General features: G+C 37.9%; 1 protein-coding gene across 6 annotated transcripts; it reads left to right on the top strand.

The window, feature by feature from the left end:
- The first annotated feature begins 36,308 nt into the window (after positions 1-36,308).
- Positions 36,309-122,923, top strand: PCDH17 (protocadherin 17). Of its 6 annotated transcripts, none has more exons than XM_049815704.1 (5): positions 36,309-39,195; positions 63,893-63,951; positions 64,107-64,276; positions 113,902-113,976; positions 121,666-122,923. In XM_049815704.1, the coding sequence occupies exons 1-5, from the start codon at positions 36,568-36,570 to the stop codon at positions 122,346-122,348; spliced, it is 3,615 nt and encodes a 1,204-aa protein (XP_049671661.1). In that variant the 5' UTR covers positions 36,309-36,567; the 3' UTR covers positions 122,349-122,923. The 6 variants fall into 6 exon arrangements, with proteins under 6 accessions (XP_049671661.1, XP_049671660.1, XP_049671663.1 ...); XM_049815703.1 differs by having other exon boundaries at positions 64,104-64,276; XM_049815706.1 differs by having other exon boundaries at positions 64,104-64,276; positions 113,885-113,976; positions 121,666-121,963.
- Positions 122,924-144,179: the final 21,256 nt, after the last annotated feature.

Raw genomic sequence — 144,179 nt, 5'->3', positions numbered from 1 at the left:
GCAATCACGAGCAATTTCAGCCCTAACCTCAGTGTCAATCTGTTCAGTGCTGGACAGCCAGAGTATACACATCTCCAGCTACTCAAAGAACCTGAGAAGCAGCTTTGAGGGGATTTAAAGATTTGTGAATACAGAATAAGGCACCTCCATATCACTGAATACATTTAAATCCCCTTCCCCTTTTCACTATCTAGCTTCTTCCAGCTCTCCCCAAGCAGACCATTGTTTCTGACTGGTAATCTGTGAAAGAAAAGATCTGGGCCAGAACTCAAGGAGGAAGACTAATAGAAAAATGCACAGCAAAATCAACAGACCGTCAGCCTGCTTTAATTAGTTATCTTCTTATTGTAATTTAGTCTGATGTGCAAAAAGTAACTGTAAAAGCATTACTTCTTTATATATCTAAACACTAACATAAAAAAAATCATTAAAAAATCTTTTAGTGACTTTCTATTATGTCTCATAATTGAAGTAATCGTTACTCTACAATGCATCTACTGTGCTAGTACACATTAAGCAAACATTAGCAAAACCAGAGAAAATTCAACGGAATGGAAGTGTTACACACTGATTTATTATTTTTTTTTTCAGTGTGTCTTTCAGCCCAGTAACAGCATTGAATATATCTCAAATTCTCACTGGCCCTGAAAGATGCCAGAAGAATTTTCCAGCCTGGTGAAAATATCACACCACTTTATCCCCCAGCACCATACCTCAGCAGCCTTACCCTCAAATTTGGTGAGCCATTGCTGCACGAAAAAAACCTCCAAACACCTTTTCATAAAAATCTCACTACTGACCTTAATTACATCTCTTCAGTACACCAGTTTCTGCTCGTGCATTTCACCTACCACAGGCAACTTTTCTCTGATGGAGCTTCTTTCCAGGCATACAATCTTCTCCAATTTACTCTCAGAGGATCTTCTCTCGGTACTGTAATCTCCCCATAGACTGGGAATACATCAGTGTTGCCAAAATGTTTTGGATGTACTGGATGCTTCCGTGTGTGGCATTAGCTCCATCTCACCCCTGCTGGTATTCCTTCTGTCTTCTGTGTAGGTTACCCTGTAATGATCACTTGTTCCCTTCCTCCTTCCCATTCTTCTTCCACCTGATAACAACAGGTGTCCATTAGGGGTGCTGGAATTACCTTTAGATAAAGAAGAGGTGTCTTTTTTATTAAATAAGCTTCAGCTGGAGCATAGACTTAAGCATGTGTCTAGCTTCAGCCACTGAAACGGACTCAATAACTTCATGGGATTATTTACATGTGCAAATTATATTCATTACTACTTAAGAATGGTTGGTCAGGTTTACCCATAAAGCATCAGCCATACCAATGTGAACTGTGCTAGTAGAATAACGTATCAAGTTTTGGGAGGTTATTGAAGTCTCTCCCTTCCACATTCCCTTTCCAGTTAACAAATACTGCTGTAGTACTCTTAGATGTTTTGCTTACAGAAATATTTCAGGAACTTAGCATTAGCAGCTTCTTATTCTTTACTGCTCTCATTTCCCTTGAGAAAAAGTGTGCAGAGAAGAGCATTTGGTAGTTTCCAGTATCTTTGCAGTGTGTTTTACACTACAGAGAGTCAGGCTGGTGAAATAATAGCTGCTCTTTTATCTCTGAAGACAGAGAGCAAAGGGAAAAGATTTTTAAAAAAATTTCAGCCTTTGAAATGGTGTATAGAAAGACCACTGAAAATAGCAGATTGGAGATACGATTCTCTGCCCTCTAACTTGAAGGAGTCAATGGAGGTCTGAAACCAGAGTTAAGCCCCTCAAGTGCAGGCACATGGGTAATTGCATAACAAGCTGTTTAGAGAACACTGTAGAAAAGACATTCAGGGGGAAAAAGGGGCTGATTTAGCTTTTACCTCCTATGACAACGTTTAAAGAAACCGTTTTCTTTAAGTAAAGAACAAAACTCGGATTTGATTAGCGCTCATGAAAACTTCTGCAGAAAATTTCATGGTACAAATCCCCAAATATTTTTTTAGACAAAAATGTTAAGCTTCATTGTGGTGGGTTGATTTTGGCTGCCTACCAGGTGCCCACCCAGACACTCTCCCATTTCCTCTCCTCAGCAGGACAGGGGAGAAAATAAGATGAAAAAGCTCATATGTTGAGATGAAGACAAGGAGATCACTCACCAGTTACCATCACAGACAAAAAAGATTTTACTTGGGGAAGCTTAGTTTAATTTCTTGCCAATTATTTAAAAATAAGAGTAGGATAATCAGAAACAAAACCAAAACTAAAACCCCTTCCCTCCACTTTTTTCCCAGGCTCAACTTCACTGCGTTGTCCCTGGCTCCTCTACCCCCTCCCCAAGCTGAGCAGGGCAGGAGGGTGGGGAATGGGGGCTTAGGGTCAGTCCATAACAGCTCCCTCCTGCTGCTCCTTCCTCCTCATGCTTTTCCCTTGCTCCAGCACAGGCTTCCCAGGGGGTCCTAGCCTCCTCCGGGCATCCCCCTGCTCCGGCGTGGGCTCATCTCTCCCCGGGCTGCAGGTGGAGATCTGCTCCCCCGCGGACCTCCCTGGGCTGCAGGGACACAGCCTGCCTCACCGTGGTCTTCATCACCACGGGCTGAGGGGAATCTCTGCTGCTCCGGCGCCTGGAGCACCTCCTGCCCTCCTGCTGCACCCACCTGGGGGGCTGCGGGGCTGGGGCTCTCACGTTTTTCCTCACTCCTCACTGCCAGGCAGCACTTTTTACCCTTTCCTGAGCATGTTTTCCCCAAGGAGCCAGCACCTTGTCTGTGGGGCTGAGCGGTGCCTTGGGATGGGCGGGTTGGAGCTGGCTGGAACCGGCTGGAACCGGCTGTGTCTGGCACAGGGCAGCCCTGGCCGCTTCTCACAGGGGCCGTGGCTGCAGCCCCCCCCAAATGCCAGCACTTTGCCACCAACACACAATACATTGATTCATATAGAAAACAATTTTGGTTTAATTTGGTTTAGTTATAAAGCAAAGCAAATAAATCTTGAGACTAGCTTTCTCCTGCTGTATGCTGTGGTCATGAAATCTAATCAATTTAATTAAAATAGACATTTTCTCACAAATTCTATTGATTTGGATGAACTCCCATTTCTCCATGAAATACTTTTCTTATTAAAAAATATCAACCAGCCAATTATTAATAACGTTTTAAGCCAACCTCAGCAGGCTAAGTAAGCTTCTTTAATAACGGAAAAGGGTTAGAAAACAACCTGCCACCAAAATTTTAAAATTCAAATCAACCCCCAAAATTTCATGTGAATTTTAATATTTAAATGCAATTGAGAAAGACACTTAGCAACTTTAGTCTCTCTCATAGCATATTCAGTGATTATATCCTACCTAACACATGAAATTACACATGAAAGGTTTTCTTTTCCACTGTTCAATGAAAGCTGAGTGCTAGGATGTCCCTTTTGATGATAGTGCTAGAGGAAGGCAAAAATGAGAAATGCCCTGGATTGGGGGTTCCGAAGGTAACAATAACTGGACTTTTTGTGCAACAGTACTCCCCACCATGTCCCCTGTTTCAGTAAATGACTTTCTTATGCGCACACCTTGAAGAGGCAGATGGAGAACTGAGTCCTGTGCTTCTGTGTAAGTGGACTCCTTTAAGGAAGAAGATAAGTGGTTCTTTGCCATTTAACAAATAAAGATGAAATAAAAATAGTACATATTATAATTAATAATTATCACTTTCAGAATACCATACAGTTTCAAAGCACTATGAAACCATCAAGTAATTAATGTTTACTTAGTGAAATTAACATAATTCAATATACAAAGACACTGAAACAACAGAAGAGTTTTAAAACACACAAGCCAAATCCTGGAGCCCACCTGAGAAGTCGTGCAACTTTGTAGTCAGGTTCTACACAATCCTTCATGTGCCATGTATGCACAGTGTCCAACAGCAGCAGAATAGATCAGCAGAATAAACCATTTGGAAAATAATAAAGTCTCAAAGGAGATCCCAGCTTTTAGATGGCTCTCTAGAGGCTCAAAATCACATACCTTGATGTTCAAGTTACTCATACTACTAACAGACAGGAAAGAATTGACCAGATAAAGGTGTGTTATTTTTTTTTTTTCTTGTGAACAGTGTAAGATTTTATTGCTAATTGATTCTTACAGCTTATTCACAGTATGATTCTGCATTTTTATATACTTAGAAGTTCCATTGACTTAAACAGGAGTAGTGAGTGCACAAGGAATGGAGAATAAGGCCTTTGAAGTTCAGTATCGTTATTTAGATTTCAGGCATGCCTGGAGACAGCACTCTAGATTAATAAAATGCTTTGCTTCAATTAGCTCTGTGTCTCCTGCATCCCTCCCCAATTCCCTCTGCCCTTGTTTAACATACTCCCTTATCCCTTCGCATTATCCAGACAGGTGCTCTCTGCTACCACAGACTGCTGGAAGTTTCAGGGAGGAGATTTGGTGTGGGGAGGAGGGGGATGTATATTGGTTTCTTGGCTCTGATGCAGGAAAGGAGAATGTGTGAGTCTGAATACAAGGCTGATTTGTCCTCCCTGAGTATTGTTTCAGAGATTCTTTAAAAAGATCGCTGAAAAAAAAAAGATCTTAAAAGATCTCTTACACAGATATGCTTGCTTCTATGTATGGCAAGCACATTTCCACAATCTAGCACAGAAGATGTAAAACAAAGGAGTATTACTTCTAGCTGATTAATTCTGGTGGAGAGAGAAGCCAATATAAAGGAAAAAAAATCTATTCTTTTGTATATAGGAAAGGAATTTTTATTGTGGAACTGAGATTTCTGCTGTGATTTTCTCAGGTTTTCTGCTGTAATAAGTCCCCTCATTTCAAATTTCCTTGAAAGACGCTTAGGAGTATAATGTAACAGCCACTGAAAACTGACGTATCCTGCAAAGTGGGAGCAGGAAATTATAAGTTTCACATTGAGTTCAATGGGAAAGTCATAAGGCCCTGCTCCTTCTCCCTTGGGGTATTTTCCTATTTTATTGTCAGTACTATAATGGGCAATCAGTTCCTGAAATGGTGCCCTGCTGTCTAGATGAAGCATTTATAGGTTTTTTAAGCAGTCCATTTGAACACTGCAGAATAAAAAAGTCAGCCCTTGTAAGTTCAGATTTTAGGGCCCTGATCCTGCACTGAACTATGTGTCGGCAAACCTCCTGCCCACTTGGAATTCAGTGCAGGATCAGGGTCTCAATTTCTACATTTTCCACTGCAATTCAGACCTTTATTTATCACAGCTGGAAACAACATTACAAATAAAAATGCTTCTAAATACCAAAGTGTCTGTCCCTTTTAAAAGTTAACTTTCCTAGATTTATGCACATATATTTACATAGTAATCCTCTGAATGGAGATACTGCTTCTAATGAACTAGGGTATTACTACAAAAATATATAAATCATCACAGATGTTTTCCAGGCAGAAACACTTTCTTTGAAAAAAAAAAAAAAAAATCTTTTCAAAACTCAAAGGAAAAAAGTCTTTTTGAGGGCCCAATATCACAAACCAGATCCAAGAAAGACCTTATGGGACAGATCCAGTGTAAGATTTAGGCCTAAAATGAAACAAAGAGAATTTAGGGATCACTTAAGGTCGGCTAAACTGGGATTTAGAAGACCAAACTTGACTACAGCCCAGACCATTATATAGGTCATCTCTTTTCAGCACTGACTAATCCTTACAATACCTAAATCTACAAAATGCCTTCCTGTGTGGCTTAAAGTTTGCTACTGCTGAAAGCGGCCATACTTGTTCAGACTCGGCTACTGAAGGTATATATATGCCCATTGCCCAGATAAATTCCAGTTTTAATCAGAGGACAGTATGTCAGTGAGCTATCTACTTCTCCAGAAAAGTCTGAAAGTATTGCTATGTCTTTTTGCACATCTGCTTCATGCTCAGAACTCTTCTTCACAGAAGCTGGAAGCCCGTTACCAGCCATTGGCCATAACCTTAATGGCAACCCCAGGAAAAGGCCTGTTCCACCTGCCTGCTGAGGTGGGAGCTCTATGAAGCAGGAGTCACAGTATCAGAAGAGGTAGTAAGTTTATGAGTGACTCTCTCCTAGTTGTTATGGCATTTAGTAGGAAAGAGGTAAATCTGATACTTTTTTTTCAGGTCTTTACTCCCAAGACTGTTGTCCTTGTAACCAAGAGGCATAGGAAGTACATATCTATTCTGAGATAGAGCAAGAATATAATTTTTGTCCCACTCAAAGGACAGTTGGAGAACCCTTTCTATGGTCACTTGACTTTTTTGGATACAATGGCTTAATTGCAAGAGCAAAGGCAAACATTTATCAGCAGATCTCCTCACCAACTTGCTGCTTATGTCTCAGGAGGTCACAGAGATTGGTGACCAAGGCCCTGCTGTAGGGGGGAACAGGAGGCATCAATTGCTTCAAGATTTGAAAATCTGCTTACTGGACAAATGGTATAACTGCCAGCCTACAATTCAAAAGACAGGGAGTACAATTTATCACCACTTTTCAAACTCATTCCCTTTGGTGCCTATTCCCCCAAGGTGTGTAGGCTTTCAAAATCAGCATCTCACTCCTTTAATCTGAATTCTTTCACATCAGAGCAAGAATTTATTCATGGGAACTAGCTACTTACTCTCAGCTGGGTGACATATATTTGAGTTCACCATACCATTTTCATTCTTGGGCTCAATTAACCTTGTCTCATGTAAAATGAAAAAGAAGGATGATAGCATGAGCAGGACTGAATTTTCCATGAAGACTTTTTTTTTTTTTTTTTTTTTTTGATACATTGAAAGACTGAGGACATGGCTTCATCTCCATAGACAGATGTAAAGATTCATATGGCAACCTATCTCAGATAAGCTGACTCCTGTTCCAAGGCTGGGTGCTAGTGTTAACACGGGACTAAGCCCAAGTTAACCAAGCATCAGAAGACTCCTGAGAAAATGAGAGCATTGGCAGCTTTGCAGTTTTGAAAGGCTTGAGACTGTGTTGTAGTCACTCCCTCAGCCTCAATGAATAGTTCTATTCAGTAGCAGGTGATTATCCTTAAGAGCAAGACCTATATGCACTCTGATAGAGAGCTAGTAGAGACACCCTACTGTGAGTGGTTTTTTGGCAAGCCTCACCAGAGGCTTTGGCAGCTTCTCTTCCTCTAAAGTGCTACTGTGCTTTTGCATGGTTGCATTCTTCATGCAAACAAATATCAATGCCAACCCTAAGAACATGAAGAACTGATAATAATTATTGTTTTCACTGCTGGATAGCAGAGAACAACTGCAATGTCGAGAAATATCATGCTTTCTGAGCATTTTTTTAGAAAATGTATCTATTTCCTTTAGCTTAAGTAATAAAATCCAGATATCTGACAACATATTTGAATTGTGTTTTCATTATACACATGTACATTTTGCAATGGATTACAGTTTTTAATTAAGGCCCCATGTGGTTATCAGAATAGAGTAATTAGTAACTTCCAATAACAATTTTATGTTAATGTTTATGAAATAATGTATTAGAGAATTGTAGAACAAAATAAAATAAATTAAAATGTGGAATGTCTTAAAGATCACAGTTTGAGCCCCCCAAAATGTTTCTTTTATTCAATTTTTTCACTCTGTTCCATGTTTTACAATGTATTCTTAATAGATATATGTTCATAACATTTCAAAGCTGGAAAATGTTTACTTTCTTGGACTGAAAATATCTCTCTATAGTATTTCTAATGCTCACATAACCTGGTCTCCTCTGGACTACTTTGTGAAATTTTATTTCTGGGAAGAAGGGCAAAACAAGGTCCACAAAAATTGTGATAAAGAAAAGAGATGAAAGGGAAAGAAATGCAACTGGAAAGAGAAATAAAAGGGCAAATGTTTTTAGAAATTGAATAGGAGCAATATATCATCTATTTACAATGTTAGCAGTGAAAATTATTTCCAAATTTTGTTGCAATAATCTATCGTTTTCATGAAACATAATGCTCAGTCTAAAAAATCACTTAGGGCAGGTGTCTGCCTAACTTCTACTAGTGTTAACAGCTGTTGGGGTGGGAATAAAGCAGTTTTATTGCTTGTCCACTTGCCTACAGGCTGCAGCTCTTTGCAACACGTTCCCTTCATGAACCTTGTTGGCCAAAATCAGGGAACAATAAGACCTGTTCACAAGAGGGAAAGTCCCCTATCTCTAAAAAAGATAAAATGTTCTTGGCAAGATGACTCCAAAGGTTTCTCTGAGACACTGAAAATTTGTGCTGGCCTGAAGGCTTTGCGCTGCTGAGCAAGCACAATTCATTCTGTCTTGTAAGGAATGCCACAGTGAGTATGCAGGGAGAAGTAAAGTTTCTGCTAGGCAAGGTGAGAGTTCCCATCTCCTAGAGTTGTGGGTTGTGATACAGGAACAGTTTAGACTGCCAGCAATATGTGTGTTAATAACTAGTCTTACTTCCAAGATCTCAGCGGCAAATGACTCATCTCATGCATCACAGTACCTCCTAACCTCTTGACACTGGCTAGATGCTAGATGAACGAGAGACCTATTGGAGAAAATGTTATTACAGAGCTCTGAACTATGCCATACTCTAAATGCACCAAGTCTGACAAGGCTGTGTAGGTAGAAGATGTCACTTCTACTATATGCACCTTCATTACTGAAATTCCCACACGAGCTCTTTTTGACTCCAAGTCTTTTGTTTACAAATGACAAATGAGATCTCTGATTTGATAATTAATTCTCATCATAGGTATTTTTGACTCTGTCTTTTGTTTACTCGTACGTGGCATACAGGTTTTCTGGTCTAAGGCCCAAGAGACAAGAGATAAGTAAACAATGGCATAAGACCTAACCACTATTTATGCTCATTTTTGGTGGCTGTCTCCTACATGTAACAAGCATATGTATGTTTATCTTTGGGCCAGCAGCTGGAAAGCAAAGGAGGATACTGATAATTTCTATCAGTGGTTCGCTTGTCATCCCTTTGACTCCAGCACAAGGTCTGTGTTTTTTATTTCTCTTCAACAATCTGCTGAGCAAATATTTATCCTCCTAGTACTCTTACCCGATGGAGGAATTCCATTGGTATTTGCAAGGGAAATTCTACTTCTTTGAACGGAATAGAAGACAAACATTTTCACTATCCCAACGATAGGATGTATGATCTTAAAACTTGCCATTTGTTAACACATTCTCCCCCACAATCTCTCCAAATCCTTTTCTCTCAGATGGTGTAAATTAATGTCACCAAATTAAACTCAGTGCTGTTGTCTTCAAACTAATTTAAATTTGAATGTTGATATTTCTATTTCAAAACTGTAGAAGGTTTACATGTGTGCCTTTAAGTTTACTGGTTATGAGTTAATTTATTGTAAGGCATCACCTCCTTCACATCTAGTCTCACTTACTCAGGAAGAATTCCTGTCTTTTTTGTATAAGCAGGATCTTTGGAGGAGACACTACCTAATACTGGCAAAACACTTAGAAGTAAAGGGATAGAAATGAACCAGACCCAAAAAGGTCTGTCTGACAAGTCTCCCAAGACTCCATGTCATCTCCTTCTCAAAAGAAGAAATCCTACAAAATGTGCATGTCTTAGAATAGAGAAATATTTTCAGGAGATTGGAAGATTTCAATACAAACTAAAATTTCAAACTTAAAGTTTCTTGTATGGAGACATTATTATTTCTCTGTTTCTACTGTTTCTGCTGAAGTACTTTTAGCTGATACATACTAGGATTGTAATTGCCTTTTGAGGGAGCTGCTTCGTGAGGGAGTGTTGTTCCCTGATGGACTATTACAGCTAGTTTTTACTTCTTTTTTTCACTCCCATCTGATTTAGCTCCCAGTTTATTGCTCTCTAAGCTAATGATACTGCACTCAACACAAGTATGTTTCATTCTCCTTCTACACTGCAGTCATCCATGTCATCCATTTTTTTCTCATATCATGATCTTCCATTGAACTGGTGATCCCTCTCAATGCTCTGTATTTCATGACATTTATGCCAAGCTCATCAATGGAATATCAATTAATTCCCATCAATGATGTTCCTGGATCTTAATATTTTTCCTTCTAACAAAAATCTTTTCTCTAAGGAATGAACCCTTGTTTTTATTCACAGAAGTATTTTCAGATGTTATCAGACAATGATCTAAATTGCAATAGTGATTGTCTTGAGGAAAAAAACCTTCTTCAGACATGCAAACAGGTGGCAGCTCTGATATGCCACTGCCTGAATGTCACTGAGATATCCTGTTTATTCAGTTGTACCTGACACCAATTAAGAAAGAAGCATAAAAAAGGAAGAAAATGTAACCTTTTTTCTTTTTTCTTTTTTTTTTGTTCTTTTTAAGAAAAGTTCCAAACCCAGTAGCAGCCCATGAACAATACTTGAAAATCTAATGACTTTAGAATAGTTTGATGGAAGACTTAGGGATTAGAAGGTATGTCTACATTAGGAAGCAGTATAGTGCAATAGCGGTGAATCTGTGGAGCGAAACCATTAATTCAGCAATATCCTCTGCAGAATAAGCATTTTAGATGGGGTAGTTTAGAAAAGCTGCAGTCTTGCCTTATGCTGAAGAGCAAGGGGTATAGTACAATTCTTCACCTATCTTCCATGTAGACTATAGAAGGCATTAAACAGTATTCTCCAGCCAACCCTTCAATAATTACAAAGACTGGCAAAAATATAGGGTGAAAAATCTCCCTGGAGATAAAGTGACTTACTGTGTACTGACTTTGACATGTAATGAGAGACATCAAAGTAAATCTACATCTAAGAACGCTCCATTTTTACCAAAGATATACCAGTTACACCCACAACTCTTACGACATCCTGAAAAAGAATTGTCTTTGGATTTTGTTAGCTACTTATATAAGTTAGGAGAACTAACATATCTCTTTCTTTTCACAGAGTCTTATATAAATTTGAATTTTGAATGTTTTTTATTTGACATCTTTCATATAATTACTATCTTGTTTAAATATCGCTGTGCTATTGCCTGAGGTAAATGCAGTAGAAAATCACTATGTTCAATGTTACTGTCTTATAGTTTCATCCCCTCTGTCAAACTGAGAACTTTTTTTAATTCTGCAGGGGAATTTTTATTTCATTTGCTTGTTCATTCCTAATGTGAATGAATAAGTTGCTGGCTATCTACTTACAGATACAGAATATTTCCTGTGTCAGTTAGCCAAGCTTAAAATAGATCTGTACACTTTTGTCATTGTCACAGATAGTTTTTTTTTCCCACTGCACAATAATGAAATGCAGAAAAAATACACATTAACTTTTTTAAAAAAAAATTATTTAAATTATTGATAGTCAAATCAACTGCTGTTAGTTCTAAGTCAGATTCTCAAACTTATTACAGACTAACTTTAGGAAAGAACTGAGCACATACTTAAATCAAACTTTTGCTTCAGAGGAGCTTGGAGCAAATCCAAAAGGTGGCTACTGAGCAGGAATTCTACATTCACATACAACAGCTGTGGACCAATATAGCACAGTGCTTGAAGTACTCAAAGGCAGGGAGAACTGGGCACTCACTTCCCTACCCAGTTTACATTAAACTGCCATTAGTTAAAAAACTTATGGTGACAGCAAGAATATGGTTCAGAATGCAAATCTGGCTCTTCTCTACTCAGTGCAGTACTTTTTGAAATAGGAGAAATAAGTTTTACTCCAAATCTCCAGCTTGTGTGGCAACTGCTCTAACCACCAAGCTAGTGTGTGAGAGGCAGACTCCTACATGAGGTCCAGCCTCATAGAGGCAGCTAATTGCGTCTCAGAGTTAGGTTCTCAAATTGGAAGGGAAAGGGTATTTAGACACCTATTTTTATCATTTCTAGTTGACTGATCTTGAAATCTCCCCACTCAGTACTCCAGAATTTGTATATTCTGTTCTCAGGTGCCTAATTCAGCAAAATTCAGTTCCTGGGATACAGCAAATAACCTGCACTAGCACACAAGCTTTCCTTTGGAGCTCGTCCTTAGGCTACAACTACCACTTTAGGTATATACATGTGAAGGTTTTGTACCAGTGACATTTGCAAATCTCTGATATCACTGAGGAGGTGACTAACATTTCCACTGGTAATATCCCCACTATAACTAAGCTATTGCCAGAAGCCATGCATATTAACGCCGAACTTCTGACAGCATTAAATTGGTAGGTGTCTAGATCATTAGATTCAAAATTCATAAAATAGACATTACTCGGCGCACTCCATAGCAAAGCCTGAAACACATACTGAGTATTTCAGCTATACTGGCTGTTCTGGTTTAAGCCCAGCCGGTAACAAAGCACCACAAGGCCACTGGCTCACTCCTCCCTCCCCCCGCCCTGGTGCAATGAGGAGGAGAAAATAAAGAAACACTCGTGGGTCGAGACAAGGACAGGGAGGGATCACTCACGGATTATTGTCACACGCAAAAACCAGACTCACCTTGGGGAAGAAACAAAATCAATTTAATTTACCACCAATCAAACCAAAACAAACATACTGGGAAGTAAACCCAGACCCGAGTACACCTTCCCCCATCCTGGTTCTCTCCACCTCCCGCCTCCGAGCGAGCGGCGCAGGGGGACGGGGAGTGGGGGTTGGGGTCATACCTTGTCTCTGCCGCTCCTTCCTCCTCAGTCCTCCACGAACTGCTCCATCGTGAGTCCTTCCCGCGGGCTGCGGTTCCTCACAAACTGCCCTGGCGCGGGTCCTTTCCGCGGGCCGATCTTCAGTCACAAACTGCCCCAGCGCGGGCTTCCCCACAGAGCGGCGGCCATCTTGGGGGGCATCCACCCCCCACTCCCCTCCGCGGGCTGGGGACACGCAGCCTGCTCCTGGTCTCCCCATGGGCTGCAGGGGCATCCCCTCCTTCCTCCCTGCCCTTGGGATCTGCACAGGGGTTCCTCTCCCATCCCGATCCCCCAACTCCCGGCAGGTTTCCCCTCTGGAATCTGTTCTCCCAGAGGCTGGTCCGGGTCCCAGCCGGGGAAGCTTCCAGCAGCTTCCAGCAGGAGCCGGCTCTGCCAACCCTACCCCGCTACCAAAACCTCCACCATGTAAACCCAAAACACTGCAGTATCTACAAGAGCTTTAGCATGACACCAAATCAGCCCAATCTTGAGGTGGACCAGTCTAGATCTTTTCCCTAGAATGACCTGTCTAAAGGAGACTGAAAACAGAAAAACCAGGCTTTAACAGTCTTTAAACTGGGATAGCTAATTTTTTTTCTTTTTAGACAGAAAACCTCAGGGTGACTAGGACAGATGAATAAATAAACCATTATCTAATTAATTTATAAGCCATTTACCCCCACCCCAGTTCCTCCATGATCTTAAAGGTAGATCCTGGCTTCTACACTTTATTTCAGTCAACCTGGCAGCTCCCAGCTAGAGCAAATAGCACAGTGCTCTGTAGTTAGTACGGACCTTGCTTCCGTCATCCCTGAAGCCTCCTTCAAGGTTTTCAGTTTGGCCAAGACCTGCAAGATCCCAGTTCACTGCTGCACCTCTCGCTGCCTCCTACTCCTCTCACCCTCGGCAATCCCCAGAACTTCCTATGTCTGTGCTTGCTCAGACGCTCTCCAGAAAACATCCAAACTCGCCTACAGACAGAATCCACATGGCCCACTTATTTTGAAGGAACAGAAACATAATTTTGAACAATGAATTAAAAGAAATTAAAAAAAAAAAAAGAAAAAAGAAAAAAGTAAAAGAAAATTCTCTGAAGTATTTACAGCTGTGAATCTTACCCTAAGAAAGTGATCTTTACAGCAGGCGAGTAAACATCTAAGTCATCCCATTTCTTCATGGCACCCTTATTCACCACCTCCTTGCTCAGCATGCTGGCAGTTTTGTATCCCAGGCCTATCAGCCCAACACGCCCTTCCGCTGCAGATGAAGGACAGCATCTAACTCTGCAACACTGCAGCAGTAGGGAAGGGCTGCAATATTCATTTGTAACACTGCTGCTTTCCTAAGGATGATGCCCAGAAGCCTAAAATACTTAAAGAAAAATGGATATCATAGCTACAGAAATTGTTTGAGACACAAATTAAGAAAAGCTAAAATTTGAACCTATATTCAAACTGGTTTGGTATTTTTGTTTGTTTGTTTGTTTCAAATTTAGTAATGCCAACATTTGCAGGATTGGTTTCATGAAGGGAGTTTGGCCGTTGATTTCATATGGGCATTATAGGATCTCATAGGAGCAATGAAAAAAAGGAAAAGATTCTATGCAGAAATGTTTATCCATTGGTATTCATCTCTTAAAGCTTTCTGTACTCTGTGATAACGTGACCTTTGTATTTTCTATTGACCACCAAACTTGTATTCAATATAATACTGTATTTAAATATTAATGTATTAAAGCATATAACTGTACCATATGTTACTTTTTTGTTCCATTTCTATCTTAACTTATACTAGAGGGTTTAGATTTGAAAAAAGTGTGAACTATGTCCTTGAAAACTTATAACTAGATCTTTATAAATATTACAAAAACAATAATTTTGCATCAGTATGGTGAACAAGTAGCAAAGTGCCTGAAGAATATAAATTGAATGTTCTCTAGAAGAATCGGTAAAGGTTAAAATTCATCATTTTAACTGATAGGCTTTCTTTGGGAAATAACGGATGCAGTGAATACAAAATGCTATGATAATTTTGTGTTGCTCCTCAGTGCTGGTTTTTTTTTTCCTTGAAAAACCATATCTCTTCAATAATAAAGCATACCTTTTTCCATTCATTCTAGAACTAAAGTTTCCTACAATGCTTGTCTTCATACACAATTGATAGGTTTTTCACTTTAAATGGAAACTTTTTATCTGAATGGAGTGAACACTTCTGTCCATTTTAGGAGAGGCTGCAATTCTATAGGAAATACACTGTGACTTAGATCTTTTTAGGAAAAGATTTAACCTAGACATGGTATGAAGACTGGTTGCTAAATACCACATTTACTACCACAGTTTCCATAGTGATTTTCAGACTGTAGCAGGCTGGAGGTTAAACTAGAAAAATAGGCATAAATGCAATTTATGCTAGAAATAACAGCAGTATTTAGGAGCACCTGTTTGTCCTAGGCACTGCACCAATGCCAGTAACAGATACCTTTTATTTTCAAAGTCTTACTGTCTACTAAGTGAAGTAGAAAGGTACTGCCATCTTTCTATAGTTAGGAAATTGAGTTACAGAGAAATTGAATGACATTTTTTTCACAGTCACATGGGAAGACTGTCACAGAAATGAACGCAGGTCTATTGAGTTTCAGTCCAGGTTATAAATCAGACTCCAGTTTTCCATCAAGTAACTTTACTCCATTTAACTATTACTTAAACTGCAGATTAACCTCCTGTGCTGATGGCCTGAAGCAGCTGACTTGCATGTAAATCAGGTATCAATTTGTGGAGATTAGCTAATTCCATGTAATATTATTTCTTTCTACCATGTCAATATTTCTGCCCACAAAAGATTCTCAGTACAAAGCACTTTGTTAATTTGGGGTACGAAACAGGTTTTTAATCGCTTTGCCGATTTAAAACTTACTAGTATGATTAGACTGTGGTAAAACAAGGGCAAACAGGGTCCAGATTTGTACTTGGCATTGTTGGCAATCTGACTATCACAAGTTCAAACATTTCCAAAGTTTCTCCATGAGATATTCATTACCCTTCCTGAGTGTCAGGCATCCCGGGACCCCCGGGAACAAGCTCTGTGGCTCACAGACCCAGTAGCTTGGCACAGAACACCATTTTGGTAGGCTAAGAAAGGAGCTGCAGGTACATGTACCTAAGCCCCATGTGCAGAAACTGCATTGTAGTGCTGCAGGTTAGGGATGGATTTTGCTTTCTTAATTCACCTTCAGACAGACGTATCCCCCCTGCTCAAATCTCTCTAAAAGTTCCCCACAAAAGGCACAATGACTCCGAGTGTGTGTTTGTGTGAAGTTCACCCCTAATCTTTACATGAGCTAAGAATTATTCCTACTGCCTTTATATCTTTCTCTTTTTTTTTCCTTTTCTTTCTGCAGGCTATTCAGATAAGGATTTTCATTGTCACCGTTCCCACTTTACTCTGAATAAGTGGAGTGTATGAAAAAGCAAAACTCACAAAAGAATGACTCGCAAACACTGATGCCACCATTGGACTTGAATTTAAAGCTATCACACAAGGACACTGTTAACATTTATCCTCCTCTCTGTAGGCCGACAAATTAAAATATTACTTGAAGTCTCGGATCAGTTTCTGCTACAGCGTTTCATTTTGATTGATGTCCTCTATTAATATCAGTGATGCTAGTTAGCTTTAAGACACCCCAAAGGGTAGTCAACTAGTTAAAACTCCAAATGAACCTCATGCCAGCTGTTTAGCCCCTTGAAAGTTTTGCTGAGCATTGACAGAAGACCTTATCAATCATTGCAATTAAGTGCTTTCAGACTGTCCCTTCTAAGGGGAGTCAGTTGAAGTACCATCTGCTATTTTGCTTTTAAAAATCACTGGTCTCCTCTAAGGCAGCCGTTTCACTTTTGAAATCATGTTTCTTTTGCAGGAGAGTGATGGGCTGAAGAAGAAAACTTTTTGTTTTAATAATCAGCAGTTTCTGTGATGTGACATAATTTTTGCAGTGCTCAGGGCCTTTTACAAATCAAACGGAATCCAACTAAAACAGTAATTAATGTCAAATGACTAGTCACATACGGCCCTATTTAATTAAAAAGTTCTAATCTTTGATTAAACCTCCTCACACGTTCTTGTGACTGCAAACTGTTGTCTGAAAAGAGAAAGTAATTGGGTACATAATCTATTGTGTCTTCTAACTGACACCTGCTAATTGTCTCAGCAGCAAATGGCAATGATTTAATTTAGAAAGTTAAAAAGTGTATCTTAAATATTCAACAGAGTTTGTTCTGTATTATGTATTGCTTTACTGCACGAGGAAGATCTTTTCCTGAATTTATCTCTCTAAGAATTTTCTGCTCTCTAAGAAAATTATTCCATTGTTTTTCAACAACATGCTTTCCTAGAGTAAACACAAAACATATGATTTACTGGTCCATTCTTTTGATGTGCAGTTAACGTTTTAAATGCTATTAATCTGGATTTTTTTTTTCTAAATATTGACTAATCTGCACAGCAGCCATGGCAAACAGGTTTCTATACCCATAGCTTAGAGGAGGAAAACCAGGAGGAATAAGCCACAGAAATTACCTCCTCAGGAATTCTGACTAATTCAGAATTTCAGCCGGGGAAAAACTGGCAGCTATAATCACCTTCAGCACTACAGTGAAGGACCTCCCACTCTTCCTCATCCTCTTGGGATCTCAGCTTTAGCAGTAGCAGTACAAAGATGACTGTTAAGACAAGAGTGCCTCAGAGGAAAGAATATCCTTTCCCAGCTTCCACCTTTTTTTTTTTTTTTTTTTTTTTTTTTTTTTTTTTTACTCATCAGTGCAGAGCCTAATTCTCTGATTTAGCAAAAAGTATAGTCACTATTATGTCTGCATTTACTTGCTTCCTAGGCTTATGGCTAATCTACCTGCTAGATGTATTTTTTTTTTTTCTGTCTTCTATGGCATGATTATTTGTTGTTTACAGTTTCTCTGAACTAGAATTGTGACACTCCAAATATATTGGTACTCCCAGCTGAAATTCCCAACAAGTATTTTGTCTGCTTTATGTCTTATTTTACAAATATTTTAAAAAGTCCTTTGGCATGTTGAATGAAGCATTCTCAGGGAAGAATACCATCACTGTCTTTTGACAGCACGTGTTTCAAAGCCACGCATAATCCCCCAAGTGAAGTGGTAGGTTAAGTGTGTCTGCAAATATTTTTGGTTATGATGGCTTCAGACACAGCTAAGCTCTCACGCCTCCAGTCAAAACTACCTACTTGGTCACAGTCATTTTCAACTTTATTGCAATCCCAAATACACCTGGACCCACCCCAGTACCTGGAACTGGAATGCTGCCACCATAAAGGGACCATCGCATCCCAGTGGTGGTTGTGAAGGTGTCCACGTGGGATGGCCTGATGGCCTGGGGGCATCTTCTAACTGAGCTCTACAGAGAATTCTAACTCCACTGAAGAGTATCTGTCCTTTTTCATCTATAAATGTACAAAGAAAGGAAAGAATGGCTTTCACTGTTTTACAGACAGAGAAATTGTAGCACAGCAAACAGAAATAACCTGTCCAAGATCACAGGGCCAATCAGTGGTAGAGTCAGCAAAATAAACCTGTGTCACCTGATTTCCATATTGCTGCTCTACGGTCAAAATATAAAAATAGCTATCTATCAATACATGTGGATGTGTAGAGACAGATAAAGATATAGATGATCTAGATAGCTTTGTGACTTTTATTACAGCAAGTTGGCTGCTGCATGCCAGTAGAATAGTAAATAAACACAGCAGAAGGCTTGAATACATTTTTTTTACATAATCATTGACTTTCAATGTCCAAATTTGGGGTCCTTGGCCAAATCATATCTTTTCTCCATCTACAGTATCTTCAGTTATTCATCTTTTTCCGTCCCTGCTTCATGCCTTCATTATCGCTCACCTGCTATGACCTCTTAGCCACTGTAAACTTCTTCCCTCTAATCTCCTTACTCCAGTTCACTTCAAATACTGCCGCCAAGGTTATCTTTCTTGTTCACCACTCTGACCATGTCAAGTTATGTGTCAGTCCCTCAGTTGGTTTTCTGTCTCGTTACACTACAAGGTCAAATTTCTCCTCTGCAATTTCAAGGCTTTGCAAGAGCCTGCCTTAGCCTACCACTGGACTGAGTCCTTACTCTTTCCTGGCTCAGATTCAGTCCTGCCTACTGTATGTATCCATATCTCATGCATGACTTGTTATTTCTATTCCCAAAACTGTTTCCAGTACCTAAAATATCCTTTCTGTTCTACCTTGCCAACCAGACTCACCTTCTTTCGGGTCTCTACATTTTCTGTGTAAATTTGGTTATGAGTGATTTGGGGCAAGAGGCTTGTTTTTGAAAATATGAGGCATTTGTGAAGTTGCAGGTATAGTGATGACATTGAAGAAATAATCATTATGAAATTGACTTTGTTATCTTGCACCACATTGCAAATAAACATATTAAGTAGCATTTAAATATATGTGGACTAACTAAACAACAGACATGTCTCCAGATTTATACTCAAACAAAGGAAAAGGAATAGTGGTTACTATGTGTGAGTCAGATATACTTGACAAATTTTATTCCCTCACCAGATTGCCTTTCCTTTGAAGGCTGACCACAACCAGATGATACATATTTAAACCGCAGCTTAGACTTTATCATGGACTAAAGCATACTTTTGATTCTCATTAAGACAAGACTCCTAACAGTGTGCTATGAGCTCTGTGACTATCTCAAAAGAGGCTTGAGCAACAGTTAATTCTGAAATAAATATGCTGCCTTTCAACTAAACAGCTCTTACTGCAAAAAGGCAGATACACCTAAATCTGTAAAACAAAAAAGAGGAAAGTGGATCATGGAAATAAAAGGCTTATATCAATTAAAAATGTTAGGAAAAAGTTTATGGCAGCAGTTTGATCTCTTCTCTCAAAAAAAAAAAAAAAAAAAAGTTTGGGAAATAAAAAAAAACGCAGACACAAAAGAACCTTTTATTCCCAGGAGTTCCCTCAGGCAAGGGGCGTTTCAGCTTGTTTAACATACAAATCTTTCCCATAGTTCAGGTATTAGGCAACAAGATTCTATAATCTATTGTCAGTTAAATTAATGTCTGTAAATCTTTACCGCTGATGATATTATAACATCAGAAGCATCTAAGGGCAACTGCTTTCAGTTTTGACAGAAGTAGTGGGAAATGGAAGCAAAAACTTGCAGCAGCAAATCAGTAACTCTTTCTAAAGCAAATGTGATGTATGTGATCCATTTCTTTTAGCTTAGCTATGAAAAGAACTAACAGAAGAAATAAAATTAAAAAAAAAAAAAAAAAAAAAAAAAGCCTGGCCACACAAGGTTTGCATCTTGATATGTAATTAACTTGATTAATTAGCAGTATGCTTCTTAAACTGTAACAAGTAGATAAGTGAGAAAAAAAATCCACTAAAAATTTCTGTATCTGATGCTAGTGTGGGAAAACAGCCCCCCTCCCCAATTTATCAAAGTAATTGAAACAGCAAAAGAGATAAAAATGTGTCATCATAAAGTGATATAGAAATTAATCTGCTTGAGAGCTCAACATGTTACACTGATCACTCGCTGCCTAAATTCAAACATGCTTTCACATTTGTGACATATACTCCACACATCTGGAAACATAGACTATAATGTATGCCAACTCTTCATCGATCTGCTCTAACAATGTTGATAGAAGTTTGCTTATTATTCGTTCTTTGAAATACAGCATCAGTGCTAGCAATGTTGACATCTACAATTAAAACACGTCTTGGTAAATTCCATCACACCTGTTAATATCAGGTGTGATTGCACTGGTCTTAGTAAAAAAGTACAAGAGACTCTACTCTCCACTTTGTGGTGCTAGTGAGTCAGTGTTGATAATGAGTAAGTCTAAATATTTTGATTGAAAGTATCTTATTTGAAGAAAAAAAAATCAAAATCCACTGGAACAGACTACTTTTTCAGCATATCTTTGAACCAAATTAGAGCAATATTTCAGTGTGGCAGCCAAGAATATTTACATACTTAATTTTAAATAATTTATATTACCTTTTACTGGGATGGTTTTACTCTGGCTGGTATGGTAGAAATCTTATAAATTATTGACTGCAAACTAAATCATTGTTGTGCTCACCTATATTAAGATAAAACCTCCTATTTTCAGTATCAGAGTGTGTACTTTTGCTGCCATGGTAATCAATGGCAAAATTCTATCTGATTTCAGAAGGATGAAGATAATTCCCCATGTTTAAATCTGGCTATCTGTCTCCTAGACTTTCTTTTCTAATGAATTGAACACATTTATTCAATGCAAATTACTCAAATTTGTTTATCTGACTGCAAATAAACAACATATAATTCAAAGTGATTTCTCATTTATGCTTTTGCAAAATGTGTTGTATGGACAGAAGCAATGACGTAAAGAGATTCTGATATTTTTACTTGAAAAGAGAAAAGAAAGAAAGGAAGAAAGAAAAGAAAAAAGGTATATGCCTTTCTTCAGGATCTGCCAGTAGTCATCACTGGTTTTTAGCTCATGGGTTTCAGTTTCCTTGTGGAACACAGCACTTTTCCATTTAACATTCCAATTTTGTCCCTGTGTGATTTTCAGTGCTGTGGCATTTAGAAAGGATGACAAAACCTCAATACTTGTTTATTCTGCGGGTCAGTATTCCAAATAATTGTCCTGATACATTAGAAATGTTAGCTGCATTACTGTTAGTCTTGTCACCTGCTATTTACCCCACAGAATGGAAAAAGCACATTTTTTAATTATCTGTTTCTTCCTAATTAATTGCATAAATATGCTTAATATCAGAAAAGGCCTGTTAAACCCAATGAGAATTTGTTCTTCTATTCACTAGGGTAAGAGTTAGGCTTTGGTTATCCTACAGCTGACTATGAATTGATTATATCAATTTTATCATTTTAAATTCATGCCAGTCATACACAACAGAAAGTCCCCCAAAGTATTAGCATTTGCCTAACTCTGTTTATTAACCATCTTTGTTCCCCTTATGTGATCAGGTGTGAACACTGACTGTTCTTGTTTTTCTTTTTCGTCCACTGACTGGAAGGAGAACATGTGTATTACAATCTGCCAGAGAGCATCCACAGCTTCAACTCTAAATGAGCATACTGAAAAAGAATACTTTCACCAAACAGAATAAAGAGATTAAATATTAATCTGCCAGTGAACTTTAGTTTCTTAGTACAGGCTATACAGTTTGTGTATGTGGACATTTAGTGATGTATTGCTTAGGTCTGCCAGCTGTAACTTTGTATTATTTCTTATTTTAAACTCTTGAGCTAGACAGCATAGACAACAATTTGGTCTCTTTGAGGTCTTTCAAAATCCTCCTGTGAATCTACTCTGTATTTTTTACAATTTTTCTTTTATGCACTTACTGTATGATAAGTGGCTTTTCAGAGGTTTGGGCCCAATTCCCAGGGTACTGTAGCCAGTTGTTTGAGACGGTTGCTGTTTACTACAAGACAATAAACAATGGCCCCTGTTTGTGAACTCTTTCCCATAAAGTCTGTAAACGGAAGAGCTTGCTATATGAAATGCTTAAGAATAGTCACAAGCTAAAATTTAGAATTCTCCTCACTCACTGGTTAAAAAACCCAAACATACAAAAAAAGCTGCAAGAAGTTGTGCTTCAAAGTTCATTGATAAATTAAATGTGCTTCTCTGTAACTTCAGTTGCTTGAGGACTTCTCTGATTTTTTGCATCACATGGGCCAAATGATAGCAAGATTATCATGTAGGTGAAGGCTTAAAGCTGGCTGTGCTTTGATGAGCGTTCAGTAGGAAAACTCAACAGGTAGTTACCTGGTAAAGTTCTGCAAGAGAGCAGGATCAGGATTACAGCCATAATACCGTAGAGACAATTTACGCCTGCTGAAGAAGTGAATGCTGTACTAACATGACTACAGCTTTAAAGATCACAGACAATGATCAGGAACATCGCTTTCTCTTAGAGAAGAAAATAGCAAAGCAATTTAAAATGCACTTCTTCAGCAGTTTTCTATATGATTATGTCTTGTAATAAGAGCTCAATAATGTCTGAATTCAGACATTTTGTTGACCTAATATGTTTCATACAGCTTAGGTCCCTGACACCACATATTAGCGGCGATTTTATCTTTCTTTTGGTCGTATGCGGTCTTCTCCGATATACAGGTTTTTGATAGACATTCATCACTGTAGCATAAGAACATCTAATATTAGTGTACCAAGCAGTACAAATTAATCTATTTTAATTTTGTTCTGCCATCCGTGCTTCAAAGCGAAAAGTGTGAGCTGTTTCATCTTAATAAATTAAAGTTACCTACATATAAATTTTGCTATATATTCCCATTAAAGCAAGCTAAGTAAAGAGAAAAGCCTTGTACCTAAAGCAGAAACTTGCTGAGGTGTAAAATGGTCATTGCTTCTCACGGGATTTCATTCCACTGTACCGCGTCTGTCCACTGAAGGTGTCAGGTCCTTCTCCAGATTGACTATATTTAGGGCAGACTGCTTTGCTGGGACAAAAAAGCAAAATTGCCAACCACAGTCTTCTCGAAGGACTTGGTCTTTTCGATACCCTGAATCATTAAGCACCTTCAGATAAGGGTGAGATACCGAACTTGACTGATACACCCCGAGACAGGACTCGTGCTCTCGCACGTCAGGTGGCAGCCGGCGTTACAGAGGAGTTTCACTGCAGCACCCCGTCAGCCGGAGTTTCCCATGCAATGAGGGTCCATGGCTTCACCATTACCGAAATCAGGATCTAACTGATGCCCGGTCATCATTCACCATAACAAAATGGCATATTCTTGTACACCAGAGATGTTTACATACCCTTAATTTGGCATGTAAATTAAGTAGTTAATTAAAAAGTAAATTTTACTTCTTTAGTAAAACTTTAAATAGCAATCCTCCAAAAAGCATTTAATTTAGGTTTAATAGGAGTTAGTATATGTTAAACTGGAACTAGTTATTAATTGATACAGAAGTAAAAAAAGGATAAAAATCAATTATATATTCCCTACATCTGAATAAATATATTTAAAATAACTATCCTATTTCAGTAATATAACTGACTCATTAGATTCAAATTGAACACCTGTAGTGTAAACCAAGCCTTAATTTAAAATAATACCCATCTTAATATAGTACACTCCCCTTTACACGCTACAGTGGACACATGCAGTGGAACAGGCAAATGGCAGAAGTTTGCCATCTAAATACTTAATGACTGTGCACATTAAATAAAAACTGTCTGGAACATATATTTTGCAGTGATTTATCTGTAATTCAGGTGTTATCTCTAGATGTATGTAAAGCCGTTAAGTCTACTAACAATTTAAGATATTATAATAAAACAGAAAACTGTAGCAATTCATTGATTTTAATTTATCTACACTGTAAATTCGTCAGGGCAGCAACCGTGAATACGTTTTCCTGTATAAAACTAAAAACTATTTCGGTATCTAACAGAAGAAACTTAACAATAGAAACACTAACTAGGATTTATATTTGCATGGATTTTTTTTTCCTGTTTCTCTTTCTTCCTCTAGTTTTTACATAGGTCATCCAAAACTATGTGGGTTTGGGGGTTTTTTTTAAGATTTTCAGAGTAACGATTGATTTTATGTACTTATCAATAAGATGCCTTAAAGGACCTAATTTCCAGGACGTGGACACGTTGCAATTTTAAAAAATCAAGCCTCTTTAAAATGTCAATAAAGACAGATAAATTCACTAAGCATTTTTAGTGGTCTCAAGGATACAGTATTTCATATTTTAATTTTGGGATCTGTTTTTGGTTTTGCAGCAGGTTATAGGAATTTGTAAGCGTTAGGTTTGCACCTTGGTTATTACATTTGGTTCTGGTTTTTTTATAGCACCGGATTCTGACTAATCACTTATGACAAGACTGTAAGACAACAGTTTGCCTGCAGAAAGGGGGATGCATAGCAGCACCATCCCAGGAGCAAACGGAGAAGGGAATTATGTCTTTTAGAAACACAATTTCCTCTCTTGCTTGCCCCTGGCCCTAAGGGGAGCACAAACTCCTACTGCTCTGCGCTGGCAGCCAACTGTCAGGTCAGCTTATCGCAGACGGGCGATGTGTGGAGGGGATGAATCCAAAGCCCTGCGTGGCCCTGAGCGCCGGCTCAGGACGGGGACCGGTGGCCCCGCACAGGCTGCTGTCATCCATCACTCCCCAGCCTTTGCCGTGACCTGCAGTCCCACCGGCCCGTGCCAGGCACCAAGCCCTCGAGTCTCCCTTCTCTTCCCGCGCACTGGGGATAAGAGCGTTCGACAACCCTGTTTGGCGATTACGCCACCGAAAGCGGTGCTGAGGCCTCGATTTGGTAGGCAAGCAAGGCGAAGCAATCGTCTGCCACCCCGTTAGCCGGCTGTAGCTGCGCGGGACACATCGGGCAAAGACCCTCATCTTGTAATCCCCATGAGCGCTCGCGAATTCGTCAGAGGTGAACGTGGATCCTCGCTCGCCATCGGAAAACGAAAGGACGCTTCATACAAATAAATGGGTTGTGTTGCATCCACAGATGTGTCAAACTTTGAAAACCTCGTGCTCTAGACAGCTTTGCCTTGCTGCTAATTGGTATGTTTTTCTTTAAAAAGTGAAGATTCTAACCTTTTACTTGACAGATATGTGGGTAAAATGCCACATAACATTTTGAAAGCTTATCTATAGTCTGCTGTTTACGAGTCTTGTTTATGTTGGAGCTCACAGAGGAGTATATAAATGAAGAGGGTTAGCAGGAACAAAACTGAATGGTTGGTTGCAAACAGATGTGTAAACTAGCGAAGAAAGGTTTTCACCCTCAGAAAGTCTAAAGATGTTGCTCCCTTTTAAAAGGCAACCATACAAATGTGACACTTGACTCAACAGATTTTCTTATTATCATTATTTATTCCTAGTTGTGTCCCTGGATTTTGGGGGTGGAGAGTAGAGACAGTTTCATTAGCTGTTTGGTTATGGTTGGGGTTTTTTTATTATTATTTTTTTTTTCTTTCTAATCTTACAAAATTGCAGCTAGGAGAGAGTAAATGGGATTCCATTTCGCTGCGAGATTTAGCAACAGAATTGTTTACAGTGTTGCAATCAGTCATGTTTAAAGTAGAGCTACTAACTGCATAACTGTAAGGGAATACTTTGGAAACAAAAGGGTTGCATAACAGGCAAATTTAGCTGGTAGAAACTTTAGTATGCAATGTATAAGAAATTTCATAAACCCTAGGGAGAGTTTGCAATTTTGTCAGTGGGTGCAAAATGCTAACTTAGAAAAAATAAAATGACAAAAATATGGAAATAACTGACAATCAGAAAGCCGGCTTAATTCCTTTCTTTTTTGTTATTTTTGATTTTGTTTCCAGTAGGAACTTATCTCCTGCAGATTTATACACACAGATTACTTTGCATTTATACTTCAGGCTTATTCTCTTCAGGAAACTAAGCGCTGCACTTGGACACCGAAAGCGTCAAAGACCAGGATATCTTCATCCCACCTGAGGAGTAACAGTAAGAATATTGGCAGAGGTGTGGCTCAGGAATATGCAGTATTTTACATCTAAATTATTTTGGAGTCTTCCTCAAACCTCTGCTTCCTGCCACTACTTGGAGGTGGCAGCACCAGCTCTGAATTTCCACAAAGACATTGGCTTTGCCTTCGCAACCCAATTGCTGACCTGTCTGACTGATGTTACAGCTTTCAACCTCTAAGTAGCACTTTGAGAGGAAAAAGTGATGCACTGAACTCTACCACAATTCCTTGGCTGCTGCCAGTAAACATTAGCTCTGAAACAATTGTAAGACTGAAATACTAGAAGAGAGTGAACAACAAAAACCTGCCATTCCATAAAAAGCAATACCCTGATGCTTAAAATTTGAGAAAATGTTTTGAATAAGTGACTCAAACCTCCTGCAGCTTGAAGGTGTGAAATGTGGGAAGCTTGTGATATTCCAGTTAAAAAACTTACTGGCTCTACAGTGTTAGCCAGAGATTCAGCTTGACTCAACAATAATATCAGCCTGACCTCAATAATATTGTAACTTAGAAGGTGCAGCTATTTTCTTCTTAAAGGAGGTCCAGTGACACCCTACATTGAGACTTCGGTGAATTCCTAAATATTAATTAATGTTACTACTAATAATGTCAATATAATAATATTATTAGGGACATTCCTGCATAAGAAACATGAGATATATCCAGCAGCTTCCTCAGACTCTGTTGGGTCAGTAATCTTGTTTGTTTAGGTTTTTTGTTTCATTGGGGTTTTTTTAATGAAGAGAAGGAAAAAAGATTTGTTCTCTACTTAACCTCAGTGAGCACAACCTTAAAGTCTACTTGATACAGCATCTTTCTTACAGTTCCATGCAGCACATGCTCTTGCCTTAGACAGCAGTCATGAAACACATTTGTCAAGACTTTTGTCAGGGCCCCCATTTTCTTTGACTTTCCTGACCTTTCATATCATCAGATATGCTCTTCTTGAAATGTTACTTTAATTTTGGCTTCTCCAGCTTTGTCCTCTATCAGTACTCTACCAATACTTCTATATCTGCCCACTGTATGTCACTTAGGAGGATCGTTGAGCTCGATCTCCTTCTACCTTTTCCTTAAAGCAAGCACTCCCAGCGAAGTTTTAAACCCCAAAGATCAGATTTTACTCCAAAACAAAGCTCTGTAAAACATCCAAAGTGAGACAGGATAGAAAAGGTGGAGCCCCCCCCCCCCGCCCCCGGCTCACGCTGCTGTGGGAGGGCACGTCTGCTTGTCCGTGCACCATCTCAGTCCAGCAGCTCCGCAGGTTTGCAGAGGATTACGCGCAGTTCCCTCCCCAATCCCAAGAGAACATTTTCTTTCCTTCCCTCTGAGACTGGAATAGCAGTTCTGTTCCCTGCTTTTCTCAGCCCTTTCTGGAGTTTCTGCTCACTCCTGTCTCTTTCCCCCCCCCCCCCCCTTCCTCCTTCTCCTTTTTTATCCTGTGGTTCCGTAAGTGTCTTCACTTGTGCATTCTCAGGGACGGCACAATCTCCCCCCCTTTTCCAGAGTGGAGCCTAACCCACAGGGGAACAAGAAGACAAACATCTGTCCTGTCCTGCCACATAATCTTTAAAGGACATAGGAGACATTAACCTACAATATCTGCAGACAAACTAAACACCATCTACTAAACCAAGTATTTAATAAATTTTAATGACATTTATAAATTTCTAAACAAATATTTAAATCATTATAACAAGAAAGGGTGTATGTGCTCTAATCGCTAACAAACTTGTCACAAATAATTCACAAAACAGATTTTCATCGGTACGGTACTTCATTATTCAGTAAAACAAAACATATTGCTGATCTCTATAGGGTTTAATGCAGTTTACCATGAAAAAAAAAATATTTGCTTCAGAAGAGTTTCTAAATGCTTCAGAGAATATCTGTTATTTGAAAATGCAAATATCTTCTATTCTATGTTACAAAATCTAATGTCTATATTTACACAGTATGTTCCTATCTCACTGGTAATATCAGTGCATGCACCATGACAACATGCCAAGTCATGTCATATGATCATATTACCGTGCCGTATCATACCGCCAGGATTAGCGCCATGTTATAATTAAATGGCTAAAATGTTTTAATTTTCCATGTTGTAGGTTTGTTTAAAGGAGGCTACGTAAGTAAACAAACAGCCCACTTGACCATTACCTGAGTCTGTCTCTGCCTCGCCGTCATTCTGCCCAGTAACTTTGTGACCTACTGGACAATTTCAGTTAAATTTGGGAGTGGGATAGACATTTCAAAGGTGATCGTAGTTTAAATTTCATTCCAGTTGGTGGGTATGTATGGGAGATAAATTGATACCCTAACCGAGAGAAGAAAAAGTAGCCGTTGTACCTTTCCAGGCAGTGCTGCCTGGCCCAGCAGCACGTCCCTCTCAGCCAGCCACTCACATCTGCAGGGTAACCATCACCGAAGACGCAGGAGGAAGCTGGTAGTAGTGGCAGTGGGAAAATTAAAAGACACACCTGTAGGAAACCGGTTTTAATTAGTTCGATTGCTCTTAAATAAATTGCTTTATTTTTTGAATTCATTAAGAAAACTTCTACTTAGTCTGTTTGAAATGCTAGGTTGGATCTCAGTGTGTCCTGTTTCCACTGTAATAATAATAAAAAAAAATGTTTCTGTATTCTGTGCTGAACAATGATTAGATACCATGCCTGAAAAGAGGCATGAGAATCTGAGTCCTAAGCCACTTATCTGTGGCCTAACAAGTCACCCTTTCTGTAAGCCTAATGAATCTTTGTGTGTCTGTTTGTATGTTTGTTTGTTTGTCTGTTTCCAAAATGACCCAGGTACATCTGTGTATGTAATACTGCCCAGCTAGAAAGAAGAAGTAGGTCTCAACTGTTTCAGTGACAATCTCAGGCTTACCTCCTACTTGCTAATTCCCTTTGCCTGAAGTTTTTTTAAATAGCCTTATGCCCCACTTCAGCACCCGTCTCCTATTTCTTCTTGGCTCCTGCCCCTCCGTTAGTCCACTGACATAATTTGTGGACATTTACCTTCTCTTGCCTTTACCTACTGCACTGTTATTTCTTCTTCCCTTTCTCAGCAACTATCATCTCTTCTACGTGTGTTGCTGGTGTGGACTCACATTTAAATTGACATGGAACTGCTTACATACGGAGTCACAAAAGTAATTTTACCTGTTGTTCTGTCACTGCTTCAAAACAACACTAATGAATGGAAGAAATGTCCTTTTAATCTGTGTAACTTGTGCTTCTTTGCTATTATGGGATGAATCAAATCAGTGGAAAGGTTTCTATTGATTTCATTGAGTTTCTGGACAGTACTTCTCTTACATTTCCCTAGATGCCATATAATTTCTATTTTTAATTGTCTTTTTAACTCATTTTTTTCCTAGTACTGAAAGTAAAGCCTGCCACACCGTAATTCCTTGATCACCCTTTTAGTCCTTTTAAAAGACAAACAGATTTTGTACCTTTTAATCCTCACACATAGTTACTGATCTTAATGACTGCATATTTTTAACAGTTCATTTACTTCATTTTCAGATTCTGTAAGAACAGCTGATGACTACCATTTAGTTAGATGCTTTAAGAATCTCTCTGTTGACACCTCAGTACACACCCGTATCTCATCTTTGTTACTAAAAAAAAGTTGACCTGAGGAAATGTTTTCATTTGCTATGAGTACCAGAGCACAGAAATTTAATTTCTCTGCAATACTTTTTCTTTTACAGCTGGCCCACTAATAGGCCCGCCAGTTCTGTCGTGGCTTCCTCATATTGGTAAAGCATATGTTTGTTTCTTAACAGGTAATTCATTCTCTTATATATGGATTCTTTGTTCCTCAAATTCCCTCCTTGGCCTTTCTGATTTTACTCCTTTCTATTGTTTTCAAGATGATTGGATTTGGGCTTTCCCAATGATACATTTTAGGCTCAAATAACTTAAATATTGAACCTTGACATTTAACTATATTGATCTTTTCCTTGCCTTCCTATTTCTTTTATTTGTTTAGGGATATTTGTTCTGAGACTTTTGTGCTATGCTTAAGTACCCTCCATGCTGAGACTAAAGATTTTCATTTCAACACTTCTGATTGAGGATATTTCTTATTTATTCCCCTTTTTTTTGAAAGTAGAAATGTTTACCTGTCTCTGTTGAGGATAGAATGATAAACTAGTAAATTTCATCACGAACATTTCCTCCCAAAAGTCTGAATACTGATGTATTATGTTCATGATTAATCAGCATTTTTTAAAAAGTTGGGTTTGAGATGTGTCCTGTTACTATCTGTTCTTTTGGTTGATGTCAAACTACAGCTTCCACTAAACAAACATATTAGGTATCGAAAAGTAGTTTTCCAAAGCATAATTTAACCCCTCCGTATGTAGGTTATTGTTAAGACTGTTATACTGGACTTTGCTCCTTTGTTGAGCTTCTCCTACACAGTGTATTTTATGTGGGTATTTTTGATCTGTCAGATAGTGTAAGCCTTCTATATGTGTACTGCTGTTATTAAGGATTTTCATTTTGTCTATGTATTAGCCTTTCCACAGTACAGCTTTGTCACCAAGCTGTTAATCAGCATTTTTTCCTTTTGTTTTAGTTTTGTTTCCTTTTTTTTCCCCAGTAAATATACACTATATATTCAATATACAGTGACGTGGCACAGCATATAGGTATCATTGGCACTCACTGGCAGTACCTTCATGCATTTTCTTTCTGACTTTTCTATGTGAGAAATACAGCAACTTCCTGATGAATGTATAGAAAATTATGATGCCGGTCTAAGCTATCAAATATGTAGTGTGTGCTACAAATTTGACAGAAAAAGTATTTTAGATATACTATAAAATCATCGAAGAAATAAAATATTCATTACTTGCACAGGTGGATTAAAATCAATAAATGCCATTTTGTTGTTATAAACTGTCTGATGTAACAAACATCAGCCTGGCAGAGGCATATATTCATATGCAGGCATAAATTTTTATCTGGCTTTTTCCAGTTAGGCATCTAAGTCTCTATTGGGTTTAAGAGACACAATTTTTAAAGATGTCAAGATGATATGATTTCCAATAAATCATTAGAAATTGCTAATAATCAGCCATACCTGAAAATGAGCATTAAAAAGTAGCTCTGCTGAAGTTAACACTAAAAACTGCCGTGACTTGTAGGGCAAAGGGTAAGCGTTTCATTTATGATCATCACCTGGTAGTCAGTCATAGGTTTGAGGATGTAGCGCTAGCAATTCAGATTTTATTTTTCCTCTAAGTATTCCATGCATGTCATTGGTATCAATGGCATGTTGTAAGCTGCGAGGTGTTTGATAAAAAAAAGGCAGATTTTACAAGCAAAGACTCCAGTTACTTGGATAAAGGGTTATACAGTTTTCCCCTTAATTCAGAGTCCCGAGTACTTGTTTTACAAACTGCAGAGTGCCCTCAAATGTTTTGACTTCATTGTGGAGTCAGAGTACTTATTGTGTAATGCTGAGTCATATAAAAAAACAGAAAGGCATTCACTAGGGTGGAGGAAAAAAATGATGGAGATGCTAGCCTCCTCCTCAAAAAAAAAAGTCAAATTCATCTTGGGTTTTGTGACTTTTTTCTTTTTTTTTTAAACAGAAGTAAACCATGAGAAACATTGCCAGAAATGTATTACATAGTATTATGCCACTGTAATAGCGAAATTACTGGTTTATCCCGCTGGTGCTCTCCTGCTCCCTCAGAAAGGAAACTCGAGTTCCCGCCGGTGTACACGCTTGGGCACCCGGACACGGACACGGACACAGGGACACGCACCCGGACACGGACACGCAGGATGTACCCCAGCTGCAGCAGTAGCTGTAGCACACTAGAGGGAGCCGTTAGATAATGGCAATGACCCTTCCCCCCCCCCCCCCCAATTAGCAGAAATTGCAGAGAAAAATCTCTGGACATCCTGAGACAGACATCCTGAAGGTTTGGCATAGGCTACGGGGTAAGGAGAGGAAAGCGGAGGACTGAAGTGACAGTGAAACGAGGTCTCCCGATAGCTCAGGAGCTTTACTCTGGTGTTTGTTCCATTTTTAAAATTGTGCTGCTCCTATAGGGGATGTCTCCAAATAAGTGACTTAGCCGAATACGCCGATTTTCGTCAGCCAATCTGAAGCCCTCATTCAGAAAGCAAAGCCCATTTTGTAAACATATCCTTTATTTCGTCTGTCTGTCGCTCTTACACAGAAAGTTGGCACGTCTGAGAGTAGTGATTTTACGCTGCCACTAACGTATGTACAGTTTATTTATACACTGCATTTTAACACAGCATTAGTTTGATAACGGTTACTAGCAGACTCGTTCTGCATGGCAGACTATCCGTTTCAAAGCTACAAGGAAGTCTTCAGGACGGGAAGATGGGTCTAGAAAGACCCCTTACCTGAATTTATAAATCTGTACCACTTTCTGCAAGTCAAATGATATTTATGGACGCAGTAACTCAGAAAGGGCTGAAGGTTATCCTACTGAGCAAGGCGAAAGAGCAGCTTCCTTAACTGTGCCTTTTAAGAGCCGCTCTTAAATAATTGTCAGGAGCGTCTTATAATCGCTCCACAGTTGATTTTTTTTTTTTTTTTTCCCTTTCCTCCTTCTTTTCCCCCTAAATGATTCATGCTACTTACACGCTCGTCACTCACAGCTCACAAATGGCAGCTTCATTTCGGTACGCGCGGGTCGACACCGGCGCTCCGGTAATCCCAGCACTCACCTTTCCAGCCTCGGTCCTTCCTCCCCTCCCGCCGCCCCCCCCCCCCCCCCCAAACCAACCCGCGACCACCGCCGCCCCCGGTCCCCGCGGCGAGGGCGGGGAGGGGATGCCACGGGAGGGGAAGGGAAGGCAGGGCTCTGCTTGCCGCGGCCCCCAGCCCCCCCCCCCCCCCCTCCCCGCTCCCCCAGGCTCCCACGCTCGGGACCTGCCCCTCGGGGAGGGCGAGTCCCGCTCGGGGCGGCTCCCGTAGGGGCGGGGAAGGGGTGTGCGGGGCCGGGGAGGGGGGGGGGGAAGGTGGGGGGAGACGGACATCCACACGCCCCCCCCCCCCCTCTCCCCGGGGGACTCGGGGACGGTGCTGCGGAGTCAAGTCGTCGCCCTCGCAGTGCTTTGGAGGAGCGCGGGGGGTGTCGCGTCCCGCCTCCTTTCCCACCCGTCATCACGGAAGACTTGTTAATACGCCTTAAAAAAATAAATAAATACGGGGCAGGAGCGGGGGGGGGGGGGGGGGGGGGCTGCGTATAAATCACTAAATAAGGCCAAGCCGGCAGCAGCCGGGGGCGCGGCGCTGCGGTGCGCGGCGCCGCCACACCGCAGCCCGGCCGCCCGCCCGGCCGCCCGAGCCCTTCGCACGTTGCGCGTCTCCCACCGAACCTCTCTAATCAATGACACCCCCCAGCGCCCGCCGCCCGCCCTCCGCCCCGCCCCTTTCGCCCGCCCAGCTTCCTCCCATTGGTAGATGGGCGTCGGGGCCGGTCGGCGCCGCCGTCGCCGATTGGCTGGCGGGGAATCCGTATCAATGTTTAAGCCGCGGCGTGAGGTGAATAGAGGCAGTCGGCGAGCGGCGCTGGGCGAGCGCGGCGCGGCGCGGCGGCCCCGCGAGTGCTGCAGTGAGGGAGGCGAGGAGGAGGAGGAGGCGAGGGGGGAGTGGGGGGGGAGAGGAGAAGAGAGAGGAGAGGCAGGCAGGCAGAGAGCGGCTCCAACTGTTGAATTTTCGCTGAATTCTCTCCACTTACCTGCGGGCGGCTGGTGAAATGGATCTGGTTTATCGGGGATCGGCGTTCCTCGCGCGTGCTGTCTGGCTAAGACTGGCGACCGTCTGTTTGAAAGGGGCCACCCATCAATGAGGCAGAGAAGAATATTTGTTTTTTTTCTTCTTTTTCTTTTGAAAGCCTCTCTACCACAGGTTGCAGAATTAACTGTGTACTTTGGGTCCGGACTCAAATAAAGGAGAAAAAAAAAAAAAACCATTGCAGAACTGAGACTCGGAACTAGATCTGTGAGCTATGTATTGGGAACCTATGTTTTTGTTGGTGGTTTTTCTTTTTTAATATGAAAGATCTCTGATTTATTTCACACATAACACTGAGGAAAGGTGGTTAAAAACACTCAGCAAAGCAGGAGACAGACGCGCCTCTGTGCCAGTGAGTGGATAACAGCCTTGTTTTCCTGATCCTCAGTCTCCCGGAGAAAGAGGTATAGTAAAAGTGTAGCTGGATCCGACACCCCCCCCCCTTCTCTTATTTTTTTTTTTTTTTTCCTTCCCCCCCACCCCACCCCTACAAATCTGATTAATTTTTTTTCCTGTCTATAGAGTGAGTCAGAGAAGCGTTAGGAAGAAGCTGCAACTAATGTCTGTGAAGGGAGGAACATGAGGCGATAGTGAATGTGATTTGTTCTGCTGGATCTGACTCAGCCAGCAGATTGAAACACCTGCATTTCTGGATGTGCCTTTCCTTTATTTCTGGTTGTTAAAAGAACCTGAAATAAAATCTAGTTACCCTTCCCCGATATTTACCTAGACACCGTATCGCTGGGAAAGGTATATCGGAGAGGGGGGACGCATCTGGCGTTGCCGCCGCTCTTCTCCCCTCTACCAAGATGCCCAGAGAGACTGTTAAAGCTTGAAAGGACTGCAAAAAATGCAGCACACCAGTGGCGGAACTGCATAGGTTTTAATATAAGCGAATTGGTCGATTAAAAGATCTCCCACTTTATTCATCGCCAGAATTGTTTTTCCTCTTCTTCTCCCCTCCCCTAAATGAAGAGGACTAGGCGGCAGTGTCATTGGAAGGAGATGCTGAATAGAAAGAAAAGAGAGGCACTTGATAGCGCAGCCCTGTGAATACACAGACTGTTTGTTTCCCTTTTAGCGAGAGACTAAGAGAGAGAAGAGTGTGTGTGTGTGTGTGTTGGCTTTTCTTTCTTTCTTTCTTCCCCCCCTTCTCTCTCTCTTTCCCTTTTCTTTCTTTTTTTTTCTTTTTTTTTTTTTTTTTTTAAATCTATGCGTCCAGCCATGGGTTGCCTGTTGATTTCCTCTCGGCTGGCGAGAAAAGCAAACTGGAATTAAACTGCATCGAGAAAAGTGCAGTTCCTCAGACACGCATACGCACACAGGCATAGATAGACTGAGAGAAAGGATGTGGTGGTGGCGGCGGCTACTGGCCTGTCTTAAAGAAACCCAAGTGTGCATCTGATTGAGCACAGCCTGTGATTTCTCTCAAAATATATATCTATTGCTAATGGTGACGGTCGGCTGGTGGGTTTCTTAATTCTCCCCCCCCCCCCCCCCAAAAAAAAAAAAAAAAAGGACGAGTGTGAGGCTGGTAGTAGAGGGAGAGAAAGGAAACTACAAATCCGGACACGAGTTTTTGCTGGGGGGGGGGGGGGGGAGGTTTTTTTCCCCTCTTGCCCTGCAGTCCTCATTTCCCTCGCCTTCTGATTCGGGAAGGAAACAGTGAGGGTGTATGAGACAGAGAGGGGGGAAATACTGATGGCAGCGAGATGCAGCTCTCCGCCGCAAGCAATGCAAGATTAGATCTCTAAATGCAGCAAAACACTCCCTGAAAACCAACAACCCCGCGGTGCAATCAGACATTTCACTGCCTCTCACTGCACACGAAGAGGGCTTCAACAACAAGCCGAGACTTTTTTTTCCCCTTCTGTCTCTCCCACCCCTCCGCTCCATCCATCGCATCGCAAGCGATGAGTAGCAAATAAGCTTTTCTACCCCTGCTTACAGACCTGTGGCCACCCCCCTTTCCTATGTCTATAGAAATACACGTATTTAAAAAAAAATCTTTTTGATCGTTTTTAGAAAAAAAACAACCGCTGCCGCCGATTTTTTATTATTGTTGTTATTTTTATTATCCTTTGTACATCTGCGGGGATTCGAGGATCGGCAACGCTTCGCCTGCCCGGAGGAGAAGATCTTTTGCAAATTTTCTGATTTTTCAAACCCTCCCACTGCCGAACTTGGACAGCCGAAGTAACTGCGAGGGGACTGCAAGCCCGGCAAGCGCTTGCTGAAACGCTGCCGAAGCTGCTCCCCCCCCTCCGGCCCCCCCCTGCTTGCTCCCTCCCTCTGAGCTCCATGGTCTATTTGCTGCCTCTCATCCTGTGTCTCTGCAGATGTTTTAGAGCAACAGGTTCAGGAACTTAAAATACGGGGGTGGGGAGAGAGGAGGACCAAAAAAAAAAAAAAAAAAAACCCAGAGAGAGAGAAAGAAAAAAGAGAGAGCCGACGGAGGAGGAGGAAGACCAAACCCAGCGCAGGAGAAGACGGGGACAACCCTGGTCGCTGCTGCAGCTGCTGCCCCCCCACCACCCCCCCCTCCCCAGCCCTGCTCGGGGATGTACCTTTCCATTTGTTGCTTCTTCCTCTGCTGGGCTCCCGCCCTGTCTCTGAAGAACCTGAATTACTCTGTGCCGGAGGAGCAGGGAGCGGGCACGGTCATCGGGAACATCGGCCGCGATGCGCGGCTGGCGGCGGGAGCGGCGGGAGGAGGGATGCTGCCTGCAGAGCGAGGTGGCCCCGGCGGCGGCCCCGGAGGTGGCCGCGGTCCCAAGTCCACCTTTCGGGTGCTGGAGAACTCGGCCCCGCACCTCCTGGACGTGGACGGGGAGAGCGGGCTGCTCTACACCAAGCAACGCATCGACCGCGAGGCGCTGTGCCGGCGCAGCGCCAAGTGCCAGCTGTCCCTCGAGGTGTTCGCCAACGACCAGGAGATCTGCATGATCAAGGTGGAGATCCAGGACCTGAACGACAACGCGCCAGCGTTCCCCTCTGACCAGGTGGACATGGACATCTCGGAAAACGCCGCGCCCGGCACCCGCTTCCCCCTCACCAGCGCCCACGACCCAGACGCTGGGGACAACGGGCTGCGCACCTACCTGCTCACCCGTGACGACTACGGCCTCTTCTCCCTCGATGTGAAGTCCCGCGGCGACGGCACAAAGTTTCCAGAACTGGTCATCCAGAAGCCATTAGACCGTGAGGAGCAGAGTCACCACACCCTGGTACTGACAGCACTGGACGGCGGCGACCCACCGCGCTCGGGCACGGTGCAGATCAACGTGCGCCTCATTGACTCCAATGACAATAGCCCCATCTTCGAGGCGGCCTCCTACGTGGTGGAGCTGCCGGAGAACGCGCCGCTAGGCACCCCTGTCATCGACCTTAACGCCACCGATGCCGACGAGGGTACCAACGGAGAGGTGCTCTACTCCTTCAGTGGCTACGCCCCCGAGCGCGTCCGCGACCTGTTTAGCATCGACCCGCAGAGCGGCCTCATCCGCGTCAAGGGCAACCTGGACTATGAGGAGAGCGGCCTCATCGAAATCGACGTCCAGGCTCGGGACCTGGGGCCCAATCCCATCCCCGCTCACTGCAAGGTCACCGTCCGCCTCATCGACCGCAACGACAACGCCCCCACCATCGGCTTCGTCTCCGTTCGCCAGGGAGCACTGAGCGAGGCTGCCCCGCCGGGCACCGTCATTGCCCTGGTGCGGGTCACCGATCGGGACTCGGGCAAGAACGGGCAGCTCCAGTGCCGGGTGCTGGGTGGTGGCAGCGGGCCCGGAGCCGTCCCTTTCACCCTGGAGGAGAACTATGACAACTTCTACACTGTGGTCACCGACCGGCCCCTGGACCGCGAGACACAGGACGAGTACAACGTGACCATCGTGGCACGTGATGGGGGCAACCCCCCGCTCAACTCCACCAAGTCATTTTCCGTCCGGATCCTCGACGAGAATGACAACCCGCCCCGCTTCAGCAAGAACCTCTACGTCTTACAGGTGCCTGAGAACAACATCCCCGGAGAGTACCTGGGCTCCGTCTTGGCCCAGGACCCTGATCTGGGCCAAAACGGGACAGTCTCCTACTCCATCCTGCCCGGGCACGTAGGCGATGTCTCCATCTACACCTATGTCTCCGTCAACCCCACCAATGGTGCTATCTATGCCCTGAGGAGCTTCAACTACGAGCAGACGAAGCACTTTGAGTTTCGCGTGCTGGCCAAAGACTCGGGCTCACCCCACCGCGAAAGCAACGCCACGGTGCGCGTCACCGTGCTCGATGTCAACGACAACGCGCCCCTCATCGTCCTGCCCGCCCTCATCAACGACACCGCCGAGCTGCAGGTGCCGCGCAACGCTGGGGTGGGCTACCCCGTGGGCACCGTCCGCGCCCTGGACAGTGACTTTGGGGAGAGCGGGCGCCTCACGTACGAGATTGTGGAAGGCAACGAGGAGCACCTCTTTGAGATGGACCCCACCAGCGGTGAGATACGCACCTTGCACCCCTACTGGGAGGAGCTCAGCCCTGTGGCTGAACTGGTGGTAAAAGTCAGTGACCACGGCAAGCCCAGCCTCTCCGCAGTGGCCAAGCTCATCGTCAGGGCCTTGGCGGGGCCCCTGCCCGAGGCTGGCGAGCCGCAGGTGAACGGCGAGCAGCATCGGCGACCGCACTGGGACTTGTCGCTGCCCCTGATCGTGACGCTGAGCACCGTCTCCATCATCTTGCTGGCCGCCATGATCACTATCGCCGTGAAGTGCAAGCGAGAGAACAAGGAGATCCGCACCTATAACTGTCGCATTGCCGAGTATAGCCACCCTCAGCTGGGAGGAGGGGGAGGCAGTGGCGGGGGAGGAGGAGGCAGTGGCAGTGGAGGGGGCAAGGGCAAGAAGAAGAAGATCAGCAAGAATGACATTATGCTGGTGCCCAGCGAGGGCGAGGACAGCCGGGGCCCCCTCAATGTCATGAACGTGGTGAGCAGCCCATCCCTGGCCACCTCACCCATGTACTTTGACTACCAGACCCGCCTGCCCCTCAGCTCTCCCAGGTCGGAGGTGATGTACCTGAAGCCCGCCTCCAACAACCTGACCGTACCCCAGGGACATGTGGGCTGCCACACCAGCTTCACAGGGCAAGGGACTAACGCCAGCGAGGCTCCCCCGAGCCGGATGTCCATAATTCAGGTAGGAGACTTTTAGAATACCCCGGACCTCACTTTAGACGCTGGGTTAACTTTACCTTTTGCCTGCAGCGAAATCCGCTGTCAGGCACCACTGAAGGGACCAACACAAGTCACTAAAGAGAGGTGGACTTAAGGAAAGTGGAACCAGACCGCAGCTGGTGGGGTCTGGTTCTGCTGTCACACCGGTGTTTCCCCGGGTGATTCCAAAGTAAACGCCCGCCGAAACAAGCGGAGGTACGGCGGTGCAAACGAGGGGCGCGTGGAAGGGCAGGCAGGCGTTTAGTACGTTTGGGGCACGCTGGGGGATCTTCCCAGAAGATCGTCAGACAGAGGTGGGCGCTTCCGCAGGTTTCGCTTCGCTTTGGTTTGGGGTGGAGAAGGGGGGAGGGGGTCTCTGAAGCAGTCGTGTCATCTGCAGTAACTAACAGGACATGGGAGAAACTCTACACACTGAGGACATCTATTGCAACAGTGTATTATAGCCCTCCAATCCTGTATGTAAATATGAGCTACCTTTCCAAGATGTATGTTTTTAATTTTTTTAGTTTCCTTCTTTAGAATATATACACATAAATATTTATTTTTTTGACGCAGAACAGTATCATTGGGGCCCCATTGCCTCCTCCTCTCCCCACAAACAGCCAAACGTTCAGCGCTGAAAATTCTGCTTAGTCAAATAGAAAGAAAATGTACGTGGTGATTCCCTCCTACCCCCAAATGTTAACAGAACTCGCCTCCTGTCATAAACCAGCAAAACAACTAGTCAGTTTTCCAGTAGCCTGAGTCAATATTGTTGATTGCTTTATAGCGAAAGACTTACATGCTCTGTCTTCTACCAAAGCTCATTTAGAAATTACAGCTGGGCTGCATTCTGCTGCCGGTTATATCCACACTGTCCTCTCCCGACTTTTGTGAATGTGAGAAATGGCAGAATTTGGACCATTGGATATAGGGTGCTGAGCAAAGAACGACTTAATTTTTAGCAGGTAGTTTAAAGTCCAAACTCAGAAGATGTATTCCAGAGCAGCGAACTCGCAGAGTGAAGGTGAGGGCAGAATTTGGCTCCAGTTGATTTAATTTAAAGTCATACTTCATGATTAATGCAGCTTAATGTTCAAATACTACAGGTATTTGATTTTTAACGTTTGGATTGAAAGCAGGCTCTGGATAATGACTATTAAATATATTTGAAATGTCATATCTGTTTTATCCTGTGGTTCTAATATGCTGTTCTGAGTCATAGGGGAATGAGCTGAGTGTATCAGAAGTGACACAGACTCATTTTGTGTATGCAGCAAGTGGGAAAGAAGTTGCACTGTAGACACTTGATGTACCAAAAGAAAATTGATAATACCTTGGAGTTATCATACCCTGTGGTCTGTGAACACCGAATGTTCTAGCTGCCAGCTGCATCGAATGTTTTAAACTAAGTAGAAGTGGCCATCGGTAATTGGCTGGTTAAGTAACCAAAATTCTAGTGACTGGTGGCCTGTAAACTGAATATTTATAACTGGGAGAAAAAGAAGAAAAAAAAAAAAAGAATAAAAGGCTGTCTGTACAAGGTCACTGTGAACTAATCCTCAACCCACTAGTGAGTTGTGTCACAGAAACAATTTCGGTTTATGCCTATCGTGAATTTGTGTTGCTATCAATTAGGTGAGTAGAGCAATACTTAAAATCTGAAATTGATTTTAACAAAAAGTGACACTTCAGGAAAGAGTTTAGGTTAGGGCATAACCGGAGATAATTTGATTTATAATTCATGCTTTAAGAAATAACTTTCAATGACACTTGTTTAAGTAATGTCAACTTTTTTACTGTAAAATGGAGTTGTCAGAATGCTAAAAAAAAGAAAACACATTTTTTCCTACTGACAAGTGTAATAGTTACTAAAAGACAGAACATTATACTTTTCTATAACCATGTAATGTCTATATAAAGCAATTAATTCATGTATTGATGCTACTGAGTAGTAAAGATTCAATTGTAGTGTAAAATCCCTATGATTCCTTTTTTTACAGTGTTCACTGTATAATATCAATCATGATTTTTTTTTTTTCTGAGATCTATATAAAGCTAAAAGAGGAATTTCCTCCCTTAAAAAGGTGTGTTGTGGTTTCTATAAGAGTTTTCGTTATGACAACTGTGGGAAATGTTAACCGTAACTCCTCATAGCACATACTGGTATCTCTAATATTGTTTTTACTTTCCCTGAATATCTACACAGAGTGTTTTGGATGTTTAGATGGTCCAGCCAGTAGATTAGTAAACATTCATTTTTCCCTAGTGAATAATCTGTTCAAACATACTTATGGATAACTATATTATGTATTTGCATTGACAAAACAAATACACAGTATGAAGCAGAGTAGTTGGTTTCTATTTAGGAAAGGCCCAGACTTAAAGTAGCTAGATGGGAAAATCTGACCCTCTTCACTATGATTTTGCATTGCTAAAATACATTTTGTATTCTCTATCTCCACATCCCTGGAGTAAATTTTATTAAAAAATTGCATTTAGAATGTAGATACTACTTTGTGTCTGGTCCTGTACTTCTGCTTCATGTAAAATTCAGACTGCAGACTTAGAGAGAAATAGTAAAGGATCAGCCCTCTCTCTGGATCTACTCTACCCTTAATCACTCCAGGAAACCTGTGTCTGGAAAAGTAAATCGCACAGTTAGGAATCAAAGGTATAGCCAGTGGAAAAAAGATACAGAATCCAAACAGATGCTTTATCATCTCCTTTCATTAGTCAATTCAGAAAAGCAGTTTTCTTCGTTACCTCAGTAAGGGAAAGGTAAATGATTGTGTAAATGTTCTCTAGCAAATATTCACTTCAGTTTTTCCAGACATGTTACCGAACCACGATAATCTCACACTATATAATTCATACAACAATGGAACTGCTTTTCTTCACTCTCATTTTCTCGGCAAGTGTTTAATGGCAGAATTCTCTAGTGGGAGCCTGTTATTAAAACTTTATGTTTATATATATATATATATGTACATACTTATATATCTATGGATATATATACATGCTAAATATTATATTATTACTTAGTACATCCAATTCAGTCTATAAATATTTTAAATCAAATAAATAATTTCTTTCCCAGTAAGATCCAAATTTTCTCACTCTTATGAGGAGTGCATAACAAATTTTTTGCTTTGCTTACTAGTAAGAGCTAGTAAAGTCAATAGGCTTTATGATTCCCTTATTTCTCATGAATAGTATTTTATTCTACGCATAGCCCAATTTATATCAATGAATACCTGTGGAGTAAAGTGTTACTTAGTGACTACGGGTTTCCGACTGACCCGAAATTGCGAGTGGTTGAATAAAATACTGCCTCATATGTGTAAGAGCGGTGTAAACTTGCCTCTCTCTAAGTGACTTCTGTTACACATTAGTCACACGGTTCAACAACTTGTGTGTTTACTCACTACTTTGCAGCATCCAGAAATGTGCCATGGTTGCATGTGTCACTTATATGAATCAATGAACTTCTTCAGTACTGTAAAAATGAAATAATTTAAACATGCATACATACATGTATGTATAAAATTTTTGATGGACAGCCAAGGATGCTGTGTACCTTCAGCTTTTATTGGTGCAAGACACTTGCAAGTGCTTAGGGCCTCTGAAAATAGACCATTTGTGATTTGATGCGCACGTGAGGTTGATGTGTAGGAAGAATAGTGTTTAGTAACATACCGGGAGGTTAGAACAGCTACGCTTTAGCATGTTTCATTGCTTTTGCCTTCAGCGCTCATGTTCTAAACAAACTTTAGAAACAGTGCTTTCAAATGCAAGTCTGTTAAAAATATTTTAATATAGGCCAGTGCTATACAAGTCTCATTGCCAGATTCAAAATTCGATGTGACCTTTGAATCACTTAAGGTCCAAACTATTTGTTTTTATTTCGGAGTAAAAAAAGAGGAAAGCAGGAGAAAATGGAAACTCTACATGACTGAAAGAAGATTTCTGGTCACTCTAGACCTTAAAGACTACTGTGCAAATTCTGTTCATCTCATTCTGGTGAGTAAATCAAGCTGACCTACTCACCTGACTAAGAGAAACAGGATTTTGCTTTATTTTGAAGGCCAGACATTAGAAAAAGAAATCTCATGTACAAACATATACATATATGGTCATATCTGTCCTATCAAAAAGTTCTGAGTTAATCAGTTTGCCTTCCCCTGGGTGAACAAATCTCAATTTCTTCTTGCAGGTTTCCAATAGATAAAAGAGTGGATGGATAAAGGGGAACAAATAGTTTCTTTAAACAAATAGGTTCTGGCAATAGATTCCTCGAAGTGACATAACATTAGCGTACAAAACTATCTACATATGCAAGTAGTGTTGATCATCCTAGAGATTATTTATTATTACACTTGTGGTGCAACTTGGTGAGGTTTGTAAATATATCAGGAATGAGACGGGCGTGAATAAAGAAAACAGTGGTCACAGCTTTTGCTAAACAACAGCTAAAAAAGAATGACTGTGTTGCAAGAAGCTCTCAAGCTGGGAATCGCTGTAGCTGCTGTACTCGGCAGTCCTGTAGCGTTTTAAGATAAAGTACAGATCATTCGTAATACTTCAGGCACCTGATGTTTATGATGTGTCAACAGATTACTGTCAAGTCCCATTGCAGCTTCATCGCCAGGTGTCTAGTAGAACGTAAGAAGATATAGTCTTCAGGGGAAATAAAAAAAACATAAGCTATATTAGTGCTGCTCTGTCTTTAGATATACTACTATTCCATGCTTTACTTTGAGAAACTTCAGCTCAGAAATTTCAAGATTGGAGAAAGAAGTCTGCAGCTGCTACAGTAGAAGGAGAAGCAGCTTTGCTCACAGAAGTTGCATTCATTCTCAGTGACTTAAATTCCTATTTGAATACAGAGGTATTCATTTTTTATTTTTGTATCTTCTGCTGCAAATGAGCAATATTATTCTATCTCACTAGACCTAGTAGAAGTTAACATTTTGCATCAAGAGAATACTGGGGCAGTTCTACACATTTGGAAGTTTGTGGGTTCGTACTTTATAATTCCCCAAATTCCACAGCTGCATATTCTAAACTGTCATCAGATGAAACTTCAGAACTACCTGACTAAGATGCATTATGGTAGTTTTTACAGTGTTTTACAAGGTTAGATGTCTTGCAAAAGAACTCCTGTGAATGTTTGCATTTTGTAAATACAGTCTGCAATTAGTATGATTTTTGTGTTATATCATTCTGTAGCTTTAGTTTTACCTACTCAGTGAAGTCAATACCAGCATCAGCTGTGTAAGAATTTTAGGACAGGATCTTTTCTACGTTTTCATGAAGCATTATTTCATTTTTCCTCAAGATACACTGCATAGTACTGTGACATGAAGTAAATATATTTTAGGACAAGATCTGGCAAAATACTGCTCACTGGCATCTGCCCTGGCTGGTGAAACAGGCAGAGGAAGCAGAATTGGGCTCCTGTTTTGTGCTACACCTCCTCTGGTCTTGATCTTGAGCTCCTTGCCAGTATTGTTTATAGCAATACTATTTCAAAAAGATCATTCCTGATATATAGGTCCATATGAGATCTGAAGAACTTTCCAAGACGAAATGCTGTAATATAGAACAATAAACATAACAGAGAAAAAAGATAATTTAAGAGTCTGAAGTAGAATATGGATATTATGAGAAAGCAAATGATATTGCCAGAACAGAAATTCTCGTTAACCAAGAAATTAACAATAATAATGTCTCCGTAGAACTTGCTGTTTTACAAAGTATAAGAGTTGAAGAAAGTTAGTGCAGTTAAAGTAAAGGACATGAAGCAAGTGATGCAGGATTTACTGGATCACAGCTCTCAATGGCTCTAAAAGTTGTCTGAGCTTGCCTCATCTTGGTGCTCACTGTCACTACCTAATCTTACATGGGAAAATCCACACAAATTTGTGATTACCGGCATAATTTCGATGACTGATCCTTTGAAGAGTTATTTTTTAACAATAGGTTGGTCAGGTTTCTGCTATCCTTACCCATGTTTATGAAAAAGCCTGTTCTTACTCATATTTCAGTCAACAGCGTAATTTTGACTTCATCAATGATTTCAGTGGTTCAAGAGTAAAATTGTGACTGAGACCCTTCCAGAGTCCAGCTAAGAATAGTGTGATTGGGCCCTTTATGTTTAGATTTCAGCTTTTTGTGATGTTTTCTTACAGCTTCTTTACAAACAATTAAGGAGACTGGAATTTAGAAGATTTTGTAACTCTGATGTGAACTGTAATATAGAATCATAGAATCATAAAATCATTTAGGTTGGAAAAGACCTTTAAGATCATCAACTCCAAACATTAACGTAGCAGAATCAGGTGTGCAGCTGAAAGAAGAAATCACGGACTCCACTGAACATATTGTGAAACATATATTTTCGCATGTTTTCATATCTTTTTGAAAGTGTGCATAACATAGCACTGTTCTTAAAATTCAGCAAATATTGTTACATGGAAAATTAGCATTAGATATGTGTAAAATATTCAGAAATATCACTTGGTATTAAGGAAGCATAGATACAACCTGGCTTCTCTAATGAGGCAAAAATGTCATTAACGAAAAAATTTCTTCCCAAGTCACAACATTTGGCTGTGAACCAGTTGAGATTTTGTTTTCAATTTTTTTCCCCAGCATTTTTAATTCCTTTTCACTACCTTCCTCCCTAGGAATCATTAACATACTGGGTAATATTTATGCATATGTTTTTAAAGATCCTGCTTGATTTCTCCTTCTTTCGTTGTTTCTACAAAATTTAAAATGCCTTGTCAAATTAATTTTAGGTTTCGCTTTGCAAGACACTCACTCTACATACAAAAAGTGTATGTATATGGGTTGTTTTCTTTCTGAAGAAAACATACAGGACGGATGGCAGAGGTCTTGAGATACCTTTTCAAGACTGAGGAGTGCCTGCATGTATAAAGAAAAGACATTTTGTCACTAGTACTAGTATTTTCCAACAGGTAAGAATTTTCTGTGAAAAGAACTTAAACAATGATTTGTTGACCGGAGCAGAAACACAGCTCTGTTTTTATCTTTAAAAGAATAGAAGCAATCCTTTGATGTCAAAAGGTCAGAGTAGAGCAGTTGGGACAAATTTTTGCAGCAGATAGATAGCCTGAGAGCTTTTTTCTTTCAATTGTCTCTCTACTTCAGCTGTAAGAAGCAAAGTGGTGAAATTAATGCTAAAGGGTTCAAAAATACAGGAAACAAGTGAAACTCTCAGGGGACTGCAGGCTCTTACCTAAACAGAAAAGAAAAGAAAAAAGGAAAAAAAAAAAAAAGAAAAAGGTACTAGGAAGAGAGTGGCAGGATGATTTTGGGGAAAAGTTCCTGGAGTTTAAGTGTTTAATTGGTTATGTTTTTAAAGAGGCAACAAGGAGATTAACTAGTTGCTGCTTTTGCTGGTGTGAAGAGATGAAACGGAGTAGTGTACAGCCTGCCATAAAACTTGCCAGGGTGCATTCTAAGCCCTAGTAATATATTCGTCATGGACTTTTTAGTACAACCTTTGTTTTTTAGTCTGCTGTAGAAAAAGATTCTGGATTAATTACTGTAAATCCTATGAGAAAGAAAAAATAGATAAATTATTAAGTATTTTAGATAAAATACTCAGTATTAAGTACTATGTTCAAGAACAAGCAAATTCATATGAATGTCCCTGTTAATTAGGATATTAGGCAGTGCTTTAAATAACCTCTTTGAGCTGTCATATATTTTCTAGCTAAATCCCAAAGGCTGCTGATACAATTCCTGCTTATTAAGGTCACCCGAGAACCATCTCTTTCTTCTACTGAATTGCTTCCGCTAGTTAGTGGTGTTACCTGTACAGAAAGGGTAGCAGAAGATCAATTCATCTCACTGGCTTGAGAAGAGAAGACAGCTCCTTATTTTTGCTTGGTGATGTGCCCTCAAAATTGAGGAGTCCCTCTACCTATGAAGACATAACTGCATGGTTTCAGCCAATGATTAGTGTTACGTGTACAGAGGGACAGCATAAAGATCAATTTGCATCTCACTTTTGTGCAGAGAGGGGATATCTCCTCTTTCAGCCCTCAAGACAATCAGTCCCACGCTGATCTGTTTGCAATTTGGTACGCTACAAGCGATCTAGGCAAGTAACATCCTCCAAATGCACAGTATTTTATTTTAGCCATGGACCTTTCTACTGGCTTCGTGATGTATGTATCAGATGAGAGTCCTTCTGGTTCACAAAATACTTTTACCGCGCATAGAAAAGTTTCTAATCGCATCCCGTTCCCTGCTGGGTGGTTGCGTGCCGCAGCCTCCGTGGCACGCCAAAGGCCGACTCTAAAGGCGAAAGGACAAGTCTTGTTACGAGATGCAAAAGCATAATTTCAGCTGTGTGGGTGGGACCTCTGATCGATGCATTGTAAGTTCTTACAGTGATAGACATGCGAAATTAGTTTCAGGCAGTGTTTCAGACCATCTATTGATATATGTGTGACACGCCTGTATTTGCCTGTACTAGTTCTAGTGACACTATGATTACTGGTATTTGCAGTCCTTGCCCTGGAACACTTCCAGGCAGTTTTATTGTATTGAAATGGCTCTTACAGTTCATTGAGCATCCAGCATAACACTGCTGAATATGATTGGCGCGTTTGCATATATTTATTCAAAAAAAATCAGGCAGTTAAACTGCATAATTATGGGAAAACGAATCATAACAATAAAAGACCATTTAAGTTAACAAGCTTTGTGATCAAAGGATAAATACAGGTTGGATAAATGAGACTCTAGATGTAACTAATCTACATAAATAGGCTTTGGTCTGATTAGAGGAAAGGAATATATTAAAATAATCTAAAGGTATTAAAAAAGCGTTTTACTTCAGTACTTTTATAATGTCTAGTTTTATTTCATCGCATTTCTAACATTTCTACTCACTAAAAATATCTGTGTTCAATGATAAACTACTTTTATGTGGTTTTATTTCTTGATTAACAGTGTTTACAGTGCAAAGAAAGTCTAAACTAGCACAAGTAAACAAAAGTAACGTCGTAAGTTTTCATTCTAGTTTGAATGCGTTGTGTGTCAAAAACCTGAAACATTTTTTAATGTCTTAATTTTAAAATTTTTAATGTTGCAATGTTTTTTGATTGATTTTTAATTAAAGAAAAACATTAAAGGGAACATTTAAAGGACAATTTCTTGTTTACTGTCTTTATCAGCAGAGAGCAGCCTTTGTAGTGTTTGAAAGCTGGTGCATTAAAAATCAATTTCAAGTCTTCAAAGCTATAAACTCTTGCTTGCTTTGTAGATATATACTGTTTTTAAATCATGGGAAGCACACTTGACAATTGAATTAAAAACAAAAGGTAAATAATGGTTTCATCAAAATTTGAAGGATTTTAATATATTTTTAATAATAACTAAAGGATTTTTTATAGTGAGTAGACATGTGAATCACAATTTGCAGCTTTTAAATGCATAATTTGTTCCTGAAGACAGTTATATGTATTCTTTTATTAATAGAATTTTGTTTTAAACTTCTGTTGGTGTTTTTCTCTTGTTTTTAATCAATGCCATGATTCAAACACAGAACATGTCAATCAGTTTCTTTACTTACTATATCTCTGTCTTGTTCTTTGCTGATTGCTAAGCAACCACTTATGGTTAAGATTGTTTAGCTACAACTCAGTTTAAAAAAAAAAAAAAAAAAAAAAGGTGAGCTGAAGTGGGCTAAACAAATTTTCATTAATTCTTAATGAAAATATTTAAAATCTATAAAATTTTAAAGATGACAAAGAAAAGGACATTGTTTTAATAACACACCTCAGATTCAGTACTTGGGCTTTGTTCCCACTGGTATTGAGGAAAGGACTGGTTTTCCACAAATCTAGAAAGAGCAGGATCATGTCCCTAATCAGTGCATAAGTCATTTTGAGGCCTATGGAAACTAACTTATATATGTAAAATTATAGTAGTGTTATGTCTTTCAAGGCATCATCCTTAAAACACTTATTCAGTGACTATTTTAATTTAGGTCAATAGAAGCATTGAATTAAATAGATCACTTACAGGAGTGGAGGTGCTGATGTGCGTAAACATGTGCAGAATTCAGCCCAGAATCTGTGAGTCTGTGTTAGCTGAACTGCTCCCTGTTGCTTTTCCCTTTTGCTTCAAAAACCCTGCAAAGCTGCAAAAGCTGTTCATTTCACTTAGCCTCCAACTGCATTCTCTAGTACTCTATTGAAATAGTCCTGATGTCTGAATATTTGATATTTTAGCTTTTTCGCATAGACTTGCGTAATTTGATATGCAGATTTGAAGATCATAAAAACAATCCTGCTTTGATGATCATGAGCAAGATTATCCAGCCACAGCTGTAAAATACCAAGTGTGTTCTTTTCTGATCTCTTCATCATTTCAGTGGATCAAATGACAACAAGAATATAGTGGAATTTAGAGTCCTTAGGAAACAATGAAATTAAAAGCCTTTTAAAAATGGCAGCCGCAAAACCTTAGAAACTATTTAAATTTCTAGACTGTACGTCAGATAATATAACTGCGTGTATGAATGTATATGTGGAGATATATAGATATGAGAGCAGCATGGATTCAAAAGAACTATCTAGCTTGATAAAAGACACCATTAATGACCAAAGTGCATCAATTTTATTCTTTTTTTTATATTGTGTGTGATCCGTACATAGCTGTGTAACAGCGTTTTGGAAGATGCTGTCAATGTGCACCTTTTGCTGCAACTTAGAAAGCATCAAGTTTAGAGACAAATGCTGTTGTCATTTTTTTCCCAAGGCAAGAGTATAGGTAAGGAAGGACCTCATTTTCCACTTCATGGTAGAAGTTATACATCTCGCTTAAAACTGTGTATCCCTCTATCAGACTTTGGGATTGAGAGTAATGATGAAAAGGAGGTATAAGTCATGCGACACGTCAGAACGATCAGCACTCAATTGCTTCCATCAAGGGTGTTAGGTATTAAAAAGCACATGATAATTTGCATCTCGTAGCTCCGAGGCAAAGAACGTATCAGTCAGCTTTGTAGCCATTGGGTGAAAAAAGAGGGGAAAACAAAACATTTTATGTTATTTCTTTCAATGCATAGTCTTCGTTTTGTCTAAATCTGTCAAAGTATTTTTGTCTGTTTAAACCACCTGTAGCTTCTTTCCAGGCCTAACAGGATGTAGTATTGCAAGGGGCAGAAGTACCTGAATGAATTTTTTTTTATTATTTATTCATTTGCCACCATATATGTGATCTTTCCCAACAGCATATGTCTCATTATTGCAATAATGTGACGGCAATGAAATAATAACTCCTTCAAGCGTGAAATAACTCGTTTTAAGTACTTTCCTGTGCTCATTTGTTTTAAACAGGCTTCCAGAATTTTGAACAAAACTTTAATTTCAGTTCATTTAAAATATATGTAGACCACACACACTCTTTTCTTCATCCCTGATACTGGCAAAGGAGCCTTAGGAACCAGTAGCTAGTTTTCCAGATTTTTACTTACTTGTTAGTCTACTTTACTTGCATGAAAGTAAAGCAAGAGAAAGCTGTTTCTATTAAGCAAATGTGAGCTTCAGGATTTTTGGTTAGTATTGGCAAAGATCTTTAGATAAAGATAAATTGCTTGCAGTCATACTGGTCTTGCTGATACCAGTAAATGAAGAAATAGGCATACGTGTTGAATAGCCGTGGGAGGAGAAGAGTTTATTTAAAGAAACGGTTTTGTTCTGATTTAAATTTTGAGCCATAGGTTTTCTATAGTATTTTATAATAAAGACAATTACATAGTAATTTGGGTTAGAATGCATGCCCAGTTCCCCATCTCAAAACCCAATTTGTTACTACCTGTGGCTATTTCTATTAAAAAAAGAAACATAATTACTATGAGTCTCAGCAGTCTAAGAGTAAATTTTTGCAATTACAATACCTCCCTTGGGCAGATGTGTGAAAATGGCAGATTAATTCCTGCCAGTATCTGTCTATTCCTTGCACATTCTAAGGTTGCTGGTAGCTTGGATTATCATTATATTGGTGCTGTTTGTTATGCTGGGGTTAAGGTTAAAGCAGCAATCCTATTATAAACCTTTAGGAATAGGGCTTTGTACCATTTCAGTGGAAAGTCTCTACACTGAAGTTTGATACACAAAGTCCTAGGAGTAAGATCCTAATTCTATTTTCATTGAAAGCGAATGAGTTTGCTCTTGATCTTAGCATAATTTAGAAGGGTGTTTTGTATTTTATTGCTTTATGCCTGAGAAGATTTAAACAAAATCAACAAGTAAACCCAAGTTTACTCATTCTTAGGAATTTACGGTGACATTAATAGAGTTGCATGTGACCTGAAGACCATATAGTAGTCCTTTAGTATTGTATGGCTTTTGTTTTATTCCCAATGGCACAATGGCATGTTTATTTAGAAAGAAGCTTCAGTAAGTTGAGATGGCCCTGAAGTTATGTAAATGAATAACTTTCCACGGAAATAATCTAATTCATCTCCTAATGAGTTTTTCTACCTGAAAACAAGTATTGAGGGCATACGTGTAGAAGAATTGCATGCAAAGGCTCCACTCTCTGAAGCTAAGCACCTAACTCCATGTTGAATTCCAGTGAGGTTGGAAGTTGGTGTGGCTTCATGTGGGCTCATGATCCACCTGCAGGGAGCAGCATTAGCCTGTGTTACACTTTATCCACTTTGAATATTCAGGAAGAGCTGTGTGAACAGCCTTAACAAGTTATTTTTTTCCCCTTTGTATGACTTTTTACTTGGAATTTCTTGCGCTGTACCTGTCATATTTTCATTTCTTTTCCCATTTTGAAAGAGGCTTCTCCACACACACTTCTTCTGAAAGTTGGCTTGGGGACTTCTCTGATGTGGACGTTACTTAGAGAAGTTTGCATTAACTATTTTCTTTGAAAGATCATGACTAAAAAAAAAATAATAAATAATTAAAATATATACGCATCCTTCAGTTGTTGTTGCATGCATTCTACTTTGAAAAAAGTGCTCACGTGCTGGGTAAGCATCCTACTAATTAGATACAGAGGCAAATCCATAATTTAATCCCTGTTTTCTAACTAACCCCTCAGTCAAATATTAGCATTCGTGTTCAGTCTCTCTATCCCTGGTGAAACTTGCAGCAGTGTCCTCGATGTTGACAAACCAACACTGGTTTGGAAAAGAAAGAAGACTTTTCCTAATCCTGGAATCTTTGCAGAGAACATTTCTTATGTGGATCTTTTTTATTTTAACAGCAAAATCTGATTTCAGAGTTTCTATATGGCAAGCTGTAATGAGAGGGGTAATCTAGAACATTTTTTTCACAGGCTTTTAGGAATTTACAGGTCAAAGTCAGCCTTTAAATACCCGTGAGTTTACAGATGACCTGTGGCAATCTCTAGATAAGTGAGTGTTGTGTTCTAGATGAGGTGATCCTATCGAGAAAGATAACTATTTTCTTTGCTCGTTCTGAATCAACTTAATATAGAGTCCTGTATGAAGACACTGCAGTAGGTTAATGTTGAAGTGATGAAGTTGTGGGTGGATACGCAAAGCGCTATAGCAGAAAGGCCTGATTTTTTTCTATCCAAGCCTACTTGACCACTGCTACTATATTCATGGTGTATTTGATCAAACTTTCTGTTTTATGAGGCTTCTCATCATAGACACATGACTGTTATGGCTTTAAAATATATTTAGGGACAGAACCTCTTGCTAAATTTGTGCAAGCCTAAATTATTTATTTTATGTCACAAATAATAAATCAACTCATCACCATTTTACAGTTGAAAATCTCCTTACACAGGCATGTGAGGCTGTAAAGTTTGATGATCTACTATTCTGTCATAAATTCGGCCGTTATTTTGGCAGCATATTTAGTGGTGTGTCTTTTTCTAGTGCTAAGAGGAAATAATTGCGCCAAGGTATTTGTGTGAATGTAAGGCTTTGTATCCTGTCACAAAATGTTCATAGAATAACTTGTTGGGGATTTTTAACAAAATGTTGAAAGAAAGAGTTGCATGACCTAAATAAGAAATTAGATGGAAAGTAATAATGTAAGTCTTAACATCTGTGATTTTCTTCCTAATTCCTAAGGAATTTAAGGGAATCATTGCTTTTCTGGGGAAGGATTTTAGGAAAAGAAAGGGTATAAGGTTGCAGGTTTAAAGGAAAGAAGGCGATCTAGATTTACCTCTGTTCTTCCGACCATCACCTAGGAAGAAAGCTTCGGTGTTCCTCTTCATGCATGTCTTCTGTGCAGGCACTATGGCTTCAGAACCAAGTCCTGCTTCATCTTTGTTGCGAATTTGTTTCACTCTGTAGGGAAGAAACATAGAACTGGAGTCTTGTGCCACATACGGTGTTTGCTGCCTAGCTAATCACCTTTCCCTGTCACTGCCATTACAAATCTGTTTAAATGCCATCCATAGAGAAGACCATATGCTGGGATAAAGGAATATTACATTTAAGAGTTTCTTCCCATTTTCTATCACTATTGTAATCTTCTTCCTGCTCCTTTGCAGCTTTCTTCAGCGTACAACATATGTATCTGTGGGAATGTAGCGCACTATGTAAAGACTCGCTTATCCCATAATTGAAGTAAGCAGACTGATCCAAGGGCTATTGAAACCAATCTGAAAACATCCATTGATTTCAGTGGACCTCAGGTCATGGCTTGTGGGAGTTTTATTGTTGCCTTTAGTGAGAGTATGGGTTGGACAGAAGAAGGTAAACACAGTGGATAGATGTTAACACAAACTTAACAGATTTAAAATATCCAGTGTCTCTGTTTCCCTTTACTAAATATTATGAGGACAAAACAGTTTGTCAGTGTTAAAAGGCCATAATTTGATCTCCTTCTCCACCATATAGTACTGCAGTGTTTACAAGCTTTTATCTGTTCAGAAAACATTTGTGATATGTTGCTCTTAGAAACAGGAAAACAGCAGTGGTAAGAATAGGACAAATTCTACAACGCTTACTGGCTTCACTGGGAATTCCTGCTGAGTAAGAGCTTTCAGATACAACTCAAAATTAAAAATAAAATGCCAGGAGCTCACAATTGCACTGTAGAATCTATGTGCATGAAAGAAAGAAAGAAAAGATAAAGTTTTCTTACAGAAAAAAGGGTTCTAAGCACAAGGAGAGAAAAACATTTTTTAAATCATAACAAATACCTTGATCATCTCCTTATATTTCAAGGCATCATTTTTTTAAGTTTCCCTCTAATTTTAATATCTTAATTTCCAGACTTCATATTTAACATGCAGATTGGAATGAAAAATAAAAAAAAAAAAACCACAAATGCTAGCAAAGATACACTCCCAAATGTATTGTTGAGTTCATGGTATGATATTCTTAGAGTAAGCTGGATATCGTGCTAAGTACAGATTTTGTTCTAGTTACCTAATTGTAGTTGAGTCTGTTGTGCAGTAAACATAATATCTGTTAGGAATACTAAGGTAGACTCAACATGGTGGGAGCCATAGATAAAAGGTGCATTAAAGCGTTTCAAATTCAATCATCAGGTTTCATTGCACCCATCTGCTACCAGAAAATATAATTGGCAACTTGATTCATTGACCTTTAACTGTCATTTTGGACCATGTTTTTTAAAATCCATATTTTCAAGTTAGACCTAGAGACTTAATTTGACAAGAGAATGCCCAGTACGTTTTAATGCAATTACTTTTTTCTTTTTTCTTTTTTTTTAAGCAAAAGATTTTTTTAATATAATCAGGTTTAATGGTCTGTTGTATATTCTGCTAATCCAGTCAAAGTAGTTATTTAATATTGAATGTGGTTAAAAGCAACTAATGTTCAACTTCATTAAGGCTTCTATTAAATAGAAGGCTTGCTGAACTTCTACTGTTTTTTTATGCACGAACTACTACCTCTTATTAATTATTTCCAGGGGTTTCTGTTACACTAGAATTATACTTACAAGCTTCAGTTCCACCAAGATTATACAGCACAGTACAAGGGCTAAATAAGCATTGAAATTGTGGAGTGCTTCATATTTTGTTCCTAAAGTGTGTTTTATCTCTTTTATTTTCTGGAGCAGATATTGTCTCGTGCAGGGGGGGTGGAGTGCATACATCTCTTAGCAGTTCTATATGTGTGGCACACAAGCAGACTTTTATAAAATAACAGCGTTACTTAGAGCAAGCAGGAAACATAATGTGATAAATGAGGATGATTTAATGTTTTCTTAACAATGGTAAACAATTATACTGTTCTGTCATCTGAAGTTTATGTAATGGAAAAAAGTGATTACACGTGTTTCTTTACAAAACAGGATACAATTCCTGAAATATTTATGTAATATCGAGACAGATGTATGTAACCTAACCTTATAATCCCATTTCACAGCTTTCCCAAATACTGGGGAGCTCGATAAATAGGAAGCCGATTATATTGGCAGTATAACTCCATTAATAGGATTCGGATTTGCCTTATTGACAAGCCAGTACTGTTAATATGATCCAGTATATTAAATTGACAGGAAAACTGGAGCAATAGAATGTATCTGCAGCCTAATTGACAGGGAAGCTCTTTCAAAAGGTTCTTAATGTGGTTTTTATTGACAGAGTAGCTTCAGTAAGTACATATCATTGGTGAACAGTGTAAATATATTGGATGCAACTGTACTAGCAGATTCAGGTGAAGTAGTTATTGTTCTGTTTTCCCATACTTCCATCTTTACTTTGATAGAAGCCGTATCAAGCTCTCTCATAAGATCTTCACAAATGCCTCTTAAAGCACCAGACTAACTGCACTGCTCACAGGCGTTTGACAAGTTGTGAATTATTTTAAATGTGTTCATCATCTTTAAATGAATAGAGGCAATACAGAGCAATGCAATAATGTGTCATGAATTTCATTATGTTTATTTATTGACGCTGTGATAGTAGAAGCAGAGCTATTGTACTTTCAGCTCGAGCTCTTTATGTGGTGTGATGTTTGGCACCTCTTCCTACATTCTGATCTTGCAACTCCTCCAAAAAGTAGTGCATCTTAAGAGATCATATTACAGTTATTTTTTCCTAGTCCCATTTGACAACTTTCCACATGGTCTTCCCAGACGATGCTAACTTCATTAGATGCTTACATTTCACATTTCTCCAGCGCAGAATAAAATGAGGCTCAGAAACCTGAAACCATTCTGAAACAAACAGCAATTTGAGTTTCATCCAGAAAGAACTTCTTGATTCCCTTTCCGTAGAAGGAAGTTTTCAGTTCAGCTTCCACACTTTTTCCTAGTCCCATCTTTCTTAGAGAGAGAAGGCTGCCTTTAAACACATATCCTGCATCTGCTCTGGCAGAGGAGCTGAAGGCTTTTCCCAAGCTGACTTCCCCACCAATGAAGAGGAAACTTGCTCCTGAAAGGCTTGAATCTTTTACTTTATATCAAAAAAACCTGATCAGGGTTTGCTCTCACCCCATCTTTTGAGTGTCTTTCGGGTCTACTTTTTTAGCAGGGTCACTTAAAAATATGTCTCTATAGTGACCTTTTTAGCTTCTTCAGTCTTCAGGCTTGGTGCAACCATCAATGAGGTGAGAGGAAGCTTGACGGGGCTTTGCGACTTCTAATCCTTGCACTGTGATAAATCCCTACAGCCTAGGCTTCTGTCTTCTTTTGTGTCCTGTGCATTGCAGAGTAAACTCTTGTAAAAATTTAAGAAATAATTTTTTTCATTAAGCCGGTGGTACAAACACAACTGGAGTGTCTGCAATACCTTAATATGAAAGCTTAAGCCATGAATCAACAATAATTATTTTTTTTGTTGACAGATACGGTACTTGCTAAGAGAAAATAGTACATGGACTAGGCCTTTATATGGGGAGAATCTGCATTCTTTCACTTACAGGAAAGGATGGTAGTCTCTGTCCCCAGAGTTGCACTTTTCAGAAGTCACTCTGTGCACTTGACTGAATGGCTCAGGTCCTCTTTCCTGCACAGTTTTGCTTTTCTCATTGAACAGAAAGAGAAAACACAAGCCTCCAACACTCTTCAATACAGAGTACAGCAGCCTGGAGAATGACATTGCCATGTACATCTGACTGGTTTTGCTGCCCTGTGTTTTTAATGTGCTTTTGAATAATGTTGCTTATGTCAGAAATTCACATAAACACATTGTAGGTCTTTTAACACCAAAACACACATTTTGCAGCAAGTGTGAATCTTCCCAAATATGTACGTGTCATATAAATTATGTCTCAAAAACATTTTCAAAAGAATGAGAGTGGAGAGCACATATTAGGACAAGATTTGTTAAAAAACTTATTTAATTTTATCTTTCAATAGGTAGAATAACTTATTAGAAGTTTATGCCCAGCTTTTTTCTTTTTTTTTTTTTTTTTTTTTTTTTTTTTTTTCCTCTGGGGCTAATACATTTTCTTAATGAAGAAAGTCTTGTAAAATCAAAACCTACTACTTCAAGCTAAGTATATACACTCATTGGCTGAGAAGTCTTTGTGAAAAATTGTACTATGTCGAACCCAAACTTTTCCTAACAAAATGAAGACAATTGTCTGCTCTTTCAAAACTAGATTTGGCAGAATACAAGTCTTTTGTCTTCAAAAGTGATTGCCATTATATAAGATCTTTGTTTCATGGCTGTGAAACAAGGGTGAATACTTGGAATTAAACTTTTTAAGAAAAGTCACAGAAGATGCTTGAGTTAGATATTAAGTGGCAGTCTGATAAAGGGGAGATATGTTTCATTTCATTTTTGCATTTAATGTTTAATTAAGAAGAAGTTAGAGTCAGCAAAGACATTTGGCTTTATTATAGTTCCAGGTATGAACACCTACATAAAATGGAGTTGCATTGAATCATTTCTGAAAATGTGATACTTGTTCTTGTAATTCTGAGAAAAAATCATGAATATTCTAGTAGTCTAATATTCATAAATCTGACTAACGTCTAAGTCCTTTTTTTTTTATATTTTAGAATACATCTTTCCCTAATATGACAATTATTTCTGGACATAATTTGTCAAGAATACTTAAATATTGCATTTCTTTCTCCCCCCCCCCCCCCTTCTTTCTCTCATTTTCTTCATCTTTCTCTTTGTAGTCATGTTGATTTTAGGATTTCTGGTTTTTTTAGGAGAGATACCTGTTGAATTGAAAACTTTGTCTTTTGTTTTTCTCTGATTTTATTCAAACAGTATGGAATACACCAAAGATTGCTAGAAACCTTCAGAATTGTGGTGTAACGACTATTTTGATTAAAAAGAAAAGAAAAAAAAAGGAAAATAGCTAGGAACCTCTAATTTTTAATAAACAGCCTACTTTTTATAGGAATTCTTGAAAGTAGAAGCCTTGTGAAGTCCTCTACTGTTGTCTTACTGAGCAGTAGTAGAATCCCTGAAATCTGATTAATTAATATGGGGCTGTAATTTTCATCCTGACTGTTTTTGAAAAAATGTGTATGTGTGCAGAGCCACAGTGGAATTCCTTTTTATTTATAAAAATATCAAAACATTTCAACAGAAGTAAATGCATATACCTTGTGAACATGAACTTATGGGGGAAAAAAAAAAAAAAGGAAGAAAGATTAATGTAGCCCATCGCTAAAAATATTCCCCATAATTCACTGTGTAATTCTTTGCCCAGGCTGGTTGAAAGTGTTTCCAGTGATGAAGGTTTCACTTTTTTTTTTTTTTTTTTTTCTTCTATGAGATTATTTAAGGTTAATAGATCCTATGAGGAATTTGTTTCTGATACTCTGTTCTTGGCCATAATTTTAAATTTTCCTTTCTCTAAATGAATCTTTTGGAAATCATAGCCATTCTAGAATTAATTAGTAGAACCTTAACAGTTGACTTTCAAACCTCTGAATGGTTTTATTTTGAATTTATAAAATTCAGTATTCCAAATTCATATGGTGTAGTTTATCTAGACCCCTGCGTGGTCTTAATATGCAAGCCCTAGCACGTGTGATAGAATGAGTGGTTTTATAGACAGTTGACGATAGCACTTGAAAGATGTTCTACATGTTGTTCATGCAAACACTGGCCAGTAAATGATTCTTCAAGTCACATTACTAGGCTGTAGCAATTATATTGCCACATCTGAAACTCCATACCAGGAAAAGTATATTTTGCACAAGTTTAATTTGCTTTTTCTTTTACTTTCCTCCTCTTCAACTCCCCGATGAAAAAGGTAACATAATCAAACTGTAAGATATTTTCTGAAAGGTAGTAACCCTCTTTTTTTAAATTTTGGTAGCTTTTGAAAGGTTTATATGTGTTTTGATCTCTTTCAAAATGTAATTTTTTTTATGAGCTTCATCCTTCTGAGAAAGCTGTATTAAACGTCTGTACAGAAATCCTCAGGAATTTTTCTGCAACATCGCAGTAATGGCAGTGTTCCTGAAATTTCAAATTTACTCTAGGGTCACATATTAGGACAGGTAGATGGAAAAAATATTTTTAAAGGGCCATTGTAGCAACTGTGAAAAAGCATATCGGTTGAACAGTTTAACAGTATACTCTCACTGGAAATGAACTGGTTCCACTAATCTGTGAAAATGAGCCATAAAACCAGGACCTCTTCTCCAGGGGAGCTATGGACGGTTAGGTTGACATCACAGACTTTAATTCTCTGGTATCTAACCAGGGCAGTGGACGGTTCTGCTTTTTGCTTTAGTTTTAGAGATCATTTGTCCCAGTATGTTTTCTTCCTACTGAAGAACTTGCGTATTAGTAGTTGGTAACCTAGGTGATACTCCAGCCCTCAGCCTTGAATCACAGAGACAGAAAACGTGTCTTTACTCTTTAACTCTGGTGACTTATAGAGATGGATTGTTTCTGGGAGTTTTCTTAGGGAGGGACTAAGGGTGGAGCTCATTTTATTTGGTTCTTCAGGAGGCTAACGGTGCTGGCATTTGAGTAATTTTTGGTTATTTATCAGGAGATTGTAATTCCATGTAATTCACTTCCGATGTGATGCATCTTACTTAGCTTTAGCTGTTACACTGGACATCTTGCTCGTCATTTAGATTCCCCTATGGTTATTAGTGAAAGTAATTTCCAGTAGCAGTACGTACGCAAAGCTAGGTGCCCCAAATAGGATGAAGTATCTTGTATGTCTCTAATGCTTATAGAGGGAGCTTAGCTGATTAGCTTAGAGGAGATGACTAGCTTTTAGATGGTTATCTGCGGGTGAACTGAAACCTACCTTAAAACTGGAGGCAAACAGAGAGGCATGTCGGTTCAGGTTTCCTAGAAAGGGCTGCATACCTGGAGAAGAACAAAGAGTTAATTTGCTGTTGATAGATTTTAAAGTAGCACTCATTTCTTAGAGTTACAGCTATGCAGTGCAAAGAGGTATGATTAATGCATGAGCTGAAATGTGTAATATGACTTCCATAGATGTTAAAGTGTAAAAATTTTAAGTATATGACCTCTCATTTCAACTGGGATTTAAAAAAAAAAGTGGTTAAGGGAGTTAGACATTCATACCTCTCTCTGTAATCCATTGTGAAGTGGATGCTTACCTTTCTAAGATTCCTCTAAACTGCCTAGCCTTAAAATTAAATGTTTATTATCCCAATTTTTGTGTAGATATTATCATACATGAAGGAATTCTCTCTTTGCTGCCTGTATCTCGGAGTTCCCTGTTACAGCTCAACATGAGCTTCATACTTTCATAGTTCATAGGAAAAGGTCTAATGCTTTTAGAGCAGAAGGAAAAGAATTCAACTCCAAGCTCTGTGGCTGTATATGGTTATCAAGTATTATTTACATTTGTTCTTTTGCAGCAATGAACTCACTGTAACATGGCACCCAACTGTTTGTATTGCTGAAAAATACAACGTGAAGAAAATTGGTCAAATTATTATTGAGTTAGAGGTCATTAATGATTACCATAAATACAGAATTTCTCAGAAGCAGCTCCCATTTTTAGGATGGCAGCTAAGATGTAGTCATAACGTCTATTTTAAAATTTATATCTTGTCTAGTCCAGGGTGTGTGAAATGCTTTTTTTGCTATGAAAAAGCAGAAACAAAAAGTATGACAAGTTCTTACTGTGATCCAGCTTATAGATAAGGTCTTAGCACCATCTTTAAGGAGGTGCTATAATTAATTCCAGGGCAAAAGTCCGACTTTTCTAATGGCAGAGAATTGATGAAAAGGCATTTCATAGCAGGCATTTTGCCTGACAATGACATGAAAAATGGAAATGTTGATTCTAGTAGCAGCTGTGTTTAGGAGGAGGCAGATGTCTTACATAAGTAAAAGCATAAGGTCAGTTTTCCTGGGCATCTATAGTTGAGATATTAGACCTAGAAAATAGACGAGTTCTGCAATTGTAGTAGTTTATTTGGATTGAGAAGTCTTGGGCTCTGTGAGTGTCATAATGATTATATGAGTATATATATGAGGTAGATTTGCTGCACACAGAATTGATACTAGTTTACAATTTGCAACAAGAAAAGAATAAATGGAAGAATTAAGGCTGCTTCCAAAATATGATGTGCTATATTTAAGAGATTACATACAAGAATGCTGAAGTATTTATCTTTATGCCTCCATTTCGTCCTTTTATTTTGTTTTCAATATTTGTTTCCATAACTTGGAACACGTTAAAAGTTAAGACAAGCTTTTATTCTAATTGCATGTATGAAAACCAGGATCTTGTCTGGTTTTCTAATTGCATGTATGAAACCCAGGATCTTGTCTGGTTTTAAGTGCAAAGCACTAAACCGCCCCCTAATTGAAGTGGCCAGATTTTAAAAGGTTTGGATACCTGTAGCTGAAATCAGCTTCTGAAGCACTGACTTGGAAAAGCAGTGATACAAGACTGAGGTTGATGTCCCAGACCTTCACAATTCTCCTTCTGTAATATAGCATATTGTTTGCATTTCTTAGGCCATATTTAAGAACTTTCATAAGCCCATCTTTTAATAATACTGCTGAAGAGCAAGTCTCTAGTTGGACATAAACATCCAGATTTCAAAATTATGTGCAATTTTTATATGATTAAAAATCATTCTGAATTGTAAGTATAGGTGCTTTATGCTATATTTTGAAAACAGACGAGTAAAAACTCATTCTATCGTACAGTTTATCATCAAAGAAAATTCACTGACAAAACATAAGATTATTTTTGTCATGACACATACAATGCTACGTATGCTACGGCTTAAATTAGAAACAGCTTCAAAATGTGAACACAATGTGTGCTATGATCCTAATTTTTGAACCAAAAGATTTAACTAGAAACAAAAAGAAAGTACAGCGTAAATTGACTTCATACATGCCGAACAGAAGATAACTCTTTATGTTCCGTCCCTTCCGTAAATGACACAAGATATCCATGGTATATAAGCACATCTATTTCACATGCACCTTGAGGGTGGCATGGTGGCTACCTATTTCCTGTTGCAAACAGCCGTGACTGTTAAATTTCAGGTGTAACTTCATGCATCTTTTCCAAGCTCCAGTATTCCAACCATAGAAGAAGCAGCAGCAAATATTTCTAATTACCCCTACGTATAAACCCAAAACAAAGCTAAAAATAGAGACCGGGGAGCAGCAGGCAAAACCAAATATCTAAGAGACCAGTCACTTGCGTAAACACTTGTTGTGCGACATTAAACGTTACCTTGGGCCTTCTGCTCCATTAATTGAGCGCTGCCTGTGTTACCGATACTGATACGCTAGACGCCGTTGCAAAACTCATAGCTGCTGCGAAGCGTAGTGGTGTGATATGAAGTGATGCAGAAAACAGTAGAAGCTCTGTCGCTAGGTCAGCTGCAAGAAGAAGTGACGTGTGTGAATGTACAGTATATGGAGTTTTGTGAAAGATGCAGTCTCTCTTTCTCCCAAAGAACTTCAGCTGATGATACAAGGGGAATTCAGTTCCCTTTGGCAGGACTCCATGTTGGTCTGGATGCTGTAAATACTTCTGCTTCTACAGTTACTTAGCTCATGCTGCTAAAAATATACTCATGACAGACTTAATGAAAGTATCTTCTTTCAAAAACTACTTGTCTACAACAGTCATTTAATGTTCCTGTTTGCATGTGCGGTTCTCATTATTCTGACATAGCTATTAATACTGATGAAAATTAAAGAGAGAAAATCCAAATATTTTCATACTTGCACCTTTCCAGTAGCATTTAAAAACGCCAGAGCTAATCAGCCATAAATTTTCTTGATTTTTTTCTTTTTTCTTTTTTTTTTCAATTCAAGAGTTATATAGCAATATATGAAATTGTATTACAGAAGTAAGGGCTTCAGAATCCCAGTAGATGATGTAATTATGATTAAAAATTAGTATTATTGAATAATTCACTTTTGTAATATGCAAAAGTAATTTTTTCTCTCGTTTTCAATAACCATCAGTCTTAATATCTAACTAATGAAAAAACATAAACAGTGTCATCTGTCAGGTTACTAACAGAGAATGCCACTTATTGGAGCCTCATTGTTTACTTTAGCAGGTAATTTGTGGACCGGAATCATTTAATTGTTCTGAGCACATAATTACATGCCAGCATTTTCCAATTTAATTAAAATGTACAAATCTGAAGATTAAGGGAATTTTTGAATTATTAATCATTTCTCCTCTAGGAAATCTTGTTGCTCTGCAGGAGATTTGTCCAGTGTACAACTATACGTATTTTTTTCCTTCTCTTTCACAGACAGACAATTTTCCCGCAGAGCCCAATTACATGGGCAGCAGGCAGCAGTTTGTTCAAAGGTAAGGCCTATTAAATAACTTTCTCGGCTTCCCCATTTGCATTCTTGTCAAAATTGCTTTGCCAGAGAGTACAATTCAACTTAGAACAAGTAAATACAACTCTCTCTCTTTTTCTTTTTTTTTTTCCTTTTTTATTTTAATATGTATTTCAGTAGCTCCACGTTCAAGGATCCAGAAAGAGCCAGCTTGAGGGACAGCGGGCATGGGGACAGTGATCAGGCTGACAGTGACCAAGACACTAACAAAGGCTCCTGCTGTGACATGTCTGTTAGGGAGGCACTCAAGATGAAAACTACTTCAACTAAAAGCCAGCCACTTGAACAAGGTGAGTGAAGCCTCCAATGCTTACAAAAGTTTAAGCCGTCATTATAAACCTATTAGTATTGCAGTTGCGATTTATCAGGGTGGAATAGCCCGCTGATAATACTATCAGAGAAAACAGTAAATCTCGTAGCTAGCCCAGAGCAAAGAATGCTCAGTGTCTTTCAGAACGAACATGAAATGAAACCGCAAGTATCCAAAGTAGATTTAAAAAAAAAAAAAAAAAAAAGAAAAAAATTAGTACTTATCTAAAATGATTAGAATATACTTTATCACCACTGGCATTGCCTGTGATATATTACATACAGTCCTTCTGCCAAAGCGTGATTTGGAAATTCGAACTAGACGCGACTACAACAGATAAAAGAACACCAGTCATTTACATTCCTCATGTAGTTTGGAGAAGAGGGAAAGAAAAGAGGCTTGGGATAACAGACAAGAGTAAAAATGGATCAGAAGATGTTTTCATTTCATGGATGTATTTTCCTATTTGTAATGTTGATTTCACAATTAATAGTAGCGTGAGAAGTGTCAAATAATAACATAATCTGATTTTCAGTATAATTTCATTCACATCCTGTGGAGGTACCAAAGATGAGTGTCTGTGAAACAGCTAAAATGACTTCTATCGGGACAATGACAGTGCTCTCTGCAAGCATTCATTCTGACAAACAAGCATGTTTATTTCCTCATACATACTCTGCATCTAATTCATTTTTTTTCCAGATGACTTTTATCTAATTACGAGGTCTTTTATTTCAGACACTCTTTTAAAAGCATCAGAGGGACTGAGTACTCCAGCATTGCGTGTGTTTGTGTTTTGCTTCTAGGCTGTAAGCAATAAGGAAGTGCGCCACTGAATTATTTTAAAGTGTGTTGTATGTTTGCTATTATTTCAGTTTGTTGTGGGGAAGACGATTCAGTGTTAAAGGCATTTAAAACATTACTAAATAAGCCAGCCTAAATGAGAAGCTATATTTATAATTAAGCAGAAATACATTAAAAGATTTTTATTAATTGTTGATTAATTGGACCTAGGGTTTTTGCCTCTTAGCCTAGTGTGATCTGTAGTACTGTCATCAGAAAATACATGTTCAACTTCATTTTTCTGATTATGTTGAGACTGCAATATAATTTTTGCTGTGTAGAATATTTAGAATGCTGCAGTATAATTTATTCTGTATATATTTGAAGGTTGACCTCATATATGACCTTATTTTCCAAGTAATAAATGCCAGAAAGATTATTTTTTCCTGACCTTTTGCCACAGCAACTCTCTGCTTATAATTGGACATTGATCTGTATAAAGATGCAGTACTGGACTTTTTTTTTTTTTTTTTAAGAAGCTGTTTGAGTGTATGTTTAATTTTTTCAGTTTTGTGTAAGAAAAAGACAATATCTCTGGATTTCTATCTATCAAGTACAGCCATCAAAGACTTCTAAAATTTTAAAAGTTTCATTAGGAAAATTATTTACTACTCAAATTTAAAATGTGTGTTTTTTTAGAAAAGGACTGTATGGCCAGAGATCATAATATTGCAGTTTGTCCAGCAACATCAAGCTCCATACTGGTCAAAATATAAAAATTCTAGTAAGCAGATTAAGCCAACCATTCCTGTTGCTTATTTTCGTCGTAATGCAAAGAATTATATGGAGGTTTGCACTTGTCATTATATCTAGATGAGGGACCCTATTCATCAAGAAACATCTTCTTCCAGTGGCTCATATGAATTCCTCACATTCTTATTAAACATATATTGAACTGTGAATGCTAAGTACTGTCAGCCACTGAGCTGCAGCAGTGGGTACTTATGTGAATTTTCTTACTGAGAGAAAAAAAAAAAAAAAAGAATGAGGATAGAGAGAGAGATAAAGTACTTTTTTTTTCTTTTTCTTTTCTTTTTTCCCCCCAAATATAATTACAGATGGTAATGATAGCCATTTGTTTGCTTGTATGAACTCTTCCCTCTCAAGTGTGCCGTAATAAAATCATTGGCATATTATGAAAACTGAACCTGCGGCGAGCACCTTATGGGGTTACAGATCATCGCAGTAACAAATGTGGTGCAATGTGGTGTTCCCAATGAAATCAATGGTCGCTTGTCATTGAGCTTCCTACGATTAGGGCTCTTAGTCCAAAGTAACTTTTCTGTTGGAGAGAAGATAAACAAAATTGCTTTCTCTACTCATAAGCCAAGTTGAAGGAGGGTGAGAAATACGATATATGTGATTAGGATAGAAAAAGGATTGCATTTTCTTTAGAGAAAAATTGTTTTCTGGGAAAAGGAGATGGGCAGCTTGCTAGAAACAATTGTCTACGGCAGAGCCTGAAGCAGTATCAGAAGTTGTGGTTCTGTCATCATTCTGGGTTGTGCGCAGGGATGGGAATTCACTATTTTGTAGCAAAGTTTTAGGCTTGACTATTGTTGTTTAAAGATATTTAAAATAGTTTAACTTCTGCTTTTAGAACAGTGCTAATTATTAGATTTTCTGGCATTTTTTTAAAAAATGAGCAGGATTAACTGTGAATTCAGGATCTTGACTTGAGACTCCTAATTTTAAAAAGAGTTAAGTTTGAGTTTGACATCCTCTGTATGTAATTCCAAACACTATTGTCACGGGTCCAGTTCTACCCGTGGCAGTAATAAGAATGCTAGTGGTACCAGTAGTTTAACTACAGTTTTGAGCAGCTCTAGCCTACACAGCTTGAAAATGAAATGGTCATATTGAGACAAAAATTGTGTCAGTATCACTACAGCAATTGTGCTTCTATCAGTAACAGAGAAGTAAGAAATTTTATGAAAAAAATAATTTTTGTAGACAAAACATCTGGTTTCAGCATGGGATGGGAGGCAATCAAGCTTATTTTATGATTTGCATTAAAATAGTAAAAACAGTGGATGGTAAACCTCAGTAAGTTTACTATTAAAATACTTGATTTCAAGGAAAATATCTCCAGATAGCAAGTTTTGTCTGGTGGTGATTTTAAGCATTCACACAAGTGGGAAAGATAATGCAAATTAGATATAATTATGAAATGCTTATGAAAGCTCTACACTTGGCCTTAATAGAAAGAAAGGGGAAAAAAAGCCCAACCCTATAAAAGTTATCGGGACAGTAAGTCTTGTGTTAAAATAAGCATGTCCCGTTTTAGTTATCTCAACCATATATTCTCTTGCTGTGAATTCCCAGCCACTTTCTGCATAAAAATATCTAGCTGTCTCTTAAGCTTACTTATGCTATCTGAATCAGCTGTCTTACTAAGCAGCTTGTTCCATATGCCTGCTACTCTTTCGACAGAATGGTTTTAGATAGATTTGTTTTGTTTACCTCTCTTTTTTCACTTCTGCTGCTGAGACTTTAAACCCTGTCACTAGTTTGGACAGTTTGAGATCACCCTACTTAGAAGACTTACAAGAATTAATAATTTTGAATACAGCTGTCAAGTTACCTGTTTATTTCATCTGAAGTAGCATATATTATTCACATTTGATATATAAATAACAGAATAATCATTTTGTTTGGTATGGTTTAAGCATAACAGCAATAATCTGTATTTCCTGAAGAGATACCCAAAACTGAAAATTATATCGTAAACCATAAATGATACCTGCAAGGAAGCAGTACAACAACAATATGTACATTTTATACTTTTCTTAGTGAATCCTGGATATGTTTACTTTATAATCAGTAAAACAATAGAGTTATGGACGTTTCTGTAGTTACTCATAAATCATTGACGTTGTTAGATTTTCCCAGGAATTTTTCCTTCCTTTTTTCATTTGTTTTTTTTTTTGCTGTCTGTGTTTTCTTGCTTTAACATAAATCTACATTTTCATGTCATTGTCAAAAATATCCAAGGGATTAAGTATCTCCAAATTCGGTAGCTTTGTGTTGAGGTTTGCTTTATCACTGTGCATTGCATCTTTCTTTCGACACGTGCCCTTCCCGTTCACACCTGCATCCCACAGAGGGGGCATTTCTGCATGTGCTCTTGCCTCCTGAACAGTAGCACGGATCCTGAGAATAAACAAAAAGTGGAGGCACCTCCTTGGAGGAAGGGTAAAAGAAAACTCTTCTTTAGCGTTGGTGTCAGAGACTCCTCTAGGACCTGTATTGCTCACCAGGCTTCTCTGTAAAACAGCACCTTTTTAATCTGGGATATAGATGGCTAGAATAAAAGGACTGTAATGTATCCTCGGGGGGGGAAGAGATATGAGATATAACTTAGAAATATAATACTTCCTTCTTCATTGTCACAACAAAACTACATTTGCATCACAGCTGATGCAGTCCTGCATGCAACAGTTTTAGGAATAAAAACTGTATTGGTGTTACAGAGCCTCTATGAATACTGTTAACTCTTGAGTTTGTCCACCTAACACATTCACAGAACGAGTCTGTAGTAACTTCTACATTTACATTCTCAATTTCTAAACAAGAATGATCCCCGAAATCGAGTGTCCTGCATTATCCATCTCCAGCAGAGCAGAAACTATCAGAATTTTTTACGAAGATTTTTTCTGAACTATCTATTGATTTTCTTGCCATAATCTTGCCTGAGCCTGTAGGATAATTAAAATCCGTTCTGTTTAACTGACTGAGAATCAGTCTAGACTGATAAGTGCAGAAAGTTCATCAAGCAAATTTCTGCTGTCTGACATCATCACCAACGCTTTCCATGCCATTGGGGATGATGTGTTCTTTTATGAGTACATCAGCTTAATGAGATAATGGAAAAAGAATATTGGGAAGAAATATTTCTTTTCAAAGTTCTCAGAGCTGGTGATGACCTCCACTGAGAAAGTGGTGGAGGCTGGGAGTCCCCCCCAGAGCTGACACAACCTGTGAAATATTTTGTTCAACATTGCTTCCTCCCGTAGGTTTTTTCCCCTGGACAGAACATCTCCTAGCACATTCTCTCTGTGCCCAGAATGTGACTAGCTGTCAGACGGCACTACTTGTTCTGACGCCACCTAAGAGTCTTTCTGTCCAGGACTATCGTCCCTTCCAACTCGCTTACCCCTAACACGGTCAGGTAAGATGCTAACTTGCTGTTGTATGTCAGGACTTGCACGCAATAATCATTCTTCACTTTCACCTGATTAATTGATACCCAGGCAAGCTACAAGAGTAACTTAATTGTATTGGGACTCTATTTCCTTTTCTTAGTATGACTTAGTAGTAACTGTTTCTAGAACTGTAAATTCTGGAAATGGTTAGGCGAATCCCACACAAAATGAGATTTATTTTTTCCCCTTTCATTTGTGCTTTTCCGTGTATTTTTCTCTCTCCTTCTTTTTGGTTCCTGTGCTTTTTATGCAAGCACATGTGTGATCCTAGATGAAGACTAACATAGGTCAAAGACTAACTTATCTATTCTGTAACTGCTTCTGATTGACCAAATTTGTTATCAACGCCCTGGAGATATTTGATTTTGGCCTCATTCTAATAGTGGGATTTTTAATTTAAGACTAAAAATGTGTGTGGAACTGCAGGCTTTTAAGAAGAATAAGGCCATATTTAGACTTGCTCAATGTCCACTCCAGTGTGTCTAACAAGTTCATTATGACATTTAAGCCACTGCCAGTACTTCCTTGCTACTTTTCTGCTGTGAGCACCTTGTTCAGCGAAACAGTACTTCTAAATTTAAGAAAATTAGCAGCATTATTATTGCTATCATCCTTCTTATGAAGTCCTTGTTGAATGGTAATATTGAAACTTCTATTGATATTAAACTTTTAAATTAATATATTTCATTTTTAGTCAGAGGAGTTCTCATAAAAGTTTTAAATGTTCTAAGTGCCTTGATCTCAAACACTCATTTAAAGATGATCTAGGTAACACTTTTGCAAGACTTCCTCCTTACCTAGGCTGAGCAAGGCTATGCAAATGTTCTGTAATGCCCCTTTGTGAGAGATCAGAATAATATTCTCACTGTGAACCTAAGCTAATGAACTAGAGAGAGGAATACAGGTCAATTGTCTTTGCCGTACAGATGATTGTCATAACCTTTCTCATGTTAATACCCAGTAATCCATGACATATCTGTTGCTGTATTAAGTCTTGAGCAAATTATATGATGGATTTGGGCAAAATAAAGACAAAACTCCAACTTCTATTTACTCAGAGCATTAAAGATTTCTTTTTTCCCTCTGTGGCAGTTACGTTGAACATTTTTCTGGTTTTAAGTTTTATTTTTAGACCATCTACTAGTCTACGAGTCACTTTAGGTTACTTTTTTACATTTCAGCTATTTCAATACCGAATCGAGATTTGTGAGTGACACTGGGTGACGTCAGGTTGAATGATAATCAGGTGTGCTTCAAAGCAGAGTCCAGTTTGCTTCGTGCTTCGTCGTTAGAGAGGAGAGCGTTCCCAGGCATAGCTTCCCTCTGCAGTGGGCTCTTCTCCTAAGTATATGGGCAGCTTTGCATTTCAGGGAAGGCTATCCAGGTGAGGAAGGAGAAGTTTGAGGAAGCAGGTGTTTGTCCTAAAAGAAGTCAGGAAAGGAAGTGAAGTGAGATCCTAACAAAAAAGGGATGGATCAGCTTCATACCTCGCCTACTTACTTATCTGCCTTCATTGATACAAAATAGAAAAGCAGTGCAAACATTCTGGCAACTGAAGTGACAGTGAATATGCTTTGCATCAGAGTATTTTAGCCTATTATTGCTGCCTGTTATTGCCTAGTATCCTGCTTTTCAACTGGAGTTGAGCTCTGCCAAACCAGGTTTTTAACCAGGTGCACGTTTCAGCATCTGGCAGATTATTATCATCATGTGTCTAGTAGCAGTGAAGTTTTGTGAATAGCATATCCCACATTTAATTAATGTATTTAGCTACAAATTAGGGGGGAAATTTCTATAACTGACTTTCAAAGCATGCAGAAAGAACTTTCTGCATCTGTACACACGCAAAGCATGTCACTGTGGGGGACTGTAGCCATTCAGCACAGCTTCATCTATGGACCATTTGGTGCATTATGCTACATTTTTCAGGTAATTTCATTTCTCACCCCCATTATTTCTACTTATTTTATAATTACAAATTAATTCAGCGGTTGGAAAATGTCTATATTTTTGCCCTATATTTTGTTTTCATTGGAAGCTTCACCATCAAATCGATTAAGATATATCATTGCTAACACCTTAAAAGACTGAGGCTGCACCAATAAAAGCATTAATAAATTTTAGAGTTTTCTTTGATAAGCTTATTTGCAAATTAATGCATAACATGCGCTTTAAGATCTGTTATGTCTGTTACCATAAGTCTCATGTCTGAGACGTGAGTGCAAATTCCGACATTTGGGTGCTGTGGGTGTTGGTGCTTATTTCTTCATGCTTTGCTTTAGAGGCAGCAAAGCAGAATATCCCTCCCCTGTCACTAGTGGAAATCTCATTACTTCCTTTCTGTACTCTCTGTTTTGACACCGCCTTTCCCGGGGCTGAGCACAGTCATTGTACTGCAGTTTGTTCTTGGAAGGCTTAGAATCCATAAGTTATCTTTTTGCTTTATTCCCACTAGAAGAGCAAGAGAAGGATTTGCAGTTCTCAGTAAGATGAGGCCCTTCTATGTCAAAATCATTATCTTCCGCTAACATTTATTCTTTTCAGATTCTTTCTATAAATTGAAAGAAAAGTGGGGGCATAGAAAGATCAACAACTTTTGAAACAAGGAAATCAGAAAATAGATAGTTTTCATTGTTTCAGGCTTTATGCATTTCCCTGGGTGGTAAATGGATGTTCTCTGCCTGTGCTTACTTTTGTTAATGAAAATTTTAGGGCATATATTCATATATTGGATGGAAACTTAATATCATGGAAACGATTTTAATGGGACTAGAGAGTTTACTCCTGCCTCTTAGTCTGTGTCTGAAAACATCCTTGGATGGTGTATTTACAATTTTCTTTTAATTAAGCTTACATAGAATTCTAGTTTAAAAAACATACACATACGAAAGCCTGTGTGTTTATTCAGTTATATAAAGGAGACAAAATAAATACAACATCTCTCTTTCTCATTTTAATTCAACATTGTATGATTGTATCTCCTCTTAGTGAGTCAGCAGAAATACAGATATGACAAACAAGGGTATTAGTCAAGTTTTGATACAATCCCATTGTAGCCAATTCTTGTTACCAAAAGGAAGGAATATGCTGCAGATGGAGTTACTGTAAAGCTAATGTGTATTAGCTGGAAACATGAACTTGGGCTGTAGTTATCAATAGTTTTATGTTCAGCTGGGGAAGACATAACAGAAGTGTCTTAAATAAGAGACAGGAGTTAATTATTCCATTCAGCAGTGCTTCAGTTGGAGTAATACCAATTGTATTTTGTTCTTCTGGAACAAAGAGTATCTCCTATTTTCTGTACACAGAAATCCAGTCTGTCCTTTTCCTGGCCCTTTTTCTGTGTACATACTACTTTCCTCCTATGCCCTGGTTTCCAGAGGGAGAAAAGTGGCATAATTTAATTTGGGCCAGAGTTGCAGCACACTCTAATTAGTGACACAGCCGCTGTACTCAGTTTGTAGGGATATTTTTAAGGAAGATCTGGACAAATTCAAAATCAACAAAGAGATAGAATAACAGCAGAAAATAGAGGCTTACAAAACATGGCCTGTGGGTGAAGTTTAAAAGAAATGTTTGTTTAGAATCTGTGTTTGTTTAAATGAACAAAGTCTGGGGGGAAACAATAGAAGTCTTTGTGTATATAAAAAGCAGTTATAAATAGGATGGCGATTGCTTTTTCTTTCCTTTTCTTTTTGTTTAATTTGCTGGGCTGGCTATTTAGGTTACCTGTGAGGGAGAACTTTCTTGTAAAGATAGCTAGGCACTGAAGCAGGCTACCCACGTAAGTTAAAGAATCCCCCTTCCTGGCAGTTTTTAAAACAGGTTAAATGCGTATTTGTCAGCAGCAACCTAGATTTATTTTAACCTACCCGGGGCCAGAGGATCCACTCTAGCCCTGCTTTTTATGATGCCGTAACTAAATGTGAGCATGCGATATACTGCCTAGTCCCGAGTAAAGCATACAAAAAGGGAACTTTTGCACCGAGCCGTTCGGCAGCCTTTTTTTCTGCCAACATCTTCTTTCGCGGGAAGAACTCACCATGCTAGAGGATCGCAGGGAACGTGGATTATGTAGTGCTTCACAACAAGAATCCCTGACATAATATGATAGTCTTTAGCATTTAACATGGACTTTGCTCAGAGGCAGAGCTGCAGCATGATTAACTAATTACTGCTCAGTGAAACTTTGCTCTCTGTGCCTCAGTGCTAATACGCATGCCGTGTGTCAGCCTCTACGCACCTACTGCCCATCCTGATTTCCAGAATGGCAGAACAGCTGGTTTCCATTCCCTGCTGCTGCTTTCTCCTATTCCAGCTGCCGCACTCAAATAACCTCCCTTCCCCAAGTGGGCTTCATATGGTTTGAAAGGGACTTAATGTACCTCAGTGCATAGGGAACTTTTGATGCATATTTCATCATGTTTCAGTTCTTTCTACAGGGAACACTGCATGTATAACAGATGTTCCCTGACTACTACCCTTTCCTGAAGGTGACATGCCCTTTTTTTGTGTTTCATCTCTAATGTATATGGAGCTGGTAGTGCCTGCGTGGTACTAAAAAATACTGCTCCATGGCTGCCCCTGTGCTGCATGCCAAGCTATATTTAATTCCATCTGCTCCCCTCTGCAGCATGAAATGGAGAGGAGCATATGCCCAGTATAACCAAGTCATACTGTGGCACAGAAAAAAAACCTTTATTTAAGATCAGTGAATGTATTTTTAAAATTTATGACCATGTTCTTCCAGCTTTTTATACATAAACAGTCTCATATAAATCAGTGGGGATGTTCATATGACTACACATCAAAAATCCTTCATATTTTATTATTTCTTTTAATATTATCAAGACTGTATACGTATTTGTAGCGCGTGTGTGTTTATAAATGTACATATGCATATGCATAAGTACAGAAACCAGACATCATTAACTGATGTCCCTGAAAATTTGATTGTAATCTATATAAATCTGTATCTTAACTGTATAGAAAATGTAAAGCTTTAAAACATTTTATGTTTTGGTTTTTTTAAACTGCAAGTATGAGAACAATTCACAAAATTGTTTACATAAAACATCATAAAGCTTGTTTTGGGAAAGTATAATAATACTGAGGCAAAAGCTGTCAATCTAAAATATAAAGTTGAAAAACAGTATTTAAAAAATGAAGCTCTTTAGATATAGTTAATGCATTGTACTGTACATCTAATGTACATATATATGTACATATATATATCTCATTATATATATAACAATATAATTGCAGTGTCTGATAAATATTATAGGGATGTGCACCTTGGATTTTTAGAGAGTAGTCTATCAGCTCGACTGTTTCTCAGAGTTTTGAATTACATTCTTCATAGAGAATTTTATTATGATGTGACCCATTTTTTCCTTGAGCAGATGAATGTAGTTCTTACATTAAAAAAGGCCATATAGGTTGCATGTTGGACATGATCTCTAGGCAGTTACACAGTCCAAACAAACTTCCAGGCTCTGAGTCAAACATACAGACTAAGAACAACAGAAACACAAGTGGAATTGTGTCTGCTCTGATACTGTGATGAGACTTCTACCGCACATCTGTAATCTGCGTGGCCTAGGGAAGCGTATATTGGATTTGTGTGCACTGCTTAATATGAATACTCCTACACTTCATGTATGTGATTAGTTTTAGCATGTGGTATTTCTTTTCTACTTTACCAGTTTGATTCAAAGTGAGGATCCTGTCCCTTACCCCTATGGTATTTTGGTGTTGTAAGCAAAGTTCACATAACGACAATGTAGGTCTATATGTTTACCCCAAGTTACTTCTAATTTAAAGAAGAAATAACTTCTTTTTTCTTTTTTTTTTTTTTTTCCCCTGGACGCATATAAGGTTCATACTGCACCTTTATAATAATTTCAGAAAGCACCAGCTTCACATCTCTTTCATAGGAATATTTTACTTACAGTAGAAATTTTGCACATCTAATGTGGGAAATCATATTATGTGGCCCTTGCATGGCTACTCCTAAAAAAGACCAATATTTTTCTCTATGAAAAAGCTGCAAAATAGTCTATGAAATCAATTTCTGTCAAATTCTCAGCCTGATTTCTTTTATAGACTTAGTATTTGCCCACAGGCAAATAATTTCAAAAAAAGGCAAATTAAAACAGTTTGACTAAAATATTTATAAGATTTGTGTCTGCTATAAAACACAGAAAGTTGAATGTGACCCTTGAGTTATGTCAGGTACTACTTTCTTTTCCCTCTTTCCTCAATGCAAAGTTTTATGACCCCAAAATACCTGGCTGGTACCCAGGTAGGAATACCTGGGTGCATAGGAAAAGCAGGTGGTTTTGAGGGAAAGTGCATTGAGTAGAGAGGAATGGAGAAAGAAAACTACATTGAACACTACAGCCACTGCTGCGAGGGAAGCTTTAAACCCAGCTTAACTTGCCAATGTGCTGTGGCTGCTTTTTGCTTCTCAAGAATACCATAGAGTAGCCAGAGCACACTACTGAATTGGGCCATAAAAATTAAAATAAAATCATGCAAAGTTGGTACTGCATATCCTTAAATCACTGGAAGTACCATATAATAGCATAAATAATTTTTCTTTGGCATTCAGGCTTATAATAAACAAATAAGGACATTCTCAAAACATATATTTAGAGGGAATTACACTGGAAAGTTCACATAGTAATATATGATAAAATATATTACAGCTTGCAACTGTCCCCAAAGCAAGCACTATGATATTAAGTCAGAACACTTGTATTTAACATTTATTACAATTTTCAAACAATAACAAACAAATAATAAAAATGTAAATTTTTAACAGAAGTATCAAAAACTTTGAAGCATGTAGTAAAAACTATCTATCTTGGTTATCATTGTATGGTTATTTCAAAATAAGAACAGAATTTAAATAGTTTGGACTTCCGAAATCAATCTTATCTCAACATTTTCTGGCTTCATGATATTTACTATGCAAATAAAATCCTACAAGATGTTTAAGCCTAGTTATTGATATATAGTTTAAAAAGTTGTGAATTTTGCCTATGGATACCTCTTCTTTATTTGGAACTATTGATAATATCCATATTTGTTACATTCAGAGTCTGATTATTCATTCTTTATTATTAATGTTTAATTTTATTCCTTTATATTTAATGTTATGTGTTTCATTTTGTGTACATTCACATTTGTTCTTAGTATATGGAGAATAGCAGAAATATATATGTTGCTAGAATTTTGACACAAGAAAAGTCTCTCTAAGACAGGTTAGGCATTCAGTGAGAATTGGGAACCCACCTTCCTCTTGTTTTTAAGAAATCTTACCCTATCGCTAATTCACTATTATTTTACAGTGATCTCAGGAGATTTGTAACCTCCTTAAGTAAGATAAAATAAGCTACTATTTAAAGCCTAAAAATTTCATTGCTATTTAAAATCTAAAGATTTCTTTAAATTCTTCAAACACATAGCTTTGGATGTCAGTAGGATTATAGATCATTATATATTTATTACATTTCTGCAGCTTTTCACAGGTATACATGACAACAGTAGCTGGCTCTTCATTTATTCAAAAGATTCTTATATTTAAACTTTTTACAAGCACATTTGAAAGATAAGTACCATACAGCAGCTTTCCTCATTGTAAACTTGATTCTTTTTCTGATATGCAGAAATATGGAAAGACAGAGAGAGAAAGAGTTACAGGAAGAAGAAAGAGGAAAATAAATGAGTAGTTTAAGGTGTGGGAAGATAATATGTAACACAGAGGAGAAAGAAAGCAACTAATGAAAACCCACTCAGATTTCTTAAGAAACAAGAAACTGCCCTACTGTTAGAGGTAGTGTGCTTCTGTTGAATTTAATTTTCTGCCAAAAGTGATCAAAATTTGTATTTTCCCTGGACACTAGCTGCAATTAAATAATCCTAAACTGGAACACATTCCATATGAGACAGGTGCTTGCGGTTTTGCAGTAGAGTTTCATCAGTCAGCTGAGTTGTACCACCTTGCCCATTTTGAATCAACACGGTATGATATTTATTTGTTGTTATAAATCAATAAAACTTAACTTTTTATTTTTAATCCAGTGTCAGGTAACATCATTCTTTTGCATAAGCTTTTGTAGCTGAACAAAAATAAAGTACTTCCTCAAAATATAGATATTTTTACTTAGGGTTTTAGTGCCTTTGTCCAGTTTACTGGCAAGATTTGAGAACAGAGTACTCCGGAAAATACAACAAAAGTAAAAAACTTGCTAAGTTAAAGACAGCTAAAAATACTTTTCACAATCTTAATGAAAACCAGGAAATACAAGTTTATGGTATCTTCATTGAGAGTTAATTTTACCTTTCCAAAATAGATTCAAAACCAAGGCTCAGAATTTCTTCTGTATATTTAGTCCTTTATACGTGCAAGGAAACTGGAAAACCTAGACCTCAAGGTTTTGTTAAAGAAAAGAAAAAAGCTTAACATCCCAAACCTCTACATTTTCAATCCTGTAGAAGAAAAGAACAGTCCACAAGTTCCCAGGAACGTTGTCCCTACCATTTCACCTCCCATCTTCCCTAGCTCTGAGCTAGTTACCCTGATTCTTTATAGTTACTTAGTTAATGAGCACTTTAGAATTAATAAGGAGAGCAATAGGTACTTCTGGAACATGATTCATTTGACCTGGTTCAGGTGAATCACACCCTCAAATGCTCATTTCTCTCTACTGTCAGTAAAAGATGACTAACTCAAATGCAGGTCAATAATTGTAGATATCTGAAGTTATGAAAGATGAATTCCAGTTCAGCGTTTTTGCAGGAACCAGCTCTTTGCGCACTGGCCATTGTTTATCCAGCTTCTTGGCTTCTGTGTCTCTTGTTCATGTTATAGGCGCTAATGGTTCAGGCCCAAGCTTATTCTGGAGTCACGGCCGTTAATTTATTCAGCAAATCTTTCCCATTTTATCAGAGTCATGGTGTGGAGGTGGTGAATCTCTCTTCCATGCAAGAAATATGATTTCTCTTTGCACAGCTGTTGTTCCCTCTTCTATGTATTTGCAGTCGGGAACTGTTTCTTCACTCACAAAATTGGGTGCACGTGTAAGGTTTATAATTTTTGATGCTTTGCTTAAATATTCATCTATTTGGCTTTTCTTTTGAATTCTTATGGCCAAATTGCTGGCGCCAGAAGCAATAAAGAATAGTGTGTTGGAGGTTTAAAATTAGAATCTGAGATCAACCTGTACTTTGGCTTCTAAAAAGCCCTGTTTGCTGAAATGCTTTACTGAAATGACTCACAGAAAAGGAAAGGGATGGACTTAGATTACATGGACCTCTACTTAAAATCAAAATAAATTAACATATTCATCTGACCGCTGGAACTGTTATAATTTAAGTTAATTAAATACCAAGGGATGAATAAAAACATATTAATTTAAGGATTAACCTCTAAATAAGATATCTGTACCTTACACAGTGTTAATCTTCAGTAAATTTTTATCATTTGGCAAGTTGAAGTAATTCATGATCTTATTAAACTGAACTTCTTATTACATCTAAGGCAGTTCTTGTGTGTTCATTAAATAGCAATGGATTCCAGAATCACTGTTAATCCCAGGCAAATACACTTGAGAATCAACTGGTATTTCATAAACATACAGTAACAATCCTATTAAATCTAAGTAAATATTTATTCAAGATGCAGGGGGGGGGGGGTGTCTATCCTGTGGTATCACACCCAGTGTCGCATGTGCCATTATTGGTGGTGAGGGGAGGGTTATTTGCAGGAGTTAACCCTGACACTCTCATCTCAGCTCCATCACCAGAGCCAGCGGCTGGAGACATTGCACATGCTGGCAAAGAGGTCTCCTTCTAACCTTTCTGCGCCGCGTCCCTGAAAGAGATAAACTAAACTAAATATACATTCAAATAGCTGCGTGGATGTCGGTTTTCTGCCAAATAGCTGTGTGAACTGGGGTTGTCATTTTTTTTCACACTTGTAGATGACATAGGTTTGGCAGCAATACTTCACAATATAGATCTGGTCTCACAAGTTGCTATTCAGCATCAGTGTTATTAATACTGAACATAGTCTGCTTTCCTACAAGGCTCACACAGATAAAGATTGAACTGCATTTTTGGCAGGTTGAACGGGATTGTCAAGACTGTGTCACATACTTTCTCTTGTTCAGAGTAACCCTAATAACAACTACTGAAGTCTGTAAGCGTCCCTCAGAACTATGTCAGAGAGTATATCTTATGTGGTTTACATCAGTCAAATACCTTTGACTGTCTTTTGCTTTTGTGTTTGCTCTTTCAACTTTTTTAGCTGATAAACAAGTAGTGAAGTAAATATCTCATCTGGATCCCTGCCAAGGTAGTCAGTTTACTTTGGGAAATTTGAGAACTTTCTTCTGATGGTTTAGTTTTCTTTTTTCTTAACCACTACACAACATTTCCTTTTAAAAAACAAAAAAAAATTAAAAATTTCTTTAACTACTTTTACAGATGAAGAGAAGATGGAGAATACATTTATAAAACAAACAAACAAAACCCACCTGTTTTATAATTGAAAACCTCAAGATTTTTGTGAAACCCTTAAGTAGACTGTTTTTAATGACTCTAAATTTCTGTTTCAGAAATGATGGGAAATGTAATTTAGATTAAGATCCTTTAATACTAATTTATGCTTTGATATTTACAGTTAAATTTATAGTTCACAAAATATTCCAAGTTTATCTAGTTTACAGAATGGGAAGGCAAAAGTGTGCATTACTGGAAGTAGTATCAAACTTCCTTTAGTTTACAGCTTTACACAGCTTTTCACATCTCGGCATGTTTTCTTGTACCATTATGCATCAATAGGGTCAATAATGACCAATTTAGTCCCTTAATATTGTTTCTGATTCGAGCTTTAGACCCCTCAGCTTTTTGAAAGTTAACTAAGTTTTTTATTTCCTTTCATAGAAAATCATCAGAAAAATTCATTCTAATAAATGAAAGAATTAAATATTATGATTATTCTATTGCTGAAAACAGAAGATATTTTGAAAAGGAAGGAAGTTCAGTTAAAACAATAATTTAATACTAATAGTGATCATATTAAAAAACTGTTGAAAGGGTAGCCAAGTTTTCTATTGGACCTTTGAAATTTTTAGCTGTATACTTTCTGTGACTTTTCAGAATCCTGGTCCCATCTGTCTTCTTCTATATCACTATTCTAGTGTAGACTGTAAAATGTAACTTCTGTAAAATGCATCTTGTCTGGAGCAGTCATGCAGTTAGCTACATATGCATTTGTTTTTATGAAACAAAATTCTTAATAAGGAATTCTTCTAATTTTTCTGGTGCAGATATTTTAATATCTTTTATTAAACTGAACTAAGCTAGTACTTAAAAATAGCTCCCTGACATTCAGAATAATGGATATGAAAGCAAGAGTAATAAAAATTGCTGGGAAGGTGCAGTGCAAGCACTGATTCAGCAACTACCACACTGATTTAAACATTTTCTTTAGTATGTAAGATATTAATCTGTAGGAATCTGAAAACATATGCAACCAGCCCTGTCTAGTAAGGGCTGAGACATGGAAGTTACTGTGAGGTAACGGACTACAATTCATCATGCAGTCCAGGGCAACTGTACTGTATGTATGCCCTTCACTTACACCAGCTGAATGTAATTCAATCCCCCACCTAGTTGTAACTTCTGAGTCACCTTGTGGAATTTCCTGTCACTCCAGTGATTGCCCAGAGACTTTAGGAGAATTACACTCCTGTGCAATCAAGGGTCTAAAGAAAAGAAAGCAAGGAAATAAAAAAGACATTTTTCATTTTTGTGCCATGAATTTGTCTATTTGTGTTGCAGACCCTTGTCATCCATAATGTCCCGCACAATGATCTCTACCGCTTGCTTAGGTGTGTGTACAAACAGACTGCTGTTGATTGAAACCTGCCACCTGATAATGTCATTGGCAGTGCCTAGTTCTTGCTTTAGGAGAAACAGTAAATAATTGTTTCCTATTAGTCTTCCCAGTGACAATCATGATTCAAAAATCTTTTCATATTTTCCCTTTGTTGTGTTTTCTCCAAGCTAAAAAATCTTAGTCTATTTAATCTCTTCTCTTACAAAAGCCTTTTCATAACTTTGATCATCATTGCTACCCTTTTTTATCTTTTCAGTTCTATTATATTCTTTTGAGCATGGCATGAGCAGAACTGCATACAGAAGTCTAGACACAGCAGCTGTGGATTTAAACAGAGTAATGTTTTGTGTTTTAATCTCTACTACTTTTCCAAGATTTCTTCTTATTCTCACTGATCTCTTGATGAGCTATGAGCTGACACCTTCATTTAACTGTCCAGAACAATACAAAGATCTGTTTTAGAGTCCATAGTTACTGTATTGAGAGTTGTTACTGGTTTTCATCATGTACATTACCTGCATTTGTTGACACCGAATCTCATGTGCCTTTTTATTGTAGTCATTCAATAGCATGACATGTATCTGCAGCTCGTCACAATCACGCTCAGATTTTACTACTCACATTTGTTTGGTACCAAAGCTAATTTAAGTGATAGTGTTACAATGCTCCAATTTCATATTTGGGTTCCATATGGTCTGCTGATTTTTTAGGAGTTGTTTTACCCATTTTCTCTAAAATTTAATCTATTAATCTTGTAGTTGCAGGGAGTTTTTATGACTCATTTCTATCCCCAAAATAACGGCATTGTGGGAATCTCCCTAGGCTCCTTCTTTTCAAAGCTTTTTTCCTTCTTTTTTTTCTCTCTTTTTTTTTTTTTTTTTTTTTTGAGGGGTGGGTACTTGTGACCTTCTCTTCTTTCAGTGTTGTATTATATGCTGATTTTCTGTCAGCCCCACTCATCCTCTGGCGGGCTTTCATTTTTTCTGTTTTTGGTGGGGTTTTTTTGTAAAAATTCTCTTCATTGTTTGCTATATCATGAACAAATTATCTTCAAATACCTTTTCCATCCTTCCCTACAATAGAGTAACATTTTATTTGTTTTACTTTATGCATTTTTCTCTTCCTAATTTGCACACAATTCCTACTTTTGTAAGAGTATCTTTTTACTTCTAATGGCCTCCTTTACTCTGCTGTTTCCTCATGCTGGCTATTTTTCTGTCCTTTAAAAGTGTTTTTGATAAGTGGTATACAGTTACTCTGAGCTCCTAATATAGTATCTTTAAGCAGGCTGTCATGCTATCTGCAAGCATTTAGTCTTTTAGTTGTCCTTTTCAATTTCCTTTTAAAAAGCTTTGTCATGTTCAGGTAGTTCCCATTTTTTAAGTTAAATGCTACTATAGTCATTTTTTTTGCCTTTTTCTTTTCTATAGAGACATTGAATTTGAGTGCTTTATGGCCAGCATTACAGTGTAGCATGTAGGTAATTACATTTTCAGTGTGGCCTGTTGAATGCTAAAAAGTAAATCAAATAAGTGAAGTTTATCCTCTTGTGAACTCTTCAACTAGTTGTTTTAAGTGCAATGTACTTCATCATTCCTATATAATTTGTATCTTGGCATTATAATTACACTGGGTTCCGGTGGGTATTTTCTTTCTACTGCCTCTGTGAGGTATCTGTTACATCACATTCCTCACTTAGAATCAGCTGCTGCAGTTCTTATTTTTTTAGACTTAAAAAAATGTATAGAATCCAGTAAATATTTGGGTTTGGTCTGATTACCAATTTTATGTGCCCTGTTCAATTAAGATTTTATTTGCTGAAGTTTTTCTTTGCTATTCCCTTTCCAAACATAGTTAACTTTTACTCTAACTTTTTTTTTTCCTTTTTGAGTGTACAGTTTGTGACTTCACTCTAGCTGACGAGTTATCTGAGTTCATGTGCTTTTCTATACCTGTTGCATGTCTTTAATTTAAAAACAGTCTCTAATAACCAATTCAAATGTCACCGGTCTTTTTTCTTTCCTGGCTTGCATGATGTCTACCCCTCTTGGATGCGCTCCATTCATTACAAACATTTCCTTGGTTACTAATTAAAATATACCCTCCACTTATCTAAGTCAATTTTCAACCCCAAAAAAGTATATAAGCTTTAGCATCTAAAATCAGAAAGTAGAAACAGAATCTCTGCAGAAATGTGGAAATGTTGCAGAGATGTGATGACATTTTCAATTCTTTCTTAGTCCATAACAGAAAGACAGAAAAAAGAAAAAAAGACACATTTATTCCAAATCAATTATAGAGAGATCCATAGCTGTCTCATTTTCATCTTGAATTTCATCTTTCACTTGTGATTCAATTGACTCAAGTCTGCCTCTTCATAATGAATTTTTATGAAAGAGAGACTTGATAGTTATACCTGTTACTAATGTTCAAGTAAAAATGCAATGTTTTGCTTCCTTTTTCTGGAAAAAATCCACATTATATTGGTAGTCTCCAATGACTGCCACCAATTTCCTATTTTTGCTTCATATATTGGTAATAATACATATCAAAGAAAATATTTTAATGATATTTTTATTGTTCCTTTGTTACACAATTTGCCAAATGCCTATTTTAGGCTCATTCCTTACCCTGTTGTCATGTTGACTTTCCTCATCCTTAGAAAAATACTTGTAGAAATCTTTCACAAGTTTGTAAAATTCCACTCAGGAATGCAAACATCCATTACTATTACTATTTTTCTCATTCTAGCACAAGTCTTAATGTTTTTTGTCTTTTTCTACACTGAAGCAGCTGTGAAAATTTGTCCAAATTAACATTACAGGTGGATTAGTCAAACCACTTTAAATCTCTGTATAGATATCATTATTTGGGCTTATAATACAGTTACTTTGGCTGAGCTTAAATCAGCTCCAAAGTGAATGAGAATAAAGTGAATCAGGAGCATTTTAGTTCTGAATAGGAATAAGAATAAAAATAAGGAAGAGAATAAGAGTATAATGAAAAGAATAAGAGTATAACAGTAGGAATATAAGAATATCCACATAGTGGTTTAATGCGATTGAACAAATCTTCTTTAAATTCGCCTGTTTAATTGATAAGGATTAATTTTCCATAGTGTTTCGGTGTAGCCTCAGACAAAAGTACATGTGGTCTTATGTGCTCTGGTGTTCACCAGTGCACTGTGGAGGTCTTTCATGAAAGCAATACTTTAGGCTGCTTGTCCACCCGATGTCTACTCCTGCTTTATGGACTGCAGTGGGATCCGTTTCTTTCTTTGATTCTCATTCGATTAAAATATATATTTATTTTCAATTCCTTCATCTGGAAACTTAAGAAAAGCAAACCTCTTTCCATTTCTGTTTTAAAAAGAGGTTACAATAAAGCCTGAAACTTGTGGAATATTTGACCCAGTCGTGTCCTGTTAATAGCTTGCTTGCTGATTCAAACGAGCAATGCCATCAATCCTGTATTCAGGGTTTCCTTACTGAAAAGAACAAAACAGGTCTGAATGTAAAGCTATGGTACACTGCACTGTCAGGTTGAACAGCTCAAAGGTAGACAAGGATACTCGCAACTCTGTTCAGCTGAGCTTGAATTCCACCCTGATGCATGCTGAGAATTATCATTATATGCTTTATTCTCAGTGGCGACTGCCAGCCGTGTAACTCTTCAAGCATATCTTGCCATTTGTTCTATCCAGCAGAAGTGGTTTTGATTCCAAAGTAGCTCTTCCAGCTATTTTGTAGGAATAGTGTGCAAGGAGAGTGAGTTTGGGCAAATAATAAATAAAAATTGACAGTAGTGTTAACTGAAGGGAAACAAAATTACTCCCGTTTCCTTGTAAGATGCGTGAGGATGTACAAAGCGTTAAAGTCATATTTCTGGTGAAAAGACAAAGAAAGATAGAGCACATTCATTTTGTGAAGTACAGTATGCTAAAATCCATAGGATCCAGATCTTGCCTGCCCCATAATGGCATTACCAGGTGCCTCTTACTACAACCTGTGAGAACCAACAACCTCAATCATTTAGGTATTGACGTGACCAACCTATGAGACTTGCTGGTGCTCAAACAAGGGACAAAATCAAGGATGGGACCCTACACCTCTGCTGAATTAATGTTCATCTCATTGCACCCTGGTTTCCATTAGAAGGATGGGAATTAGGTATGTGGATGGGGAGCCGGAGGCAATAGGTACATCCCAGTTTATCCACACCATGCAAGTTTGATGCAACCATGGAGGTATTAATGACAGGCTCAGCTTTCCAACCCTTAACTTACAGACATGAACGTTTTTATTTACTGCTGTTTAGCTTCTGGTTTTTTGTTTACTTTCATTATTATTCTTGGCTTTGATTACTTCCTCGGTGTAGGAGAATCTGACTGGAGCCCCTGTTTATTTCTTGTGATGTGTGTTTTCCATCAAATGACAGCCATCAACTGAGAACATTTTATTTCCAGTCTTGAGAGCTTCACACTCGTGAGAGTGGCCTAGAGGGACACAGCTGTCTCATTGTGCAGTGAACAGAGAATTATTCTGGGATGCATCCTGCTCAGCAAAGCCTTAAATATTATGGCCAGGTTCTTGAACTGGCATTGAAAATAAATGGAGAACCAGTGGAAAATATGAATTGTTGATATGATAGGTTGTGGTAGCTTGTCCTTTTAAACAACTAGTTTTCTTGGTCTGTGCATACTATGCCTGTGAACCTGACTCTGATTTGTACATAATGCTAATTACAAGAGTATGAGCAGGAAGAGATTAGCACACTGATGGTTGCTATCAAATTCAACTTTAAAAAACCCAAACAATATTTATTGAAGTAAAAAATGAGGATTTTCTATTCCTTTCTCTGTATGTCTAATGAGATCTTGAGACTTTGTACTACTTGCATAAGCATACAGTACATAATTTAAGGAAACAGAAGGCATTCCTAACATATAGATATTCAGAATGTTCTTTTTTCGTCCATCATCACATCTTTCTTCACTTGGCTGACCTTGAATCAGCTATTTTTTACCCTTCAGATTTTGTGACACCTTTGTGATGGCACTACTTCAGAAGCAGATGTAAGGCTGGGGTCCATCAGTTTGTGTCTCATAGCAGCTATACTTTCCTTGCCTTTGTAATGCATGTGGCAAGCATGTAGCTTGTGGTCCCAGGTTGCATGGGGAGATTCGTGTCCCCACTGCGAAGAATTCACACCCTAGAAATCTCATCTGTGACCAGCTTGCTTTGGCAGTGGAAGCAGCTATTGCCTAGGTAGGACAATTCCTAGGAAGGCATTAATGTCTTTAAAACAAGAAGGAAACATTTAACATTAAAGGGAGAGATAAAAGTGTAAGTGACTGTCCATGATAAGTGTTAGCTCCTGATGAGCACGTGGCCCATCACAGTCTCTCCAATTTTAGAAAGTTACTTTCACAATTTTAACTGGTCTAAATAAGTTAAACAGTCCTGGTTCCATCAACGTGGTGCGTTCACCTTTCTCCAGCTGGGGATTTTAGAGGAGAGAGGGCTCGCGTGGTCCTGCAGCAAACCGGTTCAGGAAGGTGAACTGACAGAAAACTACATGGGGTCTTTTTCTGTTCTTTTAGCTACCTGAACCTAGTCTCTGTAACATTAAAACAGGGTAGAAACACATTCAGGGTGGATAGCCAGGCAGTACTAATCTGGCTTAGCTTTACATATTGCGGAACCACAGCCTAAAGAAAGGAGAAGCTTGTTTCTGTCAGAACTAGGACTTTTCCGATGATGTTTGCTAGCCTGAAAGATCAGGAATCCACACTGCAAAGCTGCTTGAAGCAAAACAAAAAGATGGCAACTGTCATGGGTTTTTTACACCTCTGGGTAAAAATCTTATTTTTGACCAAATGAAGAAGCAGACAGTTACTTTAACCTGTTGCAGTTTGTACAGTTTTCTGGAATTAGGCACAGAATTTTTTACCTGCATTTTCACAGATGCTGCAACAGAAAAATAAAGGACTTCATTCATCTTCTAAAAAAATCACATCCTTTGAATAAGAGTTCCTGCTAGATATAGGCAAGATGTTGCAAGATAGTCTCAAACTATTTACAATATCTGCTCCTGAAATTTTGTCCTATTTTATTTTATCTTTTTAATGTAAGCTACTTGTTTTGCATGCAGCATGAATGAATGCCCATTCTGAGTATGCAAAAAATGTAGGTCTTAAAGTTTAAGCAATAGGTTAGATCTGCAAATTACCAAACCAGAATTACAGCAAGAGGGAAACTATAATTGTAAAAATTATGAGACATCAAACTCTTAAACTGAATGCATTCCTGAATTACATCATATTTTAAAGGGGACATCTTAATTATAAATCTTATTTAGAGATAAGAGCTTAAAAGTTCCACTATTTTTCATTATTTATTGCTTTATGTTTGTATTACAGGCCTAATCAGATTACAAGTCCCATTTTGCTAGCAACTACCCAAGCAAATGTGTACTTACATCATTCTGGACTGAGCAAACGGTGCAGATTTCGGTTCGGTTTTTACTTCTGTTTAGATTAATGACTTTATGCTCTCCCATCTTAAATTGGACACCTATAAGAAGTATACCAGAGAATAATGTATTTTCCTTGCAAACCGTGAATGGCCACTGTGAAATAATTTGTTTCCCAACAGAACATTCAAACTTGTACTACAGACAAGTGAATTGAAAAGAATTTTAAAGATTCCAACATCTATAACAGTCAGATTTTGCAAACGAAGTACAAGTGCACCTAGTCAAACATGTTAAAAATCCCAAAGTGCTAATAGAAAACTTTAAAATTATTTTTATTTAATTAGTCTAGATAAAGAAGGTAGACATTCCACTTCTAAAGCAGGGAGTTTCTTAACGTCTCTAGTATTAGAGGAGATATTTTATGAAAGAATTATAAATAGAAATCTACATTAGGAGGAATTTCTAGTTCCAACAGGGGTGCAAGACTGAAATTTTCCCCTTAGTAGAACAACAAGAAGAAAATCAGGCATGAGGACTGCCAGTACTTACATCTGTTTAAATTCTTCCCACATCTCCAGTTGATTGACATCTTCAATAAGCTGTTAATGACCCACTCCATTTGCTTTAAATGAGCCTTAAATTTTTAGATCTGGTGTAGTTTTGTAGGAAGTTGAAATTAAGTAGATTTAATTGCCTTTTTTCAGTTTTTGTTTTTGTTTTTGTAATTCATCATTCAAAGGAACAGTATGCTTTGCCATTGTAATAAAGTTTCTCAGTAATCTCTTCTTTGATTTGAGTTCTAGATGCAAAACTGTGTACTAGTTATAATGAATCAGCATTCTTACCCAAGCTAGGCTGTGTGTTAGGTACCAGTTATTCATAAAATAAGAGGTTTTCTCATGCTGGCTTTCAGTGTTTTGAAATAGTAATTTAGCAGCTGTCTTGGGTAGGGCTGTGAGCACGCTGGAAATCAAAGGTGACTCTGGTTCTGTTCATGAGATGGGTTGGTACTGCATTTTTAGCAGCGTATTTGCTTTCTCGTACCTTGATAGTTTTACTCCCTGGGGCACAGAGCTGAGAAATATAGATTGTAACTATCATGCCAGATAAGGAAAACAACGTAAGTGATGATGCAAAATGTATTGTCTCTGACAGTGAACAAGCAGAGACTGGCTTGTGTAAAACAAATTTTTACAGTCTGACTGTGATGGGCTATTCTCACCACAGTGATACCTGCTGAGGAGCTGTGTTATATTTAGTTGCATTGTAATAGCATTTCTTTCAAGAAATGAATTACATATCTGTAGAGAAGTGATGGTACAGGCAACCATGGCTGTTAGTATGCAGTTGGCGTTTTATATTCAGGCATGAACATCTATATTGGTGGCAGACACTAGCTAATCTGTGATTGTGATAGAAGAAAAAATTGGCAAGAGGGCTGGGAAGTGGGGAGCTGGACATCAAAGTGCCTATCAATGTAAGACTTTATTGCTGCAAAATAAATAGCACGCGATCCTTCCCCAGTAGGAATGAATAAAAACTCAGAAGACATGGTAAGTAGTGAGCTATTCTACTTCTGTGGACGTTCGTGAGGGCAGTACTTCACAATATGAAATCTGAACTCAAGTCTTCTGATGCAAGCTTATTAATATTATAGTCCCTGAATCCATACGCAATCGACTTTCCACAAATATTTCTGCTAGATCATACTGGCATAAGGTGGGGCGTATACAACTGCAAATTTTACGTATGCGATACGGGGATGATAGTCCATATGATTTTCAGTCTTGAGGAGAGAACAGATCCCCCGTGCCTGTCTGCATAACCTCTGCAGTCTGTACCTCCCTTCAGAAGGCGGATAGCTATGGATTGCACTTATCTGGTAGACCACACTTTAGCCACTGCACTTTGGCGAGACGGGAGTATGCCATTAGCTGAGTTAAAATGAAATACAATATCTGGTAGAAAGTAGTCGCTGTGCTCCCTGTGACCTCATCCCTTCAAGGCAGCAGCTAATCAGCGTTATCTGGTGGGGTCTTTCTATTATGTCCCCTCTCTTACAATTCCTATCTGCTCAACAAATGACATATGATCTTTCATCCGCCTTTGTGCCTCCAATGAGCATAAAGTCTGTTGGGGGGGCAGGAGGAGACGGAGACTAACCTTTTCGGCTCGATTACAGAGAGAACAATTTGTTTTTGTAATTAGAGCTCAGCAGTGATCTCTGTTTATTTCACTGATACTCGGCTCGGTGTAAACAGAACTCAATTTTGACAACTGTTTAGCTCACGGCACAGTTTTAAAGTATTAAAGGATAATGGAAGACTTATTAGATTAGCTTTTGCCATGATCTTTTAGTGTCCCAGATAATTATTATTTGTGATACAGCTGAATGGTTTAGGCTTGTATTATTATTATGCATGCATTTCTGTGTAATACTTTATGTACTGTTGATAGGCACTAAAATATGCATTAGGAAGTATACATTTAGTCAGATTGCATAGATATTAGTGGTATCTTCAAGTGGCTCAAACTGTTCTTTTTGTGAATTTTATTTCATTTCCATCATAACAGTTCTTAGTTCCTGACTTTTCTTTTTAAAACAAATCAGTTCAATCATCTTCTTCATCATTATTATTACTCTTAATCATTCTTAGTAACACTTGTGTGACTTCTACCATATTCCTTTGATCCAATCATTACATTACATTTCTCCTCCAGCATTTTATTCTAATATTCCCTTCGTTTCATGTGTTTTGTATTCTTGGATATTTTTTCTTGCACTATCACCTTTTCTATCTTTCTTATTTAGTATTTTAGATCATTCCTGCTAGTCACATACCGGTTTTCACTTTGCTATTTGATTTTTCCTCTTATTACCTCTTAATTATGGTATGTTGCTTCTATCTCTGATCTTATAATTAGCTTCTTACCTTTTGATCACCTTTTTTCCTATTTTGTTTAAGGCACGTCTTTTTAACCTTTTCACCACTTTTGCCTACACAGTTTTCCCTTTCTTATTCCTTTTAGCTGGCTAACATAATTCTATTAGCTTGATTCCCTCTGATCAGAAACATTGCTTCTAATCTTATTTTTTATTTCTAGTAAGAATTTTGTATACAGTTTTGTCCTTGTTTACAGCTATCTAATTTTCTTTTTTTTAGAAGTCTGAGTTTGAAACTTCTTGGCAGTTCTCTATAGATTAGGGCAATACATTTGAAGGTGATTACATGATCATCCTGGACATCCAGCCTAAATTACTGAAATACTACTGAAGTACATGAACGAGGCGGGGGGGGGGGGGGGGGGGGGGGGGGAGTTTTCACATTTGAATAATTGCACTTTCTCTTAAGGTGCATCGGGAAAGCGAGTCCATGTCAGTGACTAAGTGGGTACATTTAACAAAACATGAGTACTAGTCCATGAGTGAAATACAGTTGAATTTTCATCTCAGTCTCCAAATGAACATTGGTGGCTCATGTTATGAAAGCACAAAGATTGCTTAGGGCAAAGAGTGCTCTGTCAAGGTTAATGGCCCCAAATCCTCCCTGCCCTAAACATCTTTTAATGTTTTGGGTTTTGGGGGTTTTTTTCAGGTTATTTTTAAAATTGTTCTTCAAAACAAGAGTCCAACAGGAAAAAAAGTGTAATAGTAACTGCACTCTGTGATCCACCTCACTGCTTATATATTAATCTTTATGCTGCACTCATTCTGGTGATGCTACCATCCAGCAGGATGTTTTGTTGCTAGTTTTGTTCATGTTAGTTATTTCATGCTTATGATTAGTATTCTTGTTTGTTCAGGCACAATGTAGTAACTTAAAAGCATCCAGGCCTTTCAGCCATATTTTCAATTTGGAAGTGAAAGGCATGTATCTCTTTCTGAAGAAATCAGGCTTGTCAAATGGGCATAGTGCAAAAAAGGAGATTGCTATCATCACTGTGTAGTAGGAAAAAAAAAGGATTATAAATATATATGCACGCCTTGCACATATGCTGCCAAGTTATCATGAAAAGAGCAGGTAGTTCTCTGAAAATCAACCCTTTCCCACATTGCTTTTATTATGTATTAGATATTCCTATTCATTCTGTTGATACTCATCACAGCAGTACTGAGTACTTCCCAGTGGTGTATTAAGCTCTTGACTTAAGATCTTTCATTTTATCTCCAGAACGAGAAAACAGCTGAGTGCCTCAACTTTAATTAAAGCATTTTTGGTAGCCTATGTCCCAAAGGACTCCAATTCTAGTTAAAATGTGTAATTCTGGTTGAACTATGAAATGTCATATCAAACTATATGACATTTCATCTGAGAAGTGAAGACCTGAGCAGAGGCAGATCACTTTCTGCTTGGTTGAGACAGTCTTGTAGCCAACCAGCAAAAAGGGAAAATATTATTTACAGGTTGTCTTTTGTGACAACTTTATGCTAACAAAGAACACAAAAGTTAAGATGCCTGATTTATATAATCATAGAATAATAGAGTGGTTTGGGTTGTAAGGGACCTTTAAAGATCATCTAGTCCAACCCCAATACCATGGGCAGGGACTCACCGCCCTTATAGTAAAACAATTTCTTCCTTAAATCTAATCTAAACCTACCCTCTTTCAGTTTAAAACTGTTGTCCCTTGTTCTGTTACTACAGGCCTTGGTAAAAGTCTCTCTCCACCTTCCTTATAACCCCCCTATATATACTGATAGGCTGCTATAAGGTCTCCCCGGAGCCTTCTCTTCTCCAGGCTCAACAACCCCAACTCTCTCAGCCTGTCTTCATAAGAGAGGTGCTCCAGCCCTCTCATCATCTTTGTGCCCCTCCTCTGGACCCTCTTCAGCAGGTCCATGTCTTTCCTGTGCTGAGGACCCCAGAGCTGGACGCAGTACTGCAGGTGGGGTCTCACCAGGGTGGAGTAGAGGGGCAGAATTACTTCCCTTGACCTGCTGGCCACGCTGCTTTTGATGCAACCCAGGATATGGTTGGCCTTCTGGGCTGTGAGCGCACATTGCCAGCTCACGACCCATCTTTCATCCACCAGTACCCCCAAGTCCTTCTCTGCAGGGTTGCTCTCAATGCCTTCATCCCCCAGTCTATATTGATATTGGGGGTTGCCCAACCCAGGTGCGGGACCTTGCATTCGGTCTTGTTGAACTTCCTGAGGTTGATGACTCTTTTTCCTCATTTTTGGTAACCAAATGAGAGAGCTTACTCCAAAAGTATTTTAGGCTCTATATTAAGAACTTAACCTGAATTTCCCTCTGAAAGAGCCTCCCTTTTTGCATTGAGTAGGTAAGGAGTACAAAAGGCTGACTTTTTAATTTACATATCTAAGCAACGTAGCCTTCCTAGAACATAGATTATTTTATTCTTCATAGTGGTACAACTTCAGCCCCAGGAGACTACAATATAGTTGTGAGAGCTTCACAATACTTCTATGAGTCTTTTAGAACCGTTTACTCTACGGAACTAGCAAATACTCCTTCATGAGCTGATCTTGTCCAAGTATCTCCTTGGTGAAGTTAGCATCATTTTTCTGAGATAAAGAGAGGTAAAGCTGTCTGCTACATGCAAGCTCTCAGCTTTTCAGTCCATATCATGTAAATTATATCACCTAATATATATGATCTATCTAATCATGATATATAGATAGGACCTGAAAGTACACTGATAATTATGCTGTTCACCACAAATTCAGGTCTTAGTCGTGGAGGATAGGTTCTATTATTGCTCGTTTCTGACAAAAATGTATAGCACATTCTGCCTAGATCAAGCAAGCTAGGCAGATCTCATGGTTGACAGTATTAAATAATGCAGAGATACAGGAGTATAAGAATAATGAATGTCTTATCTTTCTCTTCAGATCAACCACCAGTGTACTGTCAAGTCTATGCCATGACCCAAGTCCAGACTGAATTTTGAAGAATATTAAACTTGCTTAGATTTTTTTGTTAATCAACATCTTCTTGAGCTTGCTCAGGATTTAGATGATTGGATAGTGAATGTCAGTCTGTTATAGTTGGTGAATCTCTCAGCATTTATTAGAACACTGTTTTTGTGATGAAGAAAAGATGGCTTATTTGACTGTCTGTTCTAGTTAGGATCAGTACCAGTCACCTTCCAGTTGTCATTCTCTTCCTAAGCTGCAAAGGGCATAATTCAAATTTTTTGGATCACCATTTTCTTAGGGTATGATCCTCTTTTTTGGTGAATAGCTATACGGAATTTTGGGACTTTTCCTAGACACATAGTTTGCACTTCTTGCTGAAATATATCCAACAATCTAGGAAGCCTTCTGAATACGAACATTATGAATTTTAACAAAAGTTCATTATGGTTGTTTAGATCACTGACTACAATTCAGCTATGTATGGTAGGCATTGGATTGATTATGGAGTTCATCACTTTGGTGACTTGAGGTGAGATAAGACAGACTTGGTAAATGTTGATGGAAATAAGTCAATGTTGATGGAAATAAGTCAAAGGAATTTCTCAGTCAGCCAAAAAACCCCAAGGAAATCTCTAGAGCTGATGAAAAGAGGTTATATGAAGAATAGACTGTCAGTTTCTGAGGCTCAGGTATAAAGATTCGCTATGTCTTCATCTGGTGACCAACCACCTTTTTTTTTCTGAAGTGGACTATGGAATTTCCTAGACAGCCATAGATTATTTTCCCTAATTTTTAATTTATAATTTATTTATTTATTTTTAAATCAGGATTATTGGCTTTTTTCTTTCTGGGAGTTGAGAAGTATTGATCACTACCATAATACATATGGTCAATCTGAGGCATTTGCAGGTTAGTATCCTCTATCTTGACACAGGAGGCCAAAGGTCAGGGCAAGATAATCTGTAATGAAATGGCTCATGCATGAAGACAAGGGTAATGTTGGTCTCTGACCATATTTATGTCAAAATGTACCAAACCCATTACTTTTCCATTTGATTATAAACAAGGTACCAGTGAACTCCTTTTTCAATTCTCTAATACAAGATCCATAAATAGGCACTATTATTTTAAATTATCATACCCGAAAAGCTTGTTCTGTGTATAAATATATATTTTATAACATCCGCATCATCGATGCAGTGTTGCATAGAGTTGTATCTTTAGAAGACTACAGATTCTAGCAGCAGATACCAGATAAAACTTATTTCCTGAGAACTTTGACAGCAATGTCAGAAAACTCTAAGGTGATGAAATCTGGAGATAAGAAAACAAATCCATTCTCATGATGAGGAAGACAATTATCACAATATGTAGAACAGCACAAATATTGAAAACAGAGAATTTAAATGAAGTGTCAGAATATAAAAGGGGCGGGGGGGGGGGGGGGGAGACTTGAAGATAATTCAGGAGGATTTTCACCACATGAAATACCAGTCTGCCGGTGCAAATCATGTGGGTATGCAAGAAAACAAGACATAAATCTTCTTTTTAGAGGCCTCTAGTGAACTGCAAGCTCACTATAGAGCAGACTGGCAGATGGAAGAAGAAACCAAAAAATATTGGTGTGTCTAATTGAGGCTTGTCAAGTTTGTAAATAACATATTTTAAAGCCAGAAAAATTTCCCTCTGCAGAGATATGAGGACATTACTTTCTTCTGACTGCTACCATATCTTGGTAGAACCTTGAAGTGATGTTTTGTATACATAGCAATCATATCTTTACTCTGCACATGAAACATTACTTAACAGCAATTATAAAACCTCAGTTGTTGGTGAACAGTACGAAAACATCTTGAATTTCATGTATAGAAAAGATTTTTTTCTTCTAACAAGAAATAACTGTTCTCTGCTCTTGTACTTTAAATCTAAGAAGAATTGGGTTTGCATAAATTTAGTTCCCCAGAGTTACACTAACATACATGCAAAGGGTATGGTAGGGTTTTACAAGTGGACATCCACTGTCGGTAGCAGTATTGTGCATTGCTACCTCCTGATATCATGAAGTCATGTCCTCATGATTTCTTGAAGTCATGATTCTGGTGATATTAGTCATTTGAAGAAGATAATATTAGTGCATCTTTTTCAAATCAGCATAGTAAGCAGTGGGCCCAATATTATAAAACTGCAAATTAAATCATTGTAGTAACTTATTATAGAACCCTATTTAATAGAATTCCTACCAGTAAATGCTGAAACTGAAGAAAGTTGGATGATGCTTGGACAAGCTTATGTGAAGCTAACTGAGGAGGACGTAATTTGCAGTGCAATAATACGGTACTGCATTGCTTTTTTGTTCATACAAACTACAATGGTGTGCGGAAAAACTCTACCATAAACCATAGCAGAGTTATAGCAATCTCATATAGAAGAGCTTTTTTGTATTCGTATTGAAGATGCTGTTGTGTTCTCTTGTATTTTTTTCTTCCCCCACCCCCCACCCCCACCCCGCCCCATATTGATAATCTAATAAACTTCACTTTAAATTGCAGTCTGGCTGCATCAATTCCAAGAATTCCCGTTTTCTAGGCACACATGAGTGCACAGTAAGTAGCAACACACTACATGGCAGGTAGTTCTAAGCATACTTCCAAGGTAATTTCAGGAAATACCAGATGCAGGGCATCTTTCAGTTCCTTCTCACATTCTTTAGCATTTCCTACCTGCTTCCAAACTGCCTCTTCTGCTTTGATTCCTTTGCTGGGAGCAGGTGAGGATGGTGCAGAACAAAAAGAGTTTTCTGGAACTTCAATAATTTAAAAGTGAAACTATAAAGATAGTCCCTTCAAGCATATGCTGAAGAGCTCCTTCATGGAAATACTATTTTTCCACAAAGTAAAATTTTGCATTACAAAAGGATTTTTCTGTTACGTATGCACATATTTATGGCTAACTCGACTGAGCATATTACAAAAGCTATCCATGTAATCTTTCATTATTAAAGCAGCTTCTAACGTTAGATACCGTATAAAAAAATCAAATGGTTTCTCTTACCTTATCACAAAGGGGGATTTGAAATTGGAGTTTGGTTTTGGTTGGGGTTTGGGTTTTGGGGTTTTTTTTTCACTTGAAAGTTTTTTTTAACCTTTTGCCTGGGAGAGAAACCAGACATCTTTCAGAAGAACAAAGGAAAATGAAATAATCTCATAATCTGTAACTATCCTACATGTAATTTTGCCCAAAGAAAAGATATTAATCTTTCATATTTTTTAAATTCATATTTAGTTAAGAAACATTCTTTTATTCATCTGTGTCAAACCTACTTTACTACTACAATGTAGTAAATTTCTCTTTTACTTTAAACCCTGCAGGATAGAAGCTGCAGTTTTGTGACCCTTTTAAAGAACAAATGTTTAGTAGATAAACTCAGAATTTACATGCATCTTCCCTGCTAATTTTTAACTATTCATCATCCCTTATGAGACAAATGAAAGCAGATAATATTCTTCCTCCAGCAGGAGCCAGCAGATTATGTGGTGTCTCATTAATAAAGGATAGTATCTCATCCACCTATAATATAATAAATATGTGAGTGAAACTCCACATAAATGTAAAAATTTCATGCAGCAGGCAGGCTGGAAACATATTAAAATCAACACTTTTTATACAAGTCTGCCAGAAAGTATGGAAAATATACAATAGTTGCCTTAAATACCAAGAATATAAATATAAAAATAAACTAGTGACAATATGAAAAACCTCAGGTTATTCAGTCCTCAGAATGCAAACGTGAGGAGTTATACATTACTAAACCCATGGGGAAAACATTCACCCTCATCATGCTTGTTTGGATTCATCTTTTATAAACCAATTCAACATTCGTGGAATAATTCCAGTTAAGGAATTATTAACCTGAATATAGAATCCTCTAATTACAATAGATTGTACATTCAGTTACACTTACTGTGCTTTGTTTACATGTATCACATAAAATGAAATCCATTCTATTTCTGCATAGTATTATCTTTTGTAATTTTTACCTTCCCTTTTTTTTCTGGTGTGAACTAAAGGTTTGCTAGACTTTTAATACTTTTTTGCTCAGTTAACCCCAACTGCTTTAAATATTTTTTTCCAGATGAATTAGGATCTTTTCTTTATCTTGATCAGTGAAATCTTTGGGGATTCAGGGGAAAACAGCACCTTGTACGCGTTTCTGCATGGAGGAACTCTTACATTTTAGTGGATCTTTTGAACATGTGTCAGTACAACATTTTTGCAACTCTTTTAGGCTAAATGTTAAGTGCTAATTTCTGAAATGAAGTATTGCAAAATGAGGAGTATTTATCATGGAACCATGATTACTTTTGAGCTGTGTAGTGAGTTTATATCAAATATAGAAAAGCACAGTGAACCTATTTTGGAGAAAAGAAAACATATATGTAGATGTATACTGAAAGACTGTCAACCTTTATATAGAATGTCTTTAAAAGCTCTGGAAGTCTTTCTGAAGTGAGTGTGGTGAGAGACTACCTATCTCATTCAAATTCCTTCTGCTTTAACTGGACAAACTGTGAACTTCACTCTCTCCCTTTAAATGCATTACCTATCACAGTAAGAGCCTTATAAACCTGTGCATTTCCCAGACTTATTTTCAGGTGCTTCCATACGTTCTGAGAGCATCCAAGACCAGAAAAGAAACGTATACAAATTAAATGAGAAGCCAAAGGAAAAAAAGAAAAAGAAAGAAACATCTGCAGGGCATCAGTGTGAAAAAATGTTTAAGCTGCCTGTTATTAACTGCTCAACCTGTTTTATGCTGGATTTCTGCATAATTATGTTACAGAGGAGGGGGGAAAGAACAGATGTTGAATAAAGATTGAAAATAAGAAAATGAGACTGTTAAAAAAAAAAAAAAGGAGTTGTGGTTGCTCTCAGCTAGACATTTTTTGGCAAGACTTTTAGACAGCAATCTATTTCTCAAATTCATTGCCCATTTCTGCAAGATTAATGTAAAACAAAATGTTTCTTTTTAAGTCTGATCAGTTGAACAATTATACAGCTCCAATAATCCCCAAGTCAGTCTTTCAGAAAGCAGCTGAATGTTTCCTCAAGCAGTTTCATAAATTAGATTAAATGAATATGATATCAGGTCAGAAACCCTATAAGCTCCTTCCATGGGAAGTTGTTGATAGCTTATGTAATTAGCTGGTTTTTTTCATGCTTTGCAAATATCCAAATAATCCATAGAAGATACATTTTTCACAGTCTTTATGGAGTAAATGCCACTAAGCTATACTTCTGTGTTTTTCTGTCCCCTTTTCTCTCACTTGCATCATACTTTAAAGCAAACTGAACGATCATTTTTTAAGAATGTCACAATTTTTTTCTCCACTTAGTTGATATTTTCTGGCACTGGGTTTGAAAGCATTATGAAATTGCTGTCATGATAGAACTATCTAAAAAAGGGGGCTGAAACTACTTGCAGAGTTACTATACTAAACCATGGGCATCACCACTCCACTGTACACTCCCTTTTACCCCGAGTAGAATATTTACCTCAACAGGAGTTATTCCTGAATACACTCTGCAATGGCCCTTAACTGAAAGAATTGTGCGTTTAAATGCAACTGATATCGCACTTTTTCAGAGATGGCTATTCACAAGCTTAAAACAAAATCAGAGACCATTTTGGGAGAGGGATTCAGATGTGAAATGAATCCTTTCCCCAACGTTTTAATTTTCTTCTTGTTAACTAAAAATATTTTATTTTTCAAGCATTCCCGACTTTGCTTTCCTTTGCTATCCTCACCCTACATACCATCACAAGTAGACTTCAGTCTGTTGAACTGCTTCTTTCAGGTGAGCAAATACTTCATCTGCTAGCTGTCTTCTCTTGTGATTCAAAATTTACATGTGAGATTATAAAGTTGTGTAGGGTTTGTTTTTTGAAAAGTTGCAGCTTAAAAAGTCACAGCTCAGAACTGGATAGACTGTGTTATTACTTGAAGAGCTTACAAGTAATTTGATGAAGAAACTGCATATTTGTATGCGTTTTATATTCAAAGTATTTGGACTGAATTTTCCTCTGAAAAAAATATTCAAAATTATATCTCTTATTCGATTTGCTTTTCTCCTGATAGAGCTTCTAAAAGACAGTATGCCATTTGGAAGCGGTATAGATGTGAAAAAATCAACCATGTGAACGTGTATTACTTTGGGTCTGTGGCGTGTGCATGCACATTTTCTAGATACATTCTTATTACAGATCCTTACTGTAATTGCAAGTGAATAGTAGTAGCTCAGTGTTATAGTATGTTTAATACTGCAACTGTGCCATTACCGCCCATCTCTATAGGAAAGCATGGTTCATGGGTACCAGCAGGTTGATGGATCTGTCTGTGGAATCAGAACAAATCTTTCTTATGATTAATTTTTTCCACAGATAAGCCATAAAATGAAGACAGCAGATTGATGGAGGTTTAGTTTTTCTGCTCTTGTTTTAAACAGTAGATGTAGAACAGGTTCTTCTGTTTTATAGCCTGAAGCTGAACTGTCAACATAAAAGATGTACGGACTTAATACCTGAGAGCTGGGCAGAAGAATTTCTTCTCACTTTTTTTAGAGCAGATTAAACACCGCACAATATAGCTCATTAGTGCCTAGTATAAATTTATTGAAAAGGCAGTTTCTGCTAAAGCATGAAATACATTGTCTTATTATTACCTGCTTTACTGCAAGACACAGATTTCAGCTAAGAATGAAAAAGTTTTTCATTTACAACCTGCTTGTCCATAATGTGAGAATTTCTATACCTGACCAAAAACATAAAGCTTGAAACATTATTTTTGCTTTTTGCCTTTGTGAGTGCATGTGACTGACTCCATGTCTCACTTGGTGTCATGTAACTGCAGTCAATATACAATTATGAGTTTATTAACTCCGTACTTCATGAGGGAAAAAAAAATAACTGATTATAATATGTAAAGTAAAATAACCAAAGGTGATAATCATTCAGGTTTTGTTCAGCTTTGGAGATTAATTCTGTGGCTTATTTTTAGTTCTGGATATTTTTATTCAACGAAAAATTAAAATTGCGGACACTTCAGAAAACTGAATGTCAGTATCAAAAGAGTATTGTATTACATGCTTTCAAGGAGGACCAGAGGAAGAGAAACATGAACAGACAAAGAGGAAAACAAGATGAGAACCAAAAGGCTGAATAATGGGGGGGGGAAGAATTGTTAAATAATATGTTGCTTTTCACATATTTGGCAATAGTTTATATTTCATAAAAGCAAACGTACTTTTCAGAAGGTATTTCTCCTGTTCATCACTACAGATATACATACATATTTCTAAAAGGAGATCCTTTAGACGTGCATGGGATAAAAAGTCCCGCTGCCTTCATTTCAGCTCACATCCTTTAGGGTAAAACCCTGGAGGTGTGAGGAACTTAGGTTAGGGCTTAGCTAGAGCCCAGTTTCAGGCATCTTTTATAATTCATCACATTTCTTTTTCCCCACAAAGCAAAATTAATTCTTAACTTTAGATTATGGATCTAGTTACAGTTAGATATTTTTACTATATATTTATAACAGAACCTGTACTGGTAAAACAATCTTGAAGTAAAAATGTGCTGAAACGCATTCTGGTTTAGAGCTTACTGGAGATAAAACTTCTTTTGTGATACATAACATTTTTTTCCAGTTTTGCTTAATATCAGTTTAAGGGGGGGGGGGGGGGAAGCAAATAAACAAAGCCACACCTAATACAGATGAGCTTAACCACAACCATTGAAATAAACTAAAAGTCAAGCTTGAAGGGATTTGTGACTTAGTGAGGAAATAAACTGTTTTAAAAGGTGGACTGGGAGTTTTTTATAATCGCTGCTTTTATTTTTATTTTATTTTGTTTTTAATAGGATTTTGCCTTTAAACAAAGCAGGTATATACCAGACATTCCCTGCATGTTTGCCAACATCTATTAGGTGCATACCTGTACATTTTTGTTTGTGCTTTAAATTCTTCAGAATGACCCACTGATAAATGTTCCATTCTAAAAGATTTTTTTTCTCCTCATGTAGAAAATGACATGCCTAAGCTTGCTAGGTTTAAAAAGTTTGTTGAACTGAAAGTTTATACTCATAAATTTCCCTTCCTTGTGTGAACTGATCCTGGATGCTACTTAAAACTATATCTAAATAAGTGATATTTATTGTGGGCTGAAAGTTTATAATATAGTGCATGCTGGAGAATGGTAAGTCTAAACTGCAATTCTGATTTAAAGAAACAATTCTCATCAGAAGTATTGCCCCAGCTTTTTGCTTGTTTTTTCCCGTAATCTTTATATTTTGATATGATAGAAATACGTCGGCCGCCTCTAGTTAATTTTGTCCTGTAATCTCTTGAAACTTCTTTCTTGCCCTTTGGTCAAAGCGTAAGAAGCTAATCTGCTCAACTTTTTAAAGTAGCGTGAGGAGATCTTTATCCTTATGGAAGGGATAGGAATGTAAGCAAGTTAACTTGAATTAGTTCTTCCGTGACTGGTGTAGGATGATACAGTTTTCATTAATCCTGTGTGAGTGTGTTGTTGTGTGATGTAACACAGCTGGGCACAACAAGCTGGAGCGTGTCTTCCAAGAAATTTCAAAACAGCTTTCTTGAAAACTGCTGTGAAAGAAAGAGCACATTTTTGTAGCAAGACTGATTAATCAAAATAGGCCTTTCCTAACACAGAAACAAAAAGAATCCAATTAGATGTCAGTTCTGCAGCTCTGCTCATAATCACTGCCAAGATTCTGTGCAAAGTGTCTTGTTATAGAAGACTAATAATGCTATATTTAGGGTAGGGAACCAAGTATTTTCAAATATTTCTGCCTAAAGATGCTAACCTACATCTATATTTAGACATCTGGAGAGCAGTTTTGGTCCACAGTCATACAGTTAATTAGCAATGGGATTCAGATCAACTGTAAATATCTACATTAGGGTGTGCATTGTGTTGACTCTTTTAAGTAGGTCTCCATGTACTATAATGAGAAGTTAGACACCTACCTGGCATATGAACTCCTTTCTTGGAGGTATGCAGGTGTCAGAACCTGGGGCTATGTCCCACATACATTCCGTAGTTAGGTGTAAAGGTATGTAACTGTCTGTGTGAACAGCATGAAGTAGTACTGCATGCCGAGTGGAAGTGCCGGAGTTAGTTCTGTGTCAGAATGAGTCTGGACACATCAGTGAATCTTTTTAGTCAGGCTAATCTGCTTCTCAATGAGAAGTCATTTATAGATATTTTACATTGATTTGGCCAGAAAGTGACATTTGAAAAACCTAGACAATAAGTAGTTTATGGTGGTAGCATTCATGGTCTCCTAGGTGCCTTCCAGATATTCAAGAAAAAAAAATCCTATGTAGTGAGATCGGTCTTTCAACAACAGTTATGGAAAAAAGAATTTGATTTTTAGACACATTGCGGGGGTTTTAGAAATAACTCCATGAAATTGCAATCTGTGTCTGCCTGTTTCCCTGATTACCCGTAACTTCTGAACCGGTATCTATCCAAGGACACAGGCCTCAAAAATAAGTTTCCACAAATTTTGTGGATATAGACAGCTGTAATAAACTATATAAGTGCCCAATATAAGTGAAAAACTGATGTCACACATTATCAGACACAGAAAACTCTTGACTGAAGTCATTAATAATGCCTCAGCTACCGAGAAAGCTTCAAGCAGACTGTGCTTTCCAAGATACATTAGACAATAATAATACAAAAATTTGCAGAAAATAAGCTTTAATTAGTTCCACTGCTCATGGATCTATGTGTTATTGTTAGCGTGTTATCTTTGTAGACAGTGCAACAGAAATAGGTCTAGTGAGCAGGATTAAGCACAGGAAGACTACCAGCCCTGTGGAGAAGCTCAAGGAGGACAAAACTCTTATGACCAGGAATATTAGTGGAACAAAGATGAGAAGGCCAGTGGATGTGCAAAACTATTTAGAGTTTTGAAAAAGTTTAAATTTCCTTTGGTGGCAGATGGAAAGGCAGAAGACAGAATTGTCAGTGAAATGACACTCCAAAAATCAGGGACAAGCAGTCTGACTTCTGAGGCTCCTGAGAGGCTGGCAAGACATTTGATTTGCAAATACTGAAAGAATATACACGCATTTAATGCAGGGGGGAGTTGTCTTTTTCTTTCCCTTCTCATATTCTTTAAGCAGAATAAATTAGAGACAACTAATAGCTCCTCAGCTTCTCTTGATCTGCTCCCAGGTTCACTTCACTGAGTGATAGATTCTGCATGCCTCTGGGAGGTCTCCGTAAGAGAGAGGGAAAACGCAAACACCACCAGCATGTTTTGAGAATGCTACAGATTTTGCTCTGTGCATGCAAGATAAGCAGGGAGTTCTTGGTATAATTATTAATTACTCACAATTATCACCAGTTGTATTCATGGGACAGGATACACTTCTATGATAGAATAAGGTTGTAATATATGTCCTTTCTAATGCCTTTTAGCATCTTGTTAAATTATCCTCTATTTGTGATTCTTTACCTGCTTCTACTCAAGTATCTCTAAAGCTGCTGGTTAAGAGAAAGCATTTTAACAGATGTCCTTGCACTCTAGGATGAATGCATTATGGATATAGAATTGTCTTCACACTTCTTACAATCACCTCTTTTCACCTCTTGACGCAGTGAACACCTCCAGCTTGTTGTCACTGCACTTGATTGCAGCATAGGAGGTTTACAGGGTCAAAGCCAGTCTTGTGTCTTTTGTTCTGTCATGCAAGGCTTGAGAGCTTTACTCTCATATTTTTGATTTTAACATGGCTTTTTTCTACTTTTGTAATTACTTTTATAATTCTTAATAGGGTAAGTAAGTATTTTTCATACATTTGTGCGACAAATGTGTGAAACTGTATGTATTGTAGCCACAGCTTTGTCTCTATAGTATATATTCAACCGTATCCTTGTGAACATTTATGTTTACGTATGTATATGAAGGTGATCTCTGGCAAAGTGCCAGTGGGATACAATAAATTGTCTTTGTCCTGTAACTTTGCCAGACTCACCAGCCCCCAACCCACTAGTCTCTTTTGCCAGGATCTGTTCTACAATTCCAAACCTATATGTACATCAAAGAGACACAGTCAAAAACAAGGAAATAAATTGTCAGATAATTGTCTTGCAAAATTTTGGGCAAGGTTGAATTTTCACATATTAAATTAGTGTCTGCACTAATAGCAGCTTTTCTGTGTAAGCAAGTGTCACTATTATATGCCCTAGTTGAGGAAGATGACGCATTCATGTTTGATTTTAGTCATGTGTGATCCCACTGAAAATGGGGGAAATTGTATATTCTTTCTGAAAGCCTATAAAAGGTGAAAGATTAAAATATGTACTGTAAACAGTTGAACAAACTTGATAAACTTACCCTAGTGAGCACCCAGCACACCTGAAGGCATTGAAAGAGGAGACAGAATAAATAAGATGTTTTAAAATAATTTTGTCTTTTTCCTGTCCCAAACACTTGACATTTCCCATAATTTTGGTGGGTAGAGAGAGGCTTTAGACAGGCAAAAGAAATCTTAAATTCGGGTGTGTTTTAGCACCCAGGCTATTACTACATTTTAAGATAATCACACGGCACAAGTTAAGGATTTTATCTATATTACAGATCTGTTCTCAGAAGGCTTTACATTCCCCATTGCAGCCTTTGATAATTCAATTAGTCTCTCAAAAAGTTGGGAGTAGCTGATAAATTCACTTTAATGTTAAATCAAGTACCCCAGCAGGTTTCTCTTAATATGATCGCTTCTCAGGGAGCTTAGCTCTAGAGGTGATACCTCCCAAACACAACTTTCTGCAAGGAATATGTGGGCTTTTGGAGCAGATTAAAAGAACTATCTGTACCAACGTAGCTTCTCACCATTAATAAAGTTACTTCAGATCATGACAGTGATCTCATTCACTCAGATGGCTGTCCATCTAGTTTAATTTATTTTAATTGGCAGCCTTAGGTCCCTCCATGGAACGGATTCCATGAATATGATGAATGATCCCAGGAACAGAGAATGTCATTAAACAAGCTGAATTTAACCCTTCCCTTTAAACACTGTCTTTTGGGATTCCCAAATCCTATTGGCAGACACTGATTGCTGAATAATAAGTAGGAGGGGATTAGCTAGATCTGCATTGACTGTGTCTTTGGAGAATGCTAACAATAATGCCAGTTCTGTTTGTCTACCTCTAGGAAATGAACAAAGAATATGTTAGACGCAAAAGATGAACAGCAGGATTTAGTGTGGTAAATAGATGCATGTCCCTGCAGAAATCAAATAGCAAAGCAGAGAGAAAAATCCTAACAAGAAAACGCTGCTTACTACTTACAAACAGTTGGCCTTAATAGGGAGATTGTCATTGACCTTCTGTACAGGATTACAGTTTTGCTAGAAGGAAGACTTGAATTTTAGAGGTATTCATCCATGTCATCAAAGACGCATGTTGTCATCATAGTTAGAGCAGGCTAACTGTGACACTGAAAGCTTATAGAAAATGCTGTATTTTCCTCTCCAAACGTAGAAGATAAAAAGTGACAGAAATGTACGTATCCCTCTCTGTGTGAAATGCTTCATTTGATATTTTTACTCCACTCCTGCTCAAAATCAAATAGGCAGTTATATTCAAGGAAAACATTTGCTGATTGTTTCATAAAACAGATTCTCACAGTAAGCAAAATAAATATATTATTTTAGATACAACTTTTTCAAAGAAAGATTGCAAACAAACTAATTTCTAATGAATTAATCCTAGGAAACTTTAGGGAAGACATTTTGCATAAACATTTAGATTTAATATATGATTTCTTCTCTTTTGTTTTTTGACTTGAAAATCAGACTTACATAATAACTTCTTTTTATTCAGAGTGGTTAACCTATTAAAGAATTGCCCTTTATTTTCCTGTGCTAGTTTTATATTTTTATCATATATTTTTTTAATTCTGATTATTTTCTTTTTAATAGCCCTTAGCTTTTTTTCTACCAAGAAAAAAAAAAATGCTCTAAAACTGAAAATATCTACCCCAATATAAGTTGTATCCCAGTATATGATGTTGTGAATATTAGCCTTACTAGTCTGTCCAGTACAGCTCTGAAATACTTCTTGAAGTTACACAGCTGCAACAAACTGTGGATGAAAATGTTGAAGGCAGTTTGTAATATCAAGCTGCAATTGAATTTATTTGTTTATCATGCAGACCAATAGGCTATAGTGGCTAAATGTAGCTGTGGTAATATATCATGGGAACATCTGATAATGCAGATGCACTCTACAGGATTACTGTCATTGGTTTCCCACTTGATTATGTTTAAAGAAAAATTAACTACTAAATAAGTGTGTCAGCTTTTCAGAGGACTGTGACTGATGTTTTGTGAACAAAGTTGTTGGCAGTTGTCATCCCAGTCTGAGTGTCTGAGAACTACCAGTTCAACATTGTTGAATCAAAAAGCATATGCCAAATTTAAACTAAGAATTTATTTAAAGAAGGAATATTTGGGCTGATGTTGAAAGCCACAGACTTAATGAATGAAAGAACTCAGGCCTACTCAACCTTTGAAATAAGAATTTTGAGATCAGAATTGTTTCTGAGAATGGAATCAGTGACTGGTGGGAGTTCCAGGTATGCCGCTCTACATCAATAAATTTTATTTTGTCCTTGGAAAGGAGAGAAATGACATACTATGATTTACTTTGGGGCATCTCAGATAACTTAAAGTCTAACTCCAAAATCCAAGGCTAGCAATTCTGTACTCTCAGGACAGGTAGGTAGGCATGAAAAATCTGGTACATAAATATGGGCTATGGTTCATGAAGCTCCCTTCCTTTTATTTTCTTAGTTAAGCAACAGCTAACTGAATGCTTTGGTAATATTTGCAGAAGATCTGTAGGTTTGAACTGTAGATGAAAGGGAAAATTGGAATTTACCATCTTTGCAAGGTATCCAGTACTCTGCTGTGTTTAGCATTCAGCTAGATCTGTGACCCAAGAGAGCCAGGACGCAAAAGCAAGGTATGGCTGGACAGAATTGACAGGAAGGACACTGGCTCTCATCTGCCTCTGGATCTAATTTCTAGCAGGAGCTAGGATGATGTTCTGGTCATAATTAGGTGCCAACTTACTCTGTAGACAAAGTATAATTAATCAGCTGATCTGGATTTCTCTTCCTAGATTTCTGGAAATAAATAAAATAAAATAAAATAAAATAAAATAAAATAAAATAAAATAAAATAATTTTTAAAAGGCCACTTTGCACCATGTCAAATATCTTGCCTGTGTAAAGGTGGCAGCACCTATACATCAGCAAAGCCACTTGCTGTTACAGTTCTGACAAGAACTTAGTTGACGCCAGAGCTGCAGCTGCAAGAAGGAAGTAGATCAGCTACAACTTGCCTCAATGAAGAGCAGCGGATCCCAATGTGTTCCTTCAGGCATTCAAAATGCATTTTGACACAAATTTTAATTGTGGAAAAAACCATAGTAGCTTGGTATAAACACGGTTGCACAGCATTAGGGGAGAAGGAAAGTTGGTTTACTTTTGCAAGAAAATAGCTCACTGGAAAAATACCAGGAATCTTGATCTGTCCAGATACTGAATAAATATTCTGTGGAAATCCTGGAAGTTATATGTGCATGTAACCACCAAGCTATTAGTTTGCAAGGGGACAATTTTCCTGCCAATGGGGGAACAACGTGCATAGGGAGAACATCTTGGAAAAGGGGACTCATGATGCTGAGTTACACAACTAAATCTCATCTACATTAAATTAGGCAATATTGGGCCCGTAGACTCAAAACAGTCTTCCGAGTGCTGAAAAGCTTAAGACTGCTAATAGGAGAAGCCGGACCGATGGGTATGTATCTCTAGCACAGAGGTAGATAACTTCAGGACATCAACTCCGTGCACATTCCATGAAGATAGGTAGGCCTATCTGGGAAGCGTTTTAGATCTGGAGCCTATCTCCGACATTCTGAGTGGTTCTCAGGATCCATCCTTGTCCATTGCCTCTAGAGACAGCATAAGAATTCTAGCCTAATTTTAATTGCCAGAACTTAGATTATGTGGCTATCTCTGTTTCTTGAATGAAATTATTCTGTCTAACTGCTGTTAGGCATCTGGTGGAACTAATATTCAGCATCTGAGTCTACTTCCTGTGGGGTTTTTTTTCAGTCCCTTGATTGACAAGAACTCTTCCTTAAAGAGCAGATTAGATGGAAGCTCTCTCTGGTTTGCTTCCTTGTTGCATGATAATAAATCTTAAACAGGAGAGGTGAAAAAACTATGGCCTGTCTTCCTGGTCGCTAGGATTTCGTGCACACAGTAGGAGGAAATCAGGCTCTTCAGAAGACCTCAGCTGTAGGAATACCTTTTCTCTAAATCCTAAATAGACTTAGGCAGGTACAGTTGCCTTAGGAAAGACTATGCTTTATGGTCTTGCTCAGAGAAATAAATCTTAGTAAAAGAAGCAGCTTGGGCATGTTTCATTTTTGCTATCATGAATGATGTCAGATGTCAAATCATCAGCATTTTTTTATCCATACTGTATAGGAACAACACATTCCTGTGTGTTTTCCCAATTAGAAGCTTTTTTTTTTTTTTTTTTTTTTTTTTTTTTTTTACTTTGCTGGGGGTTTTTGAGATGGACATTGACACAAAGGTTAAAAAAAACTTCAAAAAGCCTTCAGTTTAGTATTAGTTCTATGCAGTTACCTCCATCTTTTAGAGTATTACTGTTCTGCACGGTCTGCCTAACCAAAGAACAAGATTTACTGTGCTCTTTGATCTTTTAAAAATATACTGAAATCTGAAATCAAGTGCTTCGTCTGCATCTTGACTTTTCTAGCAACAGTGAGCTAAATAGTGTACTAACATATAAAGTCCCCCTAATATCACCTAAAACAAAGGAAGAACATATCTTCAGAATCGATCCAGCTATGTTTGGCAAATGATTAAATGTTCTGAAATCTGATGTGGATAAAAGAGGGAAGATCAACAATCAAGAAAGGGAAAAAACCCAAAACAAACCAAAACAAAAAACCAAGACAATAAATAGAAAAAGGAATTCCAGCTAAAACAACCCCATTAGATTAAGAGGCTGTACAAAATACCAAATGTCATGCTAAGAAAAGAGCGTAATCTCTATTTAAAGTTAGTCAGAAGGCAGAGCTAAAATATTTTGCTCATAGCCATAGTGCAGAGCTCTTTGCATATCTTGCCACTAATGCAAAATAATCCTACAAAAATCACATACATCTTTGTTTGTTGGGTTGGGGGGGGGGGGGGGTTGTTTTTGTTTTTGTTTTCCTTTTTATTGGGGGGTTGTTTTTTTGGTGGTTTTTTTTGCATTAACCATTTAGGTTAGAGGTTTTTTACGTAGTAATACTAGGGACAATTAAGTCTGTTTAGCACAGAGACAGATGCCAGATGTATGCATGTAACAGTTACAGAGGAAGCATATGCATAGTATCAACTCTACAAATAGTTGGGCTCCCTAGGCACTCGACAGTTTTGAAGCTAAGGGAGGGAATGTTTTTATGTTACAACATTTTCCCTTGGTGGTAGCAAATTAGCTGCCTTGTATCCATCTTCAGCTGGAACTGCAGAGAGTCACTTGAGAGTTTACAAATAAGTTTAGAGCTCTACTGAACTGTTTCTTAGATACCTGAGAAGTGGGATACAAACCATGGGTGTGTTGTAACAGGTGGACTTAAAAAAAAAAAAAAAAAAAAAAATTGTTCTTTTTTTCCCATAAGACAATTTTTTCTTACCTTAATTCCTTCCGGATTTTGTTCAAGGTCAGACTGAGCCTTGCTTTCAGATATGGTGCTTCACACACAATTTTTGTCTCCTTGGGAATTAAAGCAATTCTTTTTCTTAAATAAAAACAAAGCAAAGCTACACTTTTATTGGGAAACCCAGAGGCTGTTTGTGAAAAAAACATGCAGTAGATATTGGGGCTCAGTTTTCTCTGCTTTCCATTATCTTTGATACTAAGAATTCAAACCAAAAATAACTGTACAGGTCTCTTGCCTTTTCTTTCCAATAGAACAAAAAAGCTGAGAGGAGGGGGACCCATTAAAATCAAGTCATGGTGGAAAGCATCCATGAAACTCTAAATCAAGTAAATATTATAGTGACAAGTTCTGGTAAATGAAAAGGTCTCTTTAAATACACTGAGAAAGTTGATCATGATCCACGTCTAGAATAGGTTTTACTGCATTTTATAGTATGTCCGTTCCATTCCTAGGAGTGTAGTATCTTCATCACCTCTACAGAGTAAAGATTTTCCTAAAGGAAGTCAATAGATCGACACTGACTGACATATTCTGAATCCTTCAGCAGCTTTAAAGGTAGCAGCTGCATCTTTTACTTGCTTTGCCAGAACAGTGTTTAACTTCTCTTATGCTTCACTGTTGGATTTCCTTTGTAGGGTGTTCAGATAATTAAGCTGAGGGCACAGCTAAGAGAAATTACCCTGAGTGCATCTTACTTGGTGGTGATGTTTGTAACCAGCCTTTAAGTCTATCTCCAGGACTAAAATACACTTTTTATAAGAACATGGCTCAGATGAGGGGTTGCTAGGGACCAGAAAAATAGCTTCTAAAAGTTAACAGCCTTTAAAAGTGAAGATATTAGTGAAAACAATGAACACATAATGACAACAGTTTTGGAAATAGTTCCCAAATTACCAGCTTTTTCTTACAGATATGTTTTGTCACTTCACAGTGCTCTGACATCAATACAAAAGTTGAAGCTATAACGAATGCAAAGGTGACAAGTAAAAAGGTGACTCTCAGTTGAGCAGCTCAGCTGCTGCAAATAAAAGTAACTAGCAGGAGAGATTTTCTGTGTTAGTGTTGTTAATACCTATAATCTCCTCGATCCTTGAAATATAAGAAAGTGATCTGGAACTTGAGGTTTTGATGAAGGATCTGGGTAAAGGAAGATGTCGATATTCTGAAGTCATCTTCAGTAAGTGTCTTTCAGATTCATTTACAGTTCATGGAGAACCTGAAAATATGGTTTTGAATCTGTTTACATGTACAATTCTTTTTGCCAAACTAGTTATATTTAGAGAGTCAGATTTGAAAAATGCATCCTTAATTATTCTTTCTGATTGATCTAATTGGAGCACGATTCAGTCAGAAGGCAAAGTAGGATAGCATTATGAAACTTAAATTCCTAAGAGAATGTGGGTGCTTCATAAATTGGCATAAGGGTAATCCCATTCTGCAAATCTCTTTTGAAGGTGGTAGTAAAACACAACACCAGCAATCTGCTAAACAATAGTCTAGGGCACCATCTAATCAAACACTAATGAATATGTTACTTATCATAGCATAGGGGAGACTCTATATGAAGCTCTTAAATAATTTCTTTTTTTCTGAAGAAGATATTTCTGTGTCTGTATGCCCAAGTGAGAGTTCCTTAGGATGCCTGGACAACTTCAGGGTTTTTCTGAGAGCAGCGTCATGAAAAGCGTTCTTCCTCCTGTTCTGTCAGATGCATTGTACTGCCCGTGAAGTCCAAAGTATATGACCCGTATACAACATCAACCTTTTGAAGCAGAGAATGATACCCAGTGGGCTTTTCCATCTATCAGTGTAAAACAGACATGGCCTCATTATATCTGGTAAAGGAGATTTTGAATGTAAATCCAGGCATGCTGGCAGGACCGTGGAGCAAACTACTCTCTTTCACCAAAGTGGCCAGATTTTGAATGGTTCGGCATCCATATAGCCGTTAGTCATTTTTTTGTGAGCCTTTGTAAAGGAAAACAGATAGCATTTGAAAAGCTTTACTGCATTGATTCTGTTTTGGACAAAATCATGCTTCTGCACAGAACCTGACAGACTTCCATTCAAGAGACTCTACCTATAGTCAGGATGTAAACAGAACCATCAAAAGGACATAGAAACAGATTTCTTCAGAAGCCTGTCATGTCTCTCTCCTCAGTGACACCGTCATCAGTCAATGTCTGTAAACAAGTTGTCAAATCCAAATTTGAGACAAGCTTACAAAGCAAAAAGCTTGGTGCCTTCTAATTAAAGATTTGTATACTGAGATAATTGGCAACCAGTGAGGAAGGCTCAGTGGTGTAATATATAGCTAATCATTGGTGGCTTGATGGTGTGACAGATGGGCTTAGCTTCTTTAAATTATGGAGCTTTTATACTGGTATTTTCAGGAAATGTCAACAGCGTGATTATATTTTCATTAATGTTGTCTTTCCTTCCCATTCATTGCTTTCGTCAGTCATAACCACTTGTTACCTCTTGTCTCTAACTGCACAATCTATCAACCTTTGTATAGGATGCCTCACAATGCGCCTGGCTAATGACTGGATTCCTAGACGTTGACAGAGTACAATATACAGTGTTAGTATTTACTGAATATTTCAAATTAGATATGGAGATTATTGATCCCACAACTAGTTCGCAATAATGTTAGTAAAAAAGAGTGTGAATATCATGCAAATTCTGCAAATGATTATACAAATTCAGTTGGGTTTCAGATTTAAGAGTCATTGCATTTTTGGGTGCCAGTACTGAAACAATCCCACTGTAAAATCTGTGGAACTGCCTTGATCAAGAGCAGGGAAAATATGTGATATTAAAAACGTTCTTTCTACCAGATCCACAAGCCTGCTCTCTTCTGTTAATTGCTGCAATTTTGTTTCTCTTCTTTTCCAGGAAACAGCTTTTGGGCTCTGCAACAAAGATTTACTGTTTAAAACTATGAATTTGTCAGATTACTAAAGTTTCCCTGTAGCTTCGCAGCTAAGCGCAGGGCTGGCATTGCTAGCCCTTGTACGTTTCCTCCCTGCAGCCCTGGGCTAGGAAGGGGTTTTTACGGTGGGATGGGACGAGTCCAAAATATCTTTTCATGACTGTCATATGGTCTTTTTACTGCAAATTAGAGTAGGTGCCAGTCTGACTTAGAGGCAAACATTGGAAACCAAAACTGGGTGTCTGTTCTCAGCCTCTCCTCTTTCTCCTCTGACAGGAAGAAATGAGACACCCTTTTTACTAGTCAGACATTTTCCGTTCACTGCCAACTATAAACTCCTGTGCTTGTACCTTTGAGAAGCATAGTGAAAAATTTCAGGGGCCGTGAGCTATGGCCACAGATAGAAATTGTTTTTCTGCTGTGGAAGTTTTGACAGTGTTGTGAATTTTGGAAGCAGAGCCTATCCCTGTCTGTGACTCACAGGTCTGATTTGCCTCCAGAACAGCAAGGCAGAGGCCAAAGACCCATTGTTGGGATCTGTGGACCAGCCCGCTGTGAGGATGGAAAATTTTCAGGTAACAGAAATGTTTTCTTGCTCTTACGCTGTCTTTAAATAAAAATATGTGATTGCCATTAAGTCGTAAGCATGGATTTAAAGCATAGTTCTATAAGAAAAATGTTAAATGTTCTGTAGCGCACCGTGTAATCCAGAAATATTCCTCCGATATTTATGGTTTGGGACAAATGTGAACTAGAATTAAATCCATAGGCGCACCAACTTGTTATTGCTTTTGAAGTGCCTTATGCCGTGGCAATATAAAAATATACATTCTCTTTATCCTGTGTCCAGACAACAAGAAAACAAACAAAAAACCCCAAACAAAAACTCAACAGCCAACAATGGAGAAACTGTGTAAGGATTATAGACCTCAGAAGCTTGTAGCTATATCAGGAAAAGACCAGGAGATCCAAGAGGTTTAAAAAGTGGCAGTCCATTCTCATTTTACTGCCAGTCATTTTGCTAATCTGAGCTCCATAATTGCTTTGCCTAACTGAAAGGACCCTTTAAACAGACAAGCCAATATAAATACTCAGATTGGAGACAGCTCTGTTTAATAACAGCAAGCATGTGTATAGAAGTATTTGTTTACCTCTGCTCATTTATGTCAAAATCAATTGTAATTAAACAGGAATCCAACCACAGAAGTAGTACTTTAGCTGATTGTTCTCATCAGAAGTGTCATATAGCCCCAGTGTTTAGGACATGTCAAAGCAGCCCATTACTTTTCTCCTGTAATAAATACCTACTTATAGTCTTTTCATCTTTTCAGTTCTTTAGTAAAGGCAATTGCCTGGCTCAAATAAAAAAGTAAGACACCATTTCATATCAATTCTGGGAGTTTTTCTGGTCATATTACAGGAATTACTGAAGTTCTGAAAGGCAGAGTTATTTATATTCTCTGTTAGACATTAGGTACCATTTATTGTCCATCTGTTTACACATACGTACAGAAAATAGAGATCTTCCGTATCTATTCAAGGTATTAAAATATATAAAACATACCTTATTTTTTTAGTCTAAAGCAAGTACTGGTGTGTTATTTTACACAGTGTGTGGTTAGACCAATGTAAGCTACAGAGGATTTTACACCTTGTCTCATTATTGAGTGAATTCTATATGGAAATTATTTTCAAAAATGAACACAAATTCACAACACCAAGGGTGAAATGAATCTATCTCCTAGGGAAATCAGTGTAACTCCATGCATGCATCGAAGGCAGATCTTTTCCTTCGTGAGGTGAAACAAGGGTCAGAAAACATGTGCATTACTGTTTGCTCCATAATGCCATGAAGAATAGAGCATTTCAAGAGTGAAGGTAGAGCTTAGAGCAGTGTGAAGCTCCATGCTTCAAAAAGAAGAAATACATTTTGGAACGGGTCCTCCAATGTATTTTTCATTTAGAGCTGTTAGTTGATAGCCATTCCAGTCAACTGAGTCAGCCAGTGAGCCATCCTTGACAATTAATGGGGTTTTTTAGCTTCCATATTTATAGAAAAGAATAAAAAAAAAAAGTCAATTAGAAGGAGATGTTTATGCGATAGTAAAAACTACACATCACCTGTTGAAAAAAGAAAAAAAGAATAAATAAGAAAGATATCTGAAAGATAGACTAACATTTCCTAGGACAATGAAAAATAACAAAAGCTACTGACATTTTAAAATATTCAGTGTTATTAGTGTACTTATCTAGCCATATTCTTGTTTAGCTTTCATTAATGAACATATAGTAATACAAAGCTACATTTTTTTATATTTTGTGAGTAAAAAGGTCTTAGAAAGGAATGCACTTGATTGACCATTTACCAGGTCAAATCTTATAACTTATAATGATCTGAACTCTGTCTGCCTTGTTTAACTTCAGATACAATTTGATAACATCATTTACAGGTTTTGAGAGGAATAGGAATGTGTAGGTCTAGGTCTAGGTCTAGGTGCGGGCTTGTGTATAGTGGAAATCAGATTTTAAATATATGAGTGTATACATATATTTACATACATATAAACATATATATGAAAGCATATATGTATATGTGCATATACATATATTTAAAGTCTGATTTCCCCTATACACAAGCCTGGACATTTATTATTATATTATATGGAGTACTTCGATACAGAGTGTAGTGTTCTACATCTTATACACATAGTACATGAAATATTTCTTGAAAATGTTTGTATGTTGATGTTTTATGTACATGGATTTTTTACTTTTCATTTGGTTTTCTGCTCTGTGTGTGTACGTGTAATTGAAATAATTAGGGTTCAATTAAATGAGAAAAAGTATTTATTAACTCAGTTTGGCTACATCGAGTCACTGTTAAAAAAAATTCTTGAGTTTATTCTTTGTTATCATTATGCAAATTTCATATAATTAGTGAGTCAAACTAAGATATCTCAGTTATAGCCATTGAAAGGAGCCAGCTATCTAAAGCATTAATTAACTTTATAGTGCAATATATTTAGGGTGAAATCAGTACCCATATTTAATTCTGTTCACAGTATTTATGAGGAAAGCATAGGAAATTAAAGATAGCACAATAAAAGTATCTTTTGCTTTAAGTTTGCTACAGAAGACAGATGTTAAATATAGCTCCTCTGGTAATATAGAATAAAATATGTAAGATATGTCTTATGTTGCACCAAAGTACCTACCTTGCATTGCATTTTATATGTTGGCAACATAACTTTCATCCCACACCATCTTAAATTTCTATCCGGTATACATTTCCTATCATCTAGGTGACTTGTTTCAAGATAGCTTGTTTCCTTTTCTTTCTACGGCTAATAATTTAGCAGCTCTATTTTAGTGTATTTTCTCCCCTAAGTGCACAAAGCACTTCTGACTGTTTAGCCTTAAAGCTCCAGAGAGTTAGGAAAACCTCTAGGCTCCTTCTGTTTATTGTACACGCTTGCACTGTTAAGGGTTTATTTTCAACAGGAGGGAGACAAGTACAGAGATAAAGACCGATGGTGCATATCACTCTACCAGCACATCTTGCTGTACAGCACAGTGTATGACCTATTTTACATATATATATTTATATATTTACCTTTAAATTGGTTCTATTTTCTCGTATGTACTAATTTGGTCCTTGGTGGTGATAGTTCACTTCATGTTTATAGTTTCTCCTGCTAGTACAAAAGTGCCTGTTCGATTTTCTTCACTGTCTGCTAGCTGTAGCAGTCAAAATTACGGGCTAATGGCGAGACGAGCAGCTTATAATGTATGATAATCAATACTCAAAATCCATTTCCTATGATGTGACATAAAAGAGTGAAGGGAAAAGGCACAGATTTTCAAGACTAGAGCACCAAAGCTCATGCAATGCGGGTGGTTTTCACTTCAAGGTCATTCAGTATTTGTTTCTTCTTCTTTTTTGGCTTCATATTTAATTCAGTCACTGCTAGGATGCCCAGGGAGCAGAAATGGAAAGTTAGTCAATACTGTGAGTATGAATGCAAGTATAAAAACTGCTTTAGCAAATGCAGGAAATGAGAAGGGGAAGGAAGATATGGCGTGCAATATATATAATGTATATATGCTATATGATATATATTTCTTTTACTTAGAGATTGCCAACAAACTTTGTATTTTTATTGGCAGTAATGAATAATGTAAATACTGTGTAAGAGTTATCCTTGTACTCAGTGTATGTGTACGCACATGCGTAAGAGCTAAAAATTCAAAATCTTAGAACATAACGGTTATAACAAAATTAACCTAATCAGTCTTGAAAATCTCAAACATAGTTTTTGGCACAGTACTGAATAGCTATTGTAGTTAATTTATTTCCAGTGGCTGAGAACTTCTCTGACCTTTACCTTTCATCTAAATTTTGTTCATTTCAGTCTCAGTTCAGGGAATAATTTTGATTTTTTTTTTTTAAACGAATACAGTTCCATCAAGTTTTAGAATAGGAGACAGTGTCAAAACAGAGTTTCCCGGTTGTATATTTCATATACATATGTATAAGTTATCAATGTAGATAGCAGAGAATTGTATATAAATATATGAACATTTATTTAATGTCTGTTAAGATAATACGACACAGAACTACTACCTGAAAGGCAGGAAGAATTTCCCTTCTACAGGTGCTCTTTTTTGTGGTTTAATGAAATAGGCTGTACTGTACTGAAATCTTCCCAACTGTGTTCACTGATGGTCTCCCAGTACACTCTGAGCTATTGATACATTAAATATGGTTAGAAAGTTCTAGTGCTACTTTTTTTCTGTGAGAAAGAAAGAAGCAAAGAGGAGTCCTGTTTTGATGGAATGATTGAAAAGAGAGAGAACAGCAGAGAGAAGTGTCGGTCCATTGATTGTGCAGTTCTGAGCATTTTATGGTAGCTAATATGCAGCATGGTTTTATTTTCATCTTTTGTTAAAAAAAGACCAAAATTATTTACAAAAATTCATACAAAGGATAGTTAAATTTACAAAATAAAACAGTTAATTGGAAAGCTGATTAATTGCTTAGGGAAACCTTTAAAAATGCCAGAAAACTTCTACTAAGCATTATCATGAATTCCATATAAATGAAAAATAGTTTTAGATATGGTTAGAGAAAATCCTAAACAAAACACCTATTATTTCTCCTTACTGTATAGGTCCACTTTCAAAGCTAGAGGCTGAGCTTGCCACAAATCTACTTGGTAGGATTAGGAGGAAGAGAAAAAGAACAAAATTAATTAAGAGCAAGCATTTGCAAAATCTGAAGTTCTAGAATTAACATTGAAAAGGTTGGCTTGGGGCATTTGTTTGTTTGTTTATTTCTGTTGGATTTCTGTGATAAAAAGCAATCAAACCTGGCTAGTATTAACTATTGCCCATCCCATGCTGAAGCCTGGAACCTTCCGCTCCAATGCTCTTGCCCCATGTGCCTTTTAAAATATATTGGTTTGGTTTGGTTTGGTTTGTGGAATTTTATGTTCTTTTTCTGAGAGAGAGAGAACATAGCAGTTTCATTTGGCTGTTTTAAGCAGCAGCTGTTTGATGCTGTAGAAGCTCTGGAAAACTAGATAGAGAACTTTAGTGGAGATGAACTTATAATTTTTGTACAATTTTGTATAATTTTTAACTTTTTTTGGGGGGGGGGGGGTGGAATGAGGTGTATAGCAATGTCCTTTATTTGTATGACTCCCTTTTCATTAAGCAATTATCACCACATATGTTGTCTCTATGGTTATGCATACCAATGCCATCTCATTCAAATGAAGAAAAATCAAACACCACAAAATTAAATCTCTTCCTTAAACTCTTCTCAGTTCTGTCACTATGTTACAGTCCCAGGGTTGGGGTTGTCTTTTGCTCTTGCTTTTCATGATGATAAATCTAATTTTTATTGTACACGAAAATCAGCATGCAGCTTACTTTTCCTTGCAGGTCATAGAATCATAGAATGGTTTGAGTTGGAAGGGACTTTGAAAGATCACCTAGTTCCAACCCCCCTGCCATGGGCAGGAACACCTTCCACTAGCCCAGGTTGCTCCAAGCCCCATCCAGCCTGGCCTTGAACACTGCCAGGGATGGGGCAGCCACAGCCTCTCTGGGTAACCAGTTCCAGTGCCTCACCACCCTCACAGTAAAGAATTTCTTCCTCATGTACAATCTAAATCTACCTTCTTTCAGTTCATGCAGTCCTGGATACAATTGGCTTCCTACGCTGCAAGTGCACATTGCTGGCTCATATCCAATTTTTCATCCACCAGTATCCCTAAGTCCTTCTTCTCAGGGCTTCTCTCAACCCCTTCATCCCTCAGCCTGTACCGATACTGGTGATTTCCATGACCCAGGTGTAGGACCCTGCACTTGGCCTTCTTGAACTTCATGAAGTTCACATGGACTCATTTCTCAAGCCTGTCAAGGCCATTCTGGATGGCATCCCTTCCCTCTAACGAATCAACTGCACCACTCAGTTTGGTGTGATCTGCAAACTTGTACTCAATCCCACTGTCTATGTCATTGATGCTGATATTAAACAATGTTGGTCCCAGTGTGGACCCTTGAGGGACACCGCCCATTACTGGTTTCCAGTCAACCAGTAAAATTTTCAACTGATTTTCAAGTAAATTATCTCACCCCGATTTAACTGATCATTGTGACACAACACAATTTTATTTAAATTTAAGTCACATTTATTCATGTCTTTTTAGAAATGTGAACAGTCAAAGCTGTTTACACTGTTGGATTCTCATAGATCATCTTTGGTGCTTCTTCTGCGTCAGGTTTCTGCAGCCCAACTGTCCATAAATCTGGTGGTGATTTTCTAAGATTACCAGGAATTTATTTTCTAATTTAGAAAGATGATGATCACTTAAATTTTCCCTGTCTTTGGGTCAACAAGTTTGTTCTGCTTTTCTGAAGACCGGTTGTGCATGTCTCTGTGTGTGTGTGTGTGTTCCATCCTTACATTTCAAGGTATACTGATAGTTTTTTGTCTACCTGGAATTCCAGGCATTTTGTTAATAATAAATTCCTCAAATAAAATTAAAAGTTGAACCCATATGCCCATATTGCGGAAGAAAATGCTTAATAGCTAAAGACCAGTGTACAGCTGATAGAAACCTAGAGATGATAAAAGGATTTATTCTATCAGTAGTGACTAAAGAGTACTGAGAAGAAGAAGAATAAAGCAACTTGGACCAAAGTTCTGTTTTTCTAAAAACGCATTTAAGAGGTATTTCTGGAATTTTCCCTATCCCTGACACTGGTTTAGAGTCATGTACAATTATAAAATTGTACTCAATGGTGGCCCAAACATATTTTATTAGTGTAAAATGGCAGACGAGCTGAGGTTTTCAAAGCAGAAAGTTTTCTTTGAATTGTAGAACAGGAAGTATCAAAATTTATGTTCTAAAAATGTAGTGAATAAACGATCTTATTTAGCTATATTCTTTGAAAGAAATAAGAATATAGAAATCCTATCTGAAAACATTATCAGTTCAAATAGTGTGTCACAGTTTGTCATTCTTCCAAATTGTACGTATTGAGCAAATCCATTTTCACTTACTTGCACCAAAACAAAAAAGGGGAAAACTGATTACATGATCCATACTTATGTCTAATAAAATTGCAGTATGCACTTTTTGACAAGCTTGTATTTAATGCATACTGATGGAAAATTCTAGTTCTCTGTTCTCAGCAGGAAAAGTAGGCTTTTTAAGAAAACCTTTTTATTTTGTGACTGTCACACAACATAATTATAAACGAAATGGAGGCGACAAAAATGAAAAGCCAGCTTGCTGATTTTTATGAAGTGTTTGTATTTCCAGAAAGGCAGTCATTGCTCAGTTATTTGATTTGAAAAATTAATCCTGATAATGCCTTTTGAGTTCCTTAAGTACTGTTCACTCTTTTCTAGGATGAGTTTTACAGAACAAAGCCTAACAGATTTCTACAGCAGATTAGTTTACAGATGAAGCTCAATTCCACTGAGAATGATTCTCTAATGACCCCTTTATACTTCCATTGGGCTGTGTGAATGCTTTAATACGTAGAGAACAGTTAAATAAATCTATTGTCTCAACTAACAGGTTTATGCAATCCTTCTGAAATATTTTAATTATAGCTTCTTCTTTTTCCCTGTAATTAAGAAACCAGATGTCAAGTAAGCCCATCACGTGTTGATCATAGCCTATCCATTAGTTTAAAGCAATCCACTTATAATTAGAGTTTTTTTCTCTTTCTCCTTTGTTTTACAGAGCAAGAAGAATGTGTTAACTGCACAGATGAATGCAGAGTGCTTGGTCATTCTGACAGGTGTTGGATGCCACAGTTCCCTGCAGCCAGTCAGGCTGAGAATGCAGATTATCGCACAAATCTCTTTGTACCCACAGTTGAAGCTAACGTTGAGACTGAGACATACGAAACTGTGAATCCCACTGGGAAAAAGACTTTTTGTACATTTGGGAAAGACAAGAGAGAGCACACTATTCTCATTGCCAATGTTAAACCTTACTTAAAAGCCAAACGTGCCCTGAGTCCTCTGCTTCAGGAGGTTCCCTCAGCATCGAGCAGCCCAACCAAGACATGCATTGAGCCTTGCACCTCAACAAAAGGACCACTGGATGGTTGTGAAGTGAAATCAGGAGCCTTGGCTGAACCGAGCAGCCAGTACTTGTCAACTGACAGTCAGTACCTATCGCCTAGTAAACAGTCGAAAGACGCTCCCTTCATTGCATCAGATCAGATGGCTAGGGCCTTCGCAGATGTGCATTCCCGAGTGAGCCGAGACTCGAGTGAGATGGACTCTGTGCTGGAGCAGTTAGACCGTTCAGCCCGGGATCTAGGCAGGGAGTCGGTGGATGCCGAGGAAGTTGTGAGAGAAATAGACAAGCTCTTACAGGACTGTCGGGGAAGCGACCCTGTGGCCGTCAGAAAGTGAGGGGGCAAATAAGGACAGGCTGGCAGTTACGTTCCTCTTCTGCTGATTAAAAGTAAATACATGAGTAAATCCCCTGGTTGTAACAGATTTACAGGAATGAAGGAAGACCAATGCTGCTTTAAGGCTTTTAGTGAACATCTGAAGTGCCCACAAGTATGTTCTTTTCACTGCTCTTTCTTTTTGACAGATAACACTGGTTTCATTTTGACCAAACTTTCATTAGGACAGAGTCAAGTACACTGAGAACAAAACGAAAGAAGGAAAGACGGTGCCATTTTGACAATCTGATAGGAAGGTGTGAGAAAGGTGGAATGGAAATACGTCTGATACTTTAAGACTGTCCTGAATAGCTGATGCTGACTTTACTGTTTACGTATAAACCCCAAGAAAAACAGGGTTGAATAATTCTGATCTGTGGTGGATTTCCAGCAGTCACCGCAGGCTTCTTCTGAAAGTCCTAAAAAGAGTTCTTGTAGTAGTCCAAGCGACACCAAACATTAACATTCATTTGTGGTAAACATTTATGTACAAAGTTATTTGCCACAAATATGGGAAAAAAAAAAAAAAAAAAAAAAAAAAAAGAACAAGAAAACAAAAAACCCCCATTCCAGATCATTATTCAACAAAACATATCCTGATCATTAGTAAAACACTTCATGTCATATTAAGGTTAAATGTAAAATGATAGAGTCCATCTTGTCCTGCACACACATAAGCTAATTCACTTGATAAAAAAGAAAAAAAAGATTTTAATATCTATTTAGCGTTTTAGTGTCCAACAAAACTATAAATAGTTAGTGGTAAGTTTTAAAAAAACGGAAATAAAATAAAGTTTGAAAAAAAAAATAGTTACCTTTAAGGGTAATACACAAAAGAAATTAACATTATTAACACTTTTTTATTCATTTGTGGACACTAAAATAGCTCAGGAAAGTGAAAATGTCTTAGACATCCACAAAAATCACATGATCATTTAAATGTGCAAATGTAAGAAGATTCAGTGTGTTTACATCAAATGACATATTTTTATTGATTTATTGCAGATTCAGTGCATATGAGCCAAATTGTTGAGTGTATAAGAGCTATATTGTGTATTTTATTAAATTAATATATAGTTGTGTTGCAAAAATATTTGGGCTTATATTGTAAATGGCAAGTGTTGCCTCGGTAGCTGTCGAACTCTATGAGTTTTGTTTTTTCCTGCTTCCTTTTCCCCATGGATTGTGGGAAGCAGCGCCTCAGAGCAAAGTCTCTTGTTTAATGTATGGTCTACGAAGTACTGCAGTACATAATCTGTTCAAAATGTGTTTGAGTGAGCTGATGGAGCTAACTGAACGGCCTACAAATACATCCATCAGTCATGGTTATGTGCAAGTCCTTGTAGAAGCTTCTATTGCAAACCCATGTTTAATAACAAAAATTACACTTGAACCAACATCTGGAACCTCCTTGGGTTTTTTTTTTTTTTTTTCCAAACACATGCAGCCAGCCTGTTTAATGTAGGATATTTGATTGACTTCTTAAGAGATGCAACCATTTTCAAAGTTTTGCTATCAAGTTCATAGAGCTGAAAAACATGTCAGTGCCGATGTGGCATGGGCACTATTTTATCTGATTCTTTAGAATGTGCAATTGCTTACTGCAGTTCTAGATATACACTGCTTATTTTGGGGGGTGGTTTTAGTTTGGTTTTCATTTGTTCTGAAAATTCTTTGCAGAATAACTTGGGATATACTTTCTACTTATTTTTTCTAAGGGTGTTTTTATTGCATTTGAAAAATCCAAAATTGCCTTCAGATGAAAGATAAAAAACAACCCACATTCAAAATGAACTTGCACAGAACAAGAAGAAGCAGAAGATAAAATGTTTAGCTCAGGATTTGTCCCTTATATACTTCAGATACTCTGTTGGAAATACCACTACGGCGCATTGTTTAAAAATGGTGTATTGGGTTTATTAAATTTAATCTGTATTATACAAACATATATAAAAGAGGTGGGCAATCTCAAGTCCCACAAAGTCACAGTTTTCAACAGTTCAAGAAAGGAAATTGACCCAACAGCCTGTTTTGGTGTTGGGATTGCTATTAAATGGTGATTTTAGCTAGTCAGTCCTACAATGAATTGTCTTTGGGAGACAACCATTCTGACAGTTTGCTTTTAGCTCCTCCTGTTAAAAAAGTCTACAACTACATGTAATAGAAAGGATCTTGTACATGTTTTATCAAGCTACTCTCCATGTTTTGGACAATTTATGTATCTAAAATGTGGTGTTGTCTGTGTTATATAATTTTATTATTTTTTTGGCCAGGAGACCCAAGATTGGTTTTGCTTGATAGCTTGATAGCTTGAAATTCCATAGTGGAGAGGATTTCTTATTGTTTGATCAGTCTCTTATACGTATTTCCGTGGTGCCCATCACTTCAGTGTCTGTGCACCAAGTCTTTAGCTCTGCCAGTGAGATCCATTATTCAGCAAAATCTAAGCCAGTATGTAAATGCAGTCAAGTGATGGAGATTTGTGTATTTTATAAATGATTTTAACACTGAGTAACCAATTGTACAATTCATTGTATGTTTCTGAAAACATAAAACCACAACATTCTGAGAAAGGGCTGTGCCAATGTAAGAGGAATTTACCTTAAGGCTCTCTGTCACTAGTGATTTACTAGCTTTAGCTGTTTAACACATTATCTGTATTTAGTAGTGATTATTTATTTACCACTCTGAGGTAATTCAGAATTCATGACTCACAGCTTTATAGAAGAGTTTAGGAAATCTTGCTTTTATTTAATTTGGCTGACAACTGCCTTGTGTTGTAGATCTCTGGCATACTGCTTCCAGTAAGGATATCCCAGATTAAAAAAATCTGTTTCACAATTTAGAATGGATACATAACGAACCAATAAACCAGCAGAGCTTATGCAATGTGCATTTGGCTGGTTCAGTCAAAATTAACATGATTGCGTGTGAAGGAAGTACTTCACACAAAAGAATTTAAAAAGTATTTTTTTCTCCATGGTACCTACTATCACCACTGGAGAAAGAGGGAGCAATGAAAGATAAAGTTTATGATTTATTTCTTTCATTCCTTACACACAAGTTTTACAAGACTGAAAGAAAATATCTGCCGCATGATTACAAAGAGAATGGCAGAGTTAAGGGAGGCAAGTTAAGTAACTAACAAATTGTACTGTACACTGTGAATAGCAAATAAGGCATTCTGTATCTTTTTTTATTAATGAAAGCCAGCAACTGGGAGTTCCTTAAACAATTGGCCAATCAAATCAGGACTCAATATCAGACCTTTTTTTCTGGTTTTCTTCTTGGCATATTTATCAGGAAAAAGATTCTCCTGAACTGTGATTTGCCACTTGAGAATATAGGTTTCCCAGTCCAAGTTACCCCTAGAAGTCAAACATCGCTCATAGTAGGGCAAGATACATCATTTAAGCAAACTTTTAAGCTGCTTGTTGTTCAATGGAAGGGAAATTGCTGAGGTCAAGAAGGAGTCTGAAGCCTAGCATAATATACGCTCACTCATTATTGTTTAATTACTTTCTTTTGACATCAGGCAGTGATTATTATTGCATTAATTCAAATGGGAGTTTTGGCTATCAAGATTTGTTGATTTGAAGTGTAATTGAATGAAACCTGATTAAGGTTTTGACTTCTCTGGCCCGATTGTGATACAGGTTGGCATTCGCATTTATCAGCCCCTGTCTCCCCATATGGCTCAAAGTTGCACCAATGACTGGTGAATGACACAAAAACCAAACAAAAGCAGCATACATTGTATGGATTATCTCAACCGCTATTGTTTAATGGCTGTGTTTAATGTGACCTATCTGGAAAATGAGGACTACGAATAAAAAGCAATTACTAATAGTGGTGTTGCCTGCTTTTGCATTCATTAACACAGAAGAAATGTGTTAAACACTGCATACCACAGGGAGCCTGATGGTAATTACTTTGGAAAAGCAACTTGTGGCAATGCGGCTGTTACAGCTAGTTATCAGTTTGCCAAAAAAATGACAGTTCCTGCTTCATTTATTAGAAATGTGTAACCGTTTTCTCTCAACAGGAAGGTGGTGAAGAGTTTTCGTCAAGCTGGGTAGGTTTATCTTTTAAGCAGCTGATGTGCTGAATCCCTACAGGCTGTTATTTGCTCATAGAAACATGGAGCTGAATAAAGGATAGTTTGGTTTAGTACACTGGCGTGAGTTCACCAAAAGCATTAGAAGTAAGCGTATGAGTTCTCAAAGACTGTCAGCCCAACATGAAGGATCAAAACACTGCTTGAGTATACGAGTGGAAAAAAAATCAGAAGAATGTAAAGGGTTGGGGTTTTTGTTTTTTTAAATGTGTCTTTCTTAAGAGCCTGAGTAATAGAGGTAAGTAATTTTATTCATGTTGCTGTAAATAACATGACAAAATGCTGGGAAGAATATGACTAAGTTCTATGTCTGCTTGTTTGAGTTTGCTGTTATAATTTAACACTTTTGTTAACATCCTTTTTTTGTTTGTTTTTTGTTCTGTTTGAGCATCATGATCAATCCCTTGGAACACGTGGCCCTTTCTGTCTGTTCTTGTGTGACCGTAGCAATAACATACCAAATAGTGTAAAGCCTGCATGCCAGATTGTTTGGGGTTTTGTTTGGTTGTTTGGGGGTTTTACCAATAACTAAGTAAATAGTTTGTTCAGAATACTAGAGGTATTATGAAGATATGTGCTAGTCCTGCAGGCAGAATTACCTTTTTTACCCATTTCATGTTTTCTGCAGGTCTTTTTGCCAGAAACAAAACCAGCCTGCATCTAGTCAGCTGGCTCTCCTAGGCACAGAAAACTCCCATTGTTTTCTCCCCTTTTCCTTGCTACATACATTTGTCTTTCTACAGGCTGATTTCCAAAATCTAGCAAGCCACTGTCTGTGCAGAGTCCTGCCAGAATGTACCTTAAGCTGCTGAAGGCCTCACTGGACATGGGATGTTGCTCTTACTGTCTTCAACTGTGTGCAATTCAGAGCTTGGCTGGATCCGCAGTATATGTAGAACAAATCATAAACCATCCTGGCTTTTCTTTACCCAGAATACAGAGTCATTGATTTCTCATTTGGAAAGTGGCCAGTCTGTCAAACAGCGATTCTCAGATCTCCTTTAAGCCAACCACGTATAACTGCTTCAGGGTGTTCACTCATGGGATAAATACCCTATCCTTATCCTTTATTGAGTCTAAGACATGAAAGCAGCTGAAAGCTTATTTCTTCAGTTAGTAATGTTTCCCTAAAAATGAAATTTCTTCGGTACAAAGAAGGGATGGCTCTCTGCTCTATGTATAGCTTGATTTGTGAAAGGTCACCTTAGTATCAGTAGTGCATGCAGAAATGGATCAGGGAATTAATGAGCCATCTAAGAATTTTCTGAGATGTATATTCCATAATGCATATGTTATGATTCAGGGAAGAGAGCACAGTATCTTGGTTTATTTATTGCTGATGGTTCCTGATAATGCCTGGCTCAAAAAACATTTAGTTCAAGTTTGGGGGAAATATTTTTCTCTGATTGGGAGAGCATTTATTTTTGAATATATTTTTTTCTAAGTTTTTATTTTTATTTTTTCCTAAATATAAGCTGGTCAAATTGTGGGCCCTTTTTCAGTTTTAAAAATGAAAATGGTGTTCTGACATGGTTCCCTCCTTTAGGTTCTTTGGGCTAGAGATAACGCCCTTTATTTGGACAAGACCCCAAAATGTCCATAAGCATTTTGTGATTTATCTTGGTAAGAAGCAGGAGTATAGCTATGGCTTGAAACATAGATTATTGGACAACGGATTTACATTTTGACCTACTGAGAAATGGAAAAATTAAAATTCCATTTCTGAAAACATACTGCATTTAGTACCTTGAACACTAACTCTGGAAATCTTATTAAAGCACACTTACTCAACTGCTGCCAGTGAACTAGGGGATCCGTCAGTCAGTTATCCTCAACTTTTTCCAAGTTAAAACCACTATTGAAGTCGCATCTGGAAATCAGTTGATTGCTAGTGCAGTACAGACAACATATTTATAATATGTTTGGAAGAAGAAAAAATCCTTAACAAATTTGCAATTACGTTTTGTAATACCTGCAAATTTTCTGTCATTTTAAGGGCAATCACACACAGAACTCTTTTCAGTGGTTTGATTTGAGAGTGGTAAAAAATGGATCACTGTGCTGGCATCAACATTAAAATGGAAACATCATATCTGTCTGACCATCAGAAAATGACACATATCTATTTCTGTTATCACTGCCTTTAGGAAAATGTTCCATGCATCTATTTTTTTAACCCTTTTACAACAAGCATCTTTTATGATGCTACATTCTATAAGGATTTCTGCAAGTGCCTCTTTTATTAGTCACCACTCCCTCCTTTTCATATGTTCATTTAAAATACTTTACATTGCAAATTTACCTCATGTAGAGAATTTAGAGCAGATTCCTCATCTGTCTTCAAAGATGTTTCATACTTCATACCATATAATTAAAAAATGTTAATCATAATATTTGTAGATAAGACCTCCATTTATTTCTTAAAATTCTTTGGTTTAAAATTTGATCATATTAAAGTTGCTAAAATATATTAAAAAATATTTTTATTTTCCAGTTAAAACACTTATCTTTTTATGAACAAATTGTTATTCACTATTGTGAATTCAGTGGGAGATCCTGTTAAGAGGAGTATCACACTTAGTAAACTAGTCAGCTCTCAGTCAGGATGTTTCCTTGATAACTACACATAGAGCTATTTCATCTTTAGTGAAAATGGTTTCTTTTTAGATATTTTTACTGAAATCGTGAGACAAAAATCATCTGATATGTATATTCTGGATAACTAACATTAATATCTTCTAATATCTAACATAGCATTTAATATCTTCTAACTATAATATGGTTCATAACAACGTATTTCTTTATGAGTACATGTTTAGGGACTGTCTTAGACCAGATGAGAAATTGTATTTCTCTGAATATCTGTTAACTTTCTATGCTTAAAGCCATATTGGCTATAGGAATGATTTTCTATTCTCTTGTGTCTTATTCTAAATTGAGAACAAATTTAATATAAGCCACTGCTATATCATTTAATAAGGATTTGTACAACACCAAGTGAATATAGTAAATACAGCAGAAAAGAATACATGTGAAACTAGTTTAATAACATTACAGTACCATTGTGTTATAAAAGATTTAGAATAGAGATTAGCAAATGTTAATAAGCCTTTACCTCTGACCACAAAATAAGCTTCTTAAAATCATTGAGGCTCTGCCTCAGTTCAAAGTCTGTAGTAGTGGAAAGCTCCAGAAGAAGGGGGCTGTCCAGACTCTGGGCTTCTTTTGCGCTATCTTCTTCTGGAATTGACTCCAGAGGTTGGTAATTATGCTTCCATAATAACTTTTGCATCTTCATGCACCAGTGTAAGTAAGTAAACCAAGCTCCATGGTATGTACCAGCCCACAGCTACTTAGCGCTCCAGTGCTACCTTAGCAGAGTCTGGTGAGTTGACTCATTTAGGGATGCAATATGGATAGAAAGTGGATTTGTTTAGTTGACTTAATCTTTTTGTACCTGTCAAAGTAAGACATAGAAATCCTTTAAAGGGAAAAGAATGTTTACCTTTCAAAAAAGTAGAAGTCTTTGAAAAACCATCTCCAGAACCCAAAAGAAAAAAGAAAAGAAAAAAGAAAAAAAAAAAAAAAAAAAAAGAACCAAAAACAGAACAGGAAAAATGGCAAATAACTATAAATGGCAAATGACTGTAAATCCACCACCATTCTTTTCTAAATATACCTGTTCCAGTAGACTGAAATGAGAGGGAGGAATGGAAGATCTAGAAACCCAGGTAAAGCCTGTATAATGCTAGTAAGTCCATTCAGTGCTTTAATTTCCAAAGAAATCACCTTTTTAAAAACACTCATTCTCTAGCACTTAATAATCTTCTCTGAACTGCTGAATCTTAAAACCACTGCAGCTGCAAAAGTTATTGTGGCTGAAGGCAGAAATCAAGATAGAGGAGGGAAAAGAATATGATGCATTGGGCAGAATTTCAGTTCCTTTTACTTCTTATCCGTTTAGCGGAGGTGAAATGTCAGGGACCCACCATATTACTGCAACAGTAGGAGAAGTGGGAACAATTTGAGGACGTCTGAATCAAGCACTCTTGTTGAAAAAGCTTTCGTGGAGATTTGCCAAGCTTACTGTGGGATCAAGAATGTAAACCTGAGACAGCTCTGCTGATAACCAGTAATTCCTGTAGTCTAAGGTGCTGTTCACATCACCTCCTGCCTGGAAGAAATTCAAGCTTCTATGGGCAATGACAACACTCATCTGCAAGGAGCCACCAGGTACTGCTGCCAAATCTTGAATCCCATAGCTTCTTGTAAGTGGATGCCAGCTCTCCTCATTCACTTTCTTTCTTTCTTTCATCCTGAGTGTTTGTAAGGCATACTAGCAAATGCTAGTCCACATTTCCAAGCCTTGAAGGGTGGTCTGGAGAAAGACCAATCCTTGTTCAATGCATGTGTTGGTTAGCACAGAATGCAGTTTTGCAGCCAGATAAAATACAGTTAGAACTGTATTTGAAGAACACCCCGTTTGTTCAGTTTGGGAATTTCTTTAATTATTATTTTTGCTTCATTTTATAAATAATCCAGAAAATCTTCAACATCAATGAAGCTAAAAGCATGCTCATTTTTAACAGCAGCATAAATATTAATCACAATCACCAGCCCAGACTGAGGATTTTATTTGGCATAACATGCGCGACTATGCAAAAATTATGTAAAAGCAGAAGTTATTATGAGCTGTAATTAATATACTGTGTTACCAGCCGACTCAAAGCACTTTGCTAAGCATCTTTAGCTTTAAAGACTGCATCAGAGTGGTGGTAAAATGTATACTAGATTCAGTAAAGCACATCAGCAGCCCTAGGATTTCTTTTCTAGTGGTGACTAGCATTGCCATCTACAACATGTGTTGCAGACTTGTTGGATTTTATTTGTGCTGGAATCTTGCTATTTAAAAAGAAAAAAAGAAGAAAAAAAAAAAAAAAGCAGTATAATTGCTGATTTACCACCACTGCTTAATCTAATTCAGTTCTTAATGGTCCATTTGCATAACAGAATTTGCATTTTATTTCACAGAAAATGTTATGACTCCACCTGCCTTAGTTCAGATAATGTATCAGAAAGGGGAAACAATGGTACATGCAAAGGAGTGACAAATCACTTACCTTTACTGAAACAACTTAAATATTGAAGGGGAAGGGAGTGCAGGTGTAACATCCTTGGGGGTGAATCAAAAGTACACACACCATGCCCCGCAAGTTCCAACCCTCACTTTCCATTTTATTGGGTTTCCATAGCTCAGAAGAAGTAATTTTCAAATGTGCTGTTATCACATGCCACTAACCTCGTAAAATTTTATTCATTGTGAAGACTGTGACAGAGAATGTGCAAAGATATATGCAGGCATATAGTGCCTTATCAAACCATAGCATCACTAAACATAACTATCCTCCTATTGACTTGGACCTAATCCAGACACTAGAGATCACAGACAAATTACAAGCTATTACACCCTGCCCACAGTGAGGTGATCAAAATAAAAACAAATTAAAGATATTCTTTGATCGACGGCTTGTATGTATTTCATCATATTTTTGCACTTCCTTCAAGGCTCGAATCCTACGGGTGACAGCTGTCATTTTAAAGGTGACTCATTACATTCATTTACAGAGTCTCCTACCAGATGGAAAGGTCTTTGTTTCCCAGGGAACACTGACAGGTTATGATTTGCAGAGCTTTTAATCATTTTAACAAAACTTATACACATCTGTCAATTACTCTATTCAGTGGTGTTAATAATACAGCAATCTGAGAATGACAAAGAACACTTTCCTTTTCGTGAAACCACAACTTTTCCATCAAGACTGGAAGAGTGGAACAAAAATACTTTTCAAGAGCTGTTTTCTTCCAGAGAAATGTGTATAAATACCAGTGTACTGGCTCTGGCTGGGATGGAGTTAATTTTCCCTGTAGGACCCCTCACAGTGCTGTGCTCTGTATTGGTAGCTAGAAAGGTGTTGCTAACCCACCAGTGTTTTGGCCACTGCTGAGCAGTGCTGGCACAGCATCAAGGCTGTCTCTCCAACATCCCCTCCCTCACCAGTAGGCTGCCAGTGGGCAAGATCTTGGGAGGGGACACAGCCAGGACAGCTGACCCAAACTGACCAAAGGGATATTCCAGACCATATGACATCTGTAATAAAAGCTAAGAGAAAGGGGGTGCACTTGTTATTACAATTGTCTTCCAGAGCAACCGCTACACATACTGAAGCCCTGCTTCCCGGGAAGCGGCTGGACATCACCTCCTGATGGGAAGTAGAGAATAAATATTTTGTTTTCCTTTGCTTCTGCGCATGGCCTTTGCTTTTGCTTTATTAAGCTGCCTTTATCTTGACCCATGAGGGTTTTTTTTCCCATCTTATTTTCTCTCCTGCCTGTCCTGCTGAGGAGGGGAGTGGTAGAGCAGCTTAGTGGGCACCTGGCATCCAGCCAAGGTCAACCCACCACAACCAGTATTTGTAATAACAGTGAAATTTTATTTTCATGGTACCTGTTCACAAAGCTTTTTTCCTCTCCTCCCAAGCTACAGTGAAGGTATAAATCATTAAAACATACAACAGATAAAACATGACAAGCTGGAATCACATGAATAATTAAAACCAAAGTCACTGTGCAGAACTGATAATTTTGGTCAGGTACAGAATAAAGGCCTTCACTGTGGTGCTTTTTCTGGTCCTGATAGCAAGCACTTCAAGCTCCCAAGGCTTTAGAATAGAGACAGCAGATGTATGTGTACCAGTAGATGTGGTGGCTCTGCCTCATGACTAAAACACAACTCATTCATTCGTTATAGACATGAGGCCACAGTCCCCTTACATAAACCAGATATTTCTTTGCAATGATATTACAGGACATCCATATAGCACTTACATAGTCTTTACAGAGCAATGACATTGGGGTTTTTGGGGTGTTGTTTTGTGGGGTTTTTTTCATCTCTATGTTCAATATCAGCAGAAACCTGAGCATCTAAATGAAAACTTTTTAGTAAAAATATTTTCATCACATCTTATGCTTTTATTTCTTTTTGAATTAGAGGTTTGTTTTTTTTTTATTCTGGTACCTACTACAAAGACTAAAATAGCCATAATCCTTTGCAATGTAACCACAACTTAACTGCACCTTAGTAACAGAACCCTTCCAGCTTTCAAAGAATCTACATTTTTAAGACCTCTCAATGGAAGATTTTTGTGTCATCAGGCAGTTCTTAGTACTATTTAACATCATTACAATAGAATTTGAAGACCCTAGAGAAGGAGTCACAGCTTCTTTTTAAGCACTACTCATAAGTAGTGAAATATTTCATATTGCAAAACTATTACAGAAGCAAAGCAAAGCAAAACAAAACAAAACAAAACAATCCAATGTTTTGGACAGAGAAAATCTTACTATCTCCAGACCAGTCACAGCTGGAGTAATAAGACTGAGAATTTACAGGTTACAGTCTGCACAGGCAATATGTCCTGGAGCCAGGAATTTAACTTGGATTTCCCTAGAAGTCTAATCCAGACCTTGAACTGCTACAACCGCCTTTTTATCTTCTGGAAACCCACATAGGTTATGGATCAGAAAGGTTGTTGCTAGAATTTAACCGTGTTCCACAACGGTTTAGCCTCAGCCTTTAACCTCTTCTCTGTATATTCTGTATAATTTCTTTGCCATTCTTCCAGTGACAAAATGGTCAGGAAGAGTGTTTCCCAACATTTTCTTAGGGGCCTTAGACTTCTAAGGTCCTTGACATCTCTGTATATATTCACTTGGAAAGAGTATGGACTACATTCAAATGCTATTCTGTAAAGTAAAATAAGTGGCAGCTGGCACCATACAGTTTTGTTATAATGAAAACATGAGGTGGTTGCCATTACACAGTCCTGCACTAATGAGAACAGTAGGAGTCTAGCATTACAATGGTCTAATGAAAACAGGAAATGGCTGGCATTAGATTGGTATAATGAAAACAGGAGGTGGCTGGCATTACACTTATACAATAAATAAATTAAGATTTCTGGCCCTACCAATCTCATCTACATTATATATGATTCCAGTGTGCAAGAGAGAGGCTTATGTGAAGTCAGGGCCAGTGACAGTAAAGAGCATTCTTTGTTACAATGCTTCAGAAGCAGAAGGGTGTTATTTTCTTGCAATTTTTTATTTCTTTTTGGTGGTTATACATCAGTGACATAGGGTTATGGTTTTAAAAATTGATACATAATCTATAAACATTCTTCCTTTTATTTAAAAAAATAATCAAAAGCAGTATATTTTCTGATGCCTGTCCTGCTAGAATGTGAAAGGCCAAAAGTAGCTTTTCGAAAGTGAAATCCAATACGGCAGGACTTTTAATTAGCCTCTCACTTACCCCTCCCCAATTTGGGCTAAGTATCCAATGGATAGAAATACTTTGGGGTGTTGCATGTAATGTAGAGAAGGAGACCAAGAGGAAAAATACATGCTGAGGAAAAAAAGAAAAAAAAAAAAAAAGCTAAGCACAAAATCAATCATTCAGCTAATGGGCTTTCTTCTAGGAACAGAAGGGTCAGGTGGTTTTGTTCCTTGTTTTTCAAGCTAACCTCTCTAGTTGAGCCTTTTTAATTATTATGGCACAAAAGGGTCTTCTGTGTAGCTCTTAGACAGTAAATACACAACCATCTTCCCTTTTATTGTGACTTTTAGAGCCATCAGAAACTGATTGATTCTCACTCTCCTTAATCTGGCTGAATTCACCATCAAGTTCGTATAGTTCAAGGCCAGTACATTAAGACGCTGCATCAATCCACTCATACGGTACCTTTCAGCCCCTCAGTATCCCATTTCTCATCTTCAAGCTCAACCACGTCGTTCCTGGACATTTTCCATTGAAACCAAGAGACAAAATGAAGCAAGAAAATGTTTGGAGTATGATTTTCAAAGCAGCAATTAGCGTGCTGGAATGTTCCAGCATAAAACGCTGTGCTTCCTGCAGTCTGGTATTCTGCCGATAGTTTCGGTTTCCACTCTCAGATTGCAGTGAAAATATTCCAGTCAGGTAGCTCTGAGTGAAACAGCAGTGTGATGCAAATAAGGAACAGATAATCAAATCAAACTTTCTAATCAAGTTTTGCTATGCTGACTCTCTTATTTCTCTCTAGCCTGCAGTTTGCATGTTGTTTTACAACACTGCAGAATTAGCTTAAAGAGTAAATACTTGTGAGTTTATAGAATCCTGTCATGTCTCGCATATACTGAAGAACGAATGAAGGAAAATAATCTTCCTGTGCTGCTTCTATTGTTACTTTAATTTCTTTGCATCTTTGGTGTGGTACAGACTGAATCCTTTGGAAGAAGGGGAATAGGAGATGAAGGAGAAGCCAGAGGGGTAAAACAGGGTGAGTGCTGTTAACAAATTCTTACTTTCCTTTTCTTTTGTTTTTATTTCTTCATCAAACAACTGAAGAAAGAAAAAAAAAAACCTAGTCATACCTTACGACCAGATTTTAAACTAAGACGTATGGCGCTGGAAGCAGCATATGCCTTAGAAAATCTGCTGTTATGCATTGTGTGTGCAAGCCACAGACGTGGCTTAATCGAGATAGGAGGCGACACGTGCCGTGCATCTGAGATTAGTGTCTGGCCCTCAGCCATTAATGCTGGCATCCCAGGAACCGACTCAGTCCTCTGCCAAACTTCTGCTGGGATTTGGATTCACTGAATCCGACTCACAGTCTTTAATCCCCCAAAGCAGTATCTCTTTGAATTGTGGAGCTTGCAAAACATCCAGGTGGTGGTCCAGCCATGGCAGTGCCTGCGTAAGTTCAAGAAGCAGCATACTCTGTCCAAGAGTTTTACTGCGCAGAAAGATTCTAGCCCTCTACTATGCAAGTCTGAAAGTCAGAGCTCACCTCTCTTCTTTTTCTTGTGTTCATTATGCTGCAGAGACAATAGTCTTATCGCCCATTGCATAAGCCTTCCAATCTTTTTGAAATATTTGAGATCTTACAAACGTCGTATGCTATAAATCTACTTGATGGGTCTCATCATTCTGTAAGCAATATTTTTCATTAGCTTTGCAATAAAATGGCATTTTGCCCTATTTTCAAACTAACAAATTTTGTCAGGGTTGGCATCTTTATTACATTACCAAATATATCAGTCAATACCACCTGGTGTAATTGAGTCTTGTTATATGATTCAGATAGTTGCTTAAACTATGGATTTTTCAAAGTCAAATTTTCTGGCAGAAAGAATATTGTTTTAATAGAATTTTAGATAAATAGGTAGTGTAACACTGTAACTACTAGTCTTGATTTAAGGTAATGAATTGACCTCTCCATGTATAATATTCAAGATCATTTATAATTGTGTTCCACCGAAAAAGCTGTATAAAAGCCATTTGATTATGCTTGATTTCTGTTTCATGCTGCATACCAAAACCAGCACCTGACACTCACAGTAAAACATGAATGTGACAGTGAAGTCCCTACAGGAGCCAAAGTTTTTAAGTTGTTTTAAATAATAATAGGGAATATGCTCCCTTCTGGGTTTCTAAGCAATTAAGGAAAATGGCATCATGAAAAAGGTGCCTATCTTTTAGTGGAAAGCAGAAATTAAAATTTAAAAAGTCTAACAAAACACGCACACACAAGGAGAAGAGTCATGGGAAAGTAGAAGATTTAAAACTGAGCCACACAGATTCAGCTAAACTACATTCTGAGCCAAACCTTCTTCCTAGACGTATTCACTGATAACAAAGGAGTAATTCTGTATCACTACACAGTTAGTTAATTAGAAGTTTTGGTTTTCATGTGCATCTGTAATCTCATTTTGGACAGTCCATTAAATTACAAATATTGAAATGGCATCTAGACATTATTTATTTCTCTATAATTGTTTTCTGCTTATATTTGCAGATTGAAGAAATACTTGTAAAATCTGGATAAGTATTTAGAATGTCCTTATATTAACCAAATATAAAGACTGGATTATAATCAGCACTTCCATGTAACAGAACGCTTTCTGTCTTTTTCCATGTTACTAATTCAATTTAATCCGTAAATTATTCTCACACATCGCATTCTTGTAACTTTCCTGCTATCCCCATGGCAGATAAAATGCAAGATTACTTACTTTAAGGCACTATAATTTCTCTGATGATAGATGCTGAAAATTTGTAAACTGTATATGACCATGAGAGTTTCACAGTTTAGATATAGCCTGAGTTTTCAGTGTACACAAAAACTATTTTACTACAGTATGTAGTTGTGCCAGATCAAATCAACTAAGTGGAGCTTACCCTAGCTAATTCTTGGGACATCTCCAAGGAGAACATAGTGAGATCTACTAAGTAAATTGGACTGTTTACCAGGTGATACTGTACTTTTCTTCTAAGCCAACACTAAACTAATCAATATTAATCTAAATTATTTTACTTGATAAGTTCCCTGCTTTTTTAGACTTTATGGCAGGAGCTCTGCTCTCATTCCCCCCACACACACACACCTTATCCTATGATAAACTGAAAATTTTGTACTAAGTTTATATGGATCATTTCCAAATGTTTTGTCACCTGTGGTATTCCATGTCCCTGAACATCTCTTACATGGGTGACAGAGTCAGCAGAAACTGAAACTGGTGCTCCAAGTGGGCTTGTCCAAAGCCACATTTCTACTGCTATCCTGGTTTTGGGAAGAATGGAGCGTTTGTCTTGCCTTGGGCTGCTGCTTCTTGGATTGGAGGTAAAAAACATGGCATTGATTATTAATGGCTCAATGGCAGTTCTTGCAGATAAATTATATTTACTCATGGAGATTTTTGGGCCAGACTTTAGTCTGGATTATTTTATTAGCCGAGGAAAGATTTGATATCCTCAGGGAAAAGTTGAAGCTCTCCAGGAATGGTGTAATTGTACTTCTATAATTGTTTAAAAAACAAATAAGCAGGAGGTCTGATAACAATCTCCTTATGCAAGTGCTGGCAGGGATGACTGGGGTAGTGCTCTACTCATAAATAGGGAAGACCAGGTGGAGTCTCAGAGGGCAGCTTGGGTTGCAGTGTGTCTGAGATGATTAAGTTAGGTACCCACAGGTCAAATGGGAAGGTAAGCAGCAAATTTTGGATTCTGGACTTTACAACTGCATATTTCGTCTTATTCAGGATGTTGCTTGGGAACTCTTTGGGAAGCTGCCATGATGGAGAAGGAAGTCAAGGAGAGCTAGATGATTTCTGAAGAGAGCTTAAAGACAGCTCAGGAATTAATCATAGAATCATAGAATGGTTTGGTTTGGAAGGGACCTTTAAAGGTCATCTAGTCCAACCCCCTGCTGAGGGCAGGGATATCTTCAACTAGATCAGGTCGCTCAAAGCCCTGTCCAGCCTGACCTTGAATGTGTGTGAGAATCTACCCTCCTTTAGATTAAAACCATTACCCCTTGTCCTATAGCTACAGGCCCTACTAAAAATTCTGTCCCCAGTCTGCTGTGCAGGACCACCGGTAATTTTGGCAAATTACTTGCTTGGCTAAGCATGCAACTCTCCAATAAACTTAAACAAAGGGAGTCCACAGGAGCTGGAAAAAAAAAAACCAAAATAGGCAACAAGACAACAAGGAAACAAAGAAGAAGCATGGAGGAATTGCTTAGGCACCTATGGATAAGATCAGGAAAACAGAAGTCCAGCTGGAGCTAAGACTAGTGAAAGATATAAAGGTAAACAGGTAGGGATTGTATAGTTATGCCAGTTGCAAAGAAAATGTGAGAGAAAATGAAAGCACACTGATGGAGGGGGAAGAGAGCCTAGTACTGGACAATACTGAAAATGCTGGAGGACTCAACTGACCTCTGTGTGTACCAGCAAAGTTTGGGAAGGAGAAGGGATTTTTAGAACAAAAGGTTGTAGAAGTTAAGTGTACTCTACATCATGGGGCTGATAAGTTTTATTAACAGATGCTGAACATGTTGATTGGTGTGTTTGTGAGGCTGCTGCTTATCGTGTTGTCTGGAAGAAACAAAACAAAACAAAGCAAAACAAAATGAAACATTAATCTATAAGAGAAGCAAAAAGGAGAATCAAAGAAACTGTTGGCTGGTTAGTCTCTCCTTGGTCCCTGGGAAGATCAAGAAGTACATGCTCTCAGAATCCATTTCCAAGCAAGTGAAAGACAAGAAAAGTAATCAGAAATACTCAACATGGACTTTCCAATAGTGAAGTGTGCATAAAAAATCTGTTATCTTTGTGCAAGTTAATGACTGGGTATATGACAAGAGAAAGTGGTGTATGGGATTTGCCTTGACTTTAGTGAGATTTTTTGTCATTCTTCCACAGCTGAGGAAGTATGTGCTGGGAAAACAGTTAGGTGGGTTAGTTATGTGGGTTGAAAATTAGCTGGATTCAGCCACAACAATGATCAATGGTTAAATGTCCCTCTGGAGAGCCGCGAGAAATTCAGTACTGTAGAATTTCATGCTGGGACCCATAATGTTCAATCAATCTTCAATGACCTGGATAATAGCACAAACTGCACTTGCACTTAGAACATTTGCAGATGAAACAAACTGGAAGGAGTAACTTTGGCTATGAGAAATGTCAAAACTCTACCCAGAGACTGCAATAAACTTTAGCACTACACCAAGGGAAAGCTCATGAAGTTCCATAAGGAAAAGAGAAAAGTTTCGGACCTAGGGAGAAATGGTTCCATGCATCAACACAGGTTAGAAAGGGACTAGCTGAGTTAAAGCCTTGCTGAAAAGAGCTTGAGGGTAATGGTATACACCAGGTTGGAGTTAAGCTAACAGTGTTCTCTTTTCCTGAATAAGGCAAACTATATATTGAGCTATGTTAAGAAGCTCTGACCACAAGATCAAGGGAAGCTATTCTTCCCTTCTACTTAGCACCGGTGACGTTGTATGTAAAATACTGCATCCAGTTTAGGACTTCACAGTTTATGAGAGATAAAGAGAAATTGGAAAAGATCAAATGGAAGGCTACAAAGATGATCAAGGCCACAGAATATTTGCCATGAGTGGCACCTGAGGAAACTGAGGTTATATAACTCAATGAAGAAGAAACTAAGGGCTTCTGCTTATATTTATTTGAAGAGTGATGCAAAGGTGATGCAGCCAAAGTCTCCTTGGTAGTGCCAGATGATATAACAAGGGCAATGTCCACAAGTTGTAGCTTAGGAAAAGAAAATTCTACATGCAGAAAAAATGCTGGAGGAGGGTAGTGGCACACTTGGCCAGATTGCCCAAGAAGGTTGTGGAATTTGTGTCCATGGAGGTGTTCAAGACTTAGCTAGACAAAATGAAGGCTGATTGAACTAATACTGATGATAGCCCTGCACCAAGGAGTGGGCTGGAGTAGATTGCCACCTGAGGTCCCCTTCAACCAACATTTCTGTGGTTTTATGAAATTCCCTGTGAATTACAAAGAGGAGCTGGCTGAAACGTGGGTGTTGGTAAAGTGAGTCCAGCAAAACTTCTGAGCTAGAGCTGGGACTGGAGACTAGAGATATATTATATGGGCAGGTAATATGGCCTGGGCATCACCCTAAGTTTTGCATCTGGTGGCGGCAGTGCGATGGACCATGTTTGGTGATGTGCTGTCCTGTCAGCCCCTGTGGATCCTGGTGCCCCAGTGGGACACGGTGCTCTTAGGATCCATCTCAGATGCATCAAAAATCTCAAAGGAGTAATATATTTTCTACTTACTTGTCATGAAAATCACTATCTGGTAACATCCTGTTTGACAGGACTGTTGACAGCCTTTGGATCTGTCTTCCCTCTCCTACACCTCTGTGGGAAATGTTTGTACAAATTCATAACAGTTTGTCTCCCATCACAACAAATAAACAGCTACTGGGTTTATTTCTGCTGTTCTGCATCTTTAATACAACCTTTTTTTCTTTGTCACAGATTTCATTTTCAAAAACCAATACATGTAAACCATGCACAACAGCATTAGAGTCTCATTGTCAACAAAGAAGAAGAATACTGATAGCAGAAACTTTCTGACCCTTCCAATTCCTTTCCAAACAAAACTCAAACAAAAATTAGACATAAAGATTTATTTTAAACTTGAAATGACTAAACACCTATTTCTGTTTTACATTCAGTCATCACTCTCGATGATATATTTATTAGATCAAGTAGATGGTTAGCATGTTTGAATTTAATTCTTTTCTCACTTAGCTATGTTTTTCAGGATAGAAAAGGTGCCTTTGCTAAGTCAGAGCTCTGAGCATACACTTTGGTTTCTACTAATAGGTCTCTCTGAATGCAGTTGACATTTCAAAACCTGTGGATTTAATTAAATACACATGAGTATCCAGCACTATCTCCAGATGTCCTGTAGCATTGTCTCATGGTTACCTTTGACAGTTTTTTCTCCCAACACGATGTCCATCAGTTTTTTAAGACAATAGGAAGAATGATGGTAGGTTCCAGGGAGAGAGAATACCAGAATTTCTTTCCCAGAAATATGTTGTGGTAACATTTCTGCCTGATATTTCTAGTTTCAATAGCTTCAGAACTCGGCCAACTTAATAATTTACCAAACCATGCCAACTGCACAGAGGAGAAACAAGATATGTGGGAGGCCTTGGATTTTTATCTGTATAGGACAAAACCTTTCATAATTTTTTCTAAAGCCGTTTGTCTCCTTTGCTGAGAGAATGAAAGGGGAAGCAATTTCCACTCAGAGTATCTCAAAGTGGATCTCTGTGTCTATTATGCTTTCCCAAGATTTATCTAAGTCACCTGATAATATATGACCACACTCAACAAGGTCCTGTGCAGCTTAGAAATGCAATTTGCATTCAGTGTAACACAGAGTTCCACACACGTTTTTACAAATCATTGTATTCTAATGCATGTGCTTTCCCTGGATGCCTCCTATATAAAGTCATTCAGTAATTATTACCATCTGCTTCTTAGCCCCACTCAGCTGTACCGCTTTGGAGCCACCTGCAACAGAATACATAGAGAGGAGCAATCACAAGACAAAAAAAAAAAAAAAAAAAAAAAGGTACTCCTTTCTATTAGAACAAGAGTTTTTAGAAACAGGTTAACTCTTTTTCATTCTTTATGTTCCATGGACACTAAAGAAGGAACTGGAGAGTGGGCAGCAGTCACCAAGCCCTTCCCATCTTGGTTACTATATAAATGGACAGGTAAGATGCACCTTTGACCCCTTGGGACTTCACTGGCCAAAATTTTCTGGTGCCAGGCATAGTGGAATACTTGCAAAACTTGCAGTGGAATTCACAAAGGAGTAATACGCAATTCATTTACTGTGTAGATAACTTGGTATCTTTCTTTATTATGGCAAGAGGAGATCAGGTAGCTTTTATAACTAGAATGGTAACTGAATTTTGCAAGACCAAGGGATGGTGTTCCAGCTAAAGGATAATCCAAACATTGTACCTTGCTAATGTGTCTTGTTAGTGCCAAAGGCAAACTTTTTCTGCTCCTTGAATTGCATTGCAGAAGGGCAGAACTGGGAAGAAAGTGAAACTTCTAAAGCAGACAGTTGTTCTATGATGCTGTTTCTACTAGCTATATAGGATATGCATATGTTGACAAACTAAGCAACAGCTGCTTTATTGGCAATATTCAATGTTAAGACATTGATGCTGTGCCTTACAGAGGGAACTTTTCTCGTAGCAAACTACAGCTAAATGCAACATCTTATCCTGCCTGAACCCTAAAGGAAACGAACCAGGTATCCACACTGCATTTTAAATTATCAGATTGGAGTACAAGAGCAGCATATATTAGAGGTTTTAGCTCAATTCTCTATCCAAGGAAATCTACTTTTTCTTTCTTTCTTTTTTTTTTTTTTTTTAAACTAGGTTAGGTATCTCTAAAAAAAAAATCACTGGGTTTGTACAGCACCAAGGGACTCATAGGAAGGTTAGAGCTAGCAACTTCTATATGAACCTGTGCATTCTTCTAGCTTGGCAAAATTCCTAACAAGGATGTAGGAAGAGTCATGAAGTGCCTTGTTCTCACCTTGATGAGCACTTAAAATGTAATTTACTGTTGCTCTCAATTATTGTAGATTCCACAAGTGTTTACTATTTTTGGCATCCTGGAACCTCACAGCCAAATGATGATGAATGAATGTAATGATTTGCTCTGTTTTAACAGAAATCTGGTGGTAAGGCAAAATAAGATATTTAGGCTAATCTGCATGACTACTTCTTGAAACTTTAATAAACTGTCAAGAAGATGTGCTAACATTATGGTGAAAAAGATGCTCAAGAATGACGGATTTTTTCCAGGGAATAAGTTATTTCTTTAAAAAAAAAAAAAGAGAAGGAGAAAGTGGCATATTTTGCAAATGTGTTATTTGTATTAATTATGTAGAAGGTCCTCTTTAGTTGTGCAATTACATTCCCATCTAGCACCCAAGGAAGGGGTTCAAGTGCTTAAGAATTTGACAACTGCTGTCTGCCTTACTCATTAGCATCAAATTTCTTTCTTCTGTAGGAAAAAGCTATGAAAAACCTTTAGCAACTTTTTATCAAACTTTCAGATGTTTTAGCTATTTTTTCCTTTTTCTTCCATCCTCCTTCTGTGTTTTGCTCCTTGGCCATGAGAAAGAGAAGCAGCTACTATGAAATAACCTGTTCACTTCTTTCTTTCTGTAGTCACTTTCTTCCATATTAAAGCACTTTCAGGCTAGTACTAG

This window comes from Accipiter gentilis, chromosome 13 (assembly GCF_929443795.1).
Source record: "Accipiter gentilis chromosome 13, bAccGen1.1, whole genome shotgun sequence".
NCBI classification, from domain to species: Eukaryota; Metazoa; Chordata; class Aves; order Accipitriformes; family Accipitridae; genus Astur; species Astur gentilis.
Note: the sequence above shows the minus strand (reverse complement) of the source record. Positions and strands in the feature narration are given on the sequence as shown.

Excerpts from the sequence above, each read along its gene's own strand:
- PCDH17 (XM_049815703.1), top strand. The coding sequence starts at position 36,568 with ATGTACCTTTCCATTTGTTGCTTCTTCCTCTGCTGGGCTCCCGCCCTG. Across the intron at positions 39,196-63,892 it reads GCCGGATGTCCATAATTCAG|ACAGACAATTTTCCCGCAGA; the intron begins GTAGGAGACTTT and ends TCTCTTTCACAG. Across the intron at positions 63,952-64,103 it reads AGGCAGCAGTTTGTTCAAAG|TAGCTCCACGTTCAAGGATC; the intron begins GTAAGGCCTATT and ends TATGTATTTCAG.